Here is a 124,868-nt window from a genome sequence, read left to right as displayed (position 1 = left end):
TATAGATGGCTAGTCATTTCCTTATTTTCTCATTACTTTCTTCTTATAAGGTTTCCCTCCAAAAAGTCCCCAACTGACCTTCCTTTTTTAGGAGGATCCTGAGGGCTGACTTTTAAGCTTCTTTTCCCAAAACTTCTAGATGAACCTTTTTTGACCCCTACTCTTGGCTGTTTCACCCTTTGTCCTTATCTCTAAATGGGCAGATTTCTTTTTGTCATGCTGAAAGATCTCTAACCACCTTCCTTCATGGTTCACCTTCCTGTATTTCCCGAGATACCAGGCTTCTTTTTATCAAGTGCTGATTCCTAAGTTACCAACTCTTTTTCTGAGTCATAGGCGGCTGATGGGACATGTCCATCTTCGTTTCCTGTATCTACAAGCATGCTTTCTTGAGCTGTCCAAATCCCAGTTGATCCTTTCCTGCACTTCTTGAGGATCCCCTTGGTTCTGGCAGTTCCAAGGTATCCTAGTCTAGTTCCTTTCTGGGCTCCTCAGGAGCTCTCCTCACAAAAGCTGGACTAAGTTCCATTTTTCCTTTTATCTTCCTTTTCTAAGGCCAAGAGCTTGCCCACTCATAGGTTTTTGCTTCTTTTTACTCATTTTAAGTGGGCCTCGGTTGGCGGATTGGGCCTTCCCTATCTTTGAGAGCTCTTTAGTTTTAGATTTCAACACTTGTGATATTTTGGACCTCAACAATGCATTATTTAGAAAATTGATATCTAACCGTTGGATTGCATGTTCTTATTATATCATTTTCATGCTTGTGAAATTTCAAGAAGATCAAAAATCAATTGCTTTGTCATCAAACAAATTTAAATTTTTAAGTTTTTGTGATCTAAAATTGTGTATAAAAAAAGTTTATTAATCGAATAATAAATAACATCCAATTTGAACAAAATTTAATATGCATGTTAAGAATACAAGGAACATGAAATTTAACGAATAGATTTTCAAAAAAAATCACATCCAAAATAAACATATGAAAAATTTGAAGAGTTTTTCTCCAAATTAGTTTAGAGAGAAACTTTGTTCTATAAAAAATAGCTAATTAATGACGGGTTTGTAGGAAGAGGAGTGAAAAGAGAGGTTACAGTTGAGACTTGAGAGAGCTTTTTTTTTCTTCTTCTTTTTAGTGATGTGACAATTAATACTATATAATTTAAAAAAAATTGTCCTACACGTTATGTTTACACCAAGCCATTTTTTTTCTTTTTTCCATTTTTTTTATTCATTATCTCAAGTGACAAATTATAAGTCTATTAAATTATTTAAGATATTTTTTATGAGTTGTTGATTCCCACTTTGGCAAAAGGGCCCAATAACAAGAAGAAGCCCAACAATATTAAAGGGATGAAGGAATGAGAATTAGCAAAGTAAGAAAAACCATTAAACTCAAATGGTAGGAATAATAGTCCACATGCCTATAAAGTAGTAAAAAATGCCCCAAAGAAAGCAAACGGGCTTAGGGGAGCGCAAAGAAGGAAGTAGTAAGCCCATGAGAATCATAAGAAGTAGAAAACAAGCAAAGATAGGTCGGAGGAGCTCAAAGAAAGGAATTAGAAAAGGGGGTTGGTGCAAAAGCTAAAAAAACCCCCAAAAGTAAAGGATATGATAATTGGGTCAGGAAAACCTGAAAGATTTAGCAAAAACCCATGAGAATGTAAGAATGGAATGGACCAAGGATGCCCAAAGGAATAGAGCGGGCTGAGGATGCCCAGAGAAACAAAATGGACCAAGGAAGCCCAAGATAATATGAGAATTAACCCAGCAGAAATACTAGGCAACGTGAACTAAGTGAAGAAAAAATACATGGCAGGCCTAAAGGAGACGTAGCAAGCACAATTAAGCTATATCATGGCAGAAGCAATGCAATGGTGTGGCAAAAATATTAGTCGGCCTACAAACTAGAAAGTAGAAGGAGACATGGGTTGAATTGAAGGAGAAATGGCCCATACCCAAGTAAGACCCAACCTAGAGATGAAACGAGATGCAAAGAGTGAAGATCCAATGACTCATCCACACCACAAGGGGTTAAAAACAAGCAACAGAACGCGCAGCAAGACCTAACAAACCCGTAGGCAATGGCAAACTAGTAAGGGTCGTCAATGGGCCGGGGCGGGCCGGCTCAGCCCATTTATACTTGACCCATGGGCACAATGGGTTGGGTATAATGGGCTATTAACTAGTTAACGGGCCGGGTCGGGCTGGGCCGAAAGAGAAAACCTTAGCCCATGATCCTGCCCATGGGCAATGCCCATTTTGTCTTTAGCGAGCTAGGCTATGGGTTGGGCCTAATGGGCTACCCATGGGCTTGTGTTAGCATATTATTTTTATAAGGGAATAATCAATCAATTTTTTTATAAGGGAATAATCAATCAATTTTTTTATAAGGGAATAATCAATCAATTTTTTTAAAGGAAAGAATTAAATAATTTAATACTTAATTACAAATTTTTTACATTCAAATCTATTTAATTTTTTGTTTTGTTGATGGGAACCTATTTAATTTTTTTTATTAAGGCTTTAAATAGTTTTTTATTTTATCTTTAATAAAAAAAACTGTCAAATGGTTAATTCAAATTTGCTAGACTACTAGAAAAATATATATTTAGTAAAATAAGTTTAGCACAATTACTTTGAGTATCTTAGTGGTTGAGGGAGTTTTCTTAAGAAATTTCTCTATAATATCTCAAGATCAATCCTTCATACACTTCCTATATATTTTTGTTATGAATTATGAGTTATTGGGTTGAGCCAATGGGTTAGGCCAATGGGCTGGGCAACGGGTTGGGCTATTGGGCTAGCCCACTGGGTACCCATGGGCATAAAAACTAGCCCATGACCTAACCCACTGGACTAGTGGGCTACCCATGAGCCTCAATAATAACGGGCCGGGCCGCCCATTAGTCCGATGGGCCGTCAGGTTTCTGGGTCGGGCTATGTGCCGTGGGCTGTTTGATGACCCTTAAACAGTAGACAAGCCATGGACTCACATGGGAGTGGAGTACGCACAAGGCTCAGGCACTATCCATTTGTACCAAGCTAATACAGGTGAAGTGAGCCATAGGTCAGAGGTAAGAGAGGGTATGATCTGGCGGTGGGGAGAAGGGGGGAGTCTATTCTAGGATTCCCGTTCAAGCTTTTTTGGGGGAAATGTCCTGCTAGAATGACATACTACCCAAAAGAGGGAAAGACGTGCTAGAATTACTAGGTGCATGTCATAGGAGTTAGTAAGAGAGAATACCCAGCCCTTATCCAGATCGGAGTGCCACGAGAAGTAAGAAAACAAAACAAAACCACTTTTGTTTGGTTATGAAGCGTGGTGCGGCCAACACAGGGTTGTGGTGGTGGTGGCTGGGAAGCCAGCAGACTAGTGGGTAGTTTGGGAAGGACACCCATAACAGGTCAAAAGTAGTTAAATGGTAAAATGGTAAATCTTATCATGACAAGAAGTATAAAAAGGCCTTAGCCATGCACAATAGACAACAACAAGGGAGAAATAGGAGAAAACACTCAAAACAGAGAAGTAAGAAACGGAGAAAACAAAGAAAGTAAGATAACGGAGAGTGAGAAAGTAAATGAGAGTGTGAGGAGTGAGAAGCATGCACCAATAGGTTACACACTTCTCTCTCTCTCAATAGCCTACTCTCTAGCAAGTTAAGAGTCTAAGATTAAGCCGCTTAGGTCAATTTTCCAAAGTAGGCAATTTTTATAGCAGGATTCTCCTGTGAGGTTACCTATATTGGAGATTGGTTCCCTTCTTGGACTTAAATTTGCCAAGGAGCCAAGTTTAGCATACTAATCCCCTTTCTTCTTCTATTATATGTGCTAACGTTATTTTTCTTGTTACTAACTTCTGCCATACTTATATTATTGTATTTCCTATTTGCAAGATTGTTTAAGCATTATCTTTGGTCAATGACAAGTATTTTAGTTAAAATATTTTAACTATCCTGTTGTATTATTTTTCCTGCTGCTATAACATTTTTGTGATAGTATATCCTGCCATGGGCACGTGACCAAGATCTCTGTCAGGGGTTCTTAAGCTGGCTTAAGATGAGTTTCAATTAAACCAGTCCTGACCTTCCTGCCTAAAAATTATTGGGTTATAGTATGGCAGGAGCAGTGCCCGGGACATAAAAAAAAGGTCAACCACAAATTATAAATTTTAAAGTAACATATTATTAGTAGTAGTAAAAAAAAAAATGATAAGACTGTTCCTTTTAAAAAATTGTTAATAAACTAAAATATTTTCCGTTTCCTAGTAGTATCACACTATTCTTTTCTTTACGTTAAAGAAATCTTCTAGCATTCTTTTATTTATATATATAACAACAAAACACACAACCCAGGCTTCTCCGATTTCTTTTTCATATTTTCACTTCTCTCTCTCTCTCTCTCTCTCTCTCTAAGTTCGAAGTTCCAGACATGGCCGCGCCGCTGCAATACCTGGAGACACTGCGCAACGCTCACCCAGAGCTGGGCGAGTGGTACGCTTCTCTTGCAGATCTGTACCAGAGGAAGCTCTGGCACCAGCTCACTGCCAAGCTCGAGCAGTTCGTCGCTCTCACCGTCTTCCAGGTCTCTGCCTTTTCTTCCTCTTTCAATTTCTTAGGGTTTCTGAATCTCAACAGCTTTTTGATTTCTTTCGCCGGGATTTGCTTATTTTTTACAATTAGGGTTTTTATGAACAAGAATATTGGGGAATTGGGTTTTTTTTTTATTTAAATTTTTTAGTTAGCTTGATTATTGGCATTGAAGAATTTTTGTTTTTGTTTGCTTTTATAGTTTCTGATTGGTTACTGAGAATTTGAGGGAAGGAAATAGTTTTAGCTCAAGGTTAAAGTTAGTAGATCTTATAAAGGGTGGAACTTGATTTGTTCTGGAAAAAAAACTTTATTTCTTTTGATTTCTTTCAGTCTTGTGTTATATTGAAATTTGACTGCAATGGAGATTATAATGATATTTAGACTTTTTTAATTATGAAAAAGAATATTGGGGAATTAGGGTTTTGTGTTGAAATCAGGGTTTTTATTTTTATTTATTTATGATTACTGAGAATTTGGGAGAAGATGCGAGTGGGTATTGTAAATTTCAACTAAGGAAATAGTTTTAGCTCAAGGTAGATCTCGTAAAGGATGGAACCTGATTTGTTTGCAACTTTGTTTTGGAAATTTTTTTTATTTCTTTTGATTTCTTAGTGGCAATTTTGGCCGTGTTATACTGAGATTTTAGTGTAATGGATATTATAAGGAGACATTTAGACTTGTTTTTATTATTATTGGTAAGTTACATCTACACATGGCAGTGCTTGGATCCACGACCTCACATTCCACCTTGATCTTACATGGGATGGAAGGTGTTCTTTGAGCTAGAGCTCATTGGTTCTATAAGAATATTTAGGTTTTTGAAAGGTTTGGTAATGCTGTAGCTATTTTCTTAGGAAGAGTGGAAGCTAGAAATAATGAAAGTTTAGGTTTCCAAATTTTGGGAATTTAATTGGGGTTATATTGGAGGTCATGTACCAAAGTTGCTGGCAGTTTAATAATGGGTTAAATATTTCTACTGCACTTTGGAGAGCCATGGGCCAAAACTGACATCTTTGACTAGAATTAGACCTGAAACTTCAATTAGACCATAAGCATTTCAATTTGGACGGTCTTCTTATCGGAAGTACTTTGCTCAAATGTCTGTTTGTAGAACTTATTATGCTCATACTCCTACCATGTGCCATTGGTTAGGATTTAGGGTATGTGGTCTTGATATTTTTGTATCATTTTCTTCCTCCCTCCCGTCACAGTGAAACCCAACCCAACCCAACCTACTTATCGATTAAAAAAAAAGAAAAACATAAACTGAACCCAATCTGTTTAGTTTGGTTTAGTCCAATAACTCTGTCAGGTTTGGGGTTTAATATCTCAAACCCGGCCCTTGTTGTTTGGATTCTGGGAAGACAAAACTCCTACCCCACTAAACCCAACTGGATTGTATAACTGAGCAAATTGTTGACTGTCTTATCATTACCCTAATTTCACGTGATAACTCTGCTAATGCTTCCCCTCAAAAAACCTAGCCAATTCAAAATCACCGAGTTTCATCCGGTTCTAACCAAATCCAACTGCCAGCCCTAGTATTTTCTTCTATTGGTTGCCTGATTCTTTTCAATCAGTGTCAGATGCTAATTTCTGAACACAACAGTCTTACTTATCAAAAAAAAAAAAAAAAAATTCTGAACACAACATTCAAATCAGATGATGGGTTTATCTAGAACTTAACTATACCTGACCATGATCAGTTCCATCCCTGTCAAACCTCCACCCAAAATTAATCTGTTTACCATGAATTGTTCATGCCTAATTGAAATATAGGTGCAATTGTCACCCACAAACAAAAAGTGACTGTTTAGATTAAAATAAAAGGTGGGATTCTGGTTTTAAGTAATTAACAAGTTGCTTGTTTACCGACCTGACCTACCTTGTGTTCTTGATCTAGATTGCATGCTATACTTGTTGATGAATAACCCACAGACCTTACTACTACAGGCCGGAACCAGTCATTTTCTATATATTCATTCATATGCAGAATATAAAAAATTACCCAAGTTCATTGATCGTCCAAGAGTTCTACAATTATTTTGTGCTACTAAATCTTGTTTTATCATTGGTTATGGTACTCTGAACTGGATATTTCTGTTAAGAAAATCTCTGTATATTGTTTGTGATTTTTTCCCCTTGTCACACTAGTTTTCCTACTTGTAATTTACTGTCTGTTTTTTTTCTTTATAATTGCATCTGACACTTCTGTTTTTTGGTTAAATTGATTTCAGGCTGGTGATGCTCTGATACAGTTATATCACAATTTCATCACCGACTTTGAGACCAAAATCAATCTTCTCAAGCTTGCACATTTTGCTGTCATAGTTTCTAGGCAATATTCAGAGAAAGAAGCTGCTATTAATTATCTAGAAGGAGTGATTGAGAAACTTCAAGCAACTAGAGAGCAGCGAATTGAAGAACCAATCCTTTACATTAAGATGCAAATAGCCATATTTAAACTTGAGCAAGGTGACCAAAAAGATTGCAAGAAGCTTCTAGAAGATGGGAAGAGTACCCTTGACAGCATGACGGATATTGATCCAACTGTCTATGCTAACTATTACTGGGTTTCATCTCAGTACTACAAATTTCGTCAAGAATTTGCTGAGTTCTATAAAAGCGCTCTTCTTTATCTGGCATACACATCAGTGGAGTCTCTCTCAGATTCATTTAAGCTGGTACGTGATTATATTTATTTTCTTTATCTGGTTTACATGTCAGTGGTTGCCTGGAATTATTTGTGGGTTGTTCTCTCATTAAGGTAATTTTGGCATGTCATCTTGATGGAAGGCTTGAAATGTGTGCTTTTGACCCTATATATATATATATATATATATATATATATATATATATAATTTTTCTTATTTGTTGTGATTTGGGGGATTTATTCATTGAATTTGTTTTGTCTCTGAGTGGCACCAGTTTGAGAATAAAATGCGTTATGCTCTCTGACCAAATCTGTGGCTTCAAATTCTCCAAGTAGGCTAATAGAGATTTTTAGGATGTTGCCAGGTTGAATTGGGTATAGTTTGATGGTGATTGCATCCTAGGCTTGCAATCAATTTTTCGAAGGAGTCAAAAACCATCTTCACCTTGTAACCATAAATGGAATGGAGTCAGACAGCTCAGGAAAAGTGGGGGCAGTACTGGGTGGTATATGATATAAGTAAAGTTTAACTCGGGCATAAAATTTATTTGTTTAAACTAGCTACGGATTAGGATGTTTTGAGGCTTATTGACCATTTGAAGTCCTTGCTAATCTTGACTTTGTTTGATTGGTCTCGGGCTTGGGGTTTTACATATTGTACTTCCATTTTTGAATTCGAGTACTTTGTTAGATTTTCTATTTGATTTGCTTGTAATTGTTTTAGGTACTTTGTGTTCATCATCGTGAACATATAGTACATTTTCACCTGAATAAAAAATTTATTACTTATAAAATAAATCTTAAAATTCTGTATTGTACTAGTTTGGCATTGTTTTGAAACTAGTTGTATGCTTAGGCTAGTAGCTTACTTGGTCCATAATTGTCAATTTGAGTTAATTTATGGAAAGAAATTATGATGATGATTTAACTAGATATTGCTATAATATATGTGCTCTGCAATGATTTTGAATGCTGGTAGTCCTTTGTTGGATTAATGGCAATAAGGGCACAAACAATGTCATCAATTGACTGTGCAGTTTTGATCAAGGATTGCCATAAAATTCATTTGATTAAATGGTCCACTTATTTTGACTGCTGATTGACCATATAGACCTTCTATTCTGCTACTTTATCTTGTGATTGTAACCTATGGGTATTTAATTTATGTTTTAGGATTTGGCATTTGATTTGTCCCTTTCTGCATTACTGGGAGATAACATCTACAACTTTGGAGAGCTGCTTGCCCATCCCATTGTAAGTGCATTGTCACCAAGGTTCTTATTTTTATATTTTTGTGTTAATTTTATATCTATACATTTGTACTTTCATTAGTTAGAGTCATCTTGCATACAATAGGCTTTGATTGCATAACCTCACCCACCTCCTAGAACTTGTATGGAGAGGAAGTGCCAGGTCAGCTTTTTGTACTAAATTTATGGTTTGTGTGTGTGTATTCTATTTTCATCCCAAAAATTTAAAATGTCACCCATTTTGTCCTTTTGTTTGCTTTCATTAACTTTTTTTATTAGCATGTGTTGCAGAATACAAATTTGAGGAACAAAAATAGAACCTAAACTATATTTTAGGGACAAAAAGGATATAGTTTAAGTTCTATTTTTATACATGAAATATCAATCAGGTTTTATTTTGCTCCTGAACTTAACAAGAGTGGATGGAAGGACAAAATGTTGAACATTTAAAATTATCAAGGACGGAAATGGTACTTTTTAAAATTTTAAGGATGAAATTACAACTTTTGCTATATTTTAAGGATGAAAAATATTTTAACCTTTTTCTTCATTGATTGTTATTACTCAAAATGTGTAGGCTCTTTAATTTAGTGGCAAACGAAACCGTATTAGTCCAGATTTTAGCATTATCAATACTTAAATGATATTACTTACTGAATAAAAAAAAATGTTGAAATGCTTTATGAATTTCATAGTTCATACAATTTTCTTAGAAGTAAGAGTACATTTTGACAAAATTTATTACATGTGAAGCTTGAATTATTGTTTGAAGCTGTATGTATTTCATCTTTAAAATGTATAGGCTTTTTTTGGTACTAAATTTATATATATATATATGTGTGTGTGTGTGTGTGTGTGCGTGTGTGCGCGCTTCAGTTTAGCTGCCTACTATGTTGGATAATGACATCTTTGAACAACTTCTGCAGATTAAGAGTCTTCTAGGGACAAAGGTTGAGTGGCTCTACTATATCCTTCAGGCATTCAACTCTGGGGATTTGGTTCGTTATCAGGAACTATGCCATGTGCACAATGCTGCTCTGAGGGCTCAACCAGCATTAGTTGAGAATGAGAAGAAGCTTTTGGAAAAGATAAACATTCTCTGCTTGATGGAAATTATATTCAGGTTTAGCATTTATTTTTTCAAATTTTGATTTGTGCCAGGGCCCAGGGAAGATGACCTTTTCTTCTAATACAATATGTAATAATTATTATTGTACTGTACTTAACTGATGTATGCTGCCTTGCAGCCGGCCGTCTGAAGATCGAACCATACCTTTGAGTATCATTGCGGAGCGCACAAAACTTTCTATAGAGGATGTGGAGCATCTTCTTATGAAGAGCCTTTCTGTAAGTCCCTAGTGTCCTGGAAATAGTAATGAAGAGTAATTAATCTTTAAATTCTGTGAATCTTTATCGCCTTCGTAGGCTTTTTCTGCTCATGTGTCTTGCTTGCTCAGTTCTTTGTATATTTTCTCTTTGAACTATTTGTTTCTCATTAAATTTGGTGCATCTTTGCCTAATTTTCTGGGTTTGAAAAACTACTAATGCCCACCATTAAGATTGGTCAATTTGCACCTTCGAAGAATGAACCATGGTTGATTGCATTCATTTATGGTTGATTATTATTATTATTATTTTTGTTCCCATGGACATGCTTTCGTTGCTTAAGACACTGCGAGATTTTTATTGCAGGTTCATCTGATTGAAGGTATAATTGATCAAGTAGAGGGCACAGTACATGTATCCTGGGTGCAGCCAAGAGTTCTGGGTGTTCCACAGATCAAATCCTTGCGTGACCGTCTGGACAACTGGTTGGATAAAGTGCACACTGCCTTGTTATCTGTTGAGGCTGAAACACCTGATCTTGTTGCATCATGATTCGTGTTTATTGATTTGCTTTCTGCCCATTGTAACGATTCCTTAACAAAAAAAAAGGGATAAAATTGCTAAGGCGACAAAAAGAGATACACAGACTAAAGTGTAAGTTGCTTGGGCAGTAGGGCCAGCTTTGTATGCTTCCTTTCTTATTGCCTGTTTCATCATTTTCCTGGAAGGAGCAACCTCTTGTACTTCACTTCGGAGTCATTGGTACTATAGTGGCATGCCTACAGACATGGTGCATCAACATGAAAAACGGCTGTTTTTAGACTTTAGAGTGATTATTAAACTATGTATTTTGAAATTTTCTTGGATACAATCACATGCGATCTCTTTCTGCTTATTAAGTGCATTTCCTTTAATGGTTATCATTTAATTTGTTTCACACGTAATTGCAATATCTGAATAAGCTTACTTTTGTAGTTTCACCTATATTTCATAAACAATAACTTCTCCCCTCGTCCTTTATGTGCTGCGACCATGTGTGCATATTTTCATACTAATGGTCAGCTGAAAATATTTTCTGAGAAGTATTTTATATTTTAGGGTTTAGTTGCGATCTTGGTGTTGATGTGACTTGGAATGAATAAAAAAATTATGTAAAGAAAAAACAAAATAAAACAAAGTTGGCGATGTAAATAATGACCCAAATCAGCTAGTATGTACTTGATGGTGGACTTGGAGCACATCCAGACAACACACTCGAAACAATATTCATGAGGTTTAGCAGAACCCATTTTTGGGATAGTTTCTTTGATCTCACATGAGGTTATCAGGCGTCATATGATTCTTGGCATGAGGTTATAGGACCCCCCATTTTTTAGAGAGAGTCTCCGAGCCCACATGAGTTTACTAGACCATGTCATTCTCGGCATTTTAGTTTGGACAAAACTTAGATACAATGCCTTGAGTTATCCTTTTAATTACTGTTGTGTATAAAATAAACAAAATCAACAACTCAGCAAATGGATAGTAAAATTATCTCTCGTCTTTTTTCTTTCTTATCTTTTTCCCTCAACAGTGAAAACCATGCCTTATCTCTCCACATGGCTTCAATTTTCCTTGATTTCCTTCATTTTCTTGAGAACCAAACAAAATTTCAAACCCTATAAATTGAAAGATAAAGATCACATGACCTCAAAATCACCCATGCATATATGAATTTTAGAGAGAGAGAGAGTGAGCGGATTGATGTTGCTGGTTTACTTGTAAAGTGAAGAGAGGAGAGTATTTGAAGAAGCCAAAGAAATATTATTAAAGAAACCTGAATAGTAGTTTTTAGTGGTAGAAGATAAGGAGGAGACCCCAATGCTAGAGAGAGGAAAAGCTACAAAAATCTTCACGAAAACTCCTAAGTCCTCCCTCTCTGTGTTTATTTCGTTTCCATTTTTAGATCTCTCCCAACGTTATTCAATTTAGTTGGAGAACTGGGGCAGATCTGAACTCTAAAATTGAAATAATCGGGTTCTCTCTTGCAAGCCAATGAACAAAAATAGAAAGGGAAAAAAAAAAAAAACCTAAAGAATTAAGTGCTTTAATTTTTGACGCTGTTTACTAAGTTGTCAATATTATACAAATAACTGAAATTTAAGAGAGGAATCTAATGTACCATTTTTATTTTATTTTATTGATTTTTATTGTATCTAAGTTTTGCCATGTTATTTTTGATGACATACTTTAGATTATGTTATCACGATCATACTAATGTTCAGCTGAAAATGAACCTCTCATTTCAAAATCAAATCCAAACGTCGAAGAATGCAAATGCTATTAAGAGTAATGATATGCCATCTCATTATCATGGCCATCGCATTGAAATTTAACTTTGCATTCAATTGACATTAATCATTATTGTAATCTAGCATATGCCACTTCTAAAGCATCATTCATTACCAATAAATAGTGTCATGAGTCTTGTAGCTCAATGTACACCTCTTTCGTACTTCCCACGAATATATACCAGGGTTCAAATTCTTCCACTCCTAACTATCAAAAATCACCAACATACAAATAACATCAATCAACACCTACCACAGACAATGAGAAAACCCAACTACCGCAATTTCAACTTGGAGCAGCCCCACCAATATCATTAAAATTGATGATTAAAGAAAAAAGAAAAAAAGAAAAAAGAAAAATAAAAACAGATAACCTTTACTTGGATGAGCAGATAACAGTGAACATATTACATTTTTCCCTTCTCCAAGTTATCTATAAAGCAAATACTAAGATATCTCAAGCAAATCACTCTTGCCTGACAAAAGGCGAGGAGCTCACATCTGTACTATAAAAGGAATCCTCTGCTCCACCGTAGTAGTTCTCATCCTTCTCTTCCTCCCACTTGAGAACCTCTCTTATATACTTGAATGCCTCATCAATGGTCACTCGGTCCCTGGCCCTGGCTTGCCCCACAAAAAGCTTTCGACCCGTCATGGAAGCATAAAGGTCTTTGAACTTCATTGCAACATAGAAATATGCCTGATGGGCCAATGACTGGTTGTTGTGGTGGGTGCGCACGGGACTAAAATCATTGAACCACTCACAAGCACTTAAAGACAACCGATTGACCTTGTCCTCAAAGAGATCGTACTTGTTTAATACTAAAACAAATGGGGTATCCTTAAAGCACGGGTGCCTGACCATACACTCAAACAGCTCCTTGCTTTGCATCATTTTGTTCTGAATTAAGGCTCCACTGCCACTACATTCTGAGGCAAGTCCTATCTGATCAAAATCACTAAGGGCAACACAGAAGACTACCACACGAACATCTTCAAACATTTCCACCCATTTACATCCCTCGTTCATCCCCTTGGCATTTACCCTAATAAGTTGGTATCTGTAAAAACAATGGAAGTATAGAATTCTTAGATGCCAATGGTGGAAAGAATAGTTGGTTAAACTCACACTATGAAAAATATCATATTTATTCCTCTCTTGAATATATATATATATAGGTCCTAGGCTAGGCAGTAAAAGGTGGCCAATTGGGATGGTATTCAAGTAGATCTTAAGTTGAAAATTCTAGCATTTTAGAATGATAATTGCAATTTTAATCATATTAACAAATTAAAAGGGCCTTAGTAGGTGTACCCCAATTGCATGGAGTCAGAGATCTATGCATGCGATTGCTTTCTACAATACAAATGAATATCAATGATTGTCATTCCTCAGAATCACATAGAATAGTGAGCAGTAATATAAAATTACTTGGTCAAAGGAGGGGGTGGAGCCTCTAGATTGTCTGTATAGGTTTCAGACATTGGACTACGATCATCAAGCGAGAATTCTATGAAAGCCAAACCATTTCCTTGAGTAACTCCTTCTGCATATAGTATGTCTCTCTCCGAAGGTTCATATTCATTGCTAGATACCTCAACAGCCTGAAAGAAAAAAAGAGATTAATTTAGCCATTCAAGATGAGTAATGCTTATCCACTTTTCTTTTTTAATTTTGTTTTTATGGGTAAGTTACACACAGATCTCAGCCCATCCACCAATCACTTGCAAGGGGAGGAGGTGCCAATTGAGCTAGAGCTCATAGGCAATAATGCTTATCCACTTTATCTTAATCAGGAAGGTGGTTGAGTAAAAATAAAAAAATAAAAAATCAATCTTTTTCATATCAATCCCGCAACCACTGCAAAAGGACCCAGAGTGACCCACATTGATAGAGGATATCAGGCATAGATGTCATTTGTACTAAATATAGCCTCACTCTACACGTGCATTATATTATGTTAATATTTATGAGAAGAATAGTAGAATTGCAGGTAAAAATATAACTTCCTTTAGACTTGAGATGAGTATACTGGGAATTACGTAACCTACTAACCTACAACAAAACATTCATGTCCTATATTGAGTGGATTGGATTAATCCCAGAGAAAGTCATGCAATGTGTTTCTTGTATTAGTCACCAGGACAACTATAATGCTAAAATTTCCCAAGGAAAAAAAAAAAACAAGGAATTTTATTGACACACGACATTTAAATCATATATTTTGTATCAAGCCAATTAAGATGAGATATCAATGAGGGTGTTGATAACATACCCTGCTCAAGAAGTACTCTGCAACGTCTGGAAGGAAGTGAAGCTCATCTTTTCTTTTATACGTTTCCTGTATAGCAGGATCCTTCCACACCTCTTCAACTAATGGAGCATACTCCCGAGTTGCTGCAGGGAAGAATGCATCCAAATCTCCCGTGGCTATAATATCCAGGAGCCAGTCAGAGAAATGCTTCAACCTTGGGTTGATGGAATAGACACATTGACTAGTTTCGGAAGGGTCAACCTCTCCATCTGAAACAAGATTGAAATTTTACACATTTGAAGCCCTGTAATGCAGTTAAATAATACCTTCTTTCACTTTGCAAACAGTCTGGTCTACATTATTGCTATATCGACATTTAGAATGAATACAGTTGCCCTTAACAAGTTCAAGGGGCTTATTACAGAAGTCTTACACTCCATATCGCATACACACATCCTCTCTCTACAAGATGAATTGGTGAAGTTAATTAGTTAATATATAATGGGAACTTCTCATAGAACACTTTGATTCAGCACTAAGTTCTTAAAGAAAATTACAGGGAAATCAATAGAGCGGGGCACATGCACATTTAAAAAGAGAAAGGGGAGAGACAGAGCTAGGAATCAGCACCAAGCGGGAAAAAGAAAATAAAACTTAGGAATCAACACCTAGGGTTGCTGGAATCGCACCAAGCCATAAGAAACAATTCCAAAAGCCAAGCACAACATTACTAATTTTTAGGGCCTTTAAATAGGGTCCCCAAGTTACATAAAGGAATGTAAAATGAACCAAATTCTAGACCAAGGAAAGGAAATAAATTTAACCAACTACATTAACAAAAATAATAATTAAATCCAAGAAATTAAATAAGATCTTATAAATATTAATTGGGCCCAATTGGCAACATGCCTCCATCAGCTAGCCATGTGATCGGGGCTTGCATCTGTTGTCCGTGCCACACTTCCTTTAATTTTAGAAGTGAAACTAGTCTATCAAAAAAAGAAGCAAAACTAGTGGTAAGGGTTGAAGTTGAAAAATTTACACCCCCGTTGATGCCTTGACAGCTCTGCTACCACAGCATAGGCTTGTCATTGAACATCTAACTCTTAACTGAATTCAGTCTAAGAAAAAATATGCCTATTTACTGCCTTTTTATATCCAAAATTTAACAAAAAGAATCGTGGCTTATGTGATTCCCCATCACAGGAACTGCTCCCAACTGACAACGCTTTAATAATACACAAAGACACTTTAGTTTTCTTGAGAAGAATGCAGATAGAAATGTCTTAAACCTACCAAGATTCAACACAGGAGTTCTAGAGCAACTCACTATTGCAATGAATTTTTAACCTCAGAGACATGCAATACGTCCAACAAGCATAAGATGGATAGGCAGCCAGAGTGGGCAATATAACCTCATAGCAAAGTTTGCACAAAAGATGCTAGTTGGCAATAAAAGATTTCAACTAAGAGAATATATGCATATTCCAGTTCCCCCATTACTAATATTAATGATTTGAAATTTCTGGACTTCAACTGAAGACATTCGCAAAGAATGGTAGTGAGCAGTGGAGACTATACCACTATGCAAGTACAAGAACTACCAAGTGATGACATAAACTGAAACTCAACTACTTATTATAAGATATAAAACTAATTATGTTTGCACACAATACCTGCTTCAGTGGTTTGATAATCAGAACCTAGTGCTCTTCTTCTAGACATGGCCTCCTCCTCAAAGCGCTCCCGCCCATCAAGCAAAATGCTGAGATATCTGTACATGTTACTCTGGATCATCAGCTTTATATCCTGCATTTCTTCTGTGGTAAATCTGTTCCCGTACAAAAATTTGGCCTGCTCAATTGTTGATAAAGTACAAGGGCAAGAATAAGCCTCTATGAAGGGGAAAAAATGCAGAGCCATGGAAATGAGACAGCATCAGAAGGCCTTCATGGAACCACATTGGACAAGGCATTCCGCAAAACCAGAAAAATATGTCAAGAAATAAGGGCAAAACTTACATACAATTCCTTTAGTGTTGTACATTAGATACCCCAATTAAATTTCAACACATGGTTGCATTGACCAATGAAGCACAAAAAATGTCATTTTTTCAAAGACAATTAAATTTGATGCAACTATACGTTTGAATTTAATTGGGAAACCTAGAATATATTAAAACTGAGGAACTATAACTAAGTTTTACCCAAGAAAAAAATTCTTGTTATTCTAGTTTGTTAAGTTGATAAAAGTTGGAACCACAAAATACAAAGTAGGGTGTCCAACATCAATCAATGTGTGCATGCATGCAGATGAGAATGCGTGTGTGAAACCCAAATTCTATCTTAAAATTGCAAGAATCTTGAAAGCATTTACATTCCCTGGCCATATATTGTACTCAAATAACTAGACGTTAGTCAGAGCATATTGTATTTAGGGCCTATTTACATAAAATGAATGATAAAACGATGGCACCCTCTTAGAAAATTCACGAGCTTGCCTAAATTCTAGGAAGCTTTTCATTAATTTATGTACATTAGGGCCTATTTACATAAAATGAATGATAAAATGATGGCACCCTCTTAGAAAATTCACAAGCTTGCCTAAATTCTAGGAAACTTTTATGTACATGCAGTACAACATACATTATATGTATAGTAACTGTAAAATTTTAGCAAAAATGAACTACAAAATCTGTGGTTGAAGCATGAGTCAAACTTGAAACAATTTTTTGCTCACTGAAGCTTCAGCAATTTGACTAAAGTGAACTGTGACCTTTATGTTTAGGGGAGTAAGATACTTTTATGATAGCTAGGGGAGTAAAATACTTAAGGCTGATGCTGCACTTGTCATATATTACATTATTGAAGTGTACTTGTTTGTGAGCTCATTTAGTTATTCAAGCTAAGCATGATAATCTCCCTGCCTAACTTAAGTATGCTTGTGGATTAGGTATGTCTATAACCAATGGAAATCCCATGGGCAGCTACATAGGTTATGAGTTTTTCTAGTCCAAGTTGAACCTCAAACGCTGATTCATTCTGACTACGCAATGAGTCAGGTTTGACTTCAGATGTGATTTGTGTGTCTTTTTCTTGTATCAGGTATAAGACTGCTACAGTTTCTTGAATGCCACTTCTAAGCATCCACTTCATGTCACTTTCAAAAGCCAGCCAAGCTGCACTACAATCGGAATAAAGCTCTTATGTAAAAGCCCAAGTGTATAAGGGTCCCATTATCTGGGGTCTAGGAGAGGTGATCAATGCTGGTAAAATTGTAAGATCACTTAAGCGCATAAGCCTCTTGGAGCCTAGGTGCAAAGCGCAAGTGTACGCCTGATTGAAGTAAAGCGCATTACTTTCAAATTTAATATATCATAACTTCTGATAGATATTAACATATAATATATATTCATAACTCAATTTGTATATTTCACCTATTAAGTAAGTGCAATTGTATAATGTTTTTTTCTTAGATAAGTAAGAAAGATTTATATTCAAAAAGCTACTTTATACAGAAAGGGCACAAAAAGCAAACCAAAGATTATAAAAAAGAGAGAAGTAAAAGAACAAAGAAGGAAATTAAGTACAAAGAATGAGAGAATTAAGGAAGAAAGGGAGAGAATCACTAGAAGACTACTTGATTTGGTGGAGCTATCCCTAGAGAAAAGAAGACAGTTGGGAAATTGCCTTAAATTCCAATTGTGACTTAGAAAGTCAATTGGGTTTCCTAGTTGAAGAAGGAAAAATTAATTTGGGTTTTCCATAGTGTGGAAGGAAAGACTATTCCTTGGTGTGGAAGGAAACTCTATTCCTTGTTCTAGAGGAATAGGAAAAGAGTCTCACAAAGAAACAATGCTACAAAGAATTTGGTGGCTTTGGCTCAAGGGTCCTCCCTATGGAGAGAGGGAAAATAGAGCGTGAAACCAAGAGTGAAAAAAAGGGATTTTTTGCTTGGGAGGTAACGCAAAGAGAGAGACAAGGTTTGTAAGTTCAAATTTTACCTAAGTTATTTCAATTCTTAAAACTTTATATAGTAAATTGAAAACAATTATCAATGGTCAATATCATAATAATCTAGTCATAAAAAGTTTAAACATAATTTTATATAATTCTCTTGTGCTGTATAAACTACATAACCAAGATAATTATGACCAAATGATATATAAATGATGTATATGGTTCAATCAACAAATATCTAAAAGTCAAAGACCAAAAAGCACAAGAATTGTAAATTCTTAACCTTGTTCGTATCTTATGAATTATGTAAATAAAAAAAATTGTTTGTGTAATACAACATCTTAAGGATAGTGGTTGTGTAGTAAATCATTGGTCCTTGTCATTTCTTTCAAGATCAAGCAATTAATTTTGATGATCCATACACTTTTTAGCAACAAAATAAAAAAATGTACCTAGGCCTGCTTTGTGCTTCTTCAAAAAGCTCCAAAAAAAGTGCTTCTTTAAATGAGATATTTTTTTGCCTAGCAAAGCATTGAGAGCAAGCACCAGTACAGTGAAAAGATTTCTTTTAACAACGATGGAGTTGATTACAAGGTAGCCTTACCCCTAATTTTGTAGAGGCTAATTCTTGAACTCAAACCCATGGCACATAATTTAAGCAAGCACCAGTACAGCCTGAGCACTACATTTGGTCATCCAAGCTGAGCCCAGAAGTCCATATCCTTGGGTCAGCTTGCTCACACCCTTGAAGGAGAGTTTTAGGAACAGTATTTTACGTGTTTTGCTAGGGTCCTCTCATCTAAAGAAAAGATTTCTTTCTCAAGACATAGATGTTGTCCCTTTAATTCAGGGGCTGAATAATGATTTGTTCTTTTGTTAGTAAACTACACGTGCTCCCATCCAACAAAACGTACACTAATTTTTTGTTCCAGAATCACCAAGTTTTACAACAACCACAGAAATAGCAACCTTTGCAATAGATATGAGTTCTGTACCTGCTTAAAGATAGTACTGGTTCCAGAGCCTTGAAGTCCAAGAAGGAGGAGCTTCTGAACATTTTTCTGCTCCAGATAATTTGGAACCGTTGTATAATTGCTAGGCTCATCTCTTGTCCCATGGGGTTGACCATGGAGCACGGGTAAAGAGAAAAGGCTAGATACAAACCGCGTTGATGCCTGTCTAGCAAAAAGCAATTCGAGCTGTTTCATAAAGTTTCACAGGATCCAATACAGAGAAGGTTCAAATCAAGAGTTTTTCAATACATACCTTCTCCCAAATGTTTCCCCTGATATTGTTCTGACCTTCCTCTTCATAACGACCATCATCATAGACCCAAAAATGAGTGTCACGTGGACACTGCACATTTGCCACCTGAAAGTACAGTAGACTAGGTCCATAAAGATATCACATTGACTAAAAAATTCTTTTTTCTGGAGTGAACTGACAACTAAGCGAGTAACATACATATCAACAGGATTAGCATTTATTGTAAAACATAAAATTTTGATGCATGACATGGACGCATGGTGTCTATCTGACATAATGACCGAATATAATGTGAATTGTAGCCTACATGTTTTTTTTATTTTTTTGAATTGGAGCCTACGTGTTGGGCAATATACAAAACGCATAGTGTATTTGTGTTTAATTTCAGCTATAAGGACTACAACTTTACTTACTACATTATTAATGGGGAAACTTTATTGTCTTTACTGTCAAATTGTTGTGAAAACTTTTGAAGAATATATTCTAGAAGCAAATCAATTACCAAAAAGAAATAGTTGGCTTTTGTTCAAATAACAATTATAAGTTGGCTCTTTAAAAACTAGTGGAATGGTGTGCATTATCACTTGCATATGCTTAAAACAACTCAACAAGCTCCAACAAAGGACTTGGGACCCATCCCGTTTGTATGTGCATATGGTATTAGGAGAAAGTGCAAAAAGTACATATATTTGAGCAGTTCCATTGTGTACATCTAAAAACACACCGGCTCACCCACAAGTCCATGTCCCAGCCATTGCAGATGGCTCATAAATTATTCAGGGAACCAAAAAGAAAGTACAGATCCAGTATTTGTCACACAATGTAAGTAGGATTACCCAAGAAAGCAAGAACACATGATATATGTTCTAGGTTCAGCAGATTTCCTTCCACAAGTAGTATGCCTCTAACCAATTAAGCACATTGAAAGCCTCCTCTTACCAAGAAAATAATCAACAGAATTTACAAGGCTGAATTGTATTTTAGGCTTATTAGTATTTTTAATTAATGTGAAGGGTGTTTTTGTAATTCAATAATTAAGTTTTTCTATGTAAGTTAGTAGTCTATATAAGCATAGTATATTCCTATAAGGGGAAATTATTTTGATGAATAAAATTTTTATTGCAAACTTGATTAATGTCCCGGTGCAGACTCTAGCCAACCTTAGGTGCCAGCTCCTAGAGGTTTTTTCATACTATTGTGCTGACTTCTGGGTTCTCTATCCTTTATTTTGGTCTTCAATTTATTATTGCATCATTAAGTTTTTGGGTTGGATATTTTAACATGGTATTAGAGCGATTCCACATACCCACACCCGTCTTTCTTTCAGTTTCAGTCAGGGCATTGAACCATTTCTTCTTTGTTTCTATTTCAGTTGCACCTAGAAATAAGAGAAGGTGTTAAGAAACCCCTCATTGGTTGAGTTAGAGACTTGATATGTTCGTTTGTGTTTGCATTTAGGTTTGTATGCTTTAACAAAACTATCCAATATGAAAAGACAACTCTGCCTATGTCTATGCTTAGTGTCATATTTTGTTAACAACTGGTTCCAAGCCTAAAAAAGGTCAGAGAGTTGCAGTAGGTTGACAGCTAGTGTAAAAGTAGTGATTTATCATCAATTGATCCAATATGAAAAGAAAGTTATTTTTATTATATCATTATTTTATATTATAGTAGCATTAATTAGGATAGTTAATGATCCAGCTAAGTGAGTCCTCTTTTGTGATGAATTGTTTGACACCAGTACTACATTTTGTCTTTATGAATCTAGAAGCAACAAGCTCAATGGTAAGAGGACCAGACCATGAAACAAGCAAGCAGCTACCTCTTTCAAAAATAGAACATGGTGCCACCAACACAATGCAATGTAGTTGGGCTCTCACGTCAACTTAGATGAATCATCATTTCCACTTAGGTATATTTCATTTTCAGCACGAATAGGACTAATTTTTAAGAACATTTGAGCTTCTCTTGAGAGGGACTAGCGAATTAAAATTCTTTTTGAGGCTAGATTTGGCAAATATATATCATAACTTTCCATCCATTATAAAGGGCACATCAGCTACACAACAGGAAGTGGCCTTGTTCAACCCTTAGAATCCTCACCTATGGTGAATCAGAGATTAATCATAAAGCTTTGATATGACAAGGAATCTGTAAATGTAATATTTAAAGGGCCTTGTCCCAATATAATAAGTCAGCCTACAAATCATCTTTCACCTTTTTAATGTAAAATATCTTATTGATTATCAAGAATCAACTATCAACCTAATGCGTATCCCCCTTCCTCATGCTCAAGTGACAAATAAATCATGATCACTGAACAGTACCCATACAATGTTGTAATACGAAACATGTTCATTGAACCAAAAAAAAAAAAAAATTGATGAAATTACAGGAAAACATATCCTAACAATGTCTTGGCAGAATATTCATTGAAACTAGAGATCATCAAGACCAATGCTGTGAGCGTCCGGAATACAATGAGATCTTTGTAAAGTTGATCATTATGAGTGTCATGACCAATTTAATACTTAGTTGTTTTCTACCAGACAATGGTTCTCAAAAGGAACAAAATAAACATTACTTTTTTTGCAATATGTGAATGGTAACAAACTAGATTGAATCAAGTATGATACAAGTGCACAAGTCAATTGAATCAATGATCAAACTAGATTCAAATATGGGACTCAGCTATAGAAAGTCGTATCCCAATTATTTGGTTTAGTTAAGAAACTAAATTTGCATGACTGACACCTTAGGTGTTGATTAAAGGGTCTATTTGATAACTTCATTAACAAAAGAAGATGCAGTTGTACACGTTCAACAAATCCAAGAAATCTGATAAGTGAAATCACAAAAATGGATATGTCATCAAAACAATTATAAAAACAGCAACCTTAGTTGCCATGTCTATATCTAGTTTACTGATAAGTCCTGCATCATATGCCTCATATTGTATGAGTTACAGCTTTTAACAAAAGAAATAATATACATGTTGAGTTAATAAGCCAGAGGGCTTACCCGTAGCACCCTCAATTCCAGCTTTGTAATTTCTCGGCCATTGATGTAAACTTCAGTATTCCCATTGCTTGCATCAGGGGTTAGTTTTCCAGTGAAATTTAAGTTTGAACTTATGATTCTATCTGGTTTTTCTCCCTCCTGTCATATCAACAACTAGAGATTAAAGCAATTTCAAACCCATTAGGAAAAACAAGATTTTCTAAAACATGCAATTACAGAACACCGAACTGAAAGAAACTCAGGAAAAATATCATGTTGAACATGCCTCACCTTTCCCCATAGACCAGATTCCTTATCATACCAATATCTACCAGGCTTCAACTTTCGAGGAGGCAAAGGACATCCAAGTAATTCTGCCATCTCTTCTGGCTTTAGAGGGAATCCATTGACAATTAGCTGTTCTGGTCGAAGCTGATTAGCAGAACATTCTTTCTCTGCCTTCATAATCTGCTTGACTTCCAAAGGGCTGAGTAATCGAGATAATAGCCTTGAATGTTTACCCAGTTTCAAACGCTTTGATTCATCAATGGGCTGATGAATGCAAGTTACACACTTGCGCCCTTCAGGCATTGAACCCATTGCCCTAAGCACACAATTGCTGCAATACTTAGCATCACATACTAGGCAGGACTCCTTTGTTTCCCACTTTCCTTTTCTGCATCTATAACAAACTCTGCTTCTCTTTTTCTTCTTTTCCTTTGAAACCCCAACATAATCCATGAAATCTGGCTTCTCCACGTCAGCCTCTTTCCTCTCAGTCTCAGATCTATCAACAGTATTAAAAGTGACTACAGGTGCTCTCCTTACTTCATTAACAACCACCTTTCTAGGAGGGTTATTAACCGAACCGGGAGAAGCTGAAGGAGAGGCTGAAGAAAAATCAGGGTTTTGCAAGACAGACACTACAGACTCAGAACTACCTGACACCCTCGCACTTTGAGTTGGTGAACTCGTGGTGACACCAGCAAAACAGGACACCGGCAGAGGGATTGCTACCGGAGGACCCATATTGATATCAGAAGATAACGGTTCTGCAGTTGGGATTGCACGCGAATTTACATCAAGATCAAGGGGTTCCACCCTGGGGACTTCGTAGGAAACAGGTGGGCCCTCGTACTCCATAGCAATAGAGTAATCAAGATTAGTGGCATCTTCAGGGAGAGAAGCTCCGGGTGGGAGCATCTTTTTCACCAATTCTCTCCACTTCTCTTGCCCCTTTTGCTCCATTTCACTTCCACTAGCCAGCTAGCTAGCTAGATCTTCAAATGCTATATCTATCTATAGATATCACTAATAGAAGCACATAACCGTGTCTGATGCAAATTAACAATCCTATTATTAGCTTAGTAAAACTAGAAGAAATGTTTCAATCACTGCAAGATGCACACCAGCTAAACCAAAGTTGAATTAAATAGTCATCATCAAGCAGGCAGCCGCAATAAAAAACGGTCGTACTTTGGAAACCACCAAAATTGAAAAGGATATAAAATCATAAAACTGATTTGAAATTTCAGCCAAATTCAAATGAAATGTAAGACAAATTCAACTCTTTTCAGAGTCCAATCCTGACTTTCCAACAATAATAAACAAAGCCCATTTAAATATTTTTGGCAGTCGAAATCAGGAAAACCCAACTTGCTAAATATCACCCAATTTTTATAGAAGCTTCAACCTTTAGGCTTAGGCACATAGCCCATTTGGATTACTAGTCCAAGCGTTGAAAAATCATAGTCAAACAAATTATAAACAAACATAAAACATAAAAAACAGACACACACAAAAGGAAAAAAAGCAAAGAACTAGAAACTTAGAACGAAGAAGGATTCTAAATTCAAAGGAAGATCATTCAAAGAATAAAAAGAAATGATAAAATAACTTTCAGTAAGAGTGTAAAATGTTCACCTTTTTTTTTTTTTTGGGAGAGAGGAAGTTAACAAATGGTATAACATAAGATAAGATAAGTAGGTACCTGAGGGGGAAAGGGACAAAACGAAAGCGAATCTGAGGTTTTAAGAAAAGAAGGTGCACTCAAAGTCTATAGCTTTTTGAGCTCTCTCTCTCTCACACAAGCACACACACACTCAAGTCTGAGCTTTGGTGGGTGGGTGGGTGGGTTTTGAACTTTGAACTTTTGAAGAGAAGTTGGAAGAACCAAAAGACAAAAGCTTCTGTAAAGCCCACATTTCACCCAACCAAACCATCATTCATACCAAAGTGTGTCACTGTTTACACTTTAGACCTTTGCGAGAAAGACATTATTAGGTACGAGAGAAGTGGGCCCCACATTTCTTTCTTTCAATTAATGCTAATGTCTTTTTTTTTTTTTAATTACAGTTATCAATTTTTTTCATAATACTTATCAACATTTTTATAAGAATAAATTGTCAGCTTGTTCTCGATCAACATAATACTCTTATCAACATTTTAATTTGTCAACTTTTTTATTTTCAATTTTTTTTTATAAGGATAAATTGTCAGCTTGATCTCGATAAAAAAAATAAAAATAAAAAACGAAATTGTCAACTTTTTGTTGGTCGCGTAGTTAGTTTTATTTATTTATTTATTTATTTTTTTTATGGGAATCGCGTTGTTAGTTTTATTACGTAATAAAATACTTAGAAACTAACGTAGTAAGAATTTGGTTGGTATTGGTGGGTTACAACCTACTACTAACTCAATTAGTAAATTTATTATTATTAAATTAATTGTCACTCTCTCTTTGAGACTAATCAAATTACTTCTTCTATTTTTGGTGGCAGTTCTCTTCCTGTCTTCCTAACTACACTTCTTCAGCCGCTTGGAGAAATCTAAAGAGCTTCTGTCAGGTATTTTTTCAAATTAATTTAGGCAGTGCTCTTAATTTTGGGAGTCCTAATGTTGATATTGTGTTTAGATAAGCATGCTACTAAGTTTTAAGTCATGGTTAGTGAGCTGAGTCACTGTATAAATGTTTTTGGAAAGACAAATTTCTTATACGCAAATGCAACATGAATGTGACTCTTATGTTACATTTATGGCCCTTGACATAACAACAATTTTGGCATCTAATGCCAGATTACTACTTTTATTTATCTACTCTGCTAAATCTATATTTTCTCGGCTAGGCATACCAACGCTTGTGCAACAAATCACAAATATAATATCCAACACTTATGTTCTTATCCGTTAGTGGTCATATGTTCTTTCTTATGTGCATATTTGAACCATTGTTCATGGTATTCAAAAATTGGAGCTTTGAGAACATTGTGCAATATGTTTATTTGTACATTATCTTCTTTGAGCAGCCCAACATTGAATTGGCGAATAGTTATAGCACTGGGGAAATTGCAGAATTAGAGGCGAATATCCAAACAAGTAAGGAGAATTTTAAAAGAGTGAGCTTTCTACCATACACAATTCATTCGGTGTTTTGTTTTGGTTAGAACTTAGAAGCCTGAGATCTTGGCTGAAGTCATGTAGGAGGCCACATTATACTTTGGCTTTTTATGCCAGGAGCCTTGTAACTTAATTTGTTGATATTTTTTGGCGAAAATACTATTTTCATCCCTACATTTTTACCATATTTTTACTTTGGTCCCTACTTTTTATTTTTATTGCTTTTAGTCTTTATTTTGAAAACGCGTTCCATTTTAGTCCCTATCGTCATCTCTTTTACGAGAATATCCTATGTGACTAACAAAGTGCACTGTTGGCACTCAAAACGCCTACATGGCCATTAAATAATTATAAAAAATTTTAATTTGTCATTTAAATAGTCCATGTCAGCATTTAAATAAAGGCGAAAACACCATTTTGGTCCTTATATTTTAGGGTCATAATCAATTTAGTCCCTACATTTTCGTAGCAATCAATATAGTCCCTGTTATTTTTAACTTGCAGTCAATATGGTCTTTACAGTTAAATCACTAATGAAAAATACCTATGTGGCAAACAGTGTGCACTATTGGCACACTTTAAGCTTATGTGGCAATTAAAATAATAATATTACATGCCACATCATTTGGGAAAAAATTTAATTTATTAGTTTTAAAAAAAGAAAAAAAATTAAGATCTAGGAAGAACGTGAACCCAGAAAAAATCCAACCCAAATCCACTTCTAGCATATTCTTTAAGATAATCCAAAAATAAGATCAAACAAATATCAAATGGTTAACCTCACAAAAGATTTGGCTTTGTGTTTTCAACTTCACAAACGTTCACAGTGGGATTGACATAAGTGGGTTAATACAATGGGTATTTTATTGAGCACTTGGCAGTTGGCACTTGGTTAAGAAGCAAAGGCTTAGAAAGAAGAGATGAGATTTTTCTGTATTGCTCAAGCACACAAATCTCTCAGTTGTTCAAAGAGCCAAGAACAAAAGAAATGAGAGAAGAACAAAAGAAATGAGAGAAAGGTTTTTCAACCTACATGGATTCTCTCTATTTTGCTATCACTGTACTGTCAACTATGTGCCCGTTTGGATCCAAATTAAAATGCTGCGCCTGTGCGTTTTGCGTTTGTGAATTGCTGGACCCATGCTGTACAGTAGAATAAAAACGCTGAGATAAACGCGGGATGAAAGGAGCTGAAACAAATCCAACGCACTGTTTCATTAAACAAAAAACGCGTGTGCTCTACTGTTCATGTACACCTTCAAAGCCAGCAAAAATCATTTGAAAGAGCTGAAACATGAGACGCACCGTTTCATTAAAAAATGTCCAATGCGTGCGTGTTATGTTCACAAACGAGACGGTGCGCACAACTGTTTTTTTTCCATTGCACAAGCACAGCATCTGATCAAAATGGTGTGGAGTTTTCTGCTTCTCTGTTCAACGGATATTTTTCTCTTCTTCAGCTTTCTTCTTTTCTCCCAACTACCGTGTCAGTAATGGCTTCAAAGCTCTTCAATGCTCTGTCCGAATCATCTTCAATGAATTGCACCTACCCACCATTTTACACAAAACCATCAAAACAGAGCACACACCATAGAAAACCCATTATGCGGAACACCTCAAAAAAACCCCCTCTGTTCTTCCTTCGTGCGAGCGAACCTTCTCTCCGCTTGGGACATCGTTGCCGCCACTGTGGGTCTTTGCATTCACGGGTAAGTTGTGTCTAACTCCTCATGCTTTCTCATGTGTTGGTGTGGTTATATTGTGATCCATGAGGCTGAGATCAATATGTGGTTTTTTTTTTTTTTTTTGTGTTCAACGGTTGTGTGTGGTGTTTGTGTTCATCGTCCCCGTGTGATTCTTTTGTGTGTGGTTATATTGTGGGTTTCTTGATCCTTCATCTAATACCACATGTAAATTCTCTTCCTGCCTCTGTTGTATTTGGATGTATGTGATTTCACTTTGCATTTTTCATGGCTATCATGCCTAACTGATTATATCATATGCACACAAACTATTTGTTCAAATGCCTCAATGAGTATAGAAGGAAGTTATAGCAAAAATGGTTAAAGAGAAATTGAAGGATGGTGGTAGTAATGATCCGAGAGCTGACTGGAAAGACCTTAAGGAACTACAAGCTTTTTGTGAGTTCTGTGCTGCTCAAGTCCTACAAGGCCAGAGGAACGGAGGATTTTTTACCAAAATTGGGGTTGATGCAGTGATATTTGAGTTGGGTAACATAGGAAAAGTGGTAACTTACCTTCAGATTAAAAACAAATGGGATCATCTGAAAAAAGGGTGGAGGCAGTATAACGAGTGTTTTGACAATGAGACTGGGTTGGGTTATGATGCTGGCACTGGGCTGCTTCAGGCCAGTGATGAGTGGTGGACCCGAAAGATTGCGGTTAGTTCACTTTAGATGATTGTGAAAAACTTTACTGTTTACAACTATATTATTGTGTTCTAACTACTGTTTCTCCACATGTAGGCATGTCCCATTGCAAAAACCTTCAAAAATAAACGTTTGCCGAATCGTGAGTTGATGAACATCATGTATGGAGGCACGGTTGCAATGGGGAAAAATGCATTCTGCACAAGTGCTCAAATGCCAAAGGCAACCACTGAAGGGTCTGGGGACTCCGCTGATAGCACAAAATTTGTTGACCCCCAATGTGAACCCTTTGTGAATGTTGATGCAAAAGAGGTTGAAGGTCCATCATTTTCGAGGGCAGAATCGACAATGACTAAGGGGAAAGGCTTGGCAACTAGTGTCCACCTTTTCAAGCCAATTTGCAAGAAAAAAAAAAAAAAAAAAGAGCGTTCAGTTGCGCAAGAGATGTCCGATTCATTGAAGAGCATCTCAGAGGTTTTCCTTGAAAGTAGAAGTGTAAGCACCTGTACACCACTTGCTTCCACAGCAACTACTCAAGTAAAGCAATTTTGGACATGGTGTTAAGTCTTCCCGGGGTGCACTCGGGTCATTACCTTTATCTGTTCAGCACTGTCTACTTCATGAAAAAAGAGAAGGGTAGGCACATGTTTGCAGCACTTTGCGATGACAAGGACATCCAGCTGAAGTGGCTACAAAATGAGTACCAAAGGCACTCTGAATTTCATTTTTAGTGAAGGAAATGGGATTGTCTCGATAGGATTGGTGTAGTAATCATTTTTTAAGTGTTGTACTTGTTGCACTATGTTTTCTTTCTTTTGTTTTTATTGGTAGAAACTACTGCTTACCATGGGTGTGTATGTCAGACAATGGTTACCAATTAATTGTCATGTGTAGTGTATGCTTACCTCTTCCCTTTTATTATGCTTACTTGTTCCTTTGCTTGTTGCATTTTCTTTTTTACTGGTGAGTTTTGCAACTAGTAAAACTTTTTCTTTATTTTTTTAAGGTTTTTATTTAAAGTATGGCAGGTGTTGACAATAGATTATGTTGTGTTTTGTTCAATACTTCCTTGTAAAACACTCTATAGTTTTTTATTTTTTATTTTTTCATATGTTCTAATATTAATAACCTTTTAGACATTTTTTTTGGGGCATAATTAAGTCCTCAAAGCTTGGTCCTTCCCACAACTATATAACTCTTCACCACATGGAAGGTATGTAGGTTTCTTTTACCTAACAGCTCTACTCATATTTTTCTTTTTTTAATTTTGTTTATGATATATCTTTAGGCATGATTTTGAGTGTGATAATAATGGGCTTGCTTGGATACCCTCTTCATATTTTTATAAGTATTTATAGAATAGTGTGCAATACGTCTATGCTTGTTTGCTGTATATGTCTATTGGCATTTGTTAATTGTAAACCTGCTGTAAGAAGCCCATGTTATTGGTTAAATCTTATTGGTGTATAATTTGTTGTGTATGTTTAATTGGTGATATGTGATCAAGGTAATTATGCAAGAGAAATTAACTGAAAATTAAAGCTGGTGGAAAAGATAGGGATGTACTATTATGTGGAGGGATAGGCTGGTGTGATGTATCACTTTTCCACTCAGGTCTTCTGGTTCCCTCTAAAACAGAGCATCTTTTGAGCCAGCAAGGAAGCAATAATTCTTCTAAGTTGTGAAGTTGTTTTGGGGGGGTTAGATCATGAAATCTATTAATTTTTTCGAAAGAGCTAGTGTGTTACATGGTGGTTATAAAAGGGGATAAGATCTCTAGGTGTTTTTTAAATTGCTGTCAAATGAGAAGAATTAATGTAGCAGGAGTGTAAGTACTGACCTCCCGGTTGATTCTTAGAGCCACTTACACACTGTAAAATTTTCTACAGTTTCTTTAGTAGACAGTGAGTGGAGCAAATGAACCCTTTTAAAGATAAGGGCATATTCGCTTTTGTTAGTCAAGTAAAACCTGACCATATTCTTGCAATATGTACTTATTTCTTGTAGGCCTACTAAAATGTAAAGTAAAGGAAAAAAAAAAAAAAAGATTCTGGCTTATTTATCTTCTTTTTTAAACTCTAGTTATGCCAAAGTCTTTGTTTGTTTGATTTTGCATTAAAAGAGATGGGTTTTGTTGTCCTGTTCTTTTTGGAGTTCTTTTAATTGGTAAGGTAATAAACACACCAAATGGAGCTTAAGGTAACGGAGAGCATAAGGCAACACTAACTGATATAGGCAACACCCCTTTCTATGTGATTCTTGTCTTGTCTTGTATTTATTAAGTAAGAAATTTACTAGAGTTTCTTTATTTTTTTAAATTTTAGTTGATTTGTGGGATTTGTTTAAATTTTGATTTTTTTTTATACATATAGCCCATTTTGGAAATGAGATTTGCCTAAATTTTGTATCTTTTTAATATATACATAGGTATGTGTAATTTGGATCTGAGTTTGGAGGAAGTGGTCCTAATGGAGCTGTTCTGTGAATTGAAAATCGATTAAAGAAATGTGCAAATGTCTGGTGGTATTTCTATGTTGAACTTGTTAAGGTGTGGAATTTGTGGGTTTGTTGACTAAAAAAGAAATGAAAATTTTAACAATTGCACGTACATGTATGAGTCATTTTGTTTTTATGTAATATTTCAAAGTATTTAAATAATTCTTCTAACTTCTATCTACACCAATAAAGAACCTTCATTTATGCAGTAACGTTGATTTTGGAAATGTAAAGGGAGTTTAAGCTCGATATCTGCACCAATAATTCTTCCGTATTTCAAGGCTCTGAATTTTAAGCTCGATATCTTTTAGACCATTGTTCACTAGCTGTAAAACAGTCTCAGGGTATACAAAAGGATGGATTTGCTAAACGACTCATCTGATTCCCAGCACCAGTGAGTTTCTGTAGTTTCCTCTGTAGATGTGAATATTCAATTTGTATAAATCTTGGATACGATTTGGATTGTTAATTAATTGGTACCACCATAGTTTGACCCTAGTAGTAATAAAGTTTCAATAACGTTTAACAATTTTTTTTTTAGTATTTGTACATGCAATTAAAGTCGGTAAAATATGCAGGGACAATGACTTCGACATGAGCGACGACATTGTACTCGCAGCATATCTAGCCGGGTGCGCATGTGCAGTTTACATGGAGACCTATATGACCAAAGTACCATTGCATACGAATATACAAACAGGGTATGAATGAGTATTGTATACATTAACTGGAAATCCTGAGAAATGTCGAAGACATTTTAGAATGTCAAGCCATGTGTTTCGACAATTGTGTAATACATTGCGCCAGTATGGATATAACGGTACCAGAAGAGTTTGCTTGGAAGAGTCTCTAGCAATGACATTGGTGGTACTTGGTCATGCTGAGGGTAACAGATTAGTGTAGGATAGATTTCAACACTTAGGTGAGACAGTGCATCGACACGTGGTTAAGGTAGTTACATTGTTAGCCACTGTTATGGTAGCGGACATTATCAAGCCTGCTGATCGTACATTTCGGGACGTGCCAGAGCATATTCAGCATTCAAGTCGATATTAGCCACATTTCAAGGTACTTTTTGAATTTCGTATCTTGACTTTATTTTATTAAAATTATCTTTATGTTCATACCACGTATTTGATTTCACATGGATTAATTTTTGTGGCCATGGTTAGGGTTGCATTGGTGTGATTGATGGGGTCCACATCCCCGTGGTCGTACTAGTTGATGAGCAACACCCGTACTATGGCAGGAAGGGGATCACCACAACAAATTGCATGTGCGCATGTGACTTTGACATGAAGTTCACATTCGCATGTGTTGGATGGGAAGGGTCAGCGCATGACACGAGGATTTTTTTAGCTGTCTCAACAATGAGAGTTACAACTTCCCAAAAGCTCCAGCTGGTTTGTAAATATGTAATTTAATTACAGTATTAAAGTATGTATTAATGTAGTGAAAATGCTAATGTATTAAACGTGTTCATTTGCAGGAAAGTATTATCTGGTTGACTCAGGGTACCCTATGAAGAAAGGGTTCCTTGCACCATATAAGGGGGAGAGGTACCACATCCCCGAATTTCAGCCTCATGAGGTGCTGCATCGTCCAGAGGAGAGATTTAATTATCTCCATTCATCACTCCGTTCGGTCATAGAATGAACTTTTGGAGTTTGGAAGAATAAGTGGAAAATTTTGAGAAGTATGCCACAATTTCATATACGCACTCAATCGTACATCATTGTTGCTACAATGGTTCTTCACAATTTCATTAGAGCACATGAGATAAACAATGACGTCGAACGTTTCAAATCTACAGGGGGCACATCTGGACCTAGTGAGAGTGGCCATTAAGATCCCGTGGCACATATGATCTCAATCTTGGACGGACTTGAGATGAAAGAGGTTCGTGACAGTATCACAACATCGATATGTGCGGACCATAACTGATTATGGTGACTATTATTTTTGTGACAATTAGTATTTTTGGTGTGGTTGAAAATACCATTAACATTATGAATTTTTTTTTGTGCGGACCATAAGTGAAGCCGCCCAAACTTCTTTTATGTAATACCATTTTTTTTTGTATTGTTGGTAGGCAGAACTGAGCTAATCACACATGACAAACAAAGATGAAATTCTAAAGTCTAAACCAACAAAAACTAAATAATAAAGAACAATAAAATGATACACGAAAGAATAAACTTTATTCAAATTACTTAATAAAATGACCAATATAAGGCCATTCAACGAGTTTAAGATATCACGACCATAACCAAACAATACTATTAAAGCAAGTTTAGAACATATTAGGAGCCATTAAACAATGGCAAGTAAACTGATAACAGATAGACAAAAACCCAAAAGCACCAACATAGAAACAATGGCAAGACTCCTTCCATCTTCAAGTTGCTTTCCTGCAACGATAAGCCATTGTTGGTCTGGTGGGAAACCTTCCTTGTCTTGTATCTTAGCCTTCACATTGTCAATAGTGTTTGAGCTTTGAACCTCCAAGGTTATGGTTTTTCCGGTCAAAGTCTTCACAACCTCCATTGGTGCAAAGTCCCCATCCAAACTAAACAAACTGCAATAAAAACAGATTCAAGTCATTATTCAAATAAAATTATAGATAATCATTGGTGCTTATCTTAAACTATTAGGAGTAGAGTGGAACAAAATCCGGCCTAAGGAACAAAAATCCATTGGGCGTAATAATGGAAAAAAAAATGGAAAATGTTATTCTAACTTATCTTGCCATAAATTTTCTTAGCTACCAAACAAGACCTTACTAAAGTTGTATAACCAAATGTTAATTTCTCACTAAAACTGAGAAAATATTTTGACAAAAAGAAATCCTATACAAAGCACATAACAATTAGAAAAGGTCAAAATAAAAAGAAAATAAATGATTACTTAATAGCTTTCTGGCTTGAAAATTTGTAGCAAGTATCAAGTCATTGGTTCAAGAGATCGTCAATGGAGAGAGGGGGAGAAAGACTCAAGCATATAATAAGAAAGAGCCATACTTTCTTTACTCTCTCTACTGGATAATTATGGAAGGAAGTGCCTTTAACAAAAACTCTGTAACAGCAGCAAGGTCTGCAGCTTGAAAACCTAACAGAATCACTGCACAGCTTGATCACATCAAAGAACAGCCTTACTCAATTCAATACCTAATAAGTCTTTCTGGATTGACTCCAATCTTTTTAAGGTCAATAATTTAAGTAAATATAAAATGAAAGCATGCTCACAAAATTCTCAATCACTTTCATTCTAAATGAAGTACCAAAGAAATTGAAGCATAATAAGGAAGAACAGATCGCAATCTAATCAGAATTTGTATCAGTTTTCCATTGTTTCAAATTAGCAATTAGGCTGAGATAAAGAAACTCCTGCAGTTTCTAAAATCTTCCCAAGAAGGCAGGCATAACCAGGATATTCAGTGGAAATATCATTAGGAAGCACATTCGCACAATTTAGCACACAAAATGCTATCTGATGAATGTAATGTAGGCTTAGTCCCCTTTTTGCATAAGCCTAGATGGAAAAAGATCACTTGACCCAGAACAGACAACAAGCCTTGACAATACTTAAACATACAAAATAATTCCAAAAAAAAGAAGAAGAAGTAGAAGAGCATCCATCAATATTGCAGCATAAGAAAGAAATAAACCAGGAAAATCTACAATTTGTTAATTAAGCGGAATCAATTAGAGTGGAGTTCTTTAAAAATAACCCAGGGGCTCTTGAGCACTCTGTGCCTCAACTAAGTATCAAAGAAGTTACAAACTATACCTATTAAATCCCAACAAGAGGGTGATTTAGAAAATTACTACCTCTTTTAAGTATGGGAAAAACTGCCATCAGAAAGGAATTGTAAGAATCTGGGATGAAAAGCTCAATTGTGGATCACCATCTGACAAGTGTGTGTCTTCTGACCAATGTCAGGAATTACAAGGGCAAGCAGACACTCCAATGACGACACTTTCCCAAAGTAGCAGCCTTTGTACTTTCCTGCAGTACATCAACAGATACTTTCAAGCATAGTGTATATGAATGTATCATGGAAGGACCAAAATAGTTTACAAGAACAGACTCTAGAAACAAGACTAACGGACAAGTTAAACCAACTTTGATAAGATTATTAATACTGGCAAAATATATCATTCCAAAGAAGAGAAGCAAAACATTGCAGAGAGAACAATAACATAGAAAAATAAGAACATAACCGAATTTTTATTCTCACATTCCTTGATTTCAATTTTGATGGTCCTAATATACAACAATACAACATAATGTCCGGAAACCTAAAATGGCATAACAATTAAATCTCCATTTTGACCACCATCTCCACTACTCTTAAATTTTAAAAAGAACTTATGCTTCAAATAAAAATTCTAAAGCAACACAACATTTGAATTTTTTTTCTCCCCCCATGCTAGGAGTTCCACATTTTCTCGGGAATCAAAACAGAAAGCAATGAAAATTTTTTCAGGAACCTGATTGCATGAAACCTTATTATTTTTAAAGTTCCTAACTTTTCCTGTCCTGTATTTTTTCTTGGAAACCAAATAGATAGCTAATGAATCTCAAAAGTCACCATCAAAGTCCAAAGCAACACAACATTTGAATTATTATTATTATTTTGGTTTTGTTCTTTTCAATCCTTCTTATTTGGTTGAATTTTACTCAGCATTGTACATTTTCTCGGGAACCAAACATAGAGTAATTCACAAACACATAAAAATCACAATTACAATCTCCACTCTTAAAGTTCCAAAGCAACACAACAACTGAAACTTTTTTTATTTTCTCTTCTTTTCCTAAGGTTCCAAGGCAACACAACATTCAAAAAATGTTTTAGCTAGGGATTTGAAATATTTTCTCGCGAACCAAACAGAGATTGGTAAAAAGAAAAAAAAAAAAATTTGAACCTGGTTGCCACGGCTGGTGTACTTGAGCTGGCAAGAGTCGAAACCGGGGCGGCGGCAGAAGAGGTTGTGTATTTGAAGCATAAGTTCTTTTTAAAATTTAAGAGTGGAACAAAAATCCGGCCTAAGGAACAAAAATCCATTGGGCGTAAGAATGGAAAAAAATGGAAAATGTTATTCTAACTTATCTTGCCAAAAATTTTCTCAGCTACCAAACAAGACCATGATTGAAACCCTAGAAATGAAACAGAGAAATAGAAAGCTGAAAACAAATCAAAATAGCTTCGAAAGAAACAAACACAGAGATCTGAAGAAAAGGAAAGAGAAGATTGACCTCCGAAGTTGCGGCGACCCATGGATTACGATAAGACGGCGGAGTGATCAGAATAGATGAGAGCTTCTCACGAGCGCAGAGAGAGAGAGACAGATAGAGATGCTACGCTGTGGAGTTCTGAGAAGTGATAGAAGAAGGAAGGAAGAGAATGAAGTTTGCTCGGAGGATTTCTGAGCTTGTGGATTTCTGAGAACGAGAGGCTACGGTGTGTGGATTTCTGAGAAGTGATAGAAGAAGGAAGGATAAAAAAAAAATGTTGTATTTATATGCTACAGTAATTTCAACTGAGCTACAGTATTTGTATATCCTAAATTATCATCCACGTTTTTTCACTTATTTGCTACAGTGTTTTCAGTTTTCAGTTTCAACAAAATAAGTTCTATCGAAACGGACCCTATGTGTTTTTCGTTTTGGCTAAGGTGCTGTAAGGAAGAAAACTATCTCAGTGCTCTATTGTTAACCATTTTTTATATTTGTTTGGTTTTATTTTGGATTTTTTTAAAGAATATGCTAGAAGTGGATTTTGGTTGGATTTGTCTGGGTTCACATTCTTCCTAGATCTGAATTTTTTTTTTCTTTTTTGTTTCTTTAAAACTAATAAACTAAATTTTTTTTCCAGATGATGTGACATGTAATATTATTATTTTAGTTGTCACTAAGCTTAAAGTGTGCCAACAATGCAAATTAATGAGTTAAAGGTAGGGACCAAATTGACTGTAAATTAAAAATAATAGAGACCAAATTGATTGCTACGAAAATGTAAGGACTAAATTGATGGTCACCCTAAAATATAAGAATCAAAATAGTATTTTCGCCTTAAATAAATAAATAAGCACAATAGGAATAATAATAATAATAATAATAATAGAACTCCATGGCCAACCTCCTCCGCTCATCTCCACTACCGCCACCACCACAATCAACAGTGGTTCTCCTCTTTTCTTTCTCTGAACGACCTACTCTTCCTATCTCACAATTCGCTCAAACTCAGACCTAAATGGCTCAAACTCTCTCTATCTCACGGATCGTTGTCTCTCTCTCCCAAATCGGGAAGTCTCTCTCTTTCATCTCTCTATCTCTCAGCTCAGTGATGTAGATCATGGTGGAGATATGTATTCAGACAGTGGGTTTGTGGGTTGTGAGTTTTGTTGATCTGGGTTTCTGGGTTTGTGGTGTATGTTGATTTGTGGTACATGGATCGGGTTGAGTTTGAAGTGAAAACCCAGTTCTCTCTCTCTAAACCCATGGACAAAAACCCAAACTTTCTCTCTCTAAATTCGTGGCCGAAACCAGCAGTGGCTTTTCTCTAAACCCATGGGCTAACTAAATCGGCGGCTTCATATCTGGGGTTAAAGATGGTGTGGGTTGTTTTTTTTTTTTTTGATAGCCAAACATAACCAAATTCATTAAATAGGGCTTAAGCCCATAGATAAAACATCCATACAGATTTGATCAGTGATCAAGGGTGGGGTATCCTCCACCCAAACAATACAATCATCAACATTACCAGCATTTCTAGCAAGCAAATGTGCTGCAATATTGCAGTGTCTTCGCATATGGTTGGTTTCCCACTTCTTGAATGCCTTCAACCTCATTCTTGAGCTCTCCACCAATTTCTTGAGTGAGCTTGAGGATTGGTCAGGATTCACAAGAGCAGACATAACTATTGAAGCATCTCCCTCAATCACTACTTCTCCGAGTCCCAAGTCTCTTGCCAATGCAATTCCTTCCTTAGCTGTTGTTGCTTCTGCCTCCAACGCCCCAAGTGGGAAAGGAATTTTCTTACACATTGCTCCCATCAGCTCTCCTTTCTCGTTTTTGATTACCACTCCCACTCCTGACTGCCCTGCCTCTTTAAACACAGCCTCGTCGATGTTAACTTGAACCATCCACCCTTTGGGGGTGTCATGTTGGTCTGCTTTACCCTCCCGTTCTGTGATTGGTGTCATTTTGAGTATTGTTCTGCCGAAACTCCTCCACATAGTTGGCTACATCCCATGTAGTTGGGTTGTTAGATTTAAGGTTGTGTGTCTATTTGTGGTTTGGTTGTGCATGAGGGCAGAAAATCGAGGTTTGAGTTTTGTGTTTTTTGTGTTTGGTTTCAAAGCATAAGAAAATCTTGTTGAATGTTTGTGTTTTGTAAATTTTTATGGGCATTTCTTTTTATTTTCTAAATCTGAGTGATTTTATAAGTTTGGTTGCTAAGAAAATGCAAGAAAAGAAAAGTTAATTTTTAATTTTTAATTTTCTGGGCAAGCTTAGTTGGGGAAAAAAGAAAAAAAAAATTTAACTAATTTCTTTTCTTTTTAAAAAAATAATTAGGTTAAAAAAAATTTATTATTTTTATCTAATGTGGCTTTTTTTTTTCATAATTAAATTGCTGAGATGGCATTTTTAAGAATGTAAATAAATTTTTTTAATATTATTTTAATGGACATGTCAGCATTTATTATTGGATCGTTTGCCATGTAAGATATTTTCTATTAAGTAAGTAACAGTAGAGACCAAAATGGAACGTTTCTTTTTTCATTTATGGACTAAAATTGGTATAATAAAAAAATAGGAACCAACACAAGAATAAGGTCAAAATGTAAGGACGAAAATAGTATTTCTTATTTGGAAAGTGATAACAAAGATCATTGTTACTAAATTAAGGCCTTATTTAAAAAATCTTATTTCCCCTCTTCAAACAGCCTTTGTGCCGGGAAGGAAGGACATTCACAAGACCTGTATACATGAGGTAAAAGTAAAGAAAGAAAAGAAATACATAAGAACCTCACTACATCCCTAAAAAAAAAACGTAGACACTCCCCTAGCAAAAATGTCTTACACTAACTCTCCCCCTAAGTACAAGACTACTTTTAACCAAAACTACTCTCCCTTTTTGTTACGAATGACAAAGGGCAGGTCACTAATAAGGTGCCATCGCATCATCATTGGAAGAGCTAGCATTCTGATCACCATTAGAACTATCCTTATCCATCGAAGCCTCGGGAGAAGGAGAAGCAATGAAACCACCAAGGCGAGCTTGTTGTCGTGCTATACGACTGACACATGTGCTCACCTAACACAACTCATCAAAGAGTGTCAAAGCGAGCATCCAATCGTTGAAGTTGCACCATGATAGCCTCTAGGGTCACATCACCAATCGAGGAGGAAGGAGCAGAGGTGGAAGGAATAGCAAAAGTTGCAGGACCGGTAGACTAGTTAGCCTATCACTTCGTTTTGTCTAGATGTTAGCTGAACTTATTCATGAAATATTAATCACTAGGCACTAATCACTTTGTTATGTATTATGTTGTTTTAACCTTAATAATTACTTTTGCAAGGTTATAAATTGTTAAAGTTTTTGGCTAAAATATTTCGTTTTATTTATCAGTTTAACAAGGACCAAATTAGTGAATTGCCTGAACTTGTCATCTCTTGTATTTTATCAAAGCTAACAATGAAAAAGATGGTCAAAATCGGCATACTATCAAGGAGGTGAGTGAATATTCGGTTATTGAGAAATGATCTGAATTTTGATGTTCCCAAACATGTTACATAGCATCAATAAAATGCCTAAATTCAATTATTTTCCATTTGAGTTTGGAAACAACAAAAATTGTGGAAAGCCCACGTTTGACAATGAAGTGTTAAATATCTTTGCTAGGATTAAGCATGAATTAATGCCCTGAGTTGATCAATTCTTGCTTTCTTTTTAGGGGGAAAAGATACATTCGTTAAGAGTCGTACTTCAGTTTAACAATACCAGAAGACAAACGCTACTGCTTTCCACATAAACTTTTTGTGGAAAGTAATTGCATTTGCCTTCTGGTATTTTTGCACTAAAGTATGGTTTGTTTGACAGTAGTATGTTCATCTCTCCCACTTCCAATGAAATTGCACGATGGATCCAATCATTAAGCAAAGAAGTGGAACGGTGATCAAAAAGGAAACTCACTCTTAACGAATGTATCTTTTCCCCCCAAAAAGAAAGCAAGAATTGATCAACTTGGCGCAGTAATTCATGCCTAATCCTAGCAAAGATGTTTAACACTACATTGTCAAACGGGGCTTTCCACAATTTTTGTTGTTTCCAAACACAAATGGAAAATAACTAAATTTAGGCATTTCATTGATGCTATGGAACATGTTGAAAACATCAAAATTCAGATCAGTCCTCAATAATCGAATATCCACCCATCTCCTTGATTGTATGCCAATTTTGACTGCATCTTTCATTGTTAGCTTTTGATAAAATGCAGGAGAGGACAAGTTCAGGCAATTCACTAATTTGGTCCTTGTTAAACTGATAAATAAAACGAAATATTTTAACAAGAAACTTTAATAGTTAATAACCTTGCAAAAGTAATTAACAAGGTTAAAACAAGATAATACATAATGAAGTGATTAGTGCCAAGTGATTAATATTTTATGAACAAGTTCAGCTAACATCTAGACAAAACAAAGTGATAGGCTAACCTTTGCTAGGTACCAAGGATCAGATGAGATCTGTGCCTCCAAAGTAATTAGCTTCATTGACAGTGACATTATCCTAGAACATAAACATGTATAAGAGAATTTGTAAAATAATATATACCAACAGTAGAAGGCTGAAATTTTTACACCAGAGCGAAAGAGAAAAAAAATTACCAATATTATGTTTAATCACCATGAACAATGCTTTAATATTCAAATTTTGATATCACTAAAAAATTTATTGCAAGAAATGGAAAAGTAGCAAATAGTGGTAAAATATGGGCTCTGCTCCCTATCTTTCACGGGGTTACAACTTAAAAGTCTTAATGCGCATTGGGTGAATTTATCTTTTGGTAAATAGTTATAATTGTATATTATTTCAATAATATTCGCTTAATATAAAATGTATTTCGAACATGAAATTCAACCAATGCCATCTCATTGAAAACTAAGACTTGGACAAGACAGGAAGGACAAAGACCTCAAACTCGTGGACTTGTGGAAGATATCATGTACCCTTCTCCTCTCTAATAAACTTAAATCGATTTCCAGCTGCATACCTTTGGATGGATGAACCAATATGCTCAATCATCTCACAGGTCTTATGTTGTTCGGGTCCCTCCACAAATCTGACCATTTCATCCTCCCGGTTGGTTGTTGCAAATATCTCACCATCTTAGATCTAAAATTTTTAAATATTAGTGGCACAATATAAACGACATAAGTGCAATAATAATATACGAAACTATTTCTTTGAAACTACCATTCGTAGGATTATTCAGTTGTACTTCATTGGCAATATCTTCAAGGGAGAGGATCAGGCTTGTCTAAGCTAATCTCTAAATATTTTGCTTATACATGGATGATACAACCTGCTCCACCAGTCCAAGATTTTGGTCCTGAAATGAAAAAAAATTAAAGCCACCTTTAGATACCCCGAGTATTCAGGTAAGAGCTTCACCAAATAACATATTTCTTGTTTGAAAATTAGATAGTTACAATGGGGGAGGGGGATTTAAACCCTAGATATTTTGAAAACATCAAAAAAATATCAACCAATTAAGCTACAAGGCTCCTGGCATAAAAAGCCAAAGTATAATGTGGTGTCCTACATGACTTAAGCAAAGATCTCAAGCTTCTAAGTTCTAACCAAAACAAATGCATGGTAGAAGCTCACTCTTTTAAAATTCTCCTTTTTTGTCTGGATGTTCGCCTCTAATTCTGCAATTTCCCCAGTGCTATAACTATTCGCCAATTCAATGTAGGGTTGCTCAAAGAAGATAATGTACAAATAAACATATTGCACAATGTTCTCAAAGCTCCAAATTTGAATACCATGAACAATGGTTCAAATATGCACATAAGAAAGAACATATGACCACTAATGGATAAGAACATAAATGTTCGATATTCTATTTGTGATTTGTTGCACAGAAAAAAGGCCAAGAATGAGAGCAGGTGCACAAATATTGGTATGCCTAGCCGAGAAAATATTGATTTAGCAAAGCAAATAAATAAAAGTAGTAATCTGGCATTAGATGCCAGAATTGTTGTTATGTCAAGGGCCATAAATGTAACATAACAGTCACATTCATGTTGCATTCGCGTAATATAGGAATCACATAGGCGGGCGCATAAGACAAGTTCAAAGAAAACTACCTAACTCCAAATATAGCATCACATATAGAAACAAATATTACCATAAGTGTGAAGTGTGAACACTGAACAGTAGCATTTTTCTGCAAATAGCCCAGTCCACACAAATAGCTATTAATTCATGTTTGTCACACAGATATATATATATACACGGCCAGATGACTGCCATCTAGCTTCTAGTATGATGATTATGGAGTTTTAGTCAATCATTATATTCTAGCCATAATTATGGCCACCTATCCAAACAAGACAACTATTTAGCCCAAAATATCAAAAGATTTTAGTACATGATATCTGCTAAGTAAGAAGAGGAATGCATTGGGAAGCAGACACTATAGCATACCCATCATATAAGGTAAGGTACAAGATGAATCCAAGATTTGAAAGGAAAATCTATTTATTAATCAATCCTAACCTCTCATTGAGACAAATTATCAAAGTGGTAGTTAACAAGCAGACACTGTTAGATTGGGCATGCAACAATGCGTATAAGAAATTTGCCTTTCCATAACATTTATACAGTGACTCAGCTCACTAACCATGACTTAAAACTTAGTAGCACGCTTATAAATCATTATTCCAACAAATAACATACATCTAAACACAATATCAACATGAGGACTCCCAGAATCAAGAGCACAGCCTAAATTAATTTGAAAAAAATACCTGACAGAAGCTCTTTAGATTTCTCCAAGCAGCTGAAGAAGTGTACTTAGGAAGACTGGTAGAGAACTGCCACCAAAAATAGAAGAAGTAATTTGATTAGTCTCAAAGAGTGACAGCAATTTGGTTGCCCAAAAATTGTACCCCAGCTATGAATTATTTGCCTCTATTTCTTTAATAGCCTTCTCTTCAGCCCCATCAGTATAAGGGTAAAAAATAAAAAAGTAGCATGCCTGCCCATGGTGAATGAGAGAACAATATGTATTTTTTGTAAGCTTCAACAGCTATGAAATTTAGAGTCGACATTGGAGCAGTAACAACCTGAAAGATAAGCTATAAGCAATTAGGGTGGTCATGTGCATAAAAAAAAGGGTCAAGATGTCAATTAACAACCGTTAACTTAAGTAGTGAGCTGTATATAGATAACACACATTGTGTACGAGCTCTAGGGCTTCGCGAGAATGCTGTTGTCCTCTGCATATCATCCCCCTGTAATCATAACAAATGTGAAAAATTGTAAGCAAATGTCCTACATATTAATGCACTCAAGCCAGAAACAGAAGTAACCCTAAACATTGATAAAATCACACATCAATTGAAAACTAATATATCCCACATTATCAAGATGATAACACCTTAGAGATGGTGAAATTGGTTGCATTTTCTCACAAACAGTAAATAAATTCAATTTTAAAATTAAACAAGTTCAAGACTTCATGATACCATCCTGCTGCCATGTAGAAAACGTACTATTTTGTGACCAAGAAATGATGATTCTTTATCTTTGAATGGAAATAACTTGCTATTAAGCATTTATCACATTTGATTTTTTTTTTCCTATTTTTCTGAAGTACTACTATAGAAGTACTGAAATTCTAGATATTCATTCTTAACTAAGCAGTAATTTCTCAAATCCCTTGATGCATTAATAGATGTCCTTCATGTCACCAAGATATACGTGCCTTACTAATCTTTAATGTAACATTCCACATATTAAATTGCATAAATATGCACCGCAAATGCCTCATCCAATCTTATACAACAAACATAAAGGATTAGATTTGGTTTCACCCGCAGCTCCATGCAAAATGTTTTACCAAAATTTTGGTTGTAAAATTTATTTTATTTTACATCAATTTACTAAAATTAATTTGATTGGCTGGAAATATTTTATTTTGATTAAAAATTTTATTGCAAAATAAATATAATAAAATTAAAAAATATTTTTATGAAAATATTTTACATCAAAATAAACGGAGCCTAAGTTAAATAACAACATCCTCTAAAATTTCTCAGACAAAATAAAATCCTTTTTTTTCCCTTAATTTCATTCTAAGACTGAATGCTCAAGAAATTTTTTTCCCACTTCTCTTACACAATCTCATACACATTTATTACACCATTACATATAACACACTACATTTTTCTAAACTCCACTCTCTCACTCTAAAGTTCCACTATTTTGCTGCTCATAAGCACATATCAATATTCTTCTCTATGTCTCTTATAAAAGCCCTTCTCATGGAAGACATAAACTTTTATTACTAAAGCTCTTTTCCTAGAAGGCACTAAGATCTCATATCAAAGCCCTTCTCATGGAAGACACAAATCCATCTTACATAAAGCTCTTCTCTTAGAAGGCACAAATACTCCATACAAAAGCCTTTCTCGTGAAAGACAACACTATTCATAACTTCACAATAACTAAAAGAGCATTGTCAAGAGGAAAATTTATTTAAGTGCACGATAAGAGGGGAAAACTTAACCAACCCCTACACACAGCTGGGCATACTCTCTCTCCCTCCAGTTGCACCCATTTTTCTCTCACAATCTTGAAGCTAGCTATCATGATAAACTGCCTCTTTACCGCTAGGGTCACTCTGCTAGGATATCATCAACGCACAGAAACTGTACAGTTGGGCTACAAACCATTTAAAGATAAGTGACTTTGCTTCCCTATCTTTAAATTTACATAATTGAATACATGATTGCTTCACATTTAAATACATATTACTTTATTCAAACTACTATTACAACTATTAACTAAGGCTTAAACTCATTTAAATGCATGATAAGAGGGGCAAGCTTAACTAGCCTCTACTGCTGGCATTTTACTGGAATCCTATCAGCTCACTGATGCTACACAGCTGGGCTACAAACCATACAAAGATAAGTGACTTTGCTTCCTTATCTGTAAAGATACATCATTTAGTACATGATTACTTCACACCTAAATACATATTACTTTATTCCAACTACTATTACAACTATTAACCAAGGCTCAAAATCATTTAAATGCATGATAAGAGGGGCAAACTTGACTAGCCTCTACCAGTGGCATTCTGTTGGAATCCTATTAGCTCATTGATGCTACATAGCTGGGCTACAAGTCATATGAAGATAAGTGACTTTGCTTCCATATCTTTGAATTTACATCATTGAGTACATAATTACTCTACTTCTAAATAAATACTACTTTACTTCAACTAATATTACAACTACTAATCAAACCTATTATATTAAACACATATTACATATTTATTCAACCATTATCGTGATTCTTAGACTTTGGCTTTGATGGTTTGGTAGGCTTAAAAGTACACCGGTAGCCGTTGGATCACGTGGCCCAATGTTGAGTTCCTGGACGCAACTCCCAAAACGAACCTGGGTCTAGTAAGGTCACCCCTCCAAAGGACCACACGTGGCCGAGCAACTAAAAAAGGCCCCTGAATAGTGGCTTAGTGGTATTCTCCTTGTGTTTTGGCTAACTAATCCCAGGTTCAAGCCTTCGCATGGGTAGGTTTTTTGCTATTTAATTTTTTAAAACCCTAGTAGTAGTGTGATATAAATACCCCTATTTTATTCTTCTCTTTTCTTTTCTTCAGCCGCCCCCTTCCCCTATATCTAAAAAAAAAAAAAGCCGCCCCTATCCCCAATTTTCTTTCTGTCTTTCTCTACCCTTCTCGCTTCAGCTGTCTCCTTCCCCAAATTTTCTCTATAAGTCTTTGCCCTTCTCACTTCAGCCGCCTCATTCTTTTCTTTTCTTTCTCTAAGTCCCATGGACCATGGCCATGCCTCTCTCTTCTCTCTGAGTCACATATCTCTGTTCTTTCTTCAATTTAGATTGAAAAATCACTACAGAGCCATGGTGGTAGGCTTAAGCATTATGAAACATACTGTGGCTCCTGCTATGGTGTAGCAACGGTAAAGTTCTGTTTGGACCCTTTTGCTAATTCAAAATATTTTCAATTTTATTTTGGAATCTGTGTAAATTGTTGAACAAATATTGTTGGACGTTGTTCTTTCTTTGTCGTTTTGATTTGTTCAACAACTCTCTCTCTGTTGCTTTATTACTTTTATTTATTTATTTTAAATATGTGATTAAAGTTAGGGTTTTGAAAATCTCAATAACCCTCTCTTTGGAAAATCGAAAACCGACCGAAATCGATTGAAACCGAAATACATCGAAACTGATTGTTTTCCAGCCATTTTGGTCGGATTCGGTTGAGAATTTCACAAACCGAAATATTCGGTTTCGGTTGGCCATACCCATAAAAACTGACTGAAACCGAACCGAGGACACCCCTAATAAAAAGTGTCATACAAGTCCTTGCATCTACACGGCAGCTAGGATTAAACAATAGTATAGGTTCAAAAAGTATGGTCATGTATGGTCGGTTATGTATGGGCATCTACGAAAGGTTGATTAGTCAATACTACAAAAAAAAGAAAAGAAAAGAAAAAAAGAAGTATAATAATAATGAGAGCCACGTTAATAGCCTGCTGCCTAGGACTTGTGAAAAGCATAAGATAGAAACAAATCAAGTAAAACAAAAAACTGCAAAGTGAATGGGAAGTGGCACCACCAGAATGTAAGGAACAAGGTTTCATGAAAGTGGGCCTGAAAAGTGGGGATGTCACAAGCTAAAAAGAGGGAGTTTAAAAAGCAACGAAACAAACAAAAAGAGCAAAAAGCTGAATAAAGGGGCACGATTGAACATGAGCAGTCTGTAGGGATGCTGCACACTGTTTTAAATACAAAGCAGTGAATAGCAAACTTGGCTTTTTAACCAGTCTCAGAACCCCTTTACTGGAAAGGTAAGTTGCAATACAACATTCCTTGCTTATAGCTTGTCGGAGACCATAAGGAGTTTACTGTTGTTTATGATATATTATTATATGATTAGATTTGATATGGTATATGTGTACTTATTTATTGAAGCATTGATACAAATACAAATTCACTTTAATGGTTTCATTTTAACTCATGTTTAATTTATTTTTTATTTTTTATTTTAGGATGGTACCAGCAGAGATGAAGAGGACAACTCAAACAATAACATAGATGTTAAAAAAAACTTGGAGGGTGACTCAAAGGAAGACTAATAATTCTAGTTGTTTAGTTTAAAATAAGGTTTAATTTCAGGATTTCTTTGTATATTTTATATTTTAAGTTTGAACTTATATGAATTTTTATCTTTCGATAAATCAATTTTTAGTAATTATTGGGCTATTGTATCAATTTTTAGTAATTATTGTACTATTGTAACATGATAGTTAAACAAAAAATATATATAATAAATTAAAAATAAATAAATAATAAAAAATTTCAAAAATTATATAAAATATTTTCACTGATGACATAAAAATTTGGTCATAAATAACTTTATAGTGATTGTGGGGGGTAAGATTTATAAAATAAATCTTATGGGTCATGGGCTTGATTAATTGGTACCAGTTTGTTTTTGTCATTGGGCCCCTAAGCCTATGAGTCAGCCTACACTACAAACATCTGAGGAACCGTCCGAGGATGAATGTCTCCTCGGATGGGCCCGGTGAATACCCTGGGATTTGCCAAGAAGATTAAAGGCAGAGTTCTGGAAGAACTATTGGGTAAGGGGGATCCAAGTACTTTCTAGAGGCAACGGCGATATAGAAATATCTGAGAAAAAGGCTACTACCCCCACATTAAAGACCCTACACCTACCTCCCTGGCCGCATTAATGGGGAAATGACCCCTGAACAGTAGAATTCAACTTTCCTGCTACTATTCAAAGACTTCAAGAAGGTGGTGGAAGTGAGAGGCACCTAAGGATAAGATTTGTGTGACACGTGGATGTAAGAGGGAAGAAGAAAATATTTAAGGAGAGAAGGGAGAAAAGAAAGGGGGGATCTATCAGTGAGGAAAAAAGAGAATTAAGAACTGTAATTTCTGGCATAAAAGAGAAGCAATACACAAATCATCCTCGGCTTACGTTTGAGGAGGGTCCCTTGTCATATTTATTTATCATTTGTAAAGATTGTGGCATTCTAGCCTGCTTATCAAGTTTCCAATACCCTTAAGCTAGATTTCAAATCCACACTCTACAAATCTTATTGTTTAAGGCTCATTGGGCCTGAGCCCACGTCTATCTTTGGGTCCAGGTGCAATTGTGCACTTACAGTGATGACAAAGTCCCTCGCAATTAATAGAATAACGACACCCCTTAACCTCTTGCAAAAATGTTTTAAGTGATAGATTAATGTCGTCACTATCATTCCTAACTAATTGCGAGGGGGTTATAATCCTTTGCAAATAAATTTTAGTGTGTCATTATTTGTCTTGTCGTTAATTTGAAATTTGCTAATAAATAATTGCGAGGGTATAAAGGTCCCCACAAATAGTTATTAACGACGACTGCTTCCCCTCACTAAAGATAAGTTGCGAGGGTTTGAAAGCCCTCACAAATAAATTTTAGCGATGCCATTATTTGTCACTAAAAAGTATGTCGTTAATTTGGAATTCGCAAATAACTAATTGCGAGGGTATAAAGGTCCTCACAAATAGTTGTTAATGATGACTGTTTCCTCTCGCTAAAAATAAGTTGTCGACTTTTCTCGTCGTTTGGTAATATATTTGTGAGGGCGGATTTGTTCAGTAATGACGGTGGATTGCCCTCGTAAAGTATTTATTTGCGAATGTATGGTCGCAAAATCTCTTTTAGCAACAATAGGAAATACGACAGCCTTCGAGAGCCATATGCCCTCGCTAATAACCTTTTACGATGATATTTGAATTTTTGTGAGAGTATTTTACCCTCGCTAGTAGTCTCTTTTCTTGTAGTGAGTTCGTATTTTTTTTGTTTTGCGGATTTGAACATCTTATTAAGCAGCGATTTCATCGTGGATCTTACAAGGGACTTGACTACAAAGAAAGTCATTAGGGGTTCCTTGACCTTACCAATGAACATTCATGTTGCTACTTTGTTTAATAAAGAAAGTACTTCCGGTAGCCTTGACAATACTATAGGCAAAAAAGGTTATCCACATAGGTATTAATATCAAAAGGTGCTTTATGCCCTGCACTTGATTAACTGTGTAGAGCCTCCTAAGTTTCTCTTGTTCTTTTGGATTGATTGATGATGTTTCTTCAATTATAGCATCTTTATCTAATAACCACTTGTATACAATATATTTACCAACTTAGGCGTGAGAGAAATAAAGGGAGAGGCACCTGTAATTATCTAGAGTATGTGGGATGGCGATATTACACACATCCGGATAATAATCAGGTACTCTTCCATTAGTAAAGAGAGATAGAAAGAGAAAGAGAGCACTCTACCTAAGAAATGAACATTTTGGCAACGATAGTATTTGAGAAGGATGTACCAAATCACTTGGTACATCATTTTCCCAATAATACAGACTTGGTGTATTTGGGTAGTTCAGATGCCTTTTGGATATAGCTGCCCTGAACTGACGCAGGACAATCGGAACAAAACTAAACAATGGAAAAATAAAGGGATATGACGTAGGAGTCAACACCTAAGCCTTGCTTGGAGTCAGCACCTAAGTCTTGCTTAGAGTCAGCACCAAGCGGGGAAACCATTGGAAGTCAGCACCTAGGGTAGACCTAGAGTCAGCACCAGACAAAAGAAAGACCAAACGACCATTTTTTTCATTCATCAAAATATCAACTATCCCCTCAAGGAGTACAATAGGTTGCTTATAAAGGATTGCTAAACCTTAGTAATTGGCTAGAAAACCCTAATTGCCTTATTACAAAAATAACCTTGCTTCTAAATTAAAATACTAATAGCCTAATAAACTACTAGGACCTAAAACATAAAAATACAATTGACTTGCAAACATAAATAATATTAAATAATAATTTTATTGCATCTCTCTTATCATTCTTGTTTGGTTGGAGAAAACTCGACCTCGAGTTTTAAAGCATTGAAGGATTAGGATGCTGACAAGTAACACTTGCTTCCAGTCTGGAATCACCTTAGAAAGCATAGAGAAAAGAAAAACCTTGAATTCCACCGTGTCAAACTCTTCTGGAATAACAAAATCAATGTGTGAAGTCAACATAATCTTATCTTGAACCATTGGAAGCACTATGTTATTCACGTTCTCCACTTTAGCAAACTGTTTGTCTTCATACACCATGGAAGGCTGATCAAAAGTAGATTCATTAGCTTCCAATATCACATCATGTGCACCCTCTAACATAATACTCTCTGTAGAAACCATCCTTTCACCTTGCTACTCTTCAATAGATTCATTTCCTTGAACGAATGTTGAAGCAATACTTGTCGAGGCATGTACGTCTGTGTCAACATTAGGCTTTGGTGTTGCTTGAGGATTCTCCACGACCAAGATACCATCATCAATGTTGTCTTCTATGGGGGCAGCAATAAGTTCATTGTGATAAATTATCCTTGGTTTCCCAATTGAATTGGTTTGAGTCTCCATTTGCTTCATTTAAGCAATCCTGTCTTGAACATCTTTCATGATCTTTATAGATAATTCCTTTCATTTCTTGGTAGATAATTCCTTGCTAGATTGTTCAAAAGTGCGTTGAGGACATGAAATGGAATGAGAATTCATCGTATTTGCTTCAACTTGAAAAGTACCACACTAAGATTGGGATAGATACTTAGCTCGAAAGTATGGTGACAAATACTCATCACAAAGCTTTTCTTTCATATCTTCCCACACACTAATGGCAGGTTCATAGTTTAGATAGCGGAAATATTCAAGCTTCTCCCAAAGCATTTGTGCTTTACCTCTTAACTTCAACTTTGCATACCTAACCTTTTTGTTATCTGCCCAATTTGCTTGCTCAAAGAATTGCCCCATCCCATTCATCCAGTTGACAAAATCCCGTGGATTAGGTTTACAACCATCAAAATAAGGTGCTTCAGATATTACTACAGCTCACTGGGCAAAAAGATTTTGTCAACTTGACTTGCTAAGTATGGCCGACTAAAGAAGGGAATGTCATGGCATTAACCAAATAAAGCTTCACTGTTTGAAGTTTGAACACCAATAGAAAAACCAATGCATCCACGTGGACTGAACTGAAGGCCTAGACTTGGTTTTTTTTTTTTTGGTATGCACGTAAAGAAACTAAAGAAGAATCTAAATGAAAAGTTGAGTTAAGAGAACCTGACCCTTGTGATGGTGGCTAAGTGTACTGGGCCTTACGTGGAGTTGGTTGTACTGGGCCTTACTTGAAACTTCTCTAGTGCACGGGCCAGAGGACTTGATCCCCTTTTTGTTTTTGTTTTTTTAATGACAAAATAGCTAGACACCATGGTGTGGATTGGTAACAGCAAAACGAAGCTTTAGTCCCAGTAAGTGCAATGGCTTGATAGTGGCGTTGAGTGAGATGGAGAGCTCATGAGATTGAAAAGATGCAAGTGTGGCGTTGTAGTAGAACTAGTGGCGTGCGAGGCTGAGGCTTCTGATGGTGTTGTGGTTGTGGTGGCTGGCCATTCTGGCAACTTGTGATGGCTGTGGGCAGCGGCTTTGGAACGATGGGGTGAGATCGGTATTAACGAATTCTTACGATACTGTTCCGGTGGAGTGGTTTCTGGATTTGGTTTCCTTTTTGGTGGTTGGCTTTTGTGTGGGTATTGTGGTTTGATGGGATGAGAAACACGGCAATGATTTTTTTTCTTTTTTTTGGGTGATATTTTCTGGTTCTTTCCCGCGGTGATGCTTCAACAGATCGGTTTTTGCTCTGATACCAAAACTGATGTAGGACAACCACACTGTTTTCAAAGGAAAAATAAACTACAAAAGAAATTCTAGGAGTCAGCACCTAAGGGCTGTTTGGAGTCAGCACCAAGCAAACTGGAGTTAGCACCAGTGTGAAAGAAACACAATAATTTTATAGTTCTAAAAAAACTGTCTTACAATAATCATAAAAAGTGTTTAAATAGCTAACACTAAAATGCATAAAGAAACCCTAATGATTAAATGCTCGAGTTTGTTTAACCTCAAACCCAATAACTAATAGGCTCCATCCATAAGGCCACAGGTTGGGTCGTTTTCTTTTTACTCTTCCTCCCATACGTGCGTATAATTGGGGGCTTATATCTTGTGTCCGCACCATGAACACTCTAAAACAAATATCAAGTGGGCTCCCAGTTCAGATGCCTTTTGCATTTTGCACATTTACTTAGGTCCCACATGTATGTATTGTCAACATGAAAGTCAGAGTTCCACAGGCATTACAACAGCTCACTGTGCACACACCAGACTTGTGTATTCCTTCTCTTTTCCTTAGTTTCACTATCCTTAACTCATTTCTTTTAGTTTGTAGCTTCATCTCTTCCAAAAAATTGAAGAGATATCTTTCCTTCTTGCATCCTTAGAAGTGAAGAACAACTCCGATAACTGAAGAACCGGTCTGCGTCAGGCAAACTCTGAAGTTTTGGTCTCTCCTCTTCCATGTCCGTGTATGTTGTGAAGCTTGCAGTGGGTCTTGCATCTCATGGTAAACCCAACTGTGTAAGCACTTTTGCAGTGGATCTGGGGAAATTTTCTTGGAACTTTCTATAATTTCTAAATTCCTAACTCCCTAAAGCCTGATCTTATTCTCTCTATAATTTCTAACTTCTTTTTTAACCTTTTTGTCGTTAGATTTTCTATTAGATCTACTTTTCATAAAACCCATTATCATATAAAGAAACTTCATCCATGTCTATAGTAAACTGCTGTTAAAAAAAAAAAAAAAATCTATGTCTACGTGTATTACAGTATTGGTTAATATGCCTATTTTACTAAGAGAGATGCTACGTCCACAACATTTTTACAATATTTTCACAACAAATCATAGGTGGTTAGTTGTTACTGGTTCAAATTTGAACCTAATACTAAGATTACTTTTTTACCCCAACAATAACAACTAATAACAACCTGCCACTTATGATTTGTTGTGAAAATATTGTAAATATATTGTGGACATATCATTTCTCATTTACTAATAATGTCCATTTCTTTCTTAATAGGGACAGCTATCGGTCCTGATTCTCACCTATAATGGCAAAGTGTTGTGAATTGTTGTCAAATAAATGTCGGCAATGGTATCGAGATTTCTTCTCAAAGGCTGCCTTATTTATGTTTGGTAATAATTTCTGAAATAAACTTGGCTAGCTCTTGCAAGTTAATTTTTCATTGATAAAAAGAAAAAGGAAAAAACTTTGTTTGAGCTTTCAAAAAAAATATTATTTACTTCTTTTTCATTTTTCTTATAAATTTCTTTTATCAAATCTTAATCCTCACATAGTTCAAAGAGAGAGAGAGAGAAAATCTCAATGAGGAAATTTTGTTACTAATTACTATGATTAAGCTTAACTAATGACATATATATACACACACACACACACACACACACACACACATACATATACATATATACATATATATACATATACATACACACACACACACATACACACATACACATATATATAAAATAAAAAAGATTATGTTCTTTGTTCATATATAGTTGAAAGTTGAAACAGAGCATGAGCGGGAAAAGGAAACGGTTACAACAACTCCTAGCTAGTACATGTGTAAAACTAACTACTACATGTCATTAGAGCATTAATATTGGTGGTGCTAAAAAGTAATATTGCTATTTTTAGCACCACCAAATACAAAAATAGGGTTACATTGGTGAAGCTAAAACCAAATAATTTGGCTACACAACTACCGTGAACAACTACTTTTAGTTGTGCATTGTAGCTCATATATATATACATACATACATTGAAAAAAAGTAGCGTAAATATCATCTTCAAGCAGCTTAATTCCCTTAAAACCCAACACCAAATAGACTAATCATGCTCACATTTGCTCCAGTTTGCAATGCCTCCATAAATTCCTTGGTCCCAGACCTCATAATTGTACCCAAATTGTTCACCAAATCTATAACCCAAAAACTAGAAAAAGTGTTAGCAATCTAAAATCACATTAAATATTAAGTTCTTGGACCAAAATAGAGAAGAATAATATATAAGTACTTGCACGCATAAATAAAGAGAGCCTTGTTGAATCGAATCTTATCCAATACCTACACACATAAATGCAAAACCAATCAGTCTTAATTCTCATCCAAGTAGCTTAATTCCCTTAATAAAAATACTGTAAATTCCAAAAAAAAAAAAAAACTCAAAAAAGGAGTTTACTAATATTCTTTTTCAAGCAGCTAGTTCAAGCACAAACCCTCCTATTTAAAATCTTGAAGTCAACCACGATAATAAGCCACCATGAAAAGATAGAACCTTAAAAGTCGGAGCCTCTGACAGTAAATGTCTTCAATCTGAAGAAAAATAAAAGAGGATGTAGAGCTAAATTAAATGTCTTCAATTTGAAGAAGAATGAGAGATAGAAAGTGAGATAGAAACTGACAGTGTATGTGAGTTTGTGGGTCTTAAAGTGTAGGATTTTTAATTTATATATTTATTCTCGTTAGTTGAAAACTTGTAGGTGGATATGATGAGGGTATTTTGAGCAATGTATTAGTAAGAGTTAGAGTTGCATTTTTACTAGACTGTCCTTTAGTTTTGTTTTTACTTAAACATAGGGGTGTACACACATTTTTGAGCTAAAAAAAATGAGGAATCCAAATGAGGAAAGCCCCTAAATATATATATATATATATATATATATATATATATATATATATATGTATGTATGTATGTATATAGCTCATTATTTTATTTGTGTGTTTACACTGATAAGAATATTTAATTCATTTATTTTCTTTTCTTTTACACCGATATGAATTAATGCTCTGTTTGCTTTGCTGGAAAACTTTCTGTTAAGATAGTTTTCCACATTTTTTAGTATTTGGTAGCACAAGAAAAATTGGTCAACGAAAAACTATCTTTAGTCCATGGAAAATCCTAATAAAAAGAAGGCTTGTTTTTTATAAATTGTTTTCCAAAATGTTTTTTTGGAAAACAATCTCTCTCACGGTACGCTCTCTCACTTTTTCTCTCTTCCCTATCCTTTTTCTTTCCTCACACCATCACTGTCACTAACTCTGGTCTCTCCTCTTCTATAGATCTCTCTCTCTCTCTCTCTCCCTATATTTCTCTTCTCCTTTATAACACAATTCTCTGATTAGATTTTTTACCCTCATTGCTCAGTAATTATTTCATTCCTCTCTACCAACTTGCAAAAGAGAACATATTTGTAATGGTAATTATTTCATTCCTCTCTACCAAAATTCCAATTCTTTACTTTGAATTTCAAACTTAATTTTATTTTTTCTCTAAGAAATTTTGGGTTTGATGGATTCTAGGTAGAATGTTTTTTGCACATAAAAGTACTAAAAAAATAAAAAAGAAGAAAGAATGAATGAATGAAGTAAAAGACGAAAATTTTAAACATAGTGCCTATATGGCTCTAAATTGCTTTTACATAGGATAATCTTCTTTGTTGACAAATACATTATGCAGATACTATGTAGTGATGATATATTATGTAGATACATTATATAAATACATAATTTTGAGTAATATTAAAGACTTGTGGCTGATCATAGTAGACAATTAGTGTACCAACAAAAAGAGTAGACAATTAAAAGTTATTATTATTTGTACTTATTAAAGATGTATTCCCCTGTCAATTTTATGTATATAGACAAATGGTTGATATATATATATATATGTGTGTGTGTGTGTGTGTGGGGGGGGGGTAAAAATGCTTAAAGGCACGTTTGGATCCTTGGGTTGGATCCTTGGGCCTGGTTAATTGGTATAAGTCAGTTCAATCAGAGTTTTTTGGGCCCACAGGTTAGTTCGCACTATAATGGTCCGAGGAGCAGTCCGAGGTGGAGAACCTCCTCGGACAAACCTAATAAAGGCCATGGGACTGGCTAAAGGGCTTAGAGACTGAATTCTGGATGGTCTGTTGGGTAAGCGCACAATTGTACTCCGATCCAAAAGCAGGTGATGGGCTCAGGCCCACTGAGCCTTATACAATTAAATTTGTAGAGTATGGATTTCAAACCTAGGTTTGGGATGTTGGAAGTTCAATTAACAGGTTAGAGTGCCACAATCGTGCAAATGATAAACAAGTGTAACAAAAAGACCTCCTCAGACGTAAGCCGAGAACGATTTGTATAAATATTCTCCTTCTATGCCAAAGTTTACAATTCTTAGTTCTTTTTTAGCTAAGGGGCCAGTCCCCTTCTCCTTCCTCTCTCGTTTCCTTATATACTTCTTTTTTTCTTCACTGATTCATCCTTGTGTCATATTAATCTTCCCCCTTTAGATATTTGTCCCATTCACCACCTTCTTGAAGTCTTCAAATAATAGCAGGAAGGTTGAATTCTACTGTTTAGAGGTCATTTCCCCATTAATGCGGTCAGGGAGGTAGATGCAAGGCCTTTAATGTGGTGGTAGCAACTTTTCCTCAGATATTTCTCACACATCCTTGCTTTTGAAGGGTGCTTGGGTCACCCTTTTACCCATCAGTTTTTTCCACAGTCCTGTCTCTAACCCATTTAACAAGTCTCAGGGTCATTGCTGAGCCTGTCCGAGGAGACACTCCTCCTCAGACAACTTCTTGGACCTTCACAGTGCAGACTGACTTGTGGGCCTAGGGACCCTGATCAAAACAAACTAGTACCAGCCAATCAGGCCCAAAGCCCAAATGTTCATTCAAGAGCTTTTACCCCCCACAATAGCCCCTCAAAACTTTATTTTTTCCCTCCCATTCGAGGAGAGAAATAGAGTTTTGAACCGAACAGCACATCTTCCACATACTTTGTAAACCGTCACACGTGCAAGGGTCCTTTCGTTCCCTGAAAACGTCTTTAACGCTTCGAAACCCAGAACACGCGCATTTATGACCGCAAGTTACATCCTGTTCCCCACGTTCGAGGGTGAGATGCGCATCCAACGGTCCAGATTAGCTCTAAAAATTTGAGCGGGATAATTTTAATTTCGAGGCCGCCTCCCGCACGTCAAAATGCCTGGAAACCCGCGCATTCATTCATTTCTTCAGAAATCAATCGTATCTAAGTGTCAATCATTACCTTTTCTCTCCAGAAGCTCGTGAAGAATCGCATAACCAACTCTCGTAAGTTCTTACTTTCTTTACTCATTCCTTCTCGGCTTCTGTCCTCGGCCACCATCTAAACCTCTTTTCTTCTTTAAACTCTTTTTTTCGCTCTTCCTAAATGGGTAGATTTAAGTGTTTGGTAGATACTGACGCCGGTATGGAGGGTTTTAGGGCCAAGTACAAAATTCCCAATGACGTAGGCCTAAGGTATTGCCCAGTAGAAGCCGTAGGTAACGCTAGGAGAGAGGGAGAAGTCATCATTCCCATGATTGCCTTCATAGTAGGTGGGATGACCCTCCCCATGAAAAATGTGACCAGTGAATACCTTCGCAACCATAGAATATGCCCAGATCAATGCACACCCAACGTGTTTAGAGTCCTAGGTAGTGTCGATGCTCTAAACGAGCAAATGGGTCTGAACTTCACATGGCACGACGTTGCCTATATGTATGAGTGTCATAAACTCAAAAATGTAGGGTATTACATTAAATCTCGGTCTAGCATAGTTAGGTTGATTTCTTGTCTTCCTAAATCCAACAAAGGCATGAAGGACGACTACCTCATCGCCTCAGGAAACTGGTATGACGGTCCTCATTGCCCAGTCGAATGGGGAGAGCCAGGTGTGACTCCTTAGGAGTTAAATTTCCTAACCCATGATTCAATCCCATTGCCTTTACCGTTTTTAGTTTTTATTGCACATTATTACTTCTTGTCTTGATGTTGATCACTATTCTGACCATGCTCGTCTTCTCGGATGTTTTTTTCTTATAGATAAACAACACGTACGCCTACGCCTCAGCCTTTGCAACGTTGTTGACTTGAGCCGAGTCCTCTGCTCCGAAGTATTCATCAGTGAGGACCTACAAGTGAGAGCTACCCACCTGATACTGGGATACGACCCCATATCAGTGGACTTCCAAGAAATTGACAACGCGATCATTGCGGGAGATAAGTGACGCAGAAGGATTGACGTGGCAAGACCTAGCTTCCTTTCCAACCGCGAACTCCCCGACGATCCCTCCATCATTCTGTACACATGCCCTATTGCCACGATTCCTCTCTCGGCACACTCCGAGACAACCGCCGTTCGAGAAGAGCAAACATCCTCGCTACATTCGTTGGACGAGGAGATAGACCAATTTCAACTCGAGGACGTTGAAAGGCCTCGAGGAGATCCACTTGTCATTCTCTCGGATGAGGAACATGCGCTCGTCGAGACTTCGGGGATTCAAGGTCTGGTAATTGCTCAGCCTAACTCAAGCTCCGAAGAAGAAGACATAGACCCTTTATGGCAGCTGATGCACAAGAGGGGCGCTAGAGTCTCTCAGAAGGGAACAGGTGGGTCGTAGGTTCCTCCGTCCCTGCCCCTACCCCCTCCTCCCTCCGATCCTAAGCCTCCCGTTGTGGAGCCTAAGAAAAAGAGGAAGAGTGAGGCCGAGGATATAGATGCGGAGAGGCAGAAGAAGTTGAAGCAACAACAATAACAACAACAAGAGCAAAAACCTAGCAAGGGCAAGGGACGTGCCTCGTCAGTGGAAAGCGGGGAGAACAGGGACCTTGCTGAGGTACGACATGCACTGCCTAACTGGTCTCCCGAGCTTAAACTGGACGGGGCACCAATCTCCTCCCAGTCTAGTATCAGGGCGTTCTAGCAAGGCCATGCCTTCCACCTGGCCGACGCCTTGGAACGTCCCCTTCTTCTGCCCAAGGACATGGACGCCTTGGACAAAATGAACCAGCCGTATCTGTTCCTTTTGCTAAAAAGGGACTTGGCCCTAGTAAGTATTTGAGTCTTATCCTCACCTTATTTTTTTTTTCATTACACCTTATCGTAAGAAACATTCTTATGTAGTTGAGATTTGCGTTACTAATTGTGCATTCATTTTGATATTTCACCACAGGCCATCCAAGAAGTCTTTGCTACCGAGAAGTGGGTGGAGGATTCTTGGAAGAAGGCTGGACTTGAACTGGAGCTTAGGTAGGAGATCGAGAAGTCCTTAGGCCAGGCTCTTGTGTAGAATGAGAAGCTAACCCCACAGCTGGTGGAGCTAAAAAGGGAAAAGGATGGTGCCGAGGCTAGCCTGAAGACAATGAGGACCCAGGTGGAGGGGCAACGCAAGCTTCTTCGTCAAAATGATGAAGAGTTGTCCAAAACTCAACAGGAAAACTCCGACTTGAAGAAGGAGCTCGCTAGGATGAAGGACAAGGCTCGTACCTTCAAGGACTCTATGGAGGCTGCGAAGAAGGTCGCTTACAAGGAAGGGGTAGTGGCGACAGAAAACCAACTAACTGAGGAGTTCGCCAGGCTGTGCCGAGAGTATTGCCAACAAGTTTGGGAGGAAGCCTTAAATGTGGTAGGGATTCCCTTAACTTCCGAGCTGAGGAAGCCCGAAAACATCTGGCTTCCCCTAGACATCTAGGTGATAGAAGAGCTTCCTCCTGTCGCCCTTGCCTTTGAGACAACACCTTCCATGCTCCCTCCTATGATCCTAGAGCCCATTCCACCTCCTACAGAACCTAAGAGTTCCAACAAAGAGAAGGAATAGGGTGATGGGGCCGAGAAGACTACGAGCCAAAGCGCCGAGCCCAATGTCCCTCCACTAGTGGCAATAGATAAGGGAAAACAAGCCCAGTCCTCATTCGAAATAGAGCTAAAACGCACAGAGGCTGCCAACACTTCCGAGCAGAGTCCCCCTTCTAAGGCTTAGGGTCTAGGCTAGTTAGGACTTCTCTTTTTGTTATGTAATAAATTTATTAATTTTTGCCTTGAATGTACATTAACAAAAATTAATGAAAAACTGTCTAGTTTGATTTTCCCTTGACTTCCAATTTTTTAGTATAAAAATACTCATCAGCACAAAAATGAATGAATGGAATAATTAAGTTTACTTACAATATTTCAATTCGTCATGACTTTAAATAAAAGTACACATACTTTGCTTGCACTTCGCAAATCATGCCTCAAGAACCTAACATATGTAACACAGCAATATACAATAAAAAACTTAACTTAGAATTTAATTTGGGGTATAAAGCAACTCAAGTGTTTCATAAACTCCTTAACACTAATGTGATATGGGTTTTGCTAACGTTCTCAAAGTTGAGGGTTCAAGGGCCCGACATAATCAAACTTCCTTTCTACAGCAAGTAGGATGTCAATTTTTACAAGGCATGTGGTCTGAGGACCATGCATGTCCAAGTTTTTATCTAATACTTAGAAATTATAATTTGAAATGTTATTTTTCCCAAAGTAGAAGGTCTGTGGACCCGACATAACTATGGTTTTGTTTAACACATGATAAGACATCAATTTCCACAAGGCATATGGTCCGAGGACCATACATGTCCAAGTTTCTGTTTGATACTTAGAAATTGTAACTTAAAATTTTAATTTCCCCAAAATAGAAGGTCTGTGGACCCGACATAACTAAGGTTCTGTTTAACACCTGGTAAGACATCAATTTCCACAAGGCATGTGGTCCAAGGACCATGCATGTCCAAGTTTCTGTTTGATACTTAGAAATTGTAACTTGAAATGTTAATTTTCCCAAAGTAGAAGGTCTGTGGACCCGACATAACTAAGGTTCTATTTAACACCTGGTAAGACATCAATTTCCATAAGGCATGTGGTCTGAGGACCATGTATGTCCAAGTTTCTGTTTGATACTTAGAAATTGTAACTTGAAATGTTAATTTTCCCAAAGTAGAAGGTCTGTGGACCCGACATAACTAAGGTTTTGTTTAACACTTGGTAAGACATCAATTTCCATAAGGCATGTGGTCCGAGGACCATGCATGTCCAAGTTTCTGTTTGATACTTAGAAATAGTAAGAGATAATCCTAAGTACATATCGAAAATTTGAACAACAAACGATAAAAGTACTCTTTATTAATAATAATACCTTTGTAGGTTTTTTACATTCCAGGGATGTTGTACAATTTTTTCATCTAGATCAGCTAATCGATATGATCCTATGCCAGCTACAGAGGTGATCCGATAGGGTCCTTCCCAATTTGGTGCTAGCTTTCCCCATGTTGAGTTTTTAGCAGTACCCACAACTTTCCTCAACACCAGATCCCCAAGCACTAGGGGCCTCAGCTTCACATGAGTGTCATACCATTGTTTAAGCTTCTGCTGATAATAAGCCATTTGGACCATAGCGGCCTCTCGCCGCTCCTCAAGCAGATCCAGGCTTTTTTCAAGGAGGCCATCATTATTTTCCGGGCTAAAAGAGCTCGTCCTTAGCGTGGAAAAACTAGATTCTAAAGGTATCACCGCCTCAGCTCTATAGGTCATAGAGAATGGTGTTTCTCTAGTGGATCTCCGTGGTGTAGTCCGATACGTCCATAAAACACGTGGTAGCTCCTCTACCCATCTACCCTTCGCGTCATCCTACCTCTTCTTGAGTCCACCGACTATGACTTTGTTAACGGCTTCAGCCTGTCCATTTCCCTGAGGATAAGCTGGGGTGGAGTATCTGTTTGTGATGCCTATATCACAACAATATTTCCTGAAAGCTCTACTATCAAATTGGATGCCATTATCTGAAATAAGTGTGTGAGGTACCCCAAACCTAGTGATAGTATTCTTCCATATAAACTTCTTGGAGTCGATATCCCTAATATTTGCTAAGGGCTCAGCTTTGACCCATTTGGTGAAGTAATCGGTTCCCATGAGTAGCCATCTTTTGTTTCCCACAGCCCTCGAAAAAGGCCCAACTATATCCAGTCCCCATTGAGCGAATGACCAGGGACTGGATAAAGGATTGAGGACACTCCCAGGCTGATGAATGTTGGGAGCAAACCTTTGGCATTGGTCACACTTTCTCTCATAGTCTTGAGCTTCCCTTTGCAAATTGGGCCACCAATATCCCTAAGTCAGAGCCCTGTGGGCTAAGGACCTTCCTCCAGTATGACTTTCGCAAATTCCCTCATGCAATTCTTCCAAAAGTGCCTCTGTTGCTTCAGGATGTACACATAGCAAGTACGGTCCAGAGAAGGAGCGTTTATACAACTTTTGGTCCTCGGACAACCAGAAACAAGGCGCCTTTCTATGGATCTTATCTGCTTCAGACTTGTCCTCGGGAAGAATATCACTTTTTAGAAAAGGGACCACATCGTCAATCTAGCTTGGTCCAGGCCTTATGAGATGGATGCGAACAACACTTGTAGTGGTCAGGGTTGGTTTTAGCAAGTCTTCGATAAGAATAATCCTAGGCGAACATTGAGCTGAGGATGTCGCCAAAGTGGCCAACGAGTCCGCATGTGTGTTTACACTTCTAGAAACATGAGAAAGGGTGAAAGAGTCAAACTCGGATTGTAAACATTTGACCTAGGTCAGGTACTCTTGCATTCTTGAATCCCTAGCCTCTATGGTCCCCATCACTTGGCCCACAACTAACTGAGAATCCGAGAACATATGAACTTACTTTCCCCCCATTTTTCGTACCATATTCATACCAACCAAGACCGCTTCGTACTCGGCCTCGTTATTAGCAGCCGAGAACACTAATCTTAATGATATTTCAAAAATAATTCCCTCAGGGGATACCAAAACAAGTCCAACACCAGACCCCTTCTGGTTGGTTGCCCCATCAACGGACACTTTCCAAATCGGAGGTCCTTTGTCCGTAATCATGCCAACTGATTTTTCATCCATGCGTGATTCCTTCGCAGTTTCTTCTAACTATGGTTCAGTGAACTTTGCCACCAAATCCGTGAGAACCTGGCCCTTCACCGAGGAGCGTGGCATGTATTTGATATCAAAAGCTCCCAAGATAGTTCCCTACTTGGCTACCCTCCCCGAATAGTCAGCACTTCGCAACACCGACTTGGGGGGCAGTTGAGTCAAAACCACTACGGTGTGGGACTAGAAATAGTGAGGAAGCTTCCGCGTGGCATGGACTATAGCCAGGATTGCCTTCTCTAAAGGCAAATAATGCACCTCAGCTTCATTCAAGGATTTGCTAACATAATAAACCGGTCTTTGTACCCCGCTGTCGTCCCTTATAAGAACCAAGCTGACTGCATGAATGGCTACGGCTAGGTACGCAAATAGGATTTCATCGACCTCTAGCCGAGACATAATGGGCGGCCGGGAAAGATATTCCTTAACTTGCTAGAAAGCCAAAGCACACTCCTCGGACCATTGGCATTCTTTCCATTTATTTAACAGTTGGAAAAAAGGTCTACACCTGTCAGCTGACCAAGAGATGAATTTGCTAAGAGCAGCAGTCATCCTGGTCAAATTTTGAACTTCCTTTGGATTCCGAGGGGGTTGCAAGCCCTGAATAGCTCTGACCTGCGCTGGATTCACCGCTATCCCTCTATGAGTCACCATGTAACCTAGGAACTTTCCAAAACCCACCCCAAAAGAACACTTTGAGGCGTTAAGGCGCAGTTTGTATCTCCTAAGTATTTGAAAGGTGTCATCCAGATCTTTTACATGCATAGGTATTGCCTTACTCTTTACTACCATATCATCCATATATACCTCAATGGTCTTTCCAAGTTGCGATTCAAACATGCTGGTCATCATCCTTTGGTAAGTAGCCCGGGCATTTTTCAATCCGAACGGCATCACCTTATAGTGGTAATTCCCCATCGGAGTTATGAAAGCAGTTTTCTCCTGGTCACCCAATGCCAATGGTATTTGGTGATAACCCTGGAAAGCATCTAAAAAGCTCATCCGAGGATGCCCAACCGTAGCATCCACAAGCTGATCGATGCGTGGCATCGGGAACAAGTCCTTTGTGCAGGCTTTGTTTAGGTCTGTGAAGTCCACACACACTCTCCACTTTCCGTTCTTCTTTTTCACCACAATTGTGTGTGCCAACCACTCCGGGTAGAAAACTTCTTTAATAGCACCAGCCCTTTTGAGCTTGAGCACCTCTTCTTTGATAGCCTCAGAATAATCTTTGGAGGAACGCCGAGGTGGTTGCCTCCTAGGAACAACGGCAGGGTTGACATTCAAATGATGACAAATGAAGCTTGGGTCAACCCCTGAAGCCTCATAGATATCCCAAGCAAAGACATCGATATTGTTTTTCAAAAACTTCACCAATTCCATCTTCTCTTCGTGTGGTAACCATATCCCAACTTGAAAGAACCTTTCGGGGTCATCGGCTATTAGAAACCTTTCCAAATCTTCACACATGGTCTCCTCTGCTATCACCGCATTGGGCGCATCCAGAGTTGTTAATTGCTATAGGTCCTTACCAGCCGAGGCCGAGGATTCTGATTTGTCTTGATGCAGTACTGCAGCCGATATGCCTTGCCTAACCACTGATTGGCTGCCAAGAATTTCTTTGATGAATCCCCCCGAAGGGAATTTTACTTTAACATGCAAAGTCGAGGAGACAGCACCCAAAGCGTGCAGCCAGGGCCTGGCAAGGATGGCCGTGTATGGGGAATATGCATCAACCACAATAAAATCCACCTCAACTATTTTCGAGCTGGACTGTACAAGCGATCGAATCTGTCACTTTGGCATAACAACCTTTTCTTCAAAACTTATTAATGGCGAGTTGTAAGGAGTGAGATCCTCCAGTTTCAACTTAAGCCTCTTGAATAAGTCAGGGTACATAATATCCACACTGCTGCCTTGATCGATCATCACCCTTTTGACGTCGTAATTCCCTATCCTCAACGTGACCACCAGGGTGTCATCATGGGGTTGGATAGTCCCAACCTTATCCTTATCAGAGAATCCCAAGACAGGCGCACTCCCTCTGATCCTCTTCGGCTTCGAGCTTGACTCCTCAGCCTGGGAGTGTGACACTGCCATCACCCTGGTAGGACAGGAACCGGTCCTGCCAGGTGCAGCGAAGATGACGTTAATCGTCCCCAAGGGTGGCCGAGACGAGTTGTTCTTTTGATTATTTAAACCTGACTGACCGCCTTGCCCGTTTGGTTGATACAGGTGTTGCTTCAATTTTCCCTCGCTAACAAGCTGCTCCAAATGGTTCCAGAGGGTTCGACAATTCTTGGTGGTATGACCCACATCCTGATAGTACTGGCAAAAAAGATTCTGATTTTGTTTCGTAGGGTCCCCCGCCATCTTACTGGGCCATTTGAAGTAGGGTTCCTTACGGACTTTCTCTAGTAGTTGGTGTACTGGTTCTCGGAATATAGTATTAACTACTTGAGGAGTGGCTGAGCCAGACTGCCCAGAGTAATCTCTCTTCGACTTACTATTATGGTATTTGTCCGACCTGAAATCCCTTCTCTCCTGCGGGATAACCTTCGCCTTACCCTTACCCTGCTGTTGATCTTCCTCGACCCTTTTGTACTCGTCAATACGGTCCATGAGGCGACGTATACTTTGTACGGGCTTTTTGGTCAGGGATTTCCTTAAATCATGATCAGCGGGAAGGCCCACTTTAAAAGTATTAATTGCCACTTTGTCAAAGTCTCCATCTATCTCGTTGAACATCTCCAAATACCTGTCGAAGTATGCTTTCAATGTCTCCCCCTCCCTCATGGCCATAGATAATAGCGAGTCCAATGGCCGAGGAACTCTGCTGCATGTAATGAACCGAGACGCGAATGCCTTAGTAAGTTCCATGAACGAATCGACGGACCCCGACTTTAGTCCATTAAACCATCTCATAGCAACAGGTCCCAGACTAAAAGGAAAGACTTTACACATCAAGGTTTCATTCTGAAAATGAATTGCCATCCTCTAATTAAAGTGGCTCACATGTTCCACCGGGTCTGTCCTGCCACTATAAATGGTGAAGGTGGGCTGGGTGAACCGTCTAGGGAGCCTTCCCTTCTCAATCCTACGTGAGAAGGGCGATTTTGAGAGTTGGTGTAACATTCGGCTGATAGCAACGTTCCCCAAGCCCCTGGAGGGAAGCTTCTTATGCTTACGACCTGGTAGGTCATCCTTTTCACAAGAGAAGGTTTCGCTAGTGGGAGTCCTGGACCTTGGACTGTAACTACTTCCCCAGGATTCCCCTGAAAAAGGATTAGATGGGGGTAAAGCCCACCTTCGCCTGACACGGCGCAACTTTCTCTTGAGGTGGTCAATCTCCCTCTGCATGGCCCTAGCATTGTCCTCATAGGTGGCACTGCCTCCGCCACGCGCATGACTCGTGCTAGGATATACAATATGAACACTTCCCTCGCGATCCTTCCGGCTGGGATCCCTGAGACTCAGTATGATGTGGACCTAAGCCTGCCATAATGTTCTAATTCCTTCAATGCTAGATTTCCCACAGACGACGCCAATTGTAAGCGCACAATTCTACCCGGACCCAAAAGCAGGTGATAGGCTCAGGCCCACTGAGCCTTATACAATTAAATATCTAGAGTATGAATTTGAAACCTAGGTTTGAGATGTTGGAAGTTCAATTAACAGGCTAGAGTGCCACAATTTGTGCAAATGATAAACAGGTGTAACAAAAAGACCTCCTCGGATATAAGCTGAGAATGATTTGTATAAATATTCTCCTTCTATGCCAAAATTTATAGTTCTTAGTTCTTTTTTAGCTAAGGTGCCAGCCCCCTTCTCTTTCCTCTCTCGTTTCCTTATATACTTCTTTTTTTCTTCACTGATTTATCCTCGTGTCATATTAATCTTCCCCCCTTTAGATATTTGACCCATCCACCATCTTCTTGAAGTCTTCAAATAATATCAGGAAGGTTGAATTCTACTGTTCGGAGGTCATTTTCCCATTAATGCGGCCAGGGAGGTAGATGCAGGGCCTTTAATGTGGTGGTAGCAGCTTTTCTCTTAGATATTTCTCACACATCCTTGCTTTTAAAGGGTGCTTGGGTCACCCTTTTACCCATCAGTTTTTTCCAAAGTCCTGCCTCTAACCCATTTAGTAAGTCTCAGGGTCATTGCCGAGCTTGTCCGACGAGACACTCCTCCTCGGACAACTTCTTGGACCTCCACAATGCAGACTGACTTGTGGGCCTAGAGACCCTGATAAAAACAAACTGATACCAGCCAATCAGGCCCAAAGCCCAAATGTTCATTCAAGAGCTTTTACCCCCCACAGTTGATATATATATATATATATATATATATATATATATATATATATATATATATATATATATATATATATATATATGTGGGGGTAAAAATGCTTAAAGGCACGTTTGGGGCCTTGGGCCTAGTTAGTTGGTATAAGTCTGTTCAATCAGAGTCTTCTAGGTCCACAGGTTAGTCCACACGATAATGGTCCGAGGAGCAGTCCGAGGTGGAGAACGTCCTCGGACAAACCCAGTAAAGGCCATGGGACTGGCTAAAGGGCTTAGAGACTGAATTCTGGATGGTTTGTTAGGTAAAGACGTGATCCAAGCACCCTTCAGAAGCAGGAACGTGGGAGAAATATCTGAGAAAAAAGCTGCTACCACCGCATTAAAGACCCTGCATCTACCTCTCTGGCTGCATTAATGGAGAAATGACCTCTGAACAGTAGTATTCAGCCTTCCAGCTATTATTTGAAGACTTTAAGAAGGTGGTGGATGGGACAAGTATCTAGGAGGAAGATCTGTGCTACATGTAGATGAAACAAGGAAGAGGAATAAGGATATAAGAAGACGAGAGAGGAAAGAAAAAGGGGACTCCCTTTTGGAAACTAAAAATTGTAATCTTTTACTTAGAGAAAGAAAGGCTATACAAATTGTCCTCGGCTTACGTCCGAGGAGGATTTTTTGTCACATTCATCTATTATTTACATAGACTGTGGCATTGTAGTCTGTTTATCAACTTTCCAATATCCCTAACCTAGGTTTCAAACCTATACTCTACAAATTTCTTTGTATAAGGCTCTTTGGGTCTGAGCCCATCACTCATTTTGGGTCTGGGTACAAGTTGTGCACTTACAATATATATATATATATATATATATATATATATATATATAAAATATATAATAAGTTGGCCTGGTCGAAGTTGTAAGTTACTATTTATTATTCAATCAAGTTGGTCGGCACTGCCGCCATAGTTATCCAAATTATTTCGAATTATTTTATGGATATATCTCCCATACCCCATTTTTTTTTTTACATCTATTTCATGATAACTCTTCCATTCCCATTTATTTATTTCTTCGTCTGCTATTATTTCATCATCTTCTTTTACATCTGTAAATGGTAGGCTGAGCCTCCTTCTAACCATTCTATTTGTTATTCTGTGATTATTTGCTCAGATTAACCTTTGCTTCCCTGTTATCCCGATTCTTCCTGTTTCTGTGTTTAGCCCTAACGTTTGTTGTAGAAATACATGCCTGTGAGATCTGTTAACCGAAGTCTATGTGGTCTCTAAACCATAAGTGGCCGAAAATCTTCCTGGTTTTGGTTTGGTCAGCCCGTGTAACCCGAGGGAAGGCGTTGAAGGGTGGTCCCCATTTTGGAGGAGAGTACGGTAGGTGTGAGTTCACAGATTAGGTGTCTATCTCATTGTTGTATACTCATGTTTTAGGCAGTCACCTATCTACCTTAGAGATAGATTTGCATCCCAATGTAGCTCAACCAGACCTCTAGGATCACCATTCCCAAGTTCTAGAGGAGATCTAGGTGTACAGCTTATTGTTGTATACTCTTGTTTCAGATCTAAAGGTTAGATCCAGAAGTTTGAGGATAAAAGGTGACTAGGTTGTAATTGTTGATTTAAGCTTGTAATCCAGAATCATGAATAGATTATTTAGAAGTTTCTCTTCTACCAGCAGTAGATGTTCCCAACCTTCATCCATCCTAGATATACCAGCAGACATAGAAATACTTAATTCGGAGTCTTATGAGTTATCCGATCTAGATCTAGACATCGGAGATTGGAATATCCCCAAAGTAGCCACCAACCAAATCTATAAGTCTTCATGGTCTTTGAGCAAAGCCTTTAAGTCAAATTACCATGTTAAGACCATAGAACAAGTTTATGGTATAAACAAGGAGTACGAAACATGTTACTTGTTATCCCCATCAGCCATTCAAGCACATAAAAACAAAGGATACAACTTCCTACACATAGGACTTGTCCAAGTCGGAGTTAAACCACTCATCAGAAGAGGTTTGAACAGCTCAATCCTCATGGCCCCAGCCGGCCTTAGTTTGTAACTTACCCCTTTTTGTTTTATAGGCTTTGGAAATTATCCTTGTTTGTGGATAAGTTTGCGGATAAATTTATCATGAAATAAATGGGAATGGAAGAGTTATCCTGATATATATATATATATATATATATATATATATATATATATATATATATATATATATATATGCGTGTGTGTGTGTGTAGACGTTCCTGTCCATATATATGAGCAAGATGAGTGGTAGAGATCATGAAAATTTGACAACTAATTTTGATTGTATCTATTCTCAAAATTTTAGTATGAAAACCAAATTCATTCTTGGCTTTTTATTATTATTTATATTGATTACATTACTTGGTTTACATAATATACATGTTTTAAATTACACAAGAAATATAAAAAATAAAAATAAAAATTTGTATACCAAACACCAGAAAACATTCTCAAGTTCATTTTCAAGGTCGTTACCAAATACTGAAAAATGATATAGTTTTCTAGAAAATGCTATTTGAAAAATGAACCATTTTTAAGAAAACGTTGATGCTGAAACAAACAGAGCATTAATTCATTTCTTTTCTTTTACTTTTCTTCTTTCCCCTACCTTGACTTTCTTCTTGTCCTTGTGGCCCTGCCCAAATGCTCCAGCTCTGCCTTTTCTCCCTTTCTTTTTTTTTTTCCTCTCTTCCTCCGTAGCTCTGATCTTTACCTTCTCTTCCGATGAAATTGATGGCTTCAATCACTTCGATTTGAAGAGAATGGATCGTTGGGTTGTGGCCTGTGAGTCGGTGGTGGTGGGTGTCAGTGGTATGGGTCCTTGGGATGGGGGTTGTGGCCGGTTGTGTGGGTTTTATTAGGTTGTGGTGGGTTTGTTGATGGCCATTGTTGATGTGGATGGGTTGTTGAGGTGGATTTATGGTGGTGTTGGTTTTTTTTTTAATCAGAGTTATTGTGGTGGCAAATGGTGGTTTGTTGATGTGGGTGGATTGTTGAGGTGGATTTGTGGTGGTGGTGGTGGAACAACTTGATATGCACTCTCCTTTGGAACAAGTTTCTCGAAGTAAAAATTCTCATGCTAATTTGCTAGCAACCTTAGCTACTTCAAGTAGAGAGAAATTTTTTGAGAATTATACTCGTGGAAGACCATGCAACTCCTGCTTATGATACACAGATACTAGTAGGAGTACACTTCACGTGAGTGGGCTCAAGTTAGATAGACTCGGTAATTACTTTCCTTAAAGATGGAACCTTACCTGAGGACAGAATTGAAGTGGAGAAAATCCAAAGAAAAGCACCTAGGTTTTGGTTGTTTGAGGATCATAAATTATACAAGCGCTCGTATTCAGGGCTGTATTTGTTGTGTATTCACCCTGAGGCAGTGGAAGTGGTATTGGAAGAACTGCATGAGGGGATTTGTGGCAGTCATGCGGGAGGTAGATCCCTTGCCCATAGAGTTTTAACACAAGTTATTAGTGGCCGAGTATGCAAAAGTCTTCCTAAGAGTATGTTAAAAAATGTGACCAGTGTTAGAGATATGCTCCTAATATCCACCAACCAGGGGTAGTTCTTAATCAGTTGAGTAGCCCTTGGCCTTTTTTCCAATGGGGGTTGGACATTGTTGGACATTGTTGGACCATTCCCTAAGACTACAGGGAATCAAAGATATCTTCTCGTTGATACCGATTATTTTACCAAACGGGTAGAGGCTGAACCCTGGCAAAAATCCAAGACTAGGATGTTAAGAGATTCGTATGGCAAAATATTGTGATGAGATTTGGAGTTCCAAACACTCTCATCTCGAATAATGGGCTTCAGTTTGTTAGTAAAGCCTTACGGAGATACAGTTGTGATCTGGGGATAAAGAATAGATATTCCACCCTAGCATACCCTCAAAGTAATGGCCAAGTGGAGGCCACAAACAAAGTTATTGTGGATGGCTTGAAGAAGAGATTAGAAGAGGCTAAGAGAAAATTGGTGGACGAGTTACCCCATGTTTTGTGGACGTATCACATGACTCCTAGAAGGTCCACTTGAGAGACCCCATTTTCTATGACATATGGGTCTGAAGCAGTTATCCATACAGAAACTAGCTTCTTGACAATGAGGTCTGACCAATCCATTGGTAGCAGCAATGAACAACTTCTCTCCTTTGACCTCGACTTGGCCTAAGAATGAAGGGAAGTTGCTGTGGTGAAATTAGCACAATATCAACAGAAACTTAGACAAGGATTTGGGAAAGGGGTAAAAGCGAGGGTGTTCATTCCAGGGGACCTCCTCTTGCGTAGGGTGGTTGGAAGTATGAAGAATCCTTCTTGGAGAAAGCTTGGTCCCAACTAGGAAGGACCGTATTGAGTGACCTCAATAGCTAGAAAATGGGCTTATTGGTTAGAGAATCTAGATGGGATTGTAGTCCCTCGACCATGGAATATAAATAACTTACGGAAATACTATTACTACTTTGAAATCCTGTAAATGATTATATGTGTATGTACAATCAAGATGTATTAAGCAGCACTATTTTTCGTTTTGGTTAAGGGTGGTTTTGATATTACTAAGGGTTAAATAGAACCTCGACTAGGTTCAATTCCTCGAATCACCTGCCTTGGGTGGATTAACACCTAATTTGTTCTAAGGGTTAAACAGAACCTCGGCCAGGTTCGATTCCTCGGATCACCTGCTTTGGGTAATTTAACACCTAGTTTGCTCTAAGGGTTAAAAAGAACCTCAGCTAGGTTCGATTCCTCGAACCACCTGCCTTGGGTAAATTAACACCAATTTTTCTTGATAAGTTTAAGTGAGACCTTAGCCAATTCTGACACCTCAGACGATCAACTATGGGAAAGCTCATCTTCAAGTTTTGTGAGCATGACACCAAATTAAGAAAGACTTCATATCTTAGATTACAGAATAAGAATTTCCTTAAAAGATTAAGTCCATTGAAAGTAGACATGTATGTGAAGTCAAATGTCAGTATATGGTAAAGTTCAGGAAAACAAGGTAATTCATAATGTATATTAGAATAATGTTAAAAATTACTGCTAAAAATAATGAGTAAAAAGCAAAAATAAAAGATAGGTCGAAGCTTTTTCATTAACAAATTGAAGTACCAAGAAGCTTCTTTACAAAAAAAAAAGAAAAAAAAGAGGTCATAGTACAAAAGGTGGCCATATAAAAAAACAAAACAAGATGAAAGCTCGGCCTAATGTCTATTTTGCTCCTTGGACCTCGGGCATTTCCTCCTTTTAGCTTTTGCAGTCTGTCCTTCAGCAAAAGGCTGTGACACAGAGATAGTAGCTTCAACCGAAGAGGGGGCGTTGTCCGAGGGAGGAATCTCTTTAGCAGTAGCAAAGGTTGTCGAGGCTTTGTCACTGGACACAAGAGGTGTTGAAAAATCATGTGTTTGTATTGCATACAAAACATACGCATCGGAAATTTAACGGATGTACTTCATACACAATCGATAACATGCACTATGTAAGTTTTAAAATTTAAGAACAAGAGAGTGTACCTTGGTGTGGTGAATTTCAAAACAAAGATCAGAAGTACTTGTGAACACTTTTAATCTTCACTCCAAATTCCACTTATTGCTGAAGAAGTGTGGTCTCTCAATCAATTTCCAAGGAGAGAATAGAAGAGTGTCCAACACTCACATACGAATCATTTCATCCTTGTATGTTCTTCATGAATCCATTCATGAAAAAGACTTATGAAAAACCTTCTTGAAATTCTGTATGTTTCTCTCCTTATATATAATTGATTATCTAATTAGGCTAGCCTATTGGGCCATTCTAATTGGGCTCTTGTGTGTGGCTTGAAGTGGGACTAAAAGGGACCAATAAGACACTAGCTCTAATGGGCCTTGAGCTTTTTAGTCAACTCTTGACAAGTCCAAAGTTACCATTAGTTATACTCAATACCACTATATGAATATAATTTCACTCTAGGCCTTATTAATAAATTATATCTCAAGACTTTATTATACATGCAACCCCTTCATTAAAATATTCGTAGTAATACAAAGTCATGAATATAGACTGCCACTTTGAAAATTACTATATCTTAATCCTTGAGTACCAGGTTTAATCCTTTATGTTATTCATCATATATTTATAAAATCCAATTTCATAAATATATACTTTAGTAACTCCTTACTAAACTGGTTAGGCCAAACTCTTTGAATAACCAAACCTATTAAACTTATTTCAAGGGAATATTTTATATCTTCGTTAAGAGATTATGAATTTCATCTAGAAAATATATGTTCCATCAACACTAAATGCGGCTGCCCAACATACTGAAGTTTTGACCATTATTAATAGATCTCACTCCTAATATATCAAAGCAACCTATATCTCATGATCAGGTCCATTATTCTCTCAGGATTTAGAGTTGACGTAAATAGAAGTTGTGAAATTTATTATCCATTTGACAGTCGTTGGGAGAATAATAAATCTCACAGCGAATATGTCTTAACTCTTAAAACATATCAACATACCAACTAGAAGTCTCCACTTCCATGATCAAGACAAATCATTTTAGTTGATATGTTATAGTTTTCGTAGATGAAAATCCCAATTTCATCACCGACTACGAACTACATTTTGAGTTTACGAGTAACTTGTGATTTACATCTTCTGTGACTAAATCACATAAATCACATATAATGCATCTCATGGACTAAGATAATTTCTCATTAGTTCATTTATAAATAGTCTCATATAATTAAACAATTTAATTATTTATGACATGCCAATAAATTGGATTTTAGGGCATCAGCCCCAACAAGAGGTTGGTCCTCGACGTGGGTAGGGTTTAGGGTCTAGGGTTTAAGGGTTTTAGGGTTAAGGGTTTTAGGTTTTAGGGTTTAGGATTTATGGCTTATGGTTTAGGGTTCAGGGTTTAGGGTTTAGGGTTTAAGGTTCAGGGTTTAGGGTTTTAGGTTTTCAATAAGTGTATGTATTGTATCAGATTCAGTACTCCATCATATCCTTGCCTAATTGACTCTTTGTTGGAAAGTTGGAAAGATGAATATGTCTCGGATGGACTTGAAATTGAGTAGTATGACGTGCAACTACTTGTTGAATGTGAGATCATTTGCTACGTACTAGGAGGATGGAGGACCACATTATAGGGTTGATAGGTCCTCCCACTAAATAAAATACAGTCACTTGTTTTACATTGTGTTGGATTTAGAGCTGTTCAAAGCAATTTACATTACACTTCCCACCTTTAAATCCTTGATACCCATGCTGGCACCTTTATCACCTATCACTACTGTAAGTGCACAATTGCACTTGGACCCAAAGACAACCGTGGGCTCAGGCCCAATGAGCCTTAAACAATGAAATTTGTAGAGTGTGGGTATGAAATCTAGTTTAGAGATACTGGAAACTTAACAACCCGGCTAAGATGTAAAAATACTGGCAAATAGTAAATGATTATTGCAAAGGAGCCTCCTCGGACATAAGCCGAGGACAATTTCTGTATTATTTCTCTTTCTTTCTTAAAGGTTACAATTCTTAGTTTTTTTTTCTTTGTAACTGATCGATCCCCTTTTCTTTGGCCTTCACTCCCCTTAAATACTTCTTCTCTTGGTGCTTTATCCACGTGTTGCTCAAATCTTTCTCCCCTCCTCGATACTTCTTCTCTTAATGCTTTAAATAGTAACCAGAAGTTTTAGTTCTACTGTTCAGGGGTCACTTTCCCGTTAATGCGGCCAGGGAGGTAGGTGCAGGGTCTTTAATGTGGAGGTAGCAGCCTTTTCCTAAGATATTTCTCTAACACCGGTGCCTCTAGAGGGTACAGGGATCCCCCCTTTAACCAACAGTCTTTCTGGAACTCTGTCTTGATCATTCTAGCGAGTCTCTGAGTCCTCCTAGGTCTATCCGAGGAGAAACTCATCCTCGGATGTATCCTCGGACCTTCGGCGTATGGGCCAATTTGCAGTATTAACAGGCTTTTAATCAAGAACAGATCGACCCTCCTTGTTAGAGCCTAAAGGCCCAAATGGCTACTTGGGTCCTTTTACTTCCCACAACTACAACAAAATGTATTTTTAGTGATGAAAATATTCGTCACTAAAAGTCCAGTTTTTCATCACTAAGGACCTTTAGCGACGAAATCTACTAATTAGCGACGAAACTCATTTTCTATGGATTCTCAACTAAAGAAAAAAGAAAGAGTGAAATCCAAAATCTTAAATACTATATACAGCCATAGGTAGCACACTGCATTTATGGATTCTCAACTAAATCAGAACATTATGTGAGATGTGAACAAATTTCCCATGGATTATGTGCTAGATCCATTGTATAATTGTCAAATGGGGAAAAAAAACCATTATGAAGAGAGGTGAAAGGTACACACTATTACACCGGGTGGTTGAACTAAGATACTAGTAGTTGTTTATCATTCAAATTAAGAAAAGAAAAAGAAAAAATAAGCTACAAATTGTCTTTTCACAGCAAGTCATTAGTCATTATGCCTTAATCTATGAAATCAAAGTTGGGACTTGTATCCCTAACTTTTCATCTAAAATGGGTTTCCATTATACAGAAATGCTAGCTACTTGGTCAAGCATGCTAAACTAAATTGTCACCTAAAATGGGTCCCATAATTAATGCATAAAAGCTAGGTACTTGGTCATGGGGAGACCTAGCTAATACTTGTCATGCTTAATCATGTGCTAGCTTTTCTACTTGTTCCCAGTGGCAATAAATGCTTAATAATAATAAGAAAATTGAATAAAGATATAATCAAATATTGAATCAAAAATAGAAAGCAATAGAAACAAAGTAATTAAATTATTTTTTTGCTACAGTCTATTTGAAATTTATATATATAAAAAATAATGAAAAGGAAATAAGTATAAAATTTTACTATTTATTCTTTTGTATTTTATTTTTATCCTTTCCAAATAGGGACAAAAAATAAAATCAAAACGTCATGTAAAACTAGAAGTCAAGAACCCAAAATAGTAGTAAGAAAAAGATAATGAAAATTTCACTGACTTAGTCTGCAAATTAAATATGTATGGTTATATTACCTAGCCATTGCCAGTTTGACATCCATGAAAGTCAAAGAAGATAAATGCTTGACCACCCACTCCAAAACTTGCAAAATAAGAAACTATTGGGGAAGTGAGCCAATGAAGAGTCAAGAGACTGTTTCCTCTTTCTTAACATGGAAAGCAAACGAGTAGAGTCACAAATACTAACAATAAATTAACATTTATAAATTTTAGGTTGAGCACGAAATTGCAGTAAATTACTAACAAGTAGAGTCACAAATAAAGTAAAAAACTTTATTATCAAAGCAATAAAAAATAAAGAAGGAAAAACAAAGAGAGATTGAGTAAATGTTAAATGGAGAAGAGCTTACGGAAACTAGGGACTGAGTTGGAAGGAGCAGAAGGGAAAGACCAGACCGTGTTTTTGAATTCTGGGGAAGTGAAATGGGATTTGTAGTGAACATTGGCTGGGCTTGAGCTCCCTAATCCATGTAGCCAAACAATAAAGCTTCAACTGTTAGCCACTGAATGCATGTGGGTCTTTGATTTTAGAGAAGATTGTTGGTGGTATGAGTGGGATAGTAGTCGCTGATGAGCTTGTCGACAAACCGGCCTTGTTTGGGTTCTTGACGGAGAGATCAACATCAAGAGTGGCGTCGACGGCGGTAAAGCTTGACGCGACGGTGCAGTGAACGGCAGAGAGAGAGAGAGAGTGACAGCAAAATTTTAGAGAGAAAGGGTTCTAAAAAACTAAATTGGTATATAAATAGGAAATCTTTAGTGACGAAATGTTTTCGTCGCTATTGCCCACTTCTAGCGACGAATTTCAGTTTTGTCACAAAAGGAGCCAGAATTTGTTACACTTTTAGCGATGACTTTTAATTTCATCGCTATGACACACTTTTAGCGACGAATTTTAATTTTGTCACTAAAGAACCTAGATTTTGTTAAGATTTTTTGCGACGAAATTCAGATTTCATCGCTATAGCATACTTTTAGTGACGAATTGTGATTTCGTCGCTACATCTTCCTTATAGCGACAAAATTATTTTTGTCGCTAATACTATCCACAGCAATACCTATACAGTGAAGAAATATTTCGTCACTAAAAATTTCAACTTTTAGCAACGAAATATTTCGTTGCTATAGATTAATTAATTTCGCGCCAAAGTTTTTCCTACTGGCGCCCATTTTTCAAATCACAATTTCGTCACTAAATGTTATAATTTTTTTTTCATTATTAGCAACGAAACTCATATTTCATCGCTAAATTTGTATTTTTAGAGACGAAAAATATTGACTCACTAATTTTCGTCGCTAAAAATACATTTAGTTGTAGTGTATGCCAAAGTCCTAATTATCTTTTTGTCATGGCTTGACTTAAACACTTCTCTTATTCCAATGGATCCTAGGATGTTCTCTTGGACTAATAATGCAATTGTGGAATTATGGACCTTATTTTTGGATTAATGGTATCTTGGAGTAGAGGATTTAACAAATTATTAGTTGAAACTAACTCATTTCTGGTTTCAACTTAGCTATCTACTACCAATTGCATATTCCACCTCTGATATTAAACCTTGATTCTGATTGTCGCTTAATCACTAAGCACATATCCAAGGAAGCAAACCAATGTACTTATGTTTTGACTAGAAGGGGTTATCACAATAATATAATATATAAGTGGGAAATTCTTTATGATATTTGGTCCAGTTTTTTGTATGGCTGCTGTAGGGGCATTGCCCAGTAATTTACCAAGGATGGCCCAACGAAGTCTTTTGGCCGAAACCCAAATCCGAAGACGTCAAAACGATCTTGAGATTCGAACGTATCTCATAAAGAAATGCCAAGAAAGATATGATAAACGAATGACCAAGTTAGGTCCGAGGAGAAGATGTGTCCTCGGATTGTTAAGCCGAGGACATAGAAAGAGAGGTTTAGTGTCCCCTGCTATGTTATAAAGAATCCTACGACTACGGAATACACAAGACACGTGACACAATAGAGAGAAGCGGTGGAAATATCTAAGGTAAAGCCGCTACCACCACCCATACATTAAAAGCTCGTAATCGATACGCCGACCGCATGATGACGGACCCCAGCATGGAGTTTGAACTTGGTCCCTAACCCCAGCGGCTTTAGGGAAGAATTGATGGGACAAGTATCCGAAATCAGCATTGTAACCATGAGGTGGAAGATGATGAAGAGAAGAAGAAGAAGTATAAATAAAGGGGAAGACATACGAAGAAGGAGATGCTTTTTCAGTAAGAAAAAGGGCCAATAGTATATGATAATCAATAATTGTATCCAAACTTTATAAATACTATTATAAATTATCCTCAGACGTCCGAAGATATAACTTTCGCCTTACTCGTAAACAACTCTTTATTTTGTGTCATTGGGCCCAAAGCCCTTTTTTTCCTCATCTAAACCATCCTCAAAACGGACATAAACCCATCTTCTACAAATTTTATCAGAAAAAGCGCCTTTCAGCCCATTTCCTTCCAAATATAGCGTTGTAACTCAATTGTGTCCTTACAGCTGCTTTTATTGGGAACAATACTGGAATCCCAAATTTTGAGTGTTTCATTAGAATTGTTGTTTGTTTTCATTTATTTTGTTGGTTAATATATTTTTATTTTAAGAGAGATGGAACTGGGAAAGATTAGTGTGACGTGAAACTTGTTAGTTTACGTTTTTCAAAATTGTGGGTTAGCCTAGTTGCAGAAAAATGTACAAAAAACAGGATCTTCATAGTCGTTTAATTAAGGTCCTATATAAATTTATTATTGTGGGAATATTAATTCATGTAAAAACAAATCGACTGGAAAAGTCCTACTTTGAGCAAGTTGGGTTTATATTGCTTATCAAGCTTTGTTGCTTCTGAAAATTGTCAAGTTAATGTTGCTTTAGAAAATTGATTAGCTTGCTATCAGACAATGCGCTAAGGAGAAAATTTTCAAATGGTGTGACCATCCTTTCTTTGGGACAAAAAAACTCATACATAACTGGGGTAGGCAGCTTGATGCATTAGGAGACCTTAAGCAAAAATTGACTTAAGACATTTTATATATTTAAATATAATTTTTTTAAAATTTTGAATATTATTTAAATTTTATCCTCTTGTTTTAGATGCAAAATTACTAATTAACCATGTAGATTTTTTTTTTGGAGAAAGCTTATAGACAAGTTTTTTTGACAATTATAATTTTGTTTTTTTGTTTTTTGAGAAAGCCTATAGATACAAAAAATTTGACAAAAATTTTCACACTTGTTGATGTGGCAGATTGATAATGGTGAGAAAAAAGTGATGCTAGTGGTGGAGTTAGATGAGAACTAGTAAAAGTTTGTCAATTCAACTATTGTGGAAAATGTCGTAAAATTTTTTGTATATTGCTTTTTTTTTTAGAAGTGTTACATTCACAAAATTTTCACAATAAATTTTAGGTGTTAAGTTATTACTAGTTTTACATTGAACTCACTGCTAAAATTACTTTTTTGTCCACCAATAACAAGTAGTAACAATTTGAAAATTAGGTTTTGTTGTGAAAAATGTTGTGGATGTAATGTTCCCCCCCTCTCTCTCTCTCATATTTTTTATTTGATAAAATAAATATTATTTTATTTATTGACTAATATTTGAGTTTAATTAATACTATTACAATGAAAGAAATAACCCTATTAAAATATGGAGGCCGTTGGGGCCTTAGACAACTACCTCATATATATATAAAACCGAAACCTTTGAAATTCTCACAATTTTCCACGTTAGCACAATATTTAAATAAAATTATCATTTTATTTGAATAAAATTATTTTTGTTTAATCTAAAGTTAATAAGGAGTGAAGCTCTATCTCTCTAACAAATCCAATTTAAACTCACAATCAAACATTGATAATTTATCTCTAAATTTGCGAGATTAATCATGAATACTATAAAACACGAGGATAAAATTAGTAATTTTGCATCTAAAACAAGAGGATAAAAGTTACTAATATTTAAAATTAAAAAAAAAAATTTAAATATATAAAATATCTTAATTCAATTTTTGCTTAAGGTCCCCTAATGTATCAAGCCGCCTACCCCAGTTATGTATGAGTTTTTTTTGTCCCAAAGAAAGGATGGTCACACCATTTGAAAATTTTCTTCTTAGCGCATTGTCTGATAGCAAGCTAATCAATTTTCGAAAGAAACATTAACCTGACAATTTTCAAAAGCAACAAAGCTTGATAAGGAATATAAACCCAACTTGCTCAAAGTAGGACTTTTCCAGTCGATTTGTTTTTACATGAATTAATATTCCCACAATAATAAATTTATATAGGACCTTAGTTAAACGACTATGAAGATCCTGATTTTTGTACATTTTTCTGCAACTAGGCTAACCCACAGTTTTGAAAAATGTAAACTAACAAGTTTCACGTCACACTAATCTTTCCCTCTTCAATCTCTCTTAAAATAAAAATATATTAACCAACAAAATGTATGAAAACAAACAACAATTCTAATGAAACACTCAAAATTTGGGATTCCAGTATTGTTCCGAATAAAAGCAGCCATACAAAAAACTAGACCAAATGTCATAAAGAATTTCCCACTTATATATTATATTGTTGTGATAACCCTTCTAGTCAAAACATCAGTACAATGGTTTGCTTCCTTGGATATGCGCTTAGTGATTAAGCGACAATCAGAATCAAGGTTTAATATCAGAGGTGGGATATGCAATTGGTAGTAGATAGCCAAGTTGAAACCAGAAATGAGTTAGTTTCAACTAATAATTTGTTAAATCCTCTACTCCAAGATACCATTAATCCAAACATGAGGTCCATAATTCCGCAATTGCATTATTAGTCCAAGAGAATATCCTAGGATCCATTGGAATAAGAGAAGTGTTCAAGTCAAGCCATGACAAAAAGGTAATTAGGACTTTGGCATAGGTGATAAATGTGATGGCATGGGTATCAAGGATTTAAAGGTGGGAAGTGAAATGTAAATTGCTTTGAACAGCTCTAAATCCGACACAACGTAAAACAAGTGACTGTATTTTATTTAGTGGGAGGACCTATCAACCCTATTATGTGGTCCTCCATCCTCCTAGTATGTAGCAAATGATCTCACATTCGACAAGCAGTTGCACGTCATACTACTCAATTTCAAGTCCATATATCCAAGACATATTTGTCTTTCCAATTTTCCAACAAAGAGCCAATTAGGCAAGGATATGATGGAGTACTGAATCTGATACAATACACACACTTATTGAAAACAAGTGTTCGCATCACAAGTAAGTGTCCGCATCACAACAACTCCAATGAACGTAGGGAATCCAATGCAAGAAGCGTAACACGTTAGCCAAACATACTGTAAATTCAACACACCAGGCAATAGCCTATCCCAAACTTAATATAAACCCATACCTATCTCCTCATAAACATAACCACAGACCACTATTTTTCTCACTTACCAAAATGAACCTCTTCAAAAACCTTCCCATTTCCTTCTACTTTCTTGTCACTCTTTTCATTGCCCTAGCCCATGCAGCCAGATTTGATATAAAAAACAATTTCCCCTACACAGTATGGGTTGCAGCTGTGCCTGGTGATGGTAGGTAGCTTAACTCACTTCAGTCTTGGCCCCTTGATGTGAACGTTGGCACAACAGGGGCTCGCATTTGGGCTCGAACTGGGTGCAGTTTTGATGGCTCTGGTCATGGCAGTTGTCAAACTGGTGACTGTGGTGGGCTTCTTCAATGCCAAGTCTATGGTTCACCCCCAAACACCCTTGCCGAATTCGCTTTAAACCAATTTCAAAACAAGGATTTCGTTGACATCTCTCTTGTTGATGGATTCAATGTTCCTATGGAATTTAGTGCCACCTCTGGGGGTGGGTGCAGTAAGAATGGAATGAGATGTACTGCTGATATCATCGGGCAGTGCCCCACTTAGTTGAAATCTCCTCGCGGGTGTAACAACCCTTGTAGTGTTTTCAAAACTAATGAATATTGTTGCAATTTTGGGAGCTGTGGACCAACAGATTTGTCCAAATTTTTCAAGGATCGGTGTCCCGATGCTTATAGTTATCCTAAGGATGATCCAACAAGCTTAGTCACATGCAATGGTGGGTCTAACTATAGGGTGGTTTTCTGCCCTTGAATCACTTCTTTCCTCTAGTAAAAAGCATTGAACTAGTAGCTAGTATATCCAAATCCAATAATTGGTGTAATAAAAGCTTGAAATGTTTGAATGAAAGGAGACGAAGGGATAGGATATGGCAAGATAACTAGAATATAATAAATTTTAGTATATTTCGGTCACCTTTCCCTTTTCTCTCCCTCTATTCCAAATATTCCATTTTATAAGGCGGTTAAATTTTTACACCCTTGAAGCAGTTCTTTCTTCTGGTGAGAGACATAGAACCATCAACCAGTAGTATTAATAACTGGGGTATTAAAAGCTTGAGGGCTTGCATGAGCTGATGAGCATGTGCAGTCTGTATTTTTACGTATTCCCGTGCGGTTGTTGTAGTAAATTCTCTATGAAGAATGGAAAATATTAACGTAACGATTATATAACCTCCTATTTGTGCTTATTGGTAATTCAAAGTTTTATTTAGCAGCTTAACCTTGCCACTGCTTCGTTTGATTTACTACTATGCTTGCAACTCTATGTTACTACTTCTATGTTTAATTCTTTGGTTGACCATACATCAAGTTTTGGTAATAGTAGATAATAAATAAACGTGCAATGCTAAAAAATTAACAATTTTTACAATTTTTCTAGGTGATAATTATCTTGTTGAAGATCTTTTGATCTTTGAGTTGATCCTTGAACCCAGTTGTCATGAAACACAGACACTCTCTTATTATTCCTCCTCACTTTGATAGGAATAATTATGCTTACTGGAAAGTCAGGATGAAAGCATTCCTGAAATCCATTGATGAGAGAGTCTGGAACTCTGTTAAATACGGATGGGAGAAGCCCACTACTCTTGTGAGTGAGTGGCAAACTTCTCAAAAAGAAGCAGCTACTTTCAATAGCAAAGCCATGAATGCTATTTTTAATGCTGTTTCTATAGAGGAATTTAAGAGAATCTCTAATGTTGAGATTGCCCATATTGCTTGGAATATCCTCCAAACTATGAATGAAGGCATAAAGGCAGTTAAATTTAAAAAGTTGCAGTAATTAACTACTAGATTTGAAAGCATTAGGATGTCTGATGATGAATCTTTTGATGAATTCTATGCTAAAATTAATTATATTGTTTATTCTAATCTGGGTGAAATCTATGATCAACCTAAAATTGTTAGGGAGATTCTTAGATCTTTGATTGAGAACTTTAGACCTAAAGTGACTGCCATCACTGAAATTAAGGAAGTGGACTCCATCCCTATTGATGAACTTGTAGGATCTCTTCAGTCCTATGAGTTGGACCTACCTAAGACTAGCAAACCCAAATCAATGGCTCTTAAGTCTGTTGATGATGTTGATGTGAGTGGATTTGATGATGAGCTCTCTGCTACAAAGATTGCATATCTTGCTAAGAACTTTAGAAACTTTCTTAGGAATAACAACAGAAAGGCAAGAGGTAAGAGTACTACTGAACCTAGAAATTTTAGGAGGAATGATCCCACTAAGGTTAATAACATTGAAAAACCTAAAGAAAAAGTAGGTCAATCTTCTAATAATTCTATGGGACAACAATGTTTTGGGTGTCAAGGGTATGGTCATATGAAATCTGAATGTCCTACATACTTGAGGTCTAAGGGTAAGGGTATGGCCGTAACCCTTAGTGATGATGAAGTTTCTGACAATGAGTCTAGTAGCGATGAGGATGGAAATTTCATTGCTTTCACTGCTATTGCTGTAGTTGATGAACATGTTGTTGTTGAGGAGAACCTTTTTGATGGGGAACTCTTTGGGGATGCAGATCTTCAAGAAGCCTACAATAAACTTTGCAAAATTGCTGCAAAGGATACTAGGAATGTTGATCTAGGCTTAAAGAAAATTACATCTCTTGAGCTTGATAAAAATAATTTGCTTGTGAAACTGTTTGATGCTAATGAATTGTTAAATAATGTGAAGATTGAGAACATGCTTTTACTTGATAAAGTTAAGAATTTGGAACATGATTTATCTGTTGCTAGAGAACAAACTAATAGGTCTGCTAGTTCCAAACTTAATCATAGGCTGAGTGTTCAAAAATCTCCTTCAGACAAAACTGGGTTAGGTTTTCTAGAAAGCATCTCCGTTTCTGAAACACATTTCACAAACTTTGTTCATTCTTTTGAGCCCCCTGTGTGTGAGGTTGTCAAACTTGTAGAAGTTACACCTCCTAGAAAGATTAGGGTTGATCTTCAAGAGTCTAAACCTAAAACTTATAATCCTTGTAAGGGCAAGTTGCATGATAGACCTGCTTGGGTTTGTCATTTTTGTGGAAATTCTGGGCATATTCCTTCAAACTGTTTCAAGTTGCAAGCTGCTAAGCAAGCAAATAAACCAAAAGTACCTGTGCCTCAAGCACAAGGTCCTATGGTACTTATTGGTGAGTTGGTAAATGCTTTAAACCTTTATTCCAATTCTGGAGTTGAAAATCATTCTAATGTGAATAAGAACTCCAATGCTCAAGGTGCATCTAAAAAGCTTTGGATGCAAAAGGCTCAATCTAAGTGAGTCTTTCTGATATGATTCTTGTGCTTCTTTGCTTTATTCTTTGTGACCATTTTTTTTTCTTGGCATATTTGTTTTGGTTTTCTTTGCTTTTTTAGGATTGTTATTGAATAACATTCATGCATTTCATTCTAGGTTGTTTTTTTTTTTTTCATCAAAAATTAAAAAAAAAAAAAAAAAAAAGGAAAGGAAAAGGGAAGCAAAATGTGTTTTGTATTGTTTTCTTGGATTTGAAATCAAGGTTGGCCATATTATCTTTACATAACATGTTTATGTACCTTGTTTAGCTTGGATGAGCTTATTTAATTGCACTTTACTAATTTGAGTTTTGTAGTGCATGTTGTGTGGAAAGATGTTTATAGTTTGTGATCACATGATCTTGATCTTGAAGTCACATTCCTTTGATTGTCGAACTTGATCTTAATGAGAAAGGCATAAATAACCATCTCACCACTGTTTACTAGCCAATCATGAACACCTTAGTGCATATCCTAAAATTTTGTACTCGAGAAAGTGTAGCACATGCACAAAAAGAACATAAGGTGAAGCCTCGGTTTAAGTGCTAAAATTGGTGTGTACATTATTGGACTATAATAATTTCAATCAATTAAAATTGGTGTGTGCTTGCTCACTCCCAAGTACAGGAGATCGTAGCACTATAATTCTCGGAGTAGCGATGTTGAACCACAAGGAGTAAGGTAAAATCAAAGACAATATAATTAAATGACAATTTGAGTGAAGAAGAAACATACTTTTTCTTGGTGATTGTTAACAAGAATAATAATAAAAATTGATTCAAATCAATAATGTAAATACTAGGGCATCGAGGTGTTTCCTTATATCGATATGAGATTCTTTGTGATCTAAGAAAATATCTATTTCATAATTGATTGTTCTTATGCAATTAAAAACTTATGATTCGGTTGAACTGAGACACTTCAAGAACGCATGATAACCTCGATTAATAATGCGGTTAGAAAAGTTTTTAGAAAAACCCATTCACTTTAAATCTGATTTCTATTTGAAACTATTAGAAATTCATCTAAACAATAAGAAAAACATGATTGAACTTATTGAAAGCATGGAAGAACTAATACATCAAAAGAAATCTAATTGAACAATCAAATATGTTGTTGATAAAATCTTAGAAAGAATCACATTGAATATTCATATCGTATAGAAGAAACATAACCCCTAGCCTTAGCAAAGAGTTTAGGCTGCCATTAGAGAAAGGAAAAAACAAGGTTTTCTCTGCCCAAAATTCGTTCTCACAGCCTCCATTTCAAAACCCTAATATAAAAGTGTCCAAAGAAAATAAAACTTTTACTATTTTAATTTTCGTCCAGGTTTATAGTGGTAACTTGTGAGTTAATTTCGGCCTTCAAAATTTGTGAATTTTGAAAAATTCAAAACTAGAAAGTTGGAGATAATTAAGTCAAGGTTCCAACCCATCTAGCTTTGTGTCAATTGGAGTTTTGATGTGTGAGATACGCACAAAATATTGATCAATACTCAAATCAGATTTTTCCTTTTTAGATTCCGCCTCTTTGGTTTTTTTTCTTATTTGAAGCTTCCAATCAGAGTAGACGATCCAAACACTCCAACTGCACCTCCTTAGACATTTAAGTATGGTCTTTTAGCTCCACTTAATTCTAGTTTGGTCTCCATTCTCTCACAAATTCCTGTAAACTCATCTTTCTCACATGATTTCCTGAAAGTAAAAAATTACACACAATGAATGACATCTTATTCAAGAAATTATGTAAAGATAAATAATAGGGATTAATGCAAATCATGGCTGAATTATAAAAATTAATCATAGTAATAAGGAGATAACGCCCACATAAATATATAACAAGTATACATTTTAAGGCGTTATCACACCCTCCAACTTAAATCTTGCTAGTCCCTAGCAATTCGCAAAGCACCCATGTCTACTAAAAGTGAAAAAAAAAACTAAAATACAAGCCACTTTCGTAGGCTACACGACTACACTTCCTATGTGCAGCAAGTCTTTGAACCCCTAGGTCACCTTAGTGGACGAGTTTACTCTCGTGAGGGTTTGCAGTGACTCTACCCATAAAAGTCAAAGGTTTCCTGAAAATTCCTACCGCAAATGTTAGTCTGCTTTATTATTATATCATACAAATGAACTTTCAATTTTGAGTTGGGATACTATTCATCATATTAAAGAGTTTTCACTAACTTCACTTTTGGAGTGTGTGTGTGCATAGCCCATCCGATCAAACCAGCTTTTCCAAACATGCATAGACCAAGAATAATCTAGATTAAAGCCTCTACTCCAAAATCTCTCTTAAGTCATCAACACGCTGAAAGAACACACAAAGACGTAATGGTTTCTCCCTTCAAATCACATGTGAACAAAAAGGAAAGAAGAAGTTTTAAGAATATCACATTTGTATACAAAAGCAGCCGCTAAAACAACGGAAAAAGATCTCTTGGAAAGGATGTTGAATTCCTAGAAACATGAGGTTATTACCATTCTCATCCCTAGTTTTTATCCCAAACACATACCAGCCATGCACCTTTAGGATCAAGTAGGACTTTAGGCTCAGTGGTAGTATAATCTTATGAAGGCAACCGCTCTCTTTGAAATATGAGGTATATGAATAAAATGCAGAAAATTCAAGCCAAAGTCAACTCATAGTGATAACAACCAACTTGAATCAAAATAACCTTTACTTAACCCTTCTGAAATACATGAAAGATGTGTAAGACACCAATGCTTTATTGATTGATTATGTATGTCTCCTCTTTCTTTTTCTCTTTTTCTTTTTTTGATCTTTCTTTTCTCTTTTTTTTTCTTCTTCTTTTTGAATTTTTTTTTGAAGAAAAGAGCGACAATGGTGGTATCTAAACACATCAATTACTCAAAAACCTGAACCCCCATGAGAATACACATAAATAAAAATGTTTTGTGGTATTGTAGAAGTATTTCCCATGGCTCAAATGATGGTGACAATGGTTAATGTAAAGGTAGGCTGAATATTTGTTTAGTTGGTGACAAAAAATTGGTAGTCATAGGCTCTCATCTTCTAAAATTCCACATAAACCAGAATGCCTAAGGACAAAAATAAGTAGGATCATGGTATATCTCCCCATAATGTTTCCAGTAGTCAACCAAAAAATATAGAGATCTTTTACAAAAATTGAAGCATATGAAAGAAATTTAAGAGTTTAAACAAAGATATACTCTCACAAAGAAAAGTAAGGCTCAAGAACTCTCTGTATGGGTTGAGTTTCAGCTTATATTTAGCTTGTTTATCCATGCATATCCAACATCCAACCGTCCGCTAACCTGGCTATTGTGCTCAAAAGTTTTCAATTGTGCTCTTCATGAAAGAGTCTTAATATAACAAATAGTATAACCAACTCAGCATTATTCATTCCATCACATGATATAAAAATAAAGCTTATAACTCTTCTGCATTCAAATTCAAGGTTTTATTTATTTATTTTTTTATTTTTAGAATTGAAAAGTTGCAACAAAAAAAGAAAGAAAGAAAAAATCATGCAAGGTGTAGCAAAATGTGTAGACCTCTCCCTCCAACTAAAATATTGCATTGTCCTCAGTGTATCAAAGCCAAAATAAATTCAAGTTAAGTATAAAGGGAAGAAGTTACCTTTAGCATTGAAATTGTTTTTTATTTTTTTGAAATTTCTTTCACACCTGCAAATGTTAGCTCACAAAAGAAAAATAATAACAAAACACAAAAACAAAAAACAAAAAACAAAAAAAAAAGGCAAAAAGAAAAAGGAAACAAAGAAAAAAAAATTAAAACAAATATGGTACAATTTCATAAGGCTTTTACAGAGTTCACTTAGCATTCCAATAGGCAGGGATCTCCAGTGACATAGTCTCCTCCTCTGGTATAACCCCCCTAATTATGGTTTTAACCTTTGTCCATTTACTTTCAAAATTCTACCATCCTTAGGGTCCTCAATTACTACAGCTCCATGGTTAAACACTTCCCTTACAATGAAAGGGCCATCCCACCTAGTTTTTAGTTTACTTGGAAATTTATGAAGCCTCGAATCATAGAAGGACTTGCTCATTTTTCTCAAAATTTTTCCTCACAATGCTTTTATGATGAAATAATTTCATCCTTTCTTTATAATTGCGAGTGCTCACATAAGCCTCATTCCTAAGCTCTTCTAGCTCATTCAATTGGAATTTCCTCAATTTTTTAGCCCCTTGTAAATCAAAGTTAAAGGCTTTAATAGCCCAATAAGCTTTATGTTCCATCTCTACGGTCAAATGACAAGGTTTCCCATAAACAAGACGATAGGGAGACATTCCTAAGGGTCCTTTATAAGCTGTTTAGGAAGCCCATAATGCATCAACTAGCCTTAAAGACCAATCTTTACGGTTTGGATTGACCATTTTCTCTAAAATTTGTTAATCTTCTATTAGCAAGTTTGAGGGTGGTACGGGGTGGACAACCGGTGCATCACTCCATACTTTTTCAACAATGCTTGAAAATAACGGTTACAAAAATGGCTACCATTATCACTAATTATAGCCTTTGGCATGCCAAATCGTGAGAGAATGTGTTCTCTCAAAAATTTCAAAACCATTTTATGGTCATTAACCTTGCATGCTATGGCCTCAACCTATCTAGATACATAATCTACTGCCAAAATAATATATAGATTACCAAAAGATTGGGGAAAAGGTCCCATGAAGTCGATTCCCCAACAATCAAAAACTTTTATCTCAAGGATAGGGGACATCGGCATCATGTTCCTATGTGTGATACGCCTTAACTTTTGGCACTATATACACCTCTTATAGAAGTTGTAAGTGTCCTTAAACATAGTAGGCCAATAAAATCAACACTGCAAGATTTTTGCAGCGGTTTTTCTCATAGAAAAGTGGCCACCACAAACTTCTGAATGGCAAAATTTTATAACATTATGGGTCTTATTGTTAGGAATGCATCTTCTCAAGATTTGATCAGGGAAATATTTAAACAAATAAGGATCATCCCAATAAAAGTTTCTTACCTCAACAAAGAATTTTCGCCTATCTTGCGTGGTCCAGTGCTCAGGAATGGCATTCATGACTAGATAATTCACTATATGTGCATACCATGGTAGCTCTGTAACAACATAAAGTTGCTCACCTGGGAATGAGTTCCAAATAGGAATTTCTTTTAGACCCTCATCAAAAGTAAGTCGGGATAAATGATCTGCCACTACATTCTCCACACCTTTCTTATCTTTAATCGCAATGTTGAATTCCTGCAAGAGTAAAATCCAACGTATTAATCGCGCCTTAGCATCCTTGTTAGAAAGAAGGTATTTAAGGGTGGCATGATCTGTAAAAACAACAAAGGGAGCACCAATCAAATATGAGTGAAATTTATCTAGAGCAAATACTACAGCTAGTAACTCTTTTTCTGTGGTGGTGTAGTTCATTTGTGCACTATTTAGAGTTCGACTAGCATAGTATATCACATAAGGCTTTTTATCTTTTCTCTGTCCAAGGACTGCCCCTATTGCATAATCACTAGCATCACACATGATTTCAAATGGTGGAGACCAATCTGGGGCTTGCATTATAGGGGCAGACGTAAGCATGTGGACTAGCTTTTTGAAGGCTACTTCACTTTCTTCCGTCCACTCAAAATTGGACTCCTTAAGTAGCAGATTACAAAGAGGTCTAGATATAGAACTAAAATTCTTTATAAATCTCCTATAGAAGCCAGCATGCCCTAAAAGGGATCTAACATCTTTTACTGTCTTAGGGGTTGGTAGATTAAGAATTAAGTCTATTTTAACTTTGTCCACCTCTATGCCTCTAGAAGACACTACATGTCCAAGAACAATTCCTGAAGTGACCATAAAATGACACTTTCCCAATTAAGAACTAAGCCTTTTTCTTCACAACGGGCTAAAACCAATTTTAAGTTATTAAGATAGTCATCAAAAGAGTCACCAAAGACAGACAAGTCATCCATAAACACTTCCAAAAATTTCCCAACCATGTCACTAAAAATACTAACCATGCATCATTGAAAAGTGGCTGGTGCATTACATAGCCCACATGGCATTCTTTGAAAGGTGAAGGTTCCAAAAGGGCAAGTGAAAGTGGTCTTTCCCTGATTTTCTAAGGTAATCTTTATCTGGTAATAGCCTGAATAGTCATCTAGGAAGCAATAGAATATATGGCTAGCTACCGTTTCCAATATTTGGTCAATGAAAGGTAAGGGGAAGTGGTCTTTTCTAGTTACAACATTAAGCTTCCTATAGTCTACACACATTCTCCAACCTGTAACTAATCGGGTTGGGATCATCTCATTGTTTTCATTCTTGACCACAGTCATTCTAGACTTCTTAGGAACCACCTGCTTCAGGCTTACCCACTTACTATCAGAAATGGGGTATATGATTCCTGCATCCAACAATTTAATTACCTCATTTTTAACAGAATCTTTCATTGTTGGGTTAATCCGACATTGGGGTTCTCTAGAAGTCTTACAATCATCCTCTAGGCAAATTTTATGTGTGCAAATCAATGGGCTAATGCCCTTGATATCAGCTATGGCCCATCCTAGGGCTGATTTGTGGTCTCTTAAAACATTCAACAATTTACCTTCCTGTTCCTCATTTAATGCAGAAGAAATAACTATAGGAAAAGTTTCACTTGGACCCAAATATGCATACTTAAGACCATTGGGCAGTGGCTTAAGTTCTAGCTGTGGTGCCTTTTCACTTGAAGGCATAGGCTTTTTGTCACTCTTTGGTAGCTCCTCAAAGCGAGGTCTCCATCCTTCAATAATTGCCATCACCTGTTGTCCTTCCAAAACCTGTGACGAATCCAACAAAGAACAAATTTCAGATAAATGAATATCACTTTTTAAATCATAAGAATCAACATAATTATTAAGAAGAGCTTCAAGAGGATCAGAAAAACAATTCTTATTAAACTCTTCTTGAACCACTGCCTCAATGAGGTTCACATAGGCACAGTTATCATCCTCATGTGGTTGTTTAGCCACATGAAATATGTTGAGCTCCAAAGTCATGGAACCAAAAGTGAACTGCATCCTTCCATTCTTGCAATTAATTAAAGCATTAGCTGTGGCAAGGAAAGGTCTACCCAAAATAATAGGGGTATGAACACTAGGATGTAAAACAGGTTGGTAATCTAGAACAATAAAATCAACTGGATAATAAAAGTGTTCAATTTTTACCAACACATCCTCAACCATCCCCCTCGGCTCCCTTATAGAGCGGTCAGCCAATTGTAAAGTTACTGAAGTAGGTTTTAGTCCGAACTTGGAAGTGTACAAGCTGAAGGTGGATCCTAATGCTAATCTTATGAAACAGCCGCAGAGGTAGTATTGTTTAGATGTGGAGGAAAAGATAAAGCTTGAAGTGCAAAAGCTTTTAAAGACAAGATTCATTGAGGAGATTGAATGTTTGAGCTGGTTAGCTAACATAGTTCCTGTAAAGAAGAAAAATGGTTAGATAAGAGTTTATGTAGATTTTCGGGATCTTAATAAAGCTTGCCCAAAAGATGAATTCCCACTTCCTAATGTTGATATTCCGGTAGATGCAGTGGCTAGTCATGAGCGTTCTCTTTTATGGATGGTTATAGTGGGTATAATCAGATACTTACAGACCTAGCAAATGCTCCAAAAACTGCTTTCAGGACATCCTTTGTGAATTACTTCTATAGAGTGATGCCTTTTGGACTAAAGTATGCTGGTGGTACCAAAGAACCATGACTTCAATCTTTAGAGACATGCTGCATAAGCAGGTGGAATATTACGCTGATGATCTTGTAGTAAAAGCGAGGAATCCTTTCGAGCACTTGGTGCACCTGAGACAAGTCTTTGAAAGATGTAGAGAGCATTATTTGAAGATGAATCCTTTCAAGTGTGCCTTTGGAGTATCCTCAGGGTAATTCTTAGGGTTTCTTGTTCATCATAGGGGAATTGATTTGGACCCTACGAAGGATGAAGCAATAACTACTCTTAGTTCTCCTACAAATCTAAAAGAGTTGAGAAGCTTTGTAGGAAAGGTTTCTTATTTGAGAAGATTCATTCCAGGCCTAGCCGAGATCTTAAAGCCTCTTATGGAGCAGACTAAGAAAGGAGTAACCTTTATATGGTGTGATCAATGTCAGAAAGCATTTATGAAGATTCAGATGATATTGGCGGATCCCCACACCATGGTAGCCCCTGTACTTGAGAAACCCTTGTTGTTGTATATAGAGAATACGAAGCAATCCTTGGGAGCATTGCGAGCTCAAGAGCAGGAAGGGGTAGAGAAGCTAGTGTACTATATAAGCAGGCTTATGAAAGGACCAAAGTTAAGATACTCAACTGCTGAGAAAGTATGTTTGTCTTTAGCTTTTGCGGTGATGAAGTTCAATCATTACTTTCTAGGACATTGTGTGTAGCTGGTGACTAAGAGTAATCCTGTGAAGTATCTATTGACGCGCCTTCAGTTATCAGGAAGAATGGCACAATGGACCATTCTGACATCATGCCTTGATATCGAATGCATACGGCCAACTGCCGTTAAAGGCCAAGCAGTGGCTGATATGCTGGCTAATTTTCTTGGGACAAGTGATTTTTCACTCCCCCAACAGGAAATTATGGTGATAGAGGAACAAGAGTGGTCGATGTATTTTGATGGTTTATCTACAGTTCAAGGAGGAGGGATAGAAGTAGTCTTAAAGTCACCAAGGGAAGAGCATACGTTTGCCTATAAACTACATTTCCCTTGTGCTAACAATGCAGCAGAATATGAAGCCTTGTTGGTAAGGTTGAAGGCTGCCAGAAGGTTAGGCATAAAAAGCTTAAAGGTATTTGGTGACTTTGAGCTGGTGATAAAACAAATTGAGGGAATTTATGGAGCGAAGAATCCTAGTTTGGCTGCTTACAGAGTTGCGGTGCAAAAAGTCACGGAACACTTTACTTTCATAGAGTACAAGGTGGTTAACAGAGGTGAGAACAAGCTTGTTGACTCGCTAGTTACTCTAGCCATCAAGTCTGTATTGAAGAAAGGAAAGATGACACTCCGAATTAAGAAGCCGCTTTAGTTCAGGATGAACCATGTTTCCCTTAGGATTGGCGAGAACTCTTGTTAAATTCAACGGCTCAAGGAAAGTGTGTTGGTTTAGAGTTACTAGCAAACGTGAAAGACTTCCTCAAAATCAATGGAGATTTGTTTCTTAGGGGAGTAGAAGGTTTGCTGATGAAATGTGTTTCAAGGCAGGAGGGATTGACATTGTTGCATAGATTGCACTATGATATTTGTGGTGTAGATCTTAATGTCAACCTCTATAGAAGATTGCAAAGGCTAGGGATCTTCTGGGTAGAGATAGCTAGTGATGCTAAGGAAGAACAACGAAGTTGTAAAACTTGTTCTGTTATTCCTCCAGATCAAGTAGAAGTGCTTAATGTCGAGTTGCTGAAAGAAGATTAGCAGGATCCATACTTAAGATACCTTTTGCAAGGTATTTTGCCTGCTGATCGTGTACAAAGAGAGAAGTTGAAAAGATATGTGACCAAGTTTAAAGTGGTAGATGAGAAATTGTTCAAGAGAAGTTTCCAAGGGAGATGGATGGAAGTTTCCAAGGAGACCTTGGCACATAGGCATTTGTGTCATCCCCAGAGTCTTCTTAGGGATAATTCGGAGCCAAGTACTCCATCTCCTCATCATCATCATCATCATCATCATCATCACCCTCTTTTTCCTCCTCTTTGCCTTCATTATCCCCCAAGTAGGAGCCAATAGAGGAGCCATCAGAAGAGCTGTCAGAAGAATCTGCCTCCTGGAGTTAGAGAGCCCTGAAGTGTTGGACTCTGAGCTTGAACGACCAAGCATTCGCCTTCACCTACGACGAGTGGGTGCATTCAAGAATGCAGCAGTTGCTGCATCTTCAACTTCCTTTTCGGGCCTTAATTGAAGGTCTTCGGAGGTCTCCTCCTTTTTGTCACTCCAATCAAAGGGAGCAACCTCCTTGGGATTAAAGACTTGAGGAGGCAGAGGGTGAATGGGAAAAGGGGGGGAGGGGGAGAGAATGCACAGGGCTAAGTGGTGGGGAAGGAGTATGCTTATTTGAAGCACTCTCAAAAGAGCTTAAGGAGTGTTATGGGGAGTTAGAACCATTTGAGGAAGAGTTTGACATTTTTTTTGGTGGAGGTTAAGGTTTTGAAAAGAGATAAAAAAGATACGAAAGGAATGAAGATGGAAGAAGAAACATTCTCTATTTAAACTTTCAACTGTAGTTAAGTGAAGGGACATGACATTTATAAGAAGTAATGTCTATTTGCCAAAACGCAAGAAACGAAGAGGTGCCAAAATAGCTAGAAGCACCCTCTTGAGCCACGTGTCCATTTTAAACGTCACAATGCATGATTACTGAAGTGTTAATGCTTAAACCAATGTGATTGTCAAAGTCCTTTTCCATTAAATGCCATTGACAGTCATGGGGCTAATGTACATAACACCATTAAGGCATGGGAGAATGCATAAGTGGTTGAATCTGGACTTTACACGGGAGTAGCTGTGAGGAAAGGGAGATTAGGTAATGGCTAAGAGACTTTGTCTTGGTCAGTGCCAAAGGCGTAACTACCTTGGGAAGGAGGTGAGATTTACACTTGACACGGTACTCAAGTGCTACCAAAAAGGGACATAATGACTTTTCAGAGTTAAAGGCTATGAGGACATCCCTTATTGGTTGAATGCATAATGAGTCACCCTGGAGACACGTGTACCAATCACAGTATACCTGATGTCCCTCTTGATGACTAGGACTTGTCTCCCAAGCAGTGGTAAAGCTACCTACCTATGGGTCCTAATGCCACGTTGGCACAATTCTTATCCCTTAGTCAGCAGATAACATCACAGGTGTAAAAAGATCTCAAAAAGATACAATATGATGACTTGAAACCTATCCTTGTACTCAGTCATGTTCCTTAGAGTATAAAAGGAACATGCAGCTGAACTTCTAGGGCAAGAACCCAAAATAGATATTTTGAGATGAAAGTGGAGAATGGTAGGAGAGAAAAGCAACTCCATTGTAAACCGATCTCTTTCCGATACATAATACAAGCTGAGCCGAGCAATAATGTTATGTTCTTGCTCAAATCGTGGTTTTTTATCCCTTCTCTAGGGTATGTACATACTGTGTTATTTTGATATTCAGCTTCTTCTTCATGTCTAAATGTGTGTCTTTTTCATGTCCTACTATCACTTTCCTTATTTCTTGTTTGAGTGTTTGAGTATCATGTCAAAGCCTGCATTTTTTCGAGCTTTCTCATGTAAATGTACTGTTAGATAACTTATTTCACTTCTATAAATAAGCTCAAATCTAACTGGCATGTACAACCCCTAATACATCAAAAAATTTGTGTTAAAAGGGGCAAATCATCCCTAAGTGTACCAAGAAGACTTCTTAGATTGGAATAATCATGGACATTAAAGAAGGTATAGAGGAATCAGCATTAACACTATATAAAAATTCTTTGGAAGTGTTCAAAATACATTTGTAATGACTGTATGATTATGTCAATAATACATGCTAGCTATCGACCTTGAACCATTGTAACAGTTACATTGTTAATAGAGCAGCTTTGAAAGGAGTCTCTATCTAAGGCAACCTTCCTTTCAGTAAATGCAGGTTGCTTCGGATGAGGAAGATCAACAATCTCACTTTTAAGCATGGAGATAACAACAGATACATTCGGCCTATCTTCGGAAAAATCTTGCACACACAACAAGCCAACATGTATGCATCTTAAAATCTCCATTTCAAAACATGGTTCAGATATCATTGGGTCGATTAAGGCCATAATGTTGTTTGCATTCCACAATTTCCATGCCTGGAAACAAGATAACAAGATTGAAATTTGCACCATTAATACTAAAACATCTAAGAAACAAGCATTGGAGGTTTTCAAAAATAAGGCAAAGAGATAAGTATGACTTACAAATCCTAAAAGGCTCATGTGCTGCTCATCCTTATTAAAGCTAGTGTTTCTTCTTCCACTTAATATCTCTAGTAACAAAACCCCAAAACTAAAAACATCTGATTTCTCTGAAAATCGCCCTTCCATTGCATATTCAGGAGACATATAGCCACTAAGTTTTAAAAACATAAAACAAGCAAAACTTGTCATCTCATGTATCAAGTATCTGTATCTAATTGAATTAACCAAACCGAAAGGTACTTACTAAGTTCCTACGACCCTATTAGTATTGGCCTGGTCTTCATTGCCTCCAAAAATCCTAGCCATACCAAAATCTGATATTTTTGGATTTAGCTCTTTGTCCAACAAGATGTTACTTGCCTTTAGATCTCTATGAATAATCCTTAATCTTGAATCCCTATGAAGGTACAGTAGACCTCGACCAATTCCTTCAATAATGTAGAAGCGTTTTCTCCAATCTAGCAACTTTTCTTTGTGTGGATCTAATGAATTTAAATAAAAGAAGCAAGAGAAAAAAGTGAGTATTAAACATACAAGGTGAATGAGCATGAAGTTTTCAAATGAAGTTCATTTGGTGGAAGTCATCAAAAATCAGTTTCAAGTGAAGTAACACAACAAAGAATATTATTCCATTGTCTACAATACACTATTTCTGTAAACAAAATATATATTTTTTGTAGTATGATATTTTGTAATAAAAAATGGTATCAAAATTAACTCACCAAAGAGGAATGCATCTAGACTTTTGTTTGGCATGTACTCATATACCAACATCCTTTCTTCTCCTTCGACACAGCAGCCAAGGAGCCTAACAAGATTCCGATGTTGGAGTTTAGAAATTACTACCGTCTCATTCATAAATTCTTCTAACCCTTGTCCTGAGGTTTTGGAGAGTCTTTTTACTGCAATCTCTTGTCCGTCTGACAATTTTCCCTATAACACACATCAAATCATTAACTGGATATTCAAATTATTAGACCAAAATCCTCTAGAATTTTACCTTGTATACGGGACCAAAACCACCCTGCCCAAGCTTGTTGGATTGATGGAAGTTGTTTGTTGCACTCGCCAGCTTCTCAAAATTAAATAACGGTAGCTCCTGGACCTGAACTTGGTTCAGGTTGTCTCCAAGCATGTTTTCACTGGGGAATTTTTTGTGTGCTTCCTCTCTGTTGAACAATAAGATTCCCTTTGCTTTCTTTTTCATTGCTGATTTCCACAACAATTGTCAGAAATCTCTAATATGTAGCAAAACTTCCTAGTCCATTATGTAAATTTTTGTCAGAATATTACCTTTATGTTTAGCTATCCACCTCCACAATATGAAAGTGCAGATTGAAATGGAAACTGTTCCTATTACCACTATGATTGTGACAATTTTTTTCACATCTCCCTCTTTATCTGTTAACAGAAAAAAAGTATTACACTAATTTTTGGGCCTTTTCAATCAGAAAAAAAAGTATTACTATAAGGGCTTATTAGCTTACTTTTTGGCCCAAGTTCTCAAGGCTTTATAAACAAAGTTGCTGGACTGTTGTAAGTAAGAAAATACACAATGGTGAGAGACAAGGGTTCGGGCACGAGTTTTCTTCCATGGCCAATGTAACCTATTGAAGCAAGCCTATTGTTTGGGTTTCTTTCAAAAAGTTGTTTGGAAGATTTAATTGCGATGAAGGTGAGCTTTGTTAAACTCCTAGAGACAATCTTATATTTTTTGAAGTTTGTTGTATATGCAGAAATTGCGTGATAAAACGATTAGTGTTAAATACACATAGACCAAAAATGATATCATTTACCTTCAATCTTTCGACGACACCTACCTAACTCTAACATTATTGTCTCATCTAATCCTAACTCATATGAGTTGGCTACAACCAAGGAAGTGGTTCTTGCATTTTATATTGAACTAGCCACGGACCCACGCGTTGCGCATGATAATTATTTTTATGGTGGTTTTATTAAATTTTTTTATACAATTTAAATTAATTAAACAAAGAGTAATGTATTTTGTAATTATATTTTTATTTATTATAAGAATAATCATAAATGTAATATTGGAACAATCATAAATCATAAATTTAATAATTTTTGTCGTACTAAAATGAAAAAGATACAATTTGTCTTAGAAATTCAAAATGCAAGTTAACGAAAATATTTATTTTTTAATAAAAGTTATTTATAACATTTTGTGTATCATTAAAAAGAATATAAAATTTGAAAATTATTCTTTTAGTTTTTAACAAACTTTCTCAAACTTATTTTTTCTGTCTACAATCCAAAACACTGAAAAAAGTAAATAAAAAAATCAATAAAAATTAATTATGATTAATTGGACCAATTAGGAAAACAATTTGTTGTTTATAGTCTACTAAGCTTATTTTCTTTGCAGAAATTGTTATTTTGTTCACCCAAAACATATTATCAAATAAACAATTATTAGCAAAATCTAAGAATTAAATTTCCATATATGCATTGTTATAAAATAATAATAATTAAAGTAAAATTGAAAAAGATAAAATTTGTCTCTCATCCAATAATTTTTGTTTGGCCAACCTTTGCTTTTCTCTAAATAGATGGCATTATAGAGTACTTTTAATAAAATTATTAAAAGTACTTTGTCCACCACAAATGATTAAAAAATAAACAAAAATTATTAAAGTCTCATAGTTTAATATCGAAATTGAGCATTGTAAAAATCATGCTATCAAATTACAATAACTACCAAATTAAATTATCCAAATCATGCTATGTAGTAGAATAATATTATATTTTAATATACTATATTTAATCCTTTATAAAGCAATAGGATAACATTTAACAATCAAAGAGAGAAAAAAAAAACCACAACAATTAAAAAAAAACTGAATCGTATGAACCTAAAGTAGATTAAAGAATATAAAAAATTATCAACCTAAAGCGAAGATGCAAGAAAAATAAAAAATAAAAATCCACCAAAAATTTTTATGTGTGTGAGAAAGAGAGAGAGAGAACCTTTTTGTTTTTGTTTTTGTAAGGGAAAACTATGCATAGAATGAAAGAAAAAGTGACAAATTTATAGTAAGAGGGTGTGAATAAGAAGAGACAAGAATAACAGAAGATGAAGGAAAAGATGAAAAGTGATATTAATGTAGAGGGTAGTGGGGAGATGAGAAGGTGAGGGAAAGAGAAAGGTTGGAGAAGTAGTGGGGAGATGAAAAGGTAAGGGTGGGAAAAGGATTGGAGAAGTGTAAATATGAAGAAAAAAAAAATAATAATAATTATAAGAAAATGGAAAGAAAAAAGATAATGATGTGGACGCTGACGTTGCTCAACGTGAGCACAGCAGTATTAAACGCTACACTTCAGCTTTTAGTAATATATAGATATAGATTATGTGTTATATTTAATCCTTTATAACGCAATAGGATAACATTTAACAATCAAAGAGAGAGAAAAAAAAACCACAACAATTAAAAAAAACAAAACTGAATCGTATTAATCTAAAGTAGATTAAAAATATAAAAAATTATCAATCTAAAGCGAAGATGCAAAAAAATAAAAAATAAAAATCCAACTAAAAATTGTGTGTGTGTGTGTGTGTGAGAGAGAGAGAACATTTTTTTTTGTAAGGGAAAACTATGCATAGAATGAAAGAGAAAGTGACAAATTTAAAGTAAGAGAGTGTGAATAAGAAGAGACAAAAATAACGAAAGATAAAGGGAAAGATGAATAATGATATTAATGTAGAGGGTAGTGGGGAGATGAGAAAGTGAGGGAAGGAGAAAGGTTGGAGAAGTAGTGCGGAGATGTAAAGGTAAGGGAGGGAAAATAGTTGGAGAAGTGTAAATATGAAATAAAAAAATATTAAAAAAAATTATAAGAAAATGGAAAGAAAAAAGATAATGATGTGGACGCTGACGTGGCTCAACGTGAGCACATCAATATTAAACGCTACGCTTAAACTTTTAGTAATATATAGATAACAATGACAATTACAATTTTGATATTAAGGTCAAACGTTGTGAATTTATAAGTTTTGTAATTGATATGCTTTACTGTGAGTGTTTGGGATATGCATTTTGTTTCAAAATTAAGGAGAAAGAAAAAAACATATTTTATATATATCGACTTTTATTCTATAATATTCCTTCAAAGTTTTTTTTTTTTTTTTCATCACTTCAATTGAATAATTATAATGGATATGTGTGTACAATTTATAATTATTACTTTTTATAATGAATTCATTTCTAATAAAATTCTATAACAATTATGTTATAATACATATATAACATATTCTTCAAAATCATCTTACATAAAATATAACATTATCCATGCATCGCACGGATAACTTACTAGTTATTTATAAATTTTGAGTATTGTATTAGTCCTAGCTTAATTCCGTGTCAAATTTGTATGTAATCCAATTCAATACATTGTATTTTGTGGGTTTACTGTAATGGTATAGAGGTTCATGTGCTTAAAATGCTGCTGCTGATAAGAGCTTTGAGCTCAAGCGAAATTAAGATTTGCTCCCGCGAGATAGACACACGACAACCAATTTGAAAATCAGTTGGGACCAGCTCCCGATACCTTTGTGGGACTCCTACTCCAATTAATTTATGATGTCCTTCCAGATTAATGGATAGCTATTTACCATAAACTATAAGAGTATTGGTGATGTACATGCTAAACAACTAAAAATTCTAAGATTAACACCGATTAAAGATTAATTTTATCACACTAATATGCTTGAACACTAATTCAAAGCTCGACCCTTGGAAAATTCCCACTTGATTAATAATATTGGTTGAGATTTTGCCCTCACCATGAGGTGGGATTTTTGGTTTTTGGTTATTTTTTTTATCCCCAACATATTCACACAAAATAGATTACAAAATATGTCTTCTTTTCTTTTCTCTTTTTGTAAAACAACTTGTCTTTTACCAAATGGATAAGCAGTACATGTGATTTGAAGCTTAAGATAAATTTGGACAGAAAACTAAATAACTCACCAAGTTCTGAATAGGCAAGACGAATGTAAAGATCAACTCCACCGCTAGAGAATTGGAGTGTGTCAATCAAGCTTCTAGTCCATGACATACACCCCGTGCCAGTATCATATGCATAAGCTATACAAGAACAATTCTGTAAACACTGCTGCCTGCAATCATCTTCATGAGCAGCTGACCATTCCTCAAAGTCTGGCACCTTCATCATCTGCTGTTTCAAAAACCAATCCATTTTGTCGGCTTCACCACCAGTACTGTTTATCCTCCCACACTGCAACGGTATCCTCCTCACACAACCACTAGTCCAATTTCCTCTACTCCATTCTTTTGTGTTATTTGGCTCAAACCCCCTTAAACAGGTGCAAATTGGTAAACTTCGTGAATCACAGCTTCCAAATGCACCACACTTACCATAAACATCACACTCACTCTTCAAAGCTTTCCACCGTACCTCCCAATCCTCCTTCTCATCATCCCAATATCTTAGCTCAAAATTTCCTTGCGTAGTCAGGACAAAATGTTCTGATAAAGACTGGTTCACATAAACGAAACTTAAAGAAAATGTTCCATCTGGATCCTCTCCGATACTAAATCCATTATGATATACAGAATACATATCTGGTACTCCAATAAAGATTCGAGTGTTCCATGGGCCACTGCGCCAAAATGGACTACCCTCTTTCCATATAAAAAATTCTTGAAAAAGACTTTGAGGTTTCATACCACTCGAGAAGCTTCCATTGGATGGATCAGAAGGGCTTTTCCATGCTGTCAACTGATCTCTCTTACCTGTTCTTGCATTATAACTAATTTTCATATTGGGCAACATTGTATTAGTTGGAATTTGGAAACTCGCCCATATGGTTGTCCCAGTAGTGTCTTGCAAGACAAGGTTCCCTGAATCTAAAAGCGTGGCATTTGAATGGACAACAGAGTTTATGGCATTCGATGACCAAATTTTCTGTTTTTGTCCATCTAAAACTACAAGATTTCCATCCTCAGATATTGTAGCAACCCCAGAAGCATCCTTGAGGGGGTTTTGTCTGTTGGCTACCCATACACATTGGGAAGGGAAAGTAGAATTTTTATTATACCATATTCCGAGGTACCGATTGGTAGAATTTACAGGGCTGAAGAATCCCAGTTTGAAAGCACTCCCAATGGAGATTATGTAGTCAGACTCTTTGATGGGTTGAAAAGAAGTAATGGTGTCTGTGGCAGAGCCAGATTCAAAACAAAAGCCACATAGCAAGACTAGAAGAACTGACATTCTTGTATTTTGAACAAGTCCCATTGTAACTTGTTCAATGCTTCTGGTTTGTGTGGTTTTGTGGGGATGATACCCAAATCTATTCAAAGCATTGTTTCTAGACCAACCATGTTCGACTCCACAACAACAAAGCTGGACAAACGAACAGGTTTTCAAATCAAATCAAATGCACAATGATTCTAGTTTGTGGTACCAATGACTTTGGATGCTAGTAGCAGTCACTGTTTCTTTTCCCACATATATTGTACAAAAATTCTTTTTTTTTTTTTTTTTTGGAGAAACTATTGTACAAAAATTCTGGTTTGTGAAGATCGTGACTTTGGATGCAGGGAGCATTTATTCCTTGAAATTTTCTTCTTTGCCATCGTGTTTCAATTTTAACTTACGTGTCCCACACACTACGCATTTTCCGATACGTAATAATCATGGTTCTTTCTTTGAAATCTCTCGCAAGAGCCAAATACTTGGACTTTCTATTACTTAAAGACCCCGCCCATCAATATCTATATATTACTAAAAGTTGAAGTGTAACTTACGTGTTTCAATTTTAACTTACGTGTCCCACACACTACGCATTTTCCGATACGTAATAATCATGGTTCTTTCTTTGAAATCTCTTGCAAGAGCCAAATACTTGGACTTTCTATTACTTAAAGACCCCACCCATCAATATCTATATATTACTAAAAGTTGAAGTGTAGCATTTAATATTGTTACGCTCACGTTAAGCCACGTCAGCAGCCATGTCATTATCAATTTCATTTCCAATTTTTTATACAATTTTTAAACATTTAAAGTGAATTAAATACTCTGTTATATTACAATCAAAATATCATATTTAATTTATCTTATTATTAACTATTCTTATTTATTATTAAATTTTCATTTATATCTATATTCTATATATTACTAAAACTGAAGTGTAGCATTTAATGTTGTTATGCTCACGTTAAGCCACGTCAGCAGCCATGTCATTATCAATTTCTTTTCTAATTTTTTATACAATTTTTAAACATTTAAAGTGAATTAAATACTCTGTTATATTACAATCTGAATATCATGTTTAATTTATCTTATTATTAACTATTCTTATTTATTATTAAATTTTCAATTCCATTTTAGCTTTTCATATACCCACTACCCTCTACCTTAAAACTATTTGCAAATACAACCAACTTAATACATGATTATCATAGTTTTTTTAGTGAAGTTTGTAGTGTGCTTTTATGTTATAACTTTTTTTTAAAATTTTTTTTCCTTTGTGTACATTGAAGGAGTCACTCCATATCTCTCTTTCATTTTCAAGTGTGAAAATTCTTCACAAATTGGTCCCCATAAAAGGATATAAAGGGTAGTTGGATAATAGAGATGCTAGAGAAATTTTAAACTTTATGAAGTGTTTTATTAAGGTATTTGTTAATAAGTCATTAAAAAAATTGATATCACTTCTATATCTATATATTACTAAAAGTTGAAGCGTAGCATTTAATGTTGCTATGCTCACATTAAACCACCTTAGCAGCCATGTCATTATCAAATTTTTTCCCAATTTTTTATACAATTTTTAAACATTTAAAGTGAATTAAATACCCTATTCTATTACAATCAAAATATCATATTTAATTTATCTTATTATTAACTATTCTTATTTATTATTAAATTTTCAATTCCATTTTAACTTTTCATATCCCCACTACTCTCTACCTTAATACTATTTGCAAATACAATCAACTTAATACATGATTATCATGGTTTTTTTAGTGAAGTTTGTGGTGTGCTGTTATGTTATAACTTTTTTTTTTTTTTGCCTTTGTGTACATTGACGGAGTCACTCTTGGACAATGAGAGACATACCCATCAGAAAATTAAATATTTCACCTTTTTGTTTTTTGTTTTTGTTTTTTGTTTTTTATAATTTGGATCTCAACGTAACGATTTGATTTTCTACTTTGCGTTTGTTGTTGTTGTAAGTCAATATGGGTGTGCGATGATTATTGTAAGTCAAATTGCAAGTTAAAAGCAACTTGAAGATAAAGCAGCATAAATATATGGTTGTAAAGAGGATGGAGGGTATAAGAAAATTGTGGAGGTTACCTTACCTCTCTCCATATCTCTCTTTCATTTTCAAGTGTGAAAATTCTTCACAAATTGGTCCCCCATAAAAGGATATAAAGGGTAGTTGGATAATAGAGATGCTAGAGAAATTTAAATTTTATGAAGTGTTTTATTAAGGTATTTTTTAATAAATCATTTTAAAAAAATTGATATCACTTCTGTAAGTGCACAATTGCACCTGGACCCAAAGATGGTTATGGGCTCAGGCCCAATGAGCCTTAAACAATGAAATTTGTAGAGTGTGAGTTTGAAATCTAGATTAAAGGTACTGAGAACTTAATAACAGGCTTTTACAAATAAATATGGTAAATAACGAATGATAATTGCAAATGGATCTCCTCGGACTTGAGCCGAGGACTACTTCTTTACTATTTCTCTTTCTTCTCTAAAGATTACAATTCTTAATTTCTTTCTTAGTTACCGATCCCCCACCTCTTTGGCCTTCACCCCCCTTAAATACTTCCTTCCCTGATACTTTTTGGACAGTGACTAGAAGTTTCAGCCCTACTGTTCAGGAGTCACTTCCCCATTAATGCGGTCAGGGAAGTAGGTACAGAGCCTTTAATGCGGAGGTGGCAGCCTTTGCTCTTGATATTTTCTTTAACACTGGTGCATCTAGAAGGTTCAGGGTGTCCCCCTTTAACCATCAGTCTTTCCAGAGTTATACCTTGACCTTCCTAATGAAGTTTTGAGTTCTCTTGGGTCTGTTTGAGGAGAAGCTCTCCCTCGGCTATATCCTCGGATCTTCGGCGTATGGGCCAATTCATAGAATTTAATTCTGGAGCAGGTCGGCCCTCCATGCTACAGTCCAAAGGCCCATATGCCCACTTAGGTCCTTTTACTCCCCACAACTTCTATATCTATATATTATTACTACAAGCTGAAGCGTAGCATTTAATGTTGCTACACTCACATTAAGCCACGTCAGCAGCCATGTCATTATCAATTTTTTTTTCCAATTTTTAAACATTTAAAGTGAATTAAATACTCTATTATATTACAATCAAAATATCATATGTAATTTATCTTATTATTAACTATTCTTATTTATTATTAAATTTTCAATTCCATTTTAGCTTTTCATATCCCCACTACTCTCTACCTTAAAACTATTTGCAAATACAATCAACTTAATACATGATTATCGTGGCTTTTTTTTTAGTGAAGTTTGTGGTGTACTTTTATGTTATAACCTCTTTTTTTTCCTTTGTGTACATTGACGGAGTCACTCTTGGACAATGAGAGACATACCCATTAGAAAATTAAATATTTTACCTTTTTGTTTTGGTTTCTTTTTTTTGTTTTGTTTTGTTTTTTTTATTTTAAAAAATTGAATCTTAAAGTAACGATTTGATTTTCTACTTTGCATTTGTTGTTGTTGTAAGTCAATATGGGTGTCTGATGATTCATGTAAGTCAAATTGCAAGTTAAAAGCAACTTGAAGATAAAGCAGCATAAATATATGGTTGTAAAGAGGATGGAGGGGATAAGGAAATTGTGGAGGTTACCTTACCTCTCTCCATATCTCTCTTTCATTTCAAGTGTGAAAATTCTTCACAAATTGGTCCCCATAAAAGGATATAAAGGGTAGTTGGAAAATAGAGATGCTAGAGAAATTTTAAACTTTATGAAGTGTTTTATTAAGGTATTTGTTAATAAATCATTTAAAAAAAAATTGATATCACTTTTATATCTATATATTATTACTAAAAGCTGAAACGTAGCATTTAATGTTGCTACGCTCACGTTAAGCCACGTCAGCAGCCATGTTATTATCAATTTTTTTTCTTTTCAATTTTTTATACAATTTTTAAACATTGAAAGTGAATTAAATACTCTATTATATTACAATCAAAATATCATATTTAATTTATCTTATTATTAACTATTCTTATTTATTATTAAATTTTCAATTCCATTTTAGCTTTTCATATCCCCACTACTCTCTACCTTAACTTTCTTCAACCTTTCTCATTCCATTTTAACTTTTCATATCCCCACTACTCTCAATATTATTCTATCTTTTTATCTTCCTTTATTTTTGACTCTTTTTATTCTTATCCTCATAGTATAAAATTGTCATTCCCTCTCTTATTCCAAGCATAATTTCTATATTTCCACACACAAAAGCCTCTCTCTCTCTCTCTCTCTCTCTCTCTCTCTCTCTCTCTCTCCATATATATATATATACATATATATATATATATATATATACATATATATATATATATATTTTTTTTTCTTCAGTTTTTGGTATATATATTTTTTATTTTAGTATAACAGGTTGACCATTAAAACATATTGATGCAATATTGAAAGCTCCCTCAAATGCATCACAGAAATCAGTCTTAGACTACTAGAAGTCGGTCAGTTTGCTAAAATTAGAATTGACTAGTAATCCAGCTTGATACGATTTAGTTTTGTGTTTTAAGTTATTATTATTTTTATTCTCATTGGTTTTTAAATGTTATATTATTGCATTACAAAGATAGTATATAAAAAGATAATATTATTTTATTCCATAGCATAACTAAAATAATATGGTGTTTATTACTATACATTTCATTTTTACTATTTTTCTTCTCGTCTTATTTTATTCAACATTTAACTTTAGCAACATCCGCCATATCATAATTATTTATAATCAGTCTCATTTAAAAAAAATTAAACATATAATATTTTTTTAAAATTCAATAAATAAAAATTTTTCTTATAAAGTCTTCCCATAAAATGTTACAATGCATCAATGGAAAAATGAAATACAAAACAAATATCAATTTTGAAACACTTAATTAAAAAAAAAATAGAATAAATTTTTTTTCTTATAAAGTAGTCCCATAAAACGTTACAATGCATCAATAGAAAAAGAGAATACAAAATACATGCTATTTTAGAAACACTAAATAATAATAATAATAATAATAATAATAATAATAATAATAATAATAATAATTGTAAGTGCGCAATTGCACCTGGACCCAAAGACGGTCACGGGCTCAGGCCCAAAGAGCCTTAAATAATGAAATTTGTAGAGTGTGGGCTCGAAATCTAGATTAGAATTACTGAGAACTTAATAACAGGCTAAGATGTGCAAACACTTCTATATAACAAATGATAATTGCAAATAAACCTCCTCGGACGTGAGCCGAAGACTACTTCTGTATTATTTCTCTTTTTTTCTTTAAAGGTTACAATCCTCCCCCCCTTCGTTACAGACTGACTCCCTTTAAATACTTCCTTTTTTGACACTCTATCCACGTGTTGCTCAAACCTCTGCCCCCTAGATATTTCTTTTCTTAGTGCCTTTGAATAGTGACCAGAAGTTTCAGTTCTACTGTTTAGGAGTCACTTCCCCATTAATGCGGCCAGGGAGGTAGGTGCAGAGTCTTTAATGTGGAGGTGGCAGCCTTTGCTTTTGGTATTTCTCTAACACCCGTGTATCTAGAAGGTTCAGGGTTTCCCCCTTTTAACCAACAGTCTTTCCAGAATTCTGCCTTGACCTTCGTAATGAATCTCCGACTTCTCTTGGACCTGTCCGAGGAGAAACTCATCCTCGGCTGTATCCTCGGACCCTCGGCGTATGGGCCGATTCGTAATACTAATAAATCCCTAGCTCAAAAGGAACTCGGCTCTCCTTGCTAGAGCCCAAAGGCCCAAAATGCTTTCTTGGGTCCTTTACTCCCCACAATAGCCCCTCAAAACTCTATTTTTCATCATCCGAGGAGAAAAAATAGGGTTTTGATCCAACGAGAACTTATCCTACATGTTTTGTAAATAACTGCGCGTGTGGAGATCGTTTCGTGTTCCAGAGGATGCCACTTGGTAGTTTTATTTTAAAAAACGCGCGCATTTATTACCGTAAGTTACACCCTGTCTCCCACGTTCAACGGTGAGATGAGCATCCAACGGCCCTCATTACCCCTTGAAAATTTGGGCGGGACAAATACAATTCGAGGCCGCTTTCCCGCACGTCGCGACGCTTTGGGAACCTACGCCTTCATTTATTTCTTCAGAAGCTAATCCCATCAAAACATCAGTAATCACCTTTTTTCTGCAGAAATCCGTGGAAATTCGCATAACTTCAAATCTGTAAGTGTTTATTCTCTTTCCTTAACCCGTTCTCCTTGGATCCTGTCCTCGGCTCCCCTTTCTACCATTCTCCCTCTTAGAACTTAGTCTTTCATTCCTTTCTAATGGGAAAATTTAAGTGTCTAGTTGATATCGCCGCTGGGATGGAAGGTTTTAGAGCTAAATATCACATTCTTAGCGACGTAGGTTTAAAATACTGCCCGGCGGAAGCCGTGGCCGGTTCTAGGAACACCGGAGAGGTCATCATCCCGATAGTCGCCTTCGTAGAAGGTGGGATGACCCTCCCAATGAAACCCGTAACTAGGGAGTACCTCCGTAACCACCGGTTGTGCCCCGATCAGTGCGCTCCCAACGTTTTTAGAGTCTTGGGAAGCGTCGATGCTCTAAACGAGCAGATGGGTCTGAACCTCACCTGGCATGATGTCGCTTTTATGTACGAATGCCACAAACTCACTAGAGTAGGTTACTATATCAAATCCCGCTTTAGCGTAGTTAGGTTAATCTCCTGTCTGCCCAAGTCCAATAAAAGCATGAAGGACGACTACCTCATCGTCTCAGACAACTGGCACGACGGACCCCACTGCCCAGTTGAGTGGGGAGATCCAGGTGCGACACCTTAGGATCTAACTTCCCTCCCTATAACTCCATCTGAACATCTTAAAATGTTATTTGCCTTTACAAACTATTTGACTTTCGTTTATTACATGTTCTCCGAATCTGACCATGTTTGTTTGGTTTGGTATCTTTTCTTTGCAGATAAAGAACACGTGCGCCCCCGCTTGAGCCACTGCAACGTTGCAGATTTGAATAGAGTGCTTCGTTCAGAAGTGTTCGTAAGTGAAGACTTACAACTTAGGGCGGCTCACTTGATACTAGGGTACGACCCCATCTCCTCGAACTTCCAAGTGATCGAGAACGCAATAATTGCGGGTGACCGAAGGCGTAGGAGGATTCACGTAGCCCGACCCCACTTCTTAGCTGACCACGACATTCCTGACGCCCCTCACACCATTCTGTACCATCGTCCCATTGCGGCAATTCCCCTCGCCACGCACTCTCAGGCAACAGTTATCCCAGAGGAGCAGGTGTCTTCGTTGAACACGTTGGACGAGGAGATAGATAGGTTCCAACTCAAAGACGCCCCACGACCTCGCGGAAGCCCGTTCGTTGTTCTTTCCGACGAGGAAGAAGAAGCAGTCGAGGCCTCTGGGATCGCGGGTCTAGTGATAGCGCATCCAGACGACGGTTCCATTGAAGAAGAGATGGACGAGCTGAACGACCTTATAACCGCGAGAGGCGCACGAGTGGCAAAGAAGGGAACGAGGGGGTCCCAAGTTCCCCCAGCTTTACCACCACCTACTCCTCCTCCAGCCGACCCTAAGCCTCCGGCCGAAGATCCCAAGAAGAAAAGGAAGGCGGAGGTCGAGGGGGCTGGTGGTGAAAAGCAAAAGAAAATGAAACAGCCCGCGCCGGCCCAGCAGCAGAAATTGGACAAGGGCAAAGGGCGCGCCCGCTTTGTTGAAAGCGGGGAGATCAGAGACGTGGCCGAGGTGCGCCGAGCACCAGCTACCTAGTCTCCTGACTTGAGACTGGACGGCGCACCAATTCCCTGCCACTCCAGCATTAGGGCAGTCCAACAGGGCCACGCCCACCACTTAGCCGAGGTGTTGGAGCGTCCTCTTCTGCTGCCCAAGGACATGGAAACCTTGGAGAAGATGGGCCAGCCGCAGCTGTTCCTCTTATTAAAAGGGGTTTAGCACTGGTAAGTTCCATCTTACACTTGTACTCTAGATTCATTTGTAGACACTTTACCATTTTTAACCTCCTGACATTTTTTGCTGTCAATCCAAGAAGTTTTCGCGGCCGAGAAGTTCGTGGAGGACTATCGGAAACGAGCTGGGATGGAGCAAGAGCTAAGGCAGGAGACAGAAAGGTCCTTAGGCCAGGCCTTAGCAGAAAACGGGAAGATCACATCGCAGCTGGCCGACCTGAAAAGAGAGAGGGATGGTGCCGAGGCCAGCTTAAAGACGATGGAGACCTAAGTGGAGGGGCAGTGTAAGCTTCTTGGCCAAAAGGACGATGAGCTCTCTCTAGCCCAACGGGCACGCTCCGACTTGGAGAATGAGCTTACGTGAATGAAGGAGGAGGCTCGCGCTCACAAGCAAGCACTAGAGGCCGCGAAGAAGGCCAGCTATTAGGAGGGGGTGACTAGAACGTAAGAACAGCTGACAGAGGCTTTTGCGGCCTTGTGTCGAGAGTACTGTCAGCAGGTCTGGGGAGAGGCCATGATTGCAGCAGGGGTTCCCCAAGCTTCCGAGCTGAGGAAGCCCGAGAACATTTGGCTTCCCCTAGACATACAGGAAATTAAAGACCCTCCTGTTGGTGCCTCTCCTGCCCTTCCACCGGTGGTGCAAGAACTTGTTCTTGATCCTACAGAACCTGAAGGTTCCCATAAAGAGAAGGACGAGTGTGGTAGTGGCGAAAAGGAGCAGATTCAAAACGTGGAGCCCCTCATTCCTTCAATAGACAAAGGGAAGCAAGTCTTGTCTACCTTTGAGCTGGAACTGAAGAGCACTGAGGCTGGCAGCAGCTCCCTTCAAGACCCTCCTCCCCTAGCTTAGGGCCTAGTATAGGAACTTTCTGTACTCCCCTCTTTTTTTGATGTATATAATTAATGAAGAACAGTTTTATTCAACTTTCATTCATGTCAACTTTCATTCATGTTGTATTTATTTTACTTTATTCTTTTTGTGCTTGTCATGAAAGTTCTTACTAATAAATAGTTAAAGGGAGAACAGGATAAATAAGTCTAACTCCACAAATCAAACAACTATAACTTCAAAACAGCCGTATAACTTAGTTTGAATATTAAACAATGCCTTAGTTAGAAAACTCATATGATGGTTAAACCTTTGTAATCTGAGGTATTGCTTTTAGTAGGATGTAAGGTCCGAGGACCATTCCTTACAAAAATTTGCTTAACACTTAAAGATATAGAACTTAAGATCCAAACTAACGAATGGTAAGATACTGACTTCCACAAAACGTGTGATAAGAACAACAACAGTGACAAGATATTAAGAATAATAACTTCAAATGTTAATTTCCCCAAAGTAGAAGGTCCGAGGACCCGACATAACTAAGGTTCTGTTTAACAAATGACAAGACATCAATTTCCACAAGGTTTGTGGTCCGAGGACCATACTTAACCAAGTTTCTGTTTGACTCTTAAGAATAGTAACTTCAAATGTTAATTTCCCCAAAGTAGAAAGTCCGAAGACCCGACATAACTAAGGTTCTATTTAACAAATGACAAGACATCAATTTCCATAAGGTTTGTGGTCCGAGGACCATCCTTAACCAAGTTTCTGTTTGACTCTTAAGACTAGTAACTTCAAATGTTAATTTCCCCAAAGTAGGAGGTCCGAGAACCTGATATAACTAAGGTTTTGTTTAACAAATGATAAGATATCAATTTCCACAAGGTTTGTGGTTCGAGGACCATCCTTAACCAAGTTTCTGTTTAACTCTTAAGAATAGTAATTTCAAATGTTAATTTCCCCAAAGTAGAAGGTCCGAGGACCCGACATAACTAAGGTTCTGTTTAACAAATGATAAGATATCAATTTCCACAAGGTTTGTGGTTCGAGGACCATCCTTAACCAAGTTTTTGTTTGACTCTTAAGAATAGTAACTGCAAATGTTAATTTCCCCAAAGTAGAAGGTCCGAGGACCCGACATAACTAAGGTTCTGTTTAACAAATGATAAAATATCAATTTTCACAAGGTTTGTGGTCCGAGGACCATCCTTAACCAAGTTTCTGTTTGACTCTTAAGAATAGTAACTGCAAATGTTAATTTCCCCAAAGTAGAAGGTCCGAGGACCCGACATAACTAAAGTTCTATTTAACAAATGATAAGATATCAATTTCCACAAGATTTGTGGTCCGAGGACCATCCTTAACCAAGTTTCTGTTTGACTCTTAAGAATAGTAACTGTGAGCCCCAGAGGTATTTATAACTTTGAAATGTTAACTAAGAAAAACCCATTTTATTAATAATAAACCTTCTAAGGTTATTTACATTCCAGGGGCGTGGTACAATTCTTTCATCTAGATCAGCTAAATGATACGACCCTATGCCAGCTACTGAAACAATGCGATAGGGACCTTCCCAGTTCGGTCCTAACTTACCCTAAGCCGGGTTCTTAGCAGTGCCCACAACTTTTCTCAGTACAAGATCCCCAGGTGCAAGTGGCCTTAGCTTCACGTTGGCATCATATCCTCGCTTAAGCTTCTGCTGATAATAAGCCATTTGGACCATAGCTGTCTCGCGCCGTTCCTCAATTAAATCGAGACCCTTCTCCAAGAGGGCATCGTTATTCTCCGGGCTAAAAGAACTCGTCTTCAAGGTGGGAAAACCTGATTCCAAAGGTAACACCGCCTCGGCTCCATAAGTCATAGAGAATGGCGTTTCTCCCGTGGACCTGCGCAGTGTAGTCCGATACGTCCACAAAACATGTGGGAGTTCTTCTACCCACCTGCCTTTCGTATCGTCCAACCTTTTCCTGAGCCCACTGACTATGACCTTGTTAACAGCCTCGGCTTGCCCATTTCTCTGAGGATAAGCTGGGGTAGAATACCTATTTATGATACCCATGTTATCACAATACTTCCTAAAAGCCTCGCTGTCGAATTGAACGCCGTTGTCTGAGATAAGCGTATGTGGTATTCTGAATCTAGTGACAATGTTTTTCCAAACAAACTTCTTGGAATCAACATCTTTGATATTTGCTAAGGGCTCGGCCTCAACCCATTTAGTGAAGTAGTCCGTCCCCACGAGCAGCCATCTTTTGTTTCCTCCAGCCCTCGGAAATAGCCCCACGATGTCCAATCCCCATTATGCAAAAGGCCAAGGACTGGAGAGAGGATTAAGAACCCCTCTAGGTTGATGAATATTAGGGGCAAACCTCTGGCATTGATCACATTTTCTGGCATAGTCCTGAGCCTCCCTCTGCATATTGGGCCACCAATAACCCTGAGTCAGGGGTCTATGGTCTAAGGACCTTCCCCCAGTGTGGCTTCCACAAATCCCTTCATGCAATTCTTCCAAAAGCGCTTCCGTTGATTCCGGGTGTACACATAACAAGTACAGTCCCGAGAAGGATCGTTTATACAGTTTCTGATCCTCGGACAACCAGAAACGTGGCGCCTTTCGACGTACCTTATCTGCTTCAGTCTTGTCCTCAGGAAGGATGTCGTTCTTAAGAAAAGATACGACCCGGTCCATCCAACTAGGTCCAGGCCTTATTAGATGGATGCGAGCCGCATTGACAGCGGTAAGAGTTGGCTCTAGCAAATCCTCCACAAGGATAATCTTGGCCAGACCCTGAGCCGAAGACGTTGCTAACGTAGCCAAAGAATCGGCATGGGTGTTTCCACTCCTAGAAATGTGAGCTAAGACGAAGGAGTCAAATTCAGCTTGCTGACGCTTGACCTGGACCAAATATTCCTGCATTCTTGGGTCCCTAGCCTCCATGGTCCCCGTGACCTGGCCGACCACTAACTGAGAGTCCGAGAATGCCTGGACTTCCTTTCCACCCATCCTATGTATCATGTTCATACCCACCAGGACTGCTTCGTACTCGGCTTCATTATTAGTAGCCGAGAAAGACAACCTTAGCTATTTTTCGAAGACAATTCCCTCAGGCGATACCAGGACCAGTCCGACACCAGACCCTCTCTGATTAGCTGCCCCATCAACATACATTTTCCAAGTTGGAGGTGCTGCGGCTGTGATCACACCAACTGATTTTTCGTCCATGTGTGCTCCTTTCAGAGTTTCTTCTAGCAATGGTTCAGTAAATTCTGCCACCAAGTCAGCAAGGACCTGGCCCTTCACCGAGGTGCGAGACCTGTATTTAACGTTAAAGGCTCCCAAAAATGTTCCCCACTTTGCCACCCTGCCAGAGTAATCGGCGCTGTGTAACACCGCCTTAAGAGGCAATTGGGTCAGAACCACCACAGTGTGAGACTGGAAATGATGAGGAAGCTTGCGCGTGGCATGAACTATGGCCAGAAGCGTTTTCTCCAAGAGCAGATAGCGCACTTCGGCCTCATTCAAAGACTTACTAATGTAGTAGACCGGTCTTTGCACCCCGCTTTCATCCCTTATAAGGACCAGGCTGACCGCATGGATGGCCACTGCCAGATTAGCAAACAAGACCTCGTCCACCTCGGGGCGAGACAAAATGGGTGGCCGAGAAAGATATTGCTTAAGCTGTTGGAAAGCTAGCATGCAGTCCTCGGTCCATTGAAACCCTTTCCACTTGTTCAGCAACTGGAAGAAAGGACGGCACCGGTCAGCTGACCGAGATATAAATCTGTTCAGTGCGGCAATCATTCCGGTCAATTTCTGGACTTCTTTTGGGTTCCGAGGTGGCTGCAAATCCTGAATAGCCTTAACCTGTGCTGGGTTTACCTCTATGCCTCTATGAGTAATCATGTATCCCAAGAACTTTCCAGATCCCACGCCAAAAGAGCACTTTGAGGCGTTAAGGCGCAACTTGTACTTTTTTAGCACCTGAAAGGTATCGGCCAGATCTTTCACGTGTGAAGGTATTGTTTTACTCTTCACCACCATATCATCCACATATACCTCAATGGTCTTCCCTAGTTGCTGTTCAAACATTCTAGTCATCATTCTTTGGTAGGTAGCCCCAGCATTCTTCAACCCAAATGGCATGACCTTATAGTGGTAGTTCCCTGTTGGAGTAATGAAAGCTGTCTTCTCTTGATCCTCCAATGCTAATGGAATCTGATGGTAACCCCGGAAGGCATCCAAAAAACTCATACGAGGATGTCCGACAGTGGCATCCACCAGTTGATCAATACGCGGCATTGGGAACGAATCCTTGGGGCAGGCCTTGTTCAAATCAGTGAAGTCCACACATACTCTCCACGTTCCATTCTTCTTTTTAACCACAACCATATGCGCCAACCACTCGGGGTAGAAAACTTCTTTAATAGCCCCTGCCTTCTTGAGTTTGAGCACCTCTTCCTTTACAGCCTCGGAATGTTCTTTGGAAGAACGCCGAGGTGGTTGCCTTCTCGGAACAACGGCGGGGTTTACATTTAAATGATGACAAATGAAGCTCGAATCTACGCCTGGAGCCTCATAAGGATCCCACGCAAAAACATTGATATTGTCTTTCAGAAATTCCAACAACTCCATCTTCTTCTGGTGCGGCAAACGTATGCCAACTTGGAAGAACCTCTCTGGGTCATCGGCTATCAAAAACTTCTCTAACTCCTCGCAATGAGCCTCCTCTCCTGTCACCACTCCAGCTGCATCAGGAGCTGTTAATTGCTATGAGTCTTGGATGTGCAAAGCCGATGACTCGGCTTCTATCTAATGAAGCACTGCGGCCGATATGCATTGCCTGGCCACCAATTGGCTGCCGAGGATCTCTTCAACGTATTTCCCAGAGGGGAACTTGACCTTAACATGCAAGGTAGAGGAGACGGCTCCCAATGCATGCAGCCATGGCCTGGCGAGGATGGCTGTATATGGGGAGTACGCGTCAACCGCAATGAAATCCACCTCAACCGTTTCTGAGCCGGATTGGACGGGCAAACGAATCTGCCCCTTCGGCACAACGGCTTTTCCTTCAAACCTAATGAGTGGCGAGTCATAAGGAGTAAGATCTTCCAACTTCAACCTTAGCCCCTTAAATAAATCAGGGTACATGATATCTGCACCGCTGCCCTGATCAATCATCACCCTCTTTACATCGTAATTCCCTATCCTGAGGGTGACCACAAGAGTATCATCATGGGGTTGAATGGTACCAACCTTATCCTCCTCCGAAAATCCCAAGACAGGTAAATCCACCTTCAACCTCTTCGGGCTTGAGCTTGCCTCTTCGGCCTGAGAATGGGAAACCGCCATCACCTTAGTGGGACCTGAGCCGGTCCTGCCAGGTGCAGCAAAGATAACGTTAATCGTTCCCAATGCCGGCCGAGATGGATTATTCTTTTGATTGTTTGAGCCAGATTGAATGCCCTGCCCATTAGGTTGACACAGATGCTGCTTCAGTTTTCCTTCACTGACAAGCTGCTCCAAGTGGTTCCAAAGGGTCCGACAGTTCTCGGTAGTGTGGCCTACGTCCTGATGGTACTGACAAAAGAGGTTCTGATTCCTCTTCGCGGGGTCTCCTGCCATCTTACCAGGCCACCTGAAGAAGGGCTCCTTACGAACCTTCTCCAGTAATTGGTGTATTGGTTCTCGGAATATAGTGTTCACGGCCTGAGGTGCTGCCGAGCCGGACTGCCCGACGTAATCTCTCCTCGGCTTGTTGTTGTGGTATCTGTCCGACCTGAAATCCCTTCTCTCTTGCGGGATAACCTTCTCCTTACCCTTTCCTTGCTGCTGGTCTTCCTCTACCCTTTTGTATTCATCAATACGATCCATGAGGCGACGTACGCTACGGACGGGCTTTTTGGTCAAGGATTTCCTCAAATCGTGATCAGTAGGAAAACCTACCTTAAAGGTATTGAGCGCCACCTCATCAAAATCACCATCTATCTCATTAAACATCTCCTAGTACCGATCGAAGTATGCTTTCAACGTCTCCCCTTCCCTCATGGTCATGGATAGCAGCGAGTCCAATGGTCGAGGTACCCTGCTACACGTAATAAACCGCGAAGCGAATGCCCTAGTAAGCTCCCTGAACGAACTTATAGACCCCGATTTAAGGCCGTTGAACCTCCTCATAGCAACATGTCCCAAGCTAGAGAGGAAAACTTTACACATCAGGGTCTTGTTATGAGAGTGCACCGCCATCCTCTGGTTAAAGTGACTCACGTGCTCCACCGGATCAGTCCGGCCATTATAGATGGTAAAGGTGGGCTGGGTAAACCTCCTAGGAAGCCTCCCTTTCTCAATCCTCCGTGAAAATGGAGATTTAGAGAGTTGGTGCAACGCCCGTCTCATAGCATCGTTCCCCAAGCCCCTAGAAGGAAGTTTCTTGTGTCTACAAGCTGGCGGATCGTCCTCCTCACAAGAGGACATTACGCTGGGGGGAGAGCATGACCTTGAGCTATAACCACCTCCCCATACCTCCACTGAAGAAGGATCAGATGAGGACGGTGAAGGCCTACGTCTGGCGCGGCGCAGCTTTCTTTTCAACCGACTAATCTCCTTCTGCATGGCTTTAGCACCATCGTCGTGGGTGGTGCTACCCCCGCCATGAGTATGGCTAGCCCTTTGGTATTCTGTATGGACACTTCCCTCACGATCCCTTTGACGCTCTAGACGCTCGAAAAGATCCTCCGGTTGTGATCCTTGAGACTCTGCATGGTGTGAGCCTAGGCCTGCCATAGTATCCCAGCTCCTTTTGGACTAGATCCTCATAAATGGCGCTAATTGTAAGTGCGCAATTGCACCTGGACCCAAAGACGATCACGGGCTCAGGCCCAAAGAGCCTTAAACAATGAAATTTGTAGAGTGTGGGCTCGAAATCTAGATTAGAATTACTGAGAACTTAATAACAGGCTAAGATGTGCAAACACTTGTATATAACAAATGATAATTGCAAATAAACCTCCTCGGACGTGAGCCGAGGACTACTTCTGTATTATTTCTCTTTTTTTCTTAAAGGTTACAATCCCCCTCCCCCCTTAGTTACAGACTGACTCCCTTTAAATACTTCCTTTTTTGACACTCTATCCACGTGTTGCTCAAACCTCCTCCCCCTAGATATTTCTTTTCTTAGTGCCTTTGAATAGTGACCAGAAGTTTCAGTTCTACTGTTTAGGAGTCACTTCCCCATTAATGCGGCCAGGGAGGTAGGTGCAGAGTCTTTAATGTGGAGGTGGCAGCCTTTGCTTTTGGTATTTCTCTAACACCGGTGTATCTAAAAGGTTCAGAGTTTCCCCCTTTTAACCAACAGTCTTTCCAGAATTCTGCCTTGACCTTCGTAATGAATCTCCGACTTCTCTTGGACCTGTCCGAGGAGAAACTCATCCTCGGCTGTATCCTCGGACCCTCGGCGTATGGGCCGATTCGTAATACCAATAAATCCCTAGCTCAAGAGGAGCTCGGCTCTCCTTGCTAGAGCCCAAAGGCCCAAAATGCTTTCTTGGGTCCTTTACTCCCCACAATAATAATAATAATAATAATAATAATAATAATAATAATAATAATAATAATAATGATAATAATGATAATAATAATAATAATAATAATAATAATAATAATAATATCAAACCTAACATATCATAAAATAAACTAATAGTTATGGATATACTAACTTCATGGCAGCAAAATGGAATAAAATAAAAATAAAAATAAACGTTACAATATGCATATTTAGTACATTAGAATTATCATCAAATTTGGGAAACAATAGGATGTTAACGAAAAGAGAGAGAGAGAGAGAGAGAGAGAGAGAGAGAGGGAGAGAGAGAGATTAGCAAAAGAAATCAAACGTCAATTAAATAAATTAATTAGTAACCGTTAATTAGAAAACAAAGGGGCTAATGGCTAAAAGAGTAAAATAATAATTAAAGATGAACTTACGAATGTTATTAAAAACTTTACAATGTGAATAAATAAAACGTTAAATTCTCTTTATTAAATCATATAATCAACAATTAATTACAATCGTACAAAATTTAAACTTGAAACTAATCAAATTCTAATATAGAAAATCATATTTATTATCAAAACTAAAAGGAAGACGTTTTTCAGCAATAATGGAAATAGATTAGAAATAAAGATGAAAATTGTTGGGTTCTAAGACCTTTAGGTGTAAATGTATTAGAACTCTAATTTGAAATGTTGGTAAACCATGATCAAAATATTTTAATCTTGTTTAGACGTGCTCAAAGTATGTGTCTTTTATGTAAAGTTGGAATCGAATTGCTGCAGGATTTACTGTGTAATTCTGCCTAGCTTGATCGATCGAGAATTAGACTCGAATGATCGAAAGTTGTGCAGATTGTTTTTTTTTTTTTTTGCAGAATTTCCAACTCAGCCCAAGCCCATTTTACGTGTTGGGTTTCATTTTTTGCCCTAGGTATAAAAGGGAAAACACTAGCCACGTTTTTAGAGTTGCTGTTGATACTCTTTATGCTGTGTGTATGAATCTCTTGTGAGATCTAGAGGTGTTTGCCTTCACATACACTTAGGGTTATCAAGATCTAGATTGATATTAAGAGCTTGGTGATCAATTTAGTTGCAGATTCAAGAGCTTAAAGATATACAAGTGGAAGTGCTTGTGCTTGCTGGGGAATCCAAGAAAGAAGTAATCCGTTGACTCGAAGTTGTCACGTGGTTGTGGTAGTAAATTTCCTACTCGAGGTAGAAATAGGATGTTAATGGTCTAAGTCGCTATTGTGTAAACTTTAATTCTTTCATAGTGGATTCAGTTTTATCTTGAAGATAGCTAGGTTAAATCCTCCCCAAATTTTTTACCGGTTTGGTTTTCCTAAGTCATCATATCATTGTGTTCTTTATATTTCCGCTGCTTTGCATGATATGATTTATATGTGTTAACCTAGATCTGCATAATTTACCTAAGTTAATCACTTGACTAAATAACTAGGTTAATCTGGTTGTGTTTTAAGGGGTCTAAAAATGTACAAGTGGTATCAGAGCGAGTAGCTCTTTTGTTCTAGATCTTTTGATCTCTAAGATGATCCTTGGTCCCGATTGTCATGGAACACGGACACTCTCTTGTTATTCCTCCTCACTTTGATGGGAATAATTATGCGTATTGGAAAGTCAAGATGAAAGCATTCCTGAAATCCATTGATGAGAGAGTTTGGAACTCCGTTGAATACGGATGGGAGAAGCCCACTACTTCTGTGAGTGAGTGGCAAACTTCTCAGAAAGAAGCAGCCGCTTTCAATAGCAAAGCCATGAATGTTATCTTTAATGTTGTTTCTATGAAGGAATTTAAGAGAATCTCTAATGTTGAGGTTGCTCATACTACTTGGAATATCCTCTAAACTGTGCATGAAGGCGCAAAGGCAGTTAAAATTAATAAGTTGCAGAAATTAACTACTAGATTTGAAAGCATTAGGATGTCTGATGATGAATCTTTTGATGAATTCTATGCTAAACTTAATGATATTGTTAATTCTGCATATAATTTTGGTGAAATTTATGATCAACCTAAACTTGTTAAGAAGATTCTTAGATCTTTGATTGAGAACTTTAGATCCAAAGTGACTGCCATCACTGAAAGTAAGGATGTGGACTCCATCCCTATTGATGAACTTGTAGGATCTCTTCAGTTGTATGAGTTGGACCTACCTACGACTAGCAAATCCAAATCAATGGCTCTTAAGTCTGTTGATGATGTTGATGTGAGTGGATTTGATGATGAGATCTTTGCTACAGAGATAACATATCCTGCCAAGAACTTTAGAAACTTTCTTAGGAACAACAATAGAAGGGCAAGAGGTAAGAACACAGTTGAACCTAGAAATTTTAGGAGGAATGATCCTACTATGGTTAATAACACTGAAAAACCTAAAGAAAAGGTAGATCAAACTTCAAATAATTCTACGGGACAACAATGTTTTGGATGTAAAGGGTATGGTCATATGAAATCTGAATGTCCTACATACTTGAGGTCTAAGAGCAACCACATCAGCTCGTGCAAAAATTTCATCTATTTTACACAAAAAACCTCATTTTAAGATTTTACACATTCATTTTTACAAATCACCCACATCAGTCCATCTATCCTATCACCTCAATTAATTAAATAATAATTTCCTCACTTTTTAAAATTATATCTCTCCAACTACCGCGCGCCTTCTGTTTATTTTTTGGTAATTTCTCTCTCTCTCTCTCTCTCTCTCTCTCCTTCTCTTCATTTCTGATTCATGTCTCTCTTTCTCTCCTTCTCTTCATTTCTCTTTCACTCTCTCTTTACCCATCTCTCTACCCATTTTTCAGCTCCGATCTCCGATCTACAGCACCGATCTTCGATCCACGCCGAGCCTAGCCGCGATCTCCGATCCTCGTACCGCCGAGCCCAGCCGCCATCTCCGATCCACGCCGAGCCCAGCTGCCATCTCCGATCCTCGCACTGCCGAGCCCAGTGCGATCTCCGATCCACGCAGAGCCTAGCCGCGATCTCCGATCCTCGCACCGTCGAGCCCAGCGCGATCTCTGATCCACGCCGAGCCTAGCCGCGATCTTCGATCCACGCACCACCGATCCCAGCTCCGATGTCCGATCCCCAGCACCACCGATCCCCGCTCTGATCCGCAGCTCTGCCGACCAAAGCATCGTGGGTGTGTTTGTGTATCTGTGTGTTTTTTTTTTTTGGAGCAAGTGTATGTCTGAGTTTGTTACTGCGGATTTGTGTTAATTTCTCTGTGGATGATACTGAGTTTGTTGAGTTCGTTGAGAACGGAGAAGAGGGAGGAAAAATGGAGCGAACAGAAAGGAATAAAATAATCCATACACGAGCTACAGTACTCGTGTATATTTACACGGTACTGTAGCTCGTGTATGGATTTTCACATTTTTGGCTATTTATACACCCACTGATGTGGGTGTTTTTTTTTGCATAAAATGTGTAAAAATTGTACTTTCTTTTATTTTACAAATTTTTAACTGAGCTGGTGTGGATGCTCTAAGGGTAAAGCTATGATTGTAACCCTTAGTGATGGTGAAATTTTTGACAATGAGTCTAGTAGTGATGAGGATGGAAACTACATTGCTTTCATTGCTACTGCTGTAGTTGATGAAAGTGTTGTTGTTGAGGAAAACCCTTCTGATGGGGAACTCTCTGAGGATGCAGATCTTCAAGAAATCAATAATAAACTTTGCAAAGTTGCTACAAAGGATGCTATGAATGTTGATCTAAGCTTAAAGAAAATTGCATCTCATGAGCTTGATAAAAAGAATTTGCTTGTGAAATTGTTTGATGCTAATGAATTGTTGAATAATGTGAAGACTAAGAACATGCTTTTACACGTATCTCAAGTTTTTGCTAGTTGCACACACTACACAAGTTACCTTTTGGTAAACTTTGTACATGCTATTGTGTCTGATCTTGGTTTGGCCAACCAAGTTTGAAAATTCCTTGACTTTTATGCAAAACCTGTTTGCAGTTGGATTTTTAAGGTTTAGGGCTTAGGGCATAGGGCCTAGGGCCTAGGGCCCAGGGTTTAAGGTTTAGGGTTTAGGGTTTAGGGTTTAGGGTTTAGGGTTTAGGGCTCAGGGCTTAGGGCTCAGGGTTTAGGGCTTAGGCTTTTAGGGTTTAGGGTTTTAGGGTTTAGAGTTTAGGGTTTAGGGTTTAGGGTTTAGGGTTTGGGGGTTAGGGTTTGGGGATTGGGGTTTGGGGTTTGCGGTTTCAGTTTTATTTAGGGTTTAGGGTTTCAGGGTTCAGGGTTCTGGGTTCAGGGTTTTAGGGTTTAGGGTTTAGGGTTTAGGGTTTCGGGTTTCGGGTTTCGGGTTTCGGGTTTAGGGTTCAGGGTTTCGGGTTTAGGGTTTTGGGTTTCGGGTTTAGGGTTTCGGGTTTAGGGTTTCGGGTTTGGGTTTTAGGGTTTTAGGGTTTAGGGTTTTAGGGTTTAGGGTTTAGGGTTTAGGGTTTAGGGTTTAGGGTTTGTGGCCGTGGCCTCGGGTTCAGGGCTCAGTGGCTGTGGCCTGGGGTCCGGTCTGTGGTCCGGGTTCCGGTGGCTGCCCGAGGGTTACATGGCTCTGTGGTCCAGGGGGTCAGTGGCTCTGTGGCTCGGCCCGAGGGCCTGCCTGGGTTTTGTGGCCTTAGGCATGGCTCTGCTCAGGGGTGGCTCAGGGCCTTTGTGGCCTGCCTGGCCTTGCTCCTGTGGCCTGCTCGGGCCTTCTTCCAGGCCTGTGGCCCTGTGGCTCAGGCCTCAGTGGCCTGGCTCAGTGGCTCCAGGCCTGGTGGCCAGGCCCAGGCTCAGGCTTTGCTCAGTGGCCTAGGGCCTCAGGCCTGTAGGCCCAGGCCTCAGGGCCTGGCTCAGTGGCTCCTGTGGCTCAGGCCCAGTGGCCTCCAGGCCCAGGTTCCCAGGCTCAGTGGCCTCAGTGGCCTCAGTGGCCTGTGGCCTCAGTGGCTCAGTGGCCTCAGGGCCCAGGCTCAGGCCTGCCAGTGGCTCAGTGGCTCAGTGGCTCAGGGCTCAGTGGCTCAGTGGCTCCTCAGGGCTCTCAGGGCCTCAGTGGCCTTGTGGCTCCAGTGGCCTAGGCCTTGGCCCAGGGCCTCAGGGCCTGTGGCCCAGGGCCAGGCCTGGTGGCCCAGGGCTCAGTGGCTCAGTGGCTCAGTGGCTCAGGCCTAGCTCAGGGCCCAGTGGCCTAGGGGCTCAGTGGCCTAGGCTCAGGGCCTGTGGCCCAGGCTCAGGCCTCAGGCCTGGCCCAGGCCTTGGC

The 124,868-nt window shown here is 37.5% G+C and overlaps 4 protein-coding genes, 2 long non-coding RNA genes and 3 pseudogenes across 7 annotated transcripts; 4 read left to right on the top strand and 5 right to left on the bottom strand.

Moving 5' to 3' along the window:
* The first annotated feature begins 4,335 nt into the window (after positions 1–4,335).
* LOC142613211 (26S proteasome non-ATPase regulatory subunit 13 homolog B) lies at positions 4,336–10,713 on the top strand. The gene is made up of 6 exons (XM_075785449.1): positions 4,336–4,581; positions 6,827–7,273; positions 8,416–8,496; positions 9,419–9,615; positions 9,740–9,839; positions 10,185–10,713. The coding sequence occupies exons 1-6, from the start codon at positions 4,429–4,431 to the stop codon at positions 10,368–10,370; spliced, it is 1,164 nt and encodes a 387-aa protein (XP_075641564.1). The 5' UTR covers positions 4,336–4,428; the 3' UTR covers positions 10,371–10,713.
* A 1,523-nt stretch (positions 10,714–12,236) lies between these two features.
* Positions 12,237–24,851, bottom strand: LOC142613209 (extra-large guanine nucleotide-binding protein 3). Of its 2 annotated transcripts, none has more exons than XM_075785446.1 (9): positions 24,619–24,851; positions 22,920–23,962; positions 22,650–22,787; positions 19,629–19,733; positions 19,358–19,537; positions 16,080–16,257; positions 14,425–14,672; positions 13,581–13,753; positions 12,237–13,209 (listed from the first exon to the last, which is right to left on the bottom strand). In XM_075785446.1, exons 2-9 carry the CDS (start codon positions 23,874–23,876, stop codon positions 12,615–12,617), a joined length of 2,574 nt encoding a protein of 857 aa, XP_075641561.1. In that variant the 5' UTR covers positions 23,877–23,962; positions 24,619–24,851; the 3' UTR covers positions 12,237–12,614. The 2 variants fall into 2 exon arrangements, with proteins under 2 accessions (XP_075641561.1, XP_075641563.1); XM_075785448.1 differs by having other exon boundaries at positions 24,552–24,828.
* A 2,583-nt stretch (positions 24,852–27,434) lies between these two features.
* Positions 27,435–29,172, top strand: LOC142611831 (L10-interacting MYB domain-containing protein-like; annotated as a pseudogene).
* A 9,907-nt stretch (positions 29,173–39,079) lies between these two features.
* Positions 39,080–50,463, bottom strand: LOC142613439 (COP9 signalosome complex subunit 3-like; annotated as a pseudogene).
* A 3,602-nt stretch (positions 50,464–54,065) lies between these two features.
* On the bottom strand, positions 54,066–77,032 carry LOC142614016 (uncharacterized). Its single transcript, XR_012840342.1, has 4 exons — positions 76,725–77,032; positions 54,414–54,547; positions 54,249–54,298; positions 54,066–54,167 (listed from the first exon to the last, which is right to left on the bottom strand). It is a non-coding gene; the product is annotated as an uncharacterized LOC142614016 (long non-coding RNA).
* LOC142614017 (uncharacterized) lies at positions 72,419–76,520 on the bottom strand. Its single transcript, XR_012840343.1, has 2 exons — positions 76,390–76,520; positions 72,419–72,712 (listed from the first exon to the last, which is right to left on the bottom strand). It is a non-coding gene; the product is annotated as an uncharacterized LOC142614017 (long non-coding RNA).
* Positions 77,033–81,652: 4,620 nt separating the features above from the next.
* On the top strand, positions 81,653–82,733 carry LOC142614015 (protein P21-like; annotated as a pseudogene).
* Positions 82,734–92,636: 9,903 nt separating this feature from the next.
* Positions 92,637–94,102, top strand: LOC142613438 (uncharacterized). The gene is made up of 3 exons (XM_075785804.1): positions 92,637–92,752; positions 92,986–93,391; positions 93,458–94,102. Exons 1-3 carry the CDS (start codon positions 92,637–92,639, stop codon positions 94,100–94,102), a joined length of 1,167 nt encoding a protein of 388 aa, XP_075641919.1.
* A 2,398-nt stretch (positions 94,103–96,500) lies between these two features.
* On the bottom strand, positions 96,501–103,436 carry LOC142612898 (G-type lectin S-receptor-like serine/threonine-protein kinase At1g11300). The gene is made up of 7 exons (XM_075785074.1): positions 101,990–103,436; positions 98,292–98,399; positions 97,999–98,207; positions 97,721–97,931; positions 97,243–97,480; positions 96,999–97,149; positions 96,501–96,890 (listed from the first exon to the last, which is right to left on the bottom strand). The coding sequence occupies exons 1-7, from the start codon at positions 103,278–103,280 to the stop codon at positions 96,594–96,596; spliced, it is 2,505 nt and encodes an 834-aa protein (XP_075641189.1). The 5' UTR covers positions 103,281–103,436; the 3' UTR covers positions 96,501–96,593.
* Positions 103,437–124,868: the final 21,432 nt, after the last annotated feature.

The sequence above is a fragment of the Castanea sativa genome, chromosome 10, assembly GCF_040712315.1.
Source record: "Castanea sativa cultivar Marrone di Chiusa Pesio chromosome 10, ASM4071231v1".
Taxonomy (NCBI): domain Eukaryota; kingdom Viridiplantae; phylum Streptophyta; class Magnoliopsida; order Fagales; family Fagaceae; genus Castanea; species Castanea sativa.
Note: the sequence above shows the minus strand (reverse complement) of the source record. Positions and strands in the feature narration are given on the sequence as shown.

Coding starts and splice junctions, on each gene's coding strand:
- LOC142612898 (XM_075785074.1), bottom strand. CDS start 103,280: ATGGGACTTGTTCAAAATACAAGAATGTCAGTTCTTCTAGTCTTGCTA. Junction 98,208..98,291: donor GTGGATAGCTAAACATAAAG/GTAATATTCTGA, acceptor TGTGGAAATCAG/CAATGAAAAAGAAAGCAAAG. Junction 97,481..97,720: donor TCTAGATGCATTCCTCTTTG/GTGAGTTAATTT, acceptor TAAATTCATTAG/ATCCACACAAAGAAAAGTTG.
- LOC142613209 (XM_075785446.1), bottom strand. CDS start 23,876: ATGGAGCAAAAGGGGCAAGAGAAGTGGAGAGAATTGGTGAAAAAGATG. Junction 19,734..22,649: donor TGGAATTGAGGGTGCTACGG/GTAAGCCCTCTG, acceptor CTGTACTTTCAG/GTGGCAAATGTGCAGTGTCC. Junction 14,673..16,079: donor TTATCAAACCACTGAAGCAG/GTATTGTGTGCA, acceptor ATCTTGTTTCAG/ATGGAGAGGTTGACCCTTCC.
- LOC142613211 (XM_075785449.1), top strand. CDS start 4,429: ATGGCCGCGCCGCTGCAATACCTGGAGACACTGCGCAACGCTCACCCA. Junction 4,582..6,826: donor TCGCTCTCACCGTCTTCCAG/GTCTCTGCCTTT, acceptor AATTGATTTCAG/GCTGGTGATGCTCTGATACA. Junction 7,274..8,415: donor TCTCAGATTCATTTAAGCTG/GTACGTGATTAT, acceptor TTTATGTTTTAG/GATTTGGCATTTGATTTGTC.
- LOC142613438 (XM_075785804.1), top strand. CDS start 92,637: ATGGATGGTTATAGTGGGTATAATCAGATACTTACAGACCTAGCAAAT. Junction 92,753..92,985: donor GTGATGCCTTTTGGACTAAA/GTATGCTGGTGG, acceptor TGTTCATCATAG/GGGAATTGATTTGGACCCTA. Junction 93,392..93,457: donor GATACTCAACTGCTGAGAAA/GTATGTTTGTCT, acceptor CATTGTGTGTAG/CTGGTGACTAAGAGTAATCC.